Source organism: Caretta caretta, chromosome 10 (assembly GCF_965140235.1).
Source record: "Caretta caretta isolate rCarCar2 chromosome 10, rCarCar1.hap1, whole genome shotgun sequence".
Lineage (NCBI taxonomy): Eukaryota > Metazoa > Chordata > Testudines > Cheloniidae > Caretta > Caretta caretta.
The window spans coordinates 7991746-8095900 of record NC_134215.1 but is presented as its reverse complement, the minus strand read 5'-3'; the positions used below and the strand labels follow the sequence as shown (position 1 = coordinate 8095900).

General features: G+C 48.6%; 2 protein-coding genes and 2 long non-coding RNA genes across 5 annotated transcripts; 2 read left to right on the top strand and 2 right to left on the bottom strand.

Moving 5' to 3' along the window:
• Nucleotides 1–201: 201 nt before the first annotated feature.
• Nucleotides 202–14383, bottom strand: COPS3 (COP9 signalosome subunit 3). Of its 2 annotated transcripts, XM_048868339.2 has the most exons (12): nt 14213–14383; nt 10697–10826; nt 8312–8424; nt 8167–8216; nt 7105–7197; nt 6153–6332; nt 4598–4738; nt 3489–3662; nt 1942–2028; nt 1430–1543; nt 874–954; nt 202–528 (listed from the first exon to the last, which is right to left on the bottom strand). In XM_048868339.2, the coding sequence occupies exons 1-12, from the start codon at nt 14265–14267 to the stop codon at nt 475–477; spliced, it is 1272 nt and encodes a 423-aa protein (XP_048724296.1). In that variant the 5' UTR covers nt 14268–14383; the 3' UTR covers nt 202–474. The 2 variants fall into 2 exon arrangements, with proteins under 2 accessions (XP_048724296.1, XP_048724297.1); XM_048868340.2 differs by lacking the exons at nt 8312–8424; nt 10697–10826; nt 14213–14383 and having other exon boundaries at nt 7105–7265; nt 8167–8190.
• A 38-nt stretch (nt 14384–14421) lies between these two features.
• Nucleotides 14422–25006, top strand: LOC142068419 (uncharacterized). Its single transcript, XR_012664256.1, has 2 exons — nt 14422–14742; nt 21016–25006. It is a non-coding gene; the product is annotated as an uncharacterized LOC142068419 (long non-coding RNA).
• Nucleotides 25007–25100: 94 nt separating this feature from the next.
• Nucleotides 25101–67917, bottom strand: LOC125644414 (uncharacterized). Its single transcript, XR_012664255.1, has 5 exons — nt 67662–67917; nt 61661–61840; nt 58247–58405; nt 32556–33284; nt 25101–25431 (listed from the first exon to the last, which is right to left on the bottom strand). It is a non-coding gene; the product is annotated as an uncharacterized LOC125644414 (long non-coding RNA).
• On the top strand, nt 34047–48455 carry NT5M (5',3'-nucleotidase, mitochondrial). The gene is made up of 5 exons (XM_048868341.2): nt 34047–34949; nt 38430–38530; nt 39278–39338; nt 40971–41085; nt 42135–48455. The coding sequence occupies exons 1-5, from the start codon at nt 34668–34670 to the stop codon at nt 42290–42292; spliced, it is 717 nt and encodes a 238-aa protein (XP_048724298.1). The 5' UTR covers nt 34047–34667; the 3' UTR covers nt 42293–48455.
• Nucleotides 67918–104155: the final 36238 nt, after the last annotated feature.

Below are 104155 nucleotides of genomic sequence, written 5' to 3'. Positions count from 1 at the left end.
AGTAAATTACTTTTTCTATACATATGATAAATAAATCTGTATTTATAGAGCAAACTGAGTCCAAAATGCTTTCAAATAATGAACTAATAATTGTCTTGTATAAGTGACCCATACTTGTTTGTATTCTTCCCTGAACACACTTTAAACAAATTTTGTAGGAGAGGAAAAAGGACTGCTACAGAAACAGCAACATTCAAACCATTTAAAACAAAAGGAAGATTATTTAATGCATTAACGATGTTAATCTGAAGATAAATAAATCCACAACAGACTTTAAAATTTCTTTGAGATTTCCTTTCTTTGCAGAGAATATTTTTGAAATCATACAGTACTGAGAAGGTGTCATTTTATTTTCTATATGTCCAGGTGAAAGCCTCAGTTCTCTGCTCTCTTCATAGGACTTTTCAATGCCCAGTCCAAAAGGTGGTTTTCTTTAGCTTTTACTTTAAAACAGAATAGTGGCCAATGTTAATTTCAAGAATAACTTGAAGGTTTGTTTCCTGAATCATCTTCTTGAGAGCCCATACTCTGTAAGGGAAGAAGAGAAGTTAATTCTGTAAAAATTCTTTCCCGGAGATTTATTTTCATCCTAAAAGAAAAGGAGTACTTGTAGCACCTTAGAGACTAACCAATTTATTTGAGCATGAGCTTTCGTGAGCTACAGCTCACTTCATCAGATGTATACCTAAGAATAATTCTAAAACGTCTAATCACAAGAAGAGACAGGAAAATAAAGTAGACATAAAAGAACCTGCACACTCGCTTTTTGCACAGTGCTCACCATGTGTGGTGTTTACCCACTTTCCACATCTGACTTTATTTAGATTCTTAAGTTCAGTATACATTCTCTGTGAAAGACCTTATGTCAGTTACCTTCTGCACAAACTGAGGGTTCACAGTGATCTCTTGATCCATGGCTTTCAGTCGTTCGTCAAGCTCTATACACTTCAGCATCTGAGAAAGGCATGTTGAAAACAGCAAGTTGATTAGTTTGTCCAAGTCCATTTATGGCTCAGATGTGTCATGAGCTAATGAAAAGCAAGCATTTGGTAGCCAACGTTACAGATGAACAAGATTTTTAAATAGAAGAGTAATTTTTCTAGTATTTAACTCAGTCAATCCTATTGACTTCACATAGTCAATATTATGGGGTCAAAGTGCTGGCATGCCTCAGCTTGTGCCTAATGTACAATAGGCAACTCAGCACTGACAGTAATTGCCTAGTAGAGATGGTAAATGACTACAACCTAATTGCTACAAACAGCAGAATAATTTCATAGCCCTGCATTTCTGCTATATTGAGGTACTTCACCTTTTAAAGCACCTGGCTTCCACCTATTCAAGAAGTGAATGTATCACAAAATCTCTCCTTATAACACCATTATTAGATTTTGAAGGCAATAGCAAGAATGTATTAAATGTTATTTACCTCCTGATCAATGTTATGAAGCATAGCCGGATTGTTATATTTTTCAGGATTATCATGGAAACAGACCATACCATCTTTCTGATTAATACTTGCAAAGATTTCACCATCTTCTATCTGAAAGAGGTGAAACAGTTTGTAATACAAAGGTTAAACCTGAATACGGAAGAGTAAAAAAAAAAAATTTAGATAACCCACAGTGATGATTCAAACACTGATCTTAAATATATTTTAAAATGTAATCATCAGTCTTGGTTCTTCCTTCCCAACAGTCTATTCCAAACAGAGGAGCATACATCATTCTAGTATAAAAGACAGGCACTACCGACGTTTGGTTTGGATTAAAGCAGTTCAGACGTTTTTGGGCAGGAGGTGGCAACTTAAAAAAATCAGGGATTGCCACTGCTAAATAAATATTGACTGGTCACATCAGAATATTAACCAATTATAGTCCTTAAAGTGATTTGGGTCCGTTTTGTAATTAAAAGCCACTTTAGTCAAGTAACATTCCTTACCATGTGAAGGACATATTTTTCTGCTTCCTGGGGCCCCGATAGCTGCACTCTACTTGCCATATCTTGTAATGACAGGGTTAAAAATGTCTGAAAGTTAGAAGCATGGCAAACCATTATAATCTGAAGCCACCAGCTGCTGTTCCTATGAGTTCTTTATGGACTACATAACTAACTGCATTTTTTAAATTGATCTGTTGACTAATAATGGTGTGAACATGCAGAATAGGCAGGCAGTACAAGAGTATCATGGAAATACTTGAGTAATTTCTTCATGGAAACTGATGTTTTATATTGCTAGGTGCACGTATGTGCACAACTGGGTGACTGTTACCAGAATGCTGTGTTTATAATTCTTTCCTTCCTAAAGGAAGCCTAGGTGATGTCAAGCTTCCTTTTTCCCCCATGAAAGTTCTCTGCCAGACTAACACAGCTATTTCTTTTGAGAGACGTATCCATTGTTTTAATTCTGTAGTCCATTTCCCAAATAATCCTATTACAGTAGAACCTCAGAACCACAGAACACCTCAGGAATGGAGGTTGTTGGTAACTCTGAACAAAACATCATGTTTGTTTTCAAAAGTTAACAACTGAACAGTGACTAAATACAGCTTTGAACCTTTACTATGCAGAAGACAAATGCTGCTTTCCCTTTATTTTTGTAGTAGTTTACATTTAACACAGTATTGTACTTGCTTTTTTTCCCAGTCTTTGCTGCTGCCTGATTGTGCACTTCCGGTTCCAAATGAGGTGTGTGGTTGACTGGTAGTTCATAACTATGGTGTTCGTATCTGAGGTTTTACTGAACATTATATGCCTGCGGCACACACCATTTGAGTTAATTTAAGCAAAAGAGTATCTTAACTTTCCCTGATCACCTCTAGGAACCACTCTGATCTCTACTTAGTTGCATGTGTAACTGACCCCACTTCTTTCCCAATTCTTCTGCCACTGGACAGTCCCACCCTTCTTTCCTACTCCAGAACTCAGATGAAGTTGTAAAGTTCAGTTTCCCACAGAAGACGGGAAAACTGAAGTTACCGGGGGGCATCTTTACTGACTTCTTTGGCTACATATAAAAGTTGTGGGCAAGTTCTCAGTTGATATAAATAAGTCAGCACGGCCTATTGACTTCCATGGTAGTACACCAGTTTACTGCAAGGTCTGGAAGCTTCGGCATAAGAAGGAGGCAGGCAACTGAATCTATATATGTAATACAGAAGCAAAGAGGCCCCCTACTTCTGTATCCAGAGTTTTTGTATTCCTCATACAAAAATACACATTCACCTTTATTTAAAATATGGTTAATTTTACTAGCTCATTATATAGATCATTTTCACTTCAGTAGCACTATATTCAACAGATGCATTTACTAAACAATGCAATTACTTTTTAAAGTGACTATTACAGACATAATCAATGTACTATTGAGCCAATCTATCACAATGTTATATACATACAAGACTATTTTTAGATTAGCCCTTCCAGATATAGTGTGCTAAATGCAGAATGCCTGGATGACTGATGCCAAAAGAAAACCTGCACCTTACCTTGGTTAACCTCTGTATATTCTTTTTATAAAGAGATGACAAGCACTGCTTAACCAGCCCCATATTGTTATCTCTGGTGAATGTTTCACTATGTTTGTTGACCAAGTTTCGGAGCTCCGATGGTTTATTGGTTGAATAAACTTGTGCTAATTCATGGTACGCATTACTAAGGGGCTGCAAATAGAAAAACAGATTTTTAATGCATATGGAATTCAGTCTTACAACAGTCTATTTAATAGTTTTGCGCTGAAAGTTATTTAAGCCACTCTTATTGTCAACACCATAAAACTTTTTTTTAAAAGGGGCTCAAGTCCCCCAGTGGATTAATGCACTAGACTTTCACCTCTGAAGATCTAGATTTAAAGCATGCAGAACACAAGTTTGGTGGTTTCAACCTAGCTCTCAAACACCTGCTCGTATCACAAAAGCATAACAGTCAGGCTGTAGGCTCCTTGACGCAGGGACTGTCTTTGCATTCTACCCATATTCAAGCCAAGGGGGTCAGATCCCGCTTAGGGCCTTTTTTAGAATCTCTGCACAATAAACTGAATTATTCAGTATGGCATTCCTGAGATTAAAGTAGAGATCAGCTATGTGAAACTAGAGGGTTTTGTTGTGTTTCAGGACATGGACACTGCTAACGGGAGCTAATGGGAAACCTAAGGAGTCTTGCTTACTATCTAACAAAAGTAGAAGGCTAGTGAGTTCACCAAGCGCATTACTAAGATGTCAGATTGATAAATGTGAAGCCAGTTTATTCTTTTGTCTGGAATCCATTTCCATTTAAGATGTAAAAGCTGTGTTGCAACATAATCAAAAGTGCCTATGTTTTATTTTTATATATAAACTGAGAAGGCATGCAATCACTTTCTAGCCATGCCTTTTTTGTGACTTACAAACAGGCACAAGCCCAAATGACATTTGTTTCTAACATTTCCAATAATCTAGAACAGTAAACAGAACTGCATAAAAGATCCAAGGAAGACAGATTCTTGGCAAACATTGCAACTTTTTATTCTGAATGTATAGTCCAGGTTATTGTTCAATTGTCTTTTGAAGAAAAAAACCCCCCAAAAAACAAACAAACGAAAAAAAAAAATCACACTTACCTTAATGAATCTACCCACTATCTGAGAGGTGTACTTTGGTAGCTGTTGAACTTTGCCAAGTAGTATCAAAGAAACTAGAATGTACTTTTTATACGATTCCAACATAATATGACTGACTGCCATGGCTGGAGTAGTTATTGCCTAAGCAAGAGAAAGGGATGGGAATAAAAAAGGATATTTAATAAGGTTTATGCCAGTGACACTCATTTCTAGATTTAAAACTCCATATGTAAAAGGGATGTGATGGAACATATAATTCACCAGTGTGTGTTAGGCTCTATGAAAATGGAAGTTAGTTTAGTAAGAATCACTCAGAAAAGCCTAAAAAGCAACTTCTCGACCAGCTGCTCAAAACCACAACATAACATTTTGTACAGTGAAACTGGTCTTAAAATGACCCCACAAGGGTCAAAACAAAACGTTTTCATTTAGTAGTGGTGGGCTTTAAGTACAGATCAAGAATTGTACTTGAAACCTTTGGGAGCCTTTGAAGAGATTACTTGAAGAAGGGGCTGGCTACTGAAGGTAGTTTGGTCATTTTCCATAAGATTTTTATCCATTACAAAGACGTACAAAAGTTTTGAAAAGCTTTAGATCATTTGTTTGTACAGAAAATCATTTAAATTCAAGAGTACTAAAAAAGGTTAGAGGGGAAGTTAAATTCCTTTTGTCTCAAGGTTTTACCCCTGCTAGAACACCTAAATTAACAAAAGAGCAGGAAAAAAAGTTTACTTTGTGCATTTGACCGCATTTGTCGTCTACAGAATTTCCCATTTGTGGGTCTTTCACGCAGAAACCAGAAGAAAAAAAGCCATTTACAAATAAGTAGAAAAACAAGAGTGACAGCAAATACCAAAAATTAGTCATGGTTTCAGGGGCAGATGTACTACCTGAAACCCCTAAACTGATTTTTCTTGAAGTTAGCATGTGATTTTAAATCCTCATACATGTTTATGAAAGTCAGCCTGTGAATTGTTGCCATCCGCTACGAAATAAGAAACAAATGGCAATCCAAGAAAGTTTAAAAGGAGATAAAAAGCAACACAAGCATTTGATAGCCAGGCTCAGTCACATGATCTTGTAGGCATGTAACCAGATCCCTTGAGAGGTTCTGTGGTGCAGTAACACTTGGATTTTTGGCTGGAAATGCACAATGGACCATTATTTGCAGCCACACAAATTTTTTTTCCTATACAGCCCTGATTTAAGCAGAAAAGGATATAGCAAAATCCTAGAGTAACTGAAAACACATCTAACTTAGATTTGCTAGGTAACTATATGTGGTGCACAGACATAAAATAGCAGCAGTGAAGTATATATATGGAAGGCCCTCAAATACTATGGTGATGAGCAGCAGTATAGAACACCAGGATAGGTATATTTAACGCAAGTAGAAGTACAAAAATAAGAATCAAAGACTCTAATACCTTCTCTTATGAAAAGAGCCATAACTGATCTTTTTGGCAAGTTTAAAAAACCCTATACACACAGTTTTGGACTTTCAACCTATCACATTCCTGATCTTCCCACCGGCTTTTGATTCAGAGAAAGTTACCTGTTCGTAAAAGTAGAGCGCTCTTTCGAAGTTCTTTAGCCCAGTGTATATCATCCCACCATAGTAGTAGTAACATAAAAAATGCTTCGCATCATATGCCCCATTCTCTTTACAAATATCCATCATGTCCACGTCTAGATATGGGAGGGCAGGTTTAAAGCATTTTGCTAACAAACAGAGCTACAAGAAAATAAACCAGGGTTACATGACCAGACACCTCTATTCCATCTTAAAAAAACAGTAACTAAAATTCAGTTTAGTACCATTTATTAATCTTAATGCACTTCACTGCAAAAATGCAAGTAGCAACACAATCCAGGAAATGGTGCAATTCCAGTAGTGTTTTACTATAGGCTGGTCATAACCATTATGACATTGCAAGATCTACCAACACCACTGATGAGCTGTTACAAATTATATTAAAATAACTCCACCCTAATTTGCAAAACTGCCTGAAACATTCCACACAAGCTAGCCTGCTGGCAGCACAAAGTGCCACATGTGATAATCCCAGTTCAGGCCCTGTGCCCCAGGAGCTAAGAGCAATGCAAAAACAGAAAATTCAGCCCAGAGAGGTTGGAAGAGACGTGCAAATGCCTCATGCCATTGTTGAGTAAATCTACTCTGGATAACACTCAACAATATCTGGCTCTGGAAGGAGCTGTGTGTTGCCCTCCTCAGCAAAAGGAAGGATCACCACCATCCAGACTTTCAGAAGTGATGGAGGGCAACAAAATGAAGGATCTAAGAGGATCCTCTACAAATCCCATTCTAATGATTTCAAATATTAAAACATCAGCATATCTTATGGTTTACTACCATCATAAAACCCACTATACTTGTACTCATTCCTCCATTTCAGAAGGATGAAGCACATATTCACCCACTGCACAAAGGGATTGGGCCAATTTAAAATTTTTATTCTTGGTATTAGCCTGATATAACCTTTTACCTGGCAGAGATCAGCATGTATTGAGGTCAGCTGGTTTGTGTTCATCTGCATCTTGTCTATGGCTTGTCTGAGAATGCCAATTCCTCGCAGGGGCTGTCAGAAATTACATCTCTTTCAGATAATTTCTCATAGTTGGCAGCACATTGGATCTTATGTTGACACTTACAAATGAAAAATAACACTAATTGATAGGTTACATTTAGTAACAATTACTCTGAGGTTCCCCCTTCCTTGTAGGATACTGCAGTCCCTTCTTAAGAGATAAAATTATTCTTGGCTATTAACTAGCCTTGGTTTGCTTCTCTTGATGGACTACTAAAATTTAGCATTTCTGCTTCAAAAAGACAATTCTATTAAGAGCACATTATATGGTTAAAATACTAGAAAATTACATTCTCAAAAGACCTAATCCTCACAACACCAAAAACATGACCCTGTTCACACTGAAGTCAAAAGCAAAACTTCCAATTAGTTTCATTTGGAGCAGAACCTGGCTTCAACCCTATTTTCTGACTTTAAAAAATAATAAAGTGACTAGAAAGCTAACTTCTTAACCTTACAGATGTGATTCTCAAAGCTTTGTGTTTCGTCAGTCCACTCTAAACAGTCATCACAGTTTGTTGTATATTTTAAGACACCTACTCAGGTGGTAGGCTTATGTGAAGATAACGCTGAAGGCAGTGACAACTGACTTACCGGTACCAATTATTTTGGTACAATCACTTATTTTTGTATATTGTCTAGAGAATTTCAGCTCCATCAAAAGTTAGTGAGCACAGTAATTTCCTATTTTGCGTATGTTCCATATCATGGTTTATTTGCCAGTGCTCTAAAGAATTAATGGTATTTTCTTCCTTTTAGGATCTCTCTGAAATAACCCTTTTTAAAATCTAGTTTTGGAGCCATTACCTTCCTGTACACACAGGAGCAAGAATCTGCATAGAAACGTTCTTAATGAGGAGTTAGCAACAAATCTCAAAATGAGACACTAAGTCTACTATGAACAAACTAAAGAACTTGGATATATAGTCTACTTATTTCTACTAGGTGACATCTGCTTACCTGTTTTCTTTCCACAAGGGCATTTGTTAACTGGTGGCAGAGGCCAGCAACTAGATACAACAATAAAAAAAGTGAAAATCACAAATACCCACTATACCAAATTTAGATTATGTAGGTGTACAGAACAAATTGAAAGTTCACTTACAAGTGTCTGTTGCATATCTAATGTGCTCCCCATTACAAGTGCTGATAAAAAGCTGGACCTGCGAGAATAATGTTTCGAAATCAGGGACACTTGGCATAGAAAACTTCACAAACCTAAAAACAAATCAAAAAATTAAACACTTAGTTTCTGTAAATTAAAAACTAAGGCATCACCCTGAAATTATCTCTGCAGGGGCAGGTAAACTTCTTCAACTGTGTGAAGCTAATTGCAGACTTGGCCCAAAGTGCATATTGTGGACTTTTTTTAGTTTGGCATACTAAAACCTTATAATCCAAGCTTAAGTATCCTGACAAACAAAGAGTCCATGCTTTACAGAACTAAACTTTGCAAGTATGCTGTCTCAGCTGAGAAGAGTAAAAGCATCTTAAACACATTAAAAGGCATACATCTGACAACTACACTGGTATTTGAAAATGGGATTAAAAAACCCTCACCTCCATGCAGAGTCTTATGCAAACTTTCACTACAGAGCATGTTACAGCATGTGAAGTAGTAACTTTAAATAGCATGAAGAATACTGTAATAGAGCAAACCTAAACAAAACCCAACCAAAAAACTGCACCACACATTCCCACTCCCCTCACATTCTTCCCCACCCTAAAGACACATATAAGCAAAAAAGTTTGCACTTAGTCAATCAGCACTTTTTTTATAGACACGTCAATTTACTTTTTCAAGCTATATGTTGCTTAAGTTTATTTTTTTTGAGAGCAGAAGTCTTCTTAATGGTTTTGTACTCCCTCCACTACACCAAGAACAAACCATCACATTAGTCCTTCATAAGTACTTCACATTAACCTTAGAAATATTGAAGTACTATTGGTACTGTACCCCTCTGATGGTGGTTCTTTATTGCTTTCTCGCTATGTCTTAAGTATGTTTGTGGTTCCTACTCAACTAAAATGTTCAGAGTGTGTTTCTTGAGAAGCATTCAAATTCCTCTCATCTCCTCTGCTCCTTTTTGACCCTGAACTCTCTTTGTCATCCTAAGTCTGTAAATTTGTATATCACTACCTGCAAAACACTGCCCATGATGACACTGTCTTGACTATACCTCCACTGAAATCCTCATCCACGCATTCAGCACACTTCTCCTTGACTGCTGAAAATCCCGGCCTACTGTATGGCCTCCTCAAATTCCAACATCCCTGGGAAGCCGTATCCTGAAAATCTCCAAGCACATATTCCGACTCCACTTACTGCCCATTTATTTTAGGGTGTAGTTTAAAACTGCCTATATTCTTAAACTTCATTTACTTGTCGTGGATGGCTACTAACATACTTGCTATTCCTCTTGTCCCTTCACAAAGTCTTTCCACTGTTTGTTCCAAACAGAAGCTACAGTGTGGAAGACTTGCACTATTTTCCTGTACTTCTGACTCAATGAATCCATCCGTTCAAATCTCATCATTTAAACATCTCCTCTTACTGACAGCTGCCCTTTCTCCCCTTATTTGTTTTTAAAAACTAAATGTTTTAATTTAGTCACCCCATGTTTTCACCATTGGTGAGGCATGACAAAGATGGTGTGCTTTTTTAGAATTTTGTAATGCGTTTTTGGGATCCAACTTGCATAAAATCCAGTACAAAGTGAAGTACTGTATGTACTAGTACTTATGGTATTATATTTTTGTCAAAATGAGATTTGCAACAAAAGCTAGTTTTCTAACAGATGAAGATCAAATTTTTGTTTCAAAGTTACTTTCTAGAATCCCAGTAGTGCCACTTGTAAAGACACTTCCCTTGAAGTTATGTGATGTCAGGAACAAAAGATGGCTCCAACTCCCTACACACAATTTTTCAATAACTCATCCATATCCTAACCCCCTACAACAATTCAACTGCTCTCTTAACCTGCATGATAATGAGACCTTCCAGATGGGCAGAATAAATGCTAGCTAAGAAACTGAGACAGCAGCCCACGCTTTTCCATGTATGAAGTGACATTCTGCTTAACGTTATTAATCCAGTTTGCTAATATCCCATTTATGCATCATAGCTTAAAAACCATTTGATTTTTTTTTTTGAACCCATGAGCAAAAGTAATTATCTATGCAGACCTTCTACATGTAACAGAGGTTGCTCATAATTAAAAAATCCTTCCTAGGAGCTGTTTGTCATGGCATTTTACAAATTTCAGAACTGGAATAATATCAAAAAAGTAAAACACACATAAGTCAATACTTTATTTGTAAAAAGGAAGTACACTATGAGAAAAACAAATTAAGCACCAGTATGGCAACAGCACAGTGAAAATGCAAGTATCCAACAGTAATAATTTTGGCTAGCAATTACCATACACAGTCTGAAGTTTTGGAAATTATAAGTAAATTAAGCCTTTAAATAAAGGAAAGGATCACTTACAAAACAGCAAGAACCCCTAAGGAGTGTTCTTGCACATCCAGGGCACCAAGCACTGTATCCAGATGGGAGAGATTTTTTGCTAGTAGTTCCCCGCTTTTATTGATCAATTCACAAAGCTGGGTCATTTGCCCTGAAATATGAAATACTACTGTCAAAATTAAGTTAGAACACTAAATAAAAATTACTTAAAACAGTCAGCATGTCCTCATTTAACACTTCCTTGCTTTTTCCTAGGATTATTTTAAAGAAGCAACTTCGTTCAGTGCAGTAGTCAAACCTACTAGTTTGTTCTTGTTAGCAATAGCCCAGGAATCCAGTCTCCCAGGCTAGGGGACTCACAATAGCTTAAGCTCTCATTTTTTAAAAAAATTGAGCTTCCAGTTGTTATAACTTCAGAAAAAACTTTAAAAAAATTAACAGACTGTAATCCAATGCAGTATCATTTTCTTGAGTCTGCAGCGAGAACTAAGTGCCACAGCAGCTGCTCAGAGTTTTGCCAAGCTACAGGAATGGAATTTCACATTTACAGACACACATGGAAAGTCCATCCCCACAAAGTTGTCCATGGACAGCACCCTGGTAGAAGTCTCAGCATCCTCTACCTTCTCAGAAGCTGAGGGTGCCAGGAAACTAGTCTTCTCATCAGGGTGCTGCTCCTGGACCTCAGCTTCTTGAATGTCTGATCAGCTTTTTCAGCCTTTTCCATAGCACTTTTGAAGTACAGTATGTGGTATAAAAAATTTAGGCTTAACATCTAGGATAAAAGAGATTGGAGAAAAATCTCTATTTTTTCCAGTTTAGTTTGTGCATACATTATGACATCCAGTCATCTGTAGTTTACTGCTTGGGAGATTCAGCATAGCATGGGGAAAGAGAAAAACATTTCAAATGAAAGAGTGTGCTAAACCTACAAAAATAGACAGAGGGATCAGAGGCAGATGCTGTACCTCAAACTGTTTTTACTTATCTTTTAAAAAAACACTGGATTTTAAAATCAACTGTGGTCCTCTGAAGCAGACTTGGTTCAACTATCTATTCTGACAGATTAGATACAAACCGCATTGAGGGTCTAACCTCAACTCCTAGAATCTTTGAATCTCTATATATAAAAAGGGAAAGAGGTACACACATAGTTCTTCTCTCTCTCTAACCTTTTCCTCTAAATTAGGCTAAATGATGAAAATGAAAATTTAGCTTTGAGAGAGGGGTGTGGTCTAATGGTCTGAGTGCAGGACTGGAAACCAGAAACTCCTGAACAGTAATTTTAGCTCTAATAATGACTCCCTCTATGGCCTTAGGGCTATTACTTCACACAGATATCCACCCTACTGGATCATTAAGAGGATTAGAGCACTCTGAAGTTATATAATGCTGTGCAACTACTAAACACGATCCATTCTGATAACTTTCCCCTATTAGGTCAATTAAACATCAAAATGCATCTGTTCCGTCAGCATATTGCCAGCCATCAAGCAATCTACAAGACCAAATTTCTAAACAAGTTGAATTTTATACAGTATAACTGACAGTTAGAATATATATCAAAAGAAAGTTTGAGCCCCACCCAGAAATAACTCAGTCATTGAACAGATCAAAAGTGGGCTTAAATTTTATGAGAAAACATCAATTGTTGACCTGTTTCAAAGATACGAACATCCCACATAGAGAAACAAAGGGCTGGTCTACATTAGGTCGGCTTAACTACACTCAGGACTGTGAAAAATTTCATGCCCCGTGAGACGTAATTAGGCTGCCCTAAACTCCAGTGTCCGTAGACACCGACAGGTTTATTTACTACAGAGATAGAAGAACCCCTTCCATGGCTGTAGTAAGTTTTTATGCTGCAGCTATACTGCGGTAGCATTTCTAGTGTAGACATACAAAATAAACATGAAAGTAAAGTTCAGGAACTTGCACACATATGCACTGAAGCTCTATGTAAATACAAGCAGAAATTTGGGTTTGAAAAGGCAATTAAGAAAGACTATGTTATTAAAAGGCTTTCTGCACACAGAGTTATGAAAGCTCCAATATGTAATCCTAGCAATTTTTTATCATATGCCTCCCTAGGTAAGTGTCAGAACCCAATACTTTGGATGGAAAAGTCCACAGGTCAGCTAGTCAATACCCCAAAGGCCAATTAAGGAAACACTGGGTACTCGCTACATTTTATTTTCCAGTGTTTCACCCATGTAAAAGGCCAGATTTTTCATAATAGCCGTGCAATAAAATCAAATTTCAAAATGACACACTACCATCAATCTAGATGCTTGCTGATATATTAGAGCTATAACCTAAATCTGGAGTTAAGAGTACTTTCCTAATTTGCAAAACTAAGGTCTGGTCTACACTACAGATCTATATCAGTATAACTACATCACTCAGGTGTATGAAAAATCCACACTCCTGAGTGATATTTATACCAACCTAATCCCCTGTGTAGACAGTGCTATCTCAGCAGGGGAGCTTCTCCCACCAACATAGCTACTGACTCTTGGGGAGGTGGATTAACTATGCCAACGGGATAGCTCTCTTGTGTCAGCTTAGAGGATCTTCATTAAAACAGTGCAGCTGCACCGATGCAGCATTTTAACTGTATATTTGTCCCAAGGTTAAGCTTGCACTGCAGTAAGCTAGGTTCCGATTTGAGCCCAAAGACTTTGGCAATAGCAGTCAGTGGCTGCTACTTTCCTATTCATCTGCAGGCCCTCTAACAAGCAACAGATACCAAAGAGTGAGCAGCCAGGGGATAAAAAACAGTGAGAAGTAGCAACGGTGCCACACTAGAACCCAGCAAATACCACCATTTAGACCAAATACTACTGACAGAACAAATACATGAGAAGAGTTTTACCTGTCAACTTCTATTCCTCAGCTGCCCTAGAAAATTCCTAAATTTCTGGCCTTTAAGACCAACACGTGCCCTTATGATTAGTCTGACCTCCTGTGCTTTCTCCACCTAGCGCACAGCTTGTGGATGAGTGAGAGAGCATCTTTTAGGAAGAGCCTTCCCCTCATGAGTTAAAGAGAAAAGGGGGTGGCGAGACTCCGACAGATGCCAGCCACGCTACCCCAAGTGAGACGAAGGCAGGGCAAAAAGCAACCGAGGTCACGAGCCATCTGAAACCCAGTTTGGAGAGTCCCGACCATGGCCCCGCAGGCTCCGGGGCAGGAACAGGGCCGGCCCGCCGGCCGGGCCACGTGACAGAAGGGAGTGCGGGAGCCGGGGCGATCCCCCATGCCCCGCACGTTCACCCCCAGCCCCGGGGCGGGGCCTAGGGCAGCCCCATCTTCGCTCGCGCCGCCGCCGCCGCGCTGCACCTGCGCCCCCGGGGCAGGGCGGGGCCCCGGGCAGCCGTTCGCGGCCCCGCGCTCTCCGCACGGCTCAGTCCGGGTTTTAGCTGCCCCGCTCCCTCACGGTGCCGGTCCCCTTCCCCGTGGCCCAGGCCCAGCCCCAACCGCTGCCCGGCCTGCGCCCAGGCTCCCGCTGAGCCCAGCTCCCCCGCCCACGGTCACCTTGGGCCGAGAGCTGCCGGACGCTGTTGACGAACTGCTCCAGGGCGGACGCCATCTTGGCGGCTCTCGGCGCGGCCGCGGCTCTCCGGGGTGGTGGAGAGGGCGGGCAGGCGGCCCGAGCCGAGAGCGGCGGGGGGACGCGGGAAGGAGGCTCCGGAGCGACGCCGCCGCCACCCAGCCAATCAGCGGCCACTTCGGGAGCCGCGAGACTACGCTGCCAACGTCACTTCCTCCATGAAACATCGCGAGGGCAACGGGCCTCGGAACAAACGCCCCCTGACGGTTACCATGGGAACCTCCTGCGCCCGCCTGGCATCGCGGCCTGATGTAAAGGCGCAGAGCGCCCCATGCAAGGGCCGTGTTGGGGGCGAAGGTGAGAGGCCGGTCTGTGACGTACTCGCGCCACCTCATCGCCTGTCTTCCTTCCCGCCGCAGATCAGCGCGTCATCCTGTTGCCTCACAAAGCAGCTTGTGAGGTCACCCAGCATCCCTAGAACCAGCCCTGGAGCGCCTGGTTTGCCCCCCACCCGGTGAGGAGCTGCCAAAATCTTAACAACCGGTTCCCCATACCACGTTCCCGCTTAAGGGCTGTGCCCCAGTGTGTCTTGTTTGTACCAACAGGGTTACCGTACGTCCCTGTTTTCCCGGGAGGAACATTTAAAAATTCCTGCCGGACGGCGATTTAAGAACCAAAAAGCCTGACCTGCCCGGGATAATACGGGGGTGTGTTAACCCTGACGAAAGTTCTTTTGTAAAAAGATGGCCCTGAACTAGAAGCGAGCTCCGTTTCACAGCTGTGGGTCCCCACCACGCCCTGGGGGTGTGCTGGGGGACCAGATGTCCCGATTTTATAGGGACAGTCCCGATTTTGGGGTCTTTTTCTTATATAGGCTCCTATTACTCCCCACCCCCGTCCTGATTTTTCACACTTGCTGACTGGTCACCCTAGGGTGTGCACATGCGTGGGTCCCAGCTGCTCCCTGCTCCCCTCATTGAAGCCGGTGTGCAGGGTTACTGCCCTGGGAACTGCAGGGCACCAGTGACATGGGGCCAGCTGCAGACAGGGGCGTGGGGCAGGGCTGGCTGGAGGCAGGGGGTGCAGAGCTGGCTGGAGACAGGAGGGTGTGGGGTTGGCTGGAGGCAAGGGGGTGTGGGACTGGCTGGAGGCAGGACAGGGGCTGGCTGACTTCGGGCAGGGCTGTCGGGGGGTACAGCAGGGGTTGGCTGGAGACGGGGGGTGTGGGGCTGGCTAGCTTCGGGCAGGGGGATGCGGCAGGGCATGCGGCAGGGGCTGGCTGCGGGCAGGGGGTGTCTGGAGACAGGGGTGTCTGGCGGCAGGGCAGGGGGTGTGGCAGGGGCTGGCTGCGGGCAGGGCAGAGGGTGCCTGCGGCAGGGGCTGGCTGCGGGCAGGGGCCGTGGGGGTGGCTGGAGACAGGGGCTGGCTGCGGGCAGGGCAGGGGGTGCGGCATGGGCTGGCTGCAGGCAGGGGGTGCGTGCGGCAGGGGCTGGCTGGAAACGTGCTGGCTGCAGACAGGGAGTGCGGGGATGGCTGGAGGCAGGGGCTGGCTGCGGGCAGGGCAGGGGGTGCGGCAGGGGCTGGCTGTGGGCAGGGGATGCAGGGGTGGCTGGAGACGGGCTGGCTGCAGGCAGGGGGTGCATGCGGCAGGGGCTGGCTGGAAACAGGCTGGCTGCAGACAGGGAGTGCAGAGGTGGCTGGAGGCAGGGGCTGGCTGCGGGCAGGGAGTGCAGAGGTGGCTGCAGGCAGGGGCTGGCTGCGGGCAGGGCAGGGGGTGGGCAGGGGCTGGCTGCAGGCAGGGAGTGCGGGGGTGGCTGCAGGCAGGGGTTGGCTGCGGGCAGGGCAGGGGTAAGGGGCTGGCTGGAGGCAGGGCAGGGGCTGGCTGCAGGCAGGGGGTGCAGGGGTGGCTGGAGGCAGGGCAGGGGGTGTAGGAGTGGCTGGAGGCAGGGGCTGCCTGGGGCAGGGTGGTGGGTGCTCACAGGGAGAGCGGCTCAGAGCAGCCCGAGCAGCAGGACGCAGCCCAGGCCCAGCAGAGCAGCCGGGGACCCACCAGGCAGCAGCGGGAGCCCCAGAGCCAGGGGTCGGGGGAGCAGCAGCAGCACCAGGCGTCGTGTCAGGGCCAGGCAGCAGTCCACATGGCTTCTGCAGCGCAGCGCCCCCGGCGGCCGGAGGAGGAATTACATCACTCCTCGGCCGGAGCCCATCAAAGCCTCAGCGCCCCCTGCAGGGAAGCAGGTTAACAACCGGATCTAAAACTGCTTCAAAATTTAACAACCGGTTCGTGCGAACCAGCTCCAGCTCACCACTGGGCCCCACCCCCTGCATCACGCCAGTATCACCACCTCCCAGCCTGCAGTCATGCCATTGTCCGCTCATTGTCACACCGTCACCAGCATCACCCCAGCATCAGCCCCTCCCCGCCTGCATTTATGCCATCGTCCGCCCCATCCTCACACTGTCACCGGCGTCACCCCAGCATCACCCCCTCCCCATCTGCATTCATGCCATCATCCACCCCATCGTCACACCATCACCGGCGTCACACCAGCATCACCCCCTCCCTGCCTGCAGTCATGCCATCGTCCGCCCCTTCATCACACGGTCACCAGCATCACCCGGTCCCATCCCCTCCACAGTCATGCTGTCATCCCCACATCATCACACCATGACTGGTATCACACCAGCATCACCCTCTCCCCACCTGCAGTCATACCATCATCCACCCCGTCATCACACCATCACTGGCATCACACACCAGCATCACCCCGTCGCCCCCACCCCTGCAGTCTTGCTATCTTCCCCCCATCATCACTCCCTTCCCCCTGCAGTCATGCCGTCGTCCCACATCATCAAACCATCACCGGTATCACACCAGCATCACCCCCTCCCTCCCACAGTCATGCTATCATCCCCCTCATCATCATGCCGTCTCTGGTATCACACCTACATCACTCCCTCCCCACCTGCAGTCATGCCATCATACCCCCCATCATCACACTGTCACTGGTGTCACACCAACATCACCTAGCAGTACTCAGAACCACAATGACATCACACTGACCTCACATTGATGTTACACATGGCTCATCCCATCCTCACACTGTCCTCAAAATGGCATCACCTCACATTGACCCCCATTTTCTGGTATCAGTTTGAAAGAATCAGCTCATTACATTATGCCCTAGACATTTGAACAAAGAGATTGTTGAGTACGTTACAAAACACTTAAGGGTACAATTTTAGTGTCTGAAAAGGGCTTTCTGCTGGCTGTTTGAAGTGATTTTTTTAATGGCAGTTGATCAATTACACTTTGTGATAACAGAAGGAATATCTATTTATCTCTCAAAGCATATAGCACACCTATCAGCTATCTGTGTTGCTTGACTGCAATATGGTCATACTGTGCCGATACCTGAATGTTGATTGTAATATACCTCTATCATCCCTTTTGTTATAGAGGAATTCAATTTGCTTTTCAAACTATATAGACACAGAAATCACTTCACACACAGAAGCCACAGCCGGGATACAAAGTGATAGTTATTAAACATTGGCATATACCATTAGGGTATGTCTTCATTGCAGACTTAACTCGAGTCATATGAATCAGAGTTACTCCTTGGGTTAGCCAAGCTGTTCACATGCACAGGAACCAGTATATTACAGTGTGAGGATGTGAAGCACAGTCTCTCGAGCTGTCAAGTGTAGGGAATTTGCTGGAGTGTGAATGATGTTTTCTGGCATATAAACAGAAAGGGGATCTTTCTACCCTGATGTCTGAATGGTAGATGCATCCTGTAATCATTTCACTGGAAATTTCAGCTATGGGCTGAAATACTGACTTTTGAAATAAGCAAGATATACAGGTTGTGAGAGCAGAATATAGCCTTGAAACTATTAAAAATCTTTCTCACCCAACCCTCCAGTTTTTTCCAGCATTGCCTAGTGATTAGAACAGGAGCTTGGGAGTCAGGAGTTCTGTCCCCTTCTGTGCTACTGACTTACTCTATGATTTGGGCAAGTCACTTAATCTCTGTGCACCTCATTTGCCCTATTTGTAAAATAGGGATAATACCCTCCTTTAAAAGTATTTTAGGATCTACAGATGAAATATGCTATGGAAGTGCAAAGTATTATTAATGCCATCAGTAGATATCTCCTCCTCTTTTGCCATCTCCAGCAGTGGCCTAATAGATGAGACTCACACTCCCACCTTTAACAACTTCAGCCTTCTAAGTGTTTTCTCCCTGTATTGATCTTTGATAATGTGCTACTGATGCACACACCTTTTATGGTGTATTGTTTGCATGTTTGTGAGCACTTCCCCCTAACACATCAACCTCCTCTCTGTGTAGACCAGCTCAAAGTATCCATCTTCTGCTTCTGTACATCTCTCTGCTAGCTATAAAAAAAGAAAATCTCTTCAGAACTCATTGTATAAGAATTCTCTTTGGGAGACAAAGTGAAGATGTAATGCTTTTTACCATGACTAATTAGTATTTCTTCGCCCTGTACCTAAATATCTTCTTGTAAACATTTACATAACATAACAATAAGAGTTTACACATCTATACATCATTGCATCCCAAAGGATCTTAGAATGCAACAAATTATTACAAGTATTTAAAATATAAGAAAGTGAGGTTCATATAATATATTCCACACAGCATGTTGGATCTTACCTAGATAACAACCCACTGAAAAAAAATCTCTTCACACACACACACACACACAAAGAGAGAGAGAGAGTGCTCTCTTGTAGAGACTTTCTTGCTGTTAATCTAAAGTAAAAGTCATTCACTTATTTGAGACTGTATTGGACTTATTGAGAGATGGTATGTCGGTCCCCAATGTGGTGCGTAAATATGGCTGCAAAAAATTGAGCATCCGTGCCATCAAGGGGATCGTATTCAGAAATTAAATCATTCAAGTGTTTCACAGCTTGGAATAGTTCAGCAAAATTTATGAAGATTCCAACTTGCTGGCTCTTCCTGTTCGTCGTCATCATCTTCCTCTTCTGTAGGCGATTTTATCACTTCCTCTAACTCTTTGTTAGTCAGTGTTTCTCTATGGCTCTCAGTTAATTCTTCAATTTCTTCCTCAAGGATGTCAATGAAGCCATCACCACCCACTTGCCTGGCCACCTGAACAATGCATTTCACTTCTTTGTCAATGATCGGGAAACCCTTGAAATCATTCACACATTTTTTCCATAGGTTTCGCCAAGATGCATTGACTGTTTCAGGCTTGATTGCATCCATTGCCTGTTTAATATAAGTGATGCAATCGGCAATGTTGAAGGACTTCCAACACTCCATCACATTAAGATTGGGATCAGCATCCATAGCGCTACGTATCTGTGAGAACGTAAGCCTCGTGTATGTGGCCTTGAAAAAGCAAATCACGCCTTGGTCGAGAGGTTGGAGGATGGAGGTGGTATTGCGGGGGGAGAAAGACGACTTCAATGTTGTTATGCGCAAACCGGAGTGCCACAGGGTGGCCAGGAGCATTGCCTACGATCAGCAACGCTTTAAAGTCAAGTCCTTTCTCTTCGAGGTACCGCTTGACCTCCGGAATGAAACACTTGTGGAACCAATCCAGAAATAATGCTGCCCTCACCCAAGCCTTTTTATTTGATTGCCAGAACACAGGAAGGAGATTTTTGTTCTTGCCTTTTAGGGCACGGGGATTTGCAGCCCTGTAGACCAAGCCCGGCTTTATTAAATGCCCAGCTGCATTGCCATAAAACAACACAATCACACGGTCCCTAGCTGCTTTGAAGCCAGGGGTTTGTCTTTCTGATTTTGAAGTGTAAGTGCGGTGGGGTATTTTTTCCTGGAAGAGCACAGTCTCGTCAGCATTAAAAACTTGTTCGGGAAGATAGCCCTTTTCTTCTATGATTTTCTTTAATTGTTCGGGGTAGGCTTTTGCTGCCTCTTCATTGGCAGATGCAGCTTCACCAGTAGTCTGCACGTTTTTGAGGTTGAAGCGGTTCCTAAAACTGTTAAGCCAACCTTGGCTGGCTTTGAATTCCTTCTCATCAGAAGGCTGTCCCTCTTCAGCGGGAGGTTTGAACAGCACGTAGAGGCTAAGAGCCTTTTCTTGCAACGTGTTGCCATCAATAGGCACATGTTTACAGTTCGTCTTCCAGCCATAAGTTTAATGCCTTTTCAGTCTTCACTAAAGTCTTATCATGCACCTGGCTCGTCACCTTAGCAGTTATTGGAGCACTTGATGCCACGGCTTGACGAATTTCTCTCTCTCGAATCTTGAGGGCACGGATGCTACATTCGTTGCGGCCATATTTACATGCCACGTTGGAGACTGACATACTGTCTCTCAATAAGTCCAACACAGCCAGTTTTTCCTCCAGCTTTGGAACAGGTCGCTGTTTCTTCGGTTGAGCACCAGATGAAGTAGTTAGTTTGTGTTTAGGGGCCATGTTGTATGAAAAATACGTACAGTATCTTTAAACACTAGAATTACACTAAGCGCGGCGAGATGCTCACACTTTGAGAGTCATGCAGGAACTGAGACCGACTGAGGGAACAGCAGATTCATGTCTCCTATCTCACGCTCACTCCGGGGCATAAGCTCACTGAGTGGGATGGTGGGTGGAATCGCCTGTGCTATTTACAGGTATCTTGTTATTTTTCTTTTTTTTTGCCGAGCAAGTATAGTTGAATTCGCGTAAGTTAAATGCGTGTATGATGCAACTCACCTGTATACCCATGTCTGTTGTTGGTGGAATGTGTCAAACTCTCTCTACCGTTTGTTATTGTCACAGATTGTCACGGAGTCCCCAGGCGATGCTCTGGAACTGCTCCCTATGAAGCCAGTCAGGACTCTGGGGAAGTCTCCTTTCTGTGAGCAGACTGTCTTCAGGACACACAGCTCACACCGCTTCCACCTTCCTGGGTCTGACCTCGGAGCATTCAGCATCCTCTGCCCCTCCATGCGCTTCCCACAGCAAGTCTGCCCAGGCGGGGTCTTGGGGAAGCCAGAGGGTCCTGCACCCCAACTTCGCAGTCAGATGGGACTCTCAGCCAGCCAGTAAAACAGAAGGCTTATTAGACGACAGGAACTTGGTCTACAACAGAGCTTGTAGATGCAGAGAACAGGACCCCTCAGCTGGGTCCATTTTGGGGGGCAGTGAGCCAGATAACCCCGTCTGCACTTCACTCCATGTCCCCAGCCAGCCCCAAACTGAAACTCTCTCCAGCGCCCCCTCCTCTGGGCTTTTTCCCTTTCTGGGCCAGGAGGTCACCTGATTCCTTTGTTCTCCAACCCTTTAGCTCTCACCTTGCAGGGGGGAAGGGCCAGGCCATCTGTTGCCAGGAAACAGGGTGTTGGCCATTCTCTGTGTCCAGACCCCTGCACACACCTGCCCTCTAGGGCTCTGCAATGATCATGCACCCTTATCCCACCACCTAGATACTTAAGAACTGCATAGGGGAAACTGAGGCACCCCCACAATATTCAGAGGAAACATTAAGAACAGTCCCGCTTCGTCACACAGATTATTCCAATAAGTGAGACCATGTGAAGAGTGATATAGTTCTATATTTGTCAGTGTTAGAGATGGCAACTGTAGCTGTTAGCAGTTCATCCCTCATGCTTTTTTAGAATATATTTTTGTGTGGGTTTAGCGCTGGCAAAAGGTTAGTTCAGCAGTCCTGGAGACTGAAGTTTTCTGTCCACAGGAGAGATCAGTTGTGCAAGCCTTTCCCCCGCAAGTACACTGCCCACCAACAACGTGCCTCATCCCTGACTGCATGAACCACTTCAAGAGATAAAAAGGTCATTGAATCACTTTGCCCTTTCAATACTTGGCCTTCCTGCTGAGACTGATAATAAGAGTGCCAGCTGTGGTTTTAATTATCTAGACACTTGTCCTCTAAGAACTAGAATGAGAGCCACCAATGATCAGCTGGAAATATCTTTTGGTCACTGCTGACCTGATCTAGTTTCAAACAGGGGATTTAGACCTGAAAAACCCTAGGGCTCCTTACTACCCAGTCTCTCATGGATCCTTCATGCTGGCTGAAAGAGGTTCCTGGACTAGAAGCTTTTCTAAAAGCTGACATCCTTAGGCCAGAACTGAAAAATTGATGTAAAAAAATCGTAAACTTAGTCAGGCTGAGATTTTACAGACAACTTCTCTACAGTTATTGCAATAGCCCAGAGCAATGGAAACTATGTGGTTTAAGCCTCTGTCCCTCCATCCGATTTATGGTAGTGTTCATAATAGCCACAAAGTGGGCATTCCCATCCCCTTCAAACTGTATGACTATCTGTTTAGTCCATACACCCAAGTGTACCCTACACATATCGATTCATATTTAACACATATTAGAAGGACAAAAAAGCTTTATTTTTGTAGTTAATGACCGCCCCCCTAAGTCATGTGGTGAGTGGGACAAAAGTTGTAAACACATAATAATAATGTGATGTATTTATTACTTTTGATTAGTTATTGTAAGAGGGAACAAAATTAAAGGATAGATTTGCAGTGGAGAGTAGGCCCTGCACAAACAAGCTCAGGACAGTTAGGTGTTGATGTTACACTCCCAGGACAGGAACATTTTTAAGTTTTATTGGAGTAAATAAAACTGGAGTATTATTAAACTTAGTATCAAAACAAACAAACACAGCTTGCACAAGGCCCATTGCTGCTCAGTTCTTCCAGAGCATACACAGCTTTTCTTCTTCAACCCCCTCAGCAGACCTTCAATCCTTAAAGGGACAGGACACAGATAAATTTAACCCTGACATTCCCTTTTGAGTGCTACTCTCCCCCTTCATACCTGTAATGTTAGCCCAACATTCCTATTTACAAAATATAACATACAGCCCATTCATTTAACTTATTAGTAGTAGTCCATGAATTCCACAGGCTCATCATAGTATGCAGTGTTGAGGCAGGGTGACCAGACAGCAATTGTGAAAAATCGGGACGGGGGGGAGAGGGGGGTAATAGGAGCCTATATAAGAAAAAGACCCCAAAATTGGGACTGTCCGTATAAAATTGGGACATCTGGTCACTCTAGCAGTGTTGATATAGCCATGTTGGTCCCAGGATATTAGAGAGATAAGGTAGGTGGGTAATATCTTTTATTGGACCAACTTCTGTTGGTGAGAGAGAGAAGCTTTTGAGCTTTCACACAGAAGAAGAGTTTTGTGTAAGCTCATCTCTCTCACCAACAGAAGTTGGTCCCATAAAAGATACTAGCTCACCTGCCTTGTCTCTCTAAGCTCATAATTGATATTCTCAACTGAGTGTTAGGTCTCTCCTCCTTCATAAATTCAGATGCTTATGGTGGAAACTTCTGCATCTCTCTTCAGTTTATTCTACATTAAGTAGAAAGTTTCTGCAGCAAATGCAGGCCTGCTGTCCAACAGAACAGCCAGTTCTAAACATATTAAATTACCAAAGATGTTCCTATCTTATGGAAATAACAGTTCCTATATGATCAATGGGATAACCATGTGACTCCAAGACACTGGGCATGTGACAAGCTATTTAGAAAAGCATCTACTAAATTAACATAATAACAAACTATCCAGAACTATAAAACACTTAATTTAGAACAATAGCCATACCAAGAGTCACTATTACAAATATTGCATCAGCCTTGAGTAGAATGCTGGATAAGGTATAGGAGTACGCACTTGGAATGGCATATGACAAACACGAGGACAACCCCAGAGCGCATTCCCCAATCCAGTAGTTGGTTTTAGATATTGCTAAGTCATATGTCAATGTTCGTGGGGCTCTTCTCTCTTTAGCTGGACAACCTCACATGTCAGTGGATTGTTCTGGAGATCTGTCCTCTAGTGCCCTACTTGTTTCAGGTTCCATGGTTATGGTTTGGGATTCACATCTGTCAGTGGCTGGTGTAAATGTCACATCACTCTCATCAGCAGTTTTCGCATTGACAGGGTGAGCAACAGGCTCATATCCCCAGCATGGATAAAACGCTTCTGCCCTTGCAGTGGATTCATTTTCATTCTCACTATCAGAATCACTGGAGTCCAAATTTGTGTCCTTATTTTGATCTCTTACTGCATTAGTTTGCCTTATTCTCTGTATTTTCAGCTGTGGTGGCTTCGATGGTGGTGTTATGTCCACAGGTAAGAAGCCCACAGGGAAGTAAAAGATTACAGTGAAGAACTCTAATACCTTCTTTTCCATCTTCCATATTTACTTCATAGATTAGACTATCCCCTTTCCTTTCAAGAACGACATGAATTGTATCTTCCCAGCAGCATTTTAATTTCCCCTCTTTCTGAAAGATTCCTGACAAGTACTCTGTCACCTGGCAAGAGGGCAGTGTCATGCCTTTTCTGATGATCATCATGATTCTTTCCATGAGCAGCAGATTGTTTAGAACATTCTGATGCCAGTTCATAAGATTCTTTCATCTGTTGTTTCCATTTCTCTACATAATATTTCCAGTCCCCAGGTGCAGATTCAGAGTTTATAGGTAGGCCAAATGTGATGTAAATGAGCAAACATGGTGATAATCCACACAATTAATAGAATGCTAAGACCCCTGTAGCCTCACTTCTGGCAAAGTGATAGGCATACATTACCTTATTAAGGGAATCCTTTCACTTTGACTTTTTTTCTGTGGCAGGGTTCTCAATGTGGCCAGCACAGTTTGGTTCAGCCTTTCTACTTGCCCACTACCCTGTGGGTGGTGTGGGTTGTGTGAGGGGTTTCAATATTACAGTAGTTCTATAACCTTCTGAATAAATTATTTTCAAACTCTGCCTCTAGGTCGTGCTGACGCCTTTTAAAACTAAGTCACTGAAGATCTTGTCTGCCACAGTCCTTCCTGGCTTCTTAGCGGTGGCAGGGTAGGCTTGAACAAACCTCATGACGTGATCCACAATGACTAAGATGTAGTCTTATCCTCCTTTGCGTCTCTCTGGATGCAAGAGGCTTATCGATATAAGCTCAAATCATTCTGTTTTAGCTGTTAGTTGGTGGAACTCTGGAAGGCTGGTGAAGTGTCCATTTGCCCTTTTGCTGTAGCAATAAACTGTAAAATCTTATCTTTTAATGCAAGCAATGTAGATAATCCCTGATCTTCCAACTCTTCCCACCCATTTAAGTGGCTTCTTATATATTCGGTTAAAGCAAAATGGCTTTTTGCTACAGTTTCACTGTGACTTGTCCCGGAAATGCCCAGAGAGCCTGTCATAAATATAAAGGGAAGGGTAAACCCCTTTGAAATCCCTCCTGGCCAGGGGAAAGCTCCTCTCACCTGTAAAGGGTTAAGAAGCTAAAGGTAACCTCGCTGGCACCTGACCAAAATGACCAATGAGGAGACAAGATACTTTCAAAAGCTGGGACGAGGGAGAGGAACAAAGGGTCTGGGTCTGTCTGTGTGCTTCTTGCCAGAGACAGAACAGGAATGGAGTCTTAGAACTTTTAGTAAGTAATCTAGCTAGGTATGTGTTAGATTATGATTTCTTTAAATGGCTGAGAAAAGAATTGTGCTGAATAGAATAACTATTTCTGTCTGTATATCTTTTTTGTAACTTAAGGTTTTGCCTAGAGGGATTCTCTATGTTTTGAATCTAATTACCCTGTAAGATATCTACCATCCTGATTTTACAGGGGGGATTTCTTTTTCTATTTACTTCTATTTTTTATTAAAAGTCTTCTTGTAAAAACTGAATGCTTTTTCATTGTTCTCAGATCCAAGGGTTTGGGTCTGTGGTCACCTATGCAAATTGGTGAGGCTTTTTATCCAACATTTCCCAGGAAAGGGGGGGTGCAAGTGTTGGGAGGATTGTTCATTGTTCTTAAGATCCAAGGGTCTGGGTCTGTAGTCACCTAGGCAACTTGGTGAGGCTTTTTACCAAACCTTGTCCAGGAAGTGGGGTGCAAGGTTTTGGGAAGTATTTTGGGGGGACAGACGCGTCCAAACAGCTCTTCCCCAGTAACCAGTAATTGTTTGGTGGTGGTAGCGGCCATTCCAAGGATAACGGGTGTAATATTTTGTACCTTGGGGAAATTTTGACCTAAGCTGGTAAAGATAAGCTTAGGAGGTTTTTCATGCAGGTCCCCACATCTGTACCCTAGAGTTCAGAGTGGGGGAGGAACCTTGACATGGTGGCACAGTGGTGGGATTAACCTGAAATCATTTGAGATCCAGTTGAGATTTTTTGAACTAGAAATACAGAGTTTAAAAAGGAAATTTTTTTTTCTTTGGAAAGAAAGTCCAGAAAGCAGCTTTGAAACTTTGGCCAAGCAGAGACAAAAGGGGATTATCTTGTGAATTGCAGGTTTTTTTGCCTGGAGGCAGGGTACTTAACTCCTGCAGGGAAATTCACAGTCTTCCAACCCATTGTTTTTTTTTTTTTTTTTTTTCTTTTCTTCCTAAAAGTAAATAGGGGGTGTGTGTTCTACCCATTTGCTTTTTCTTTGGGCTGGGTAAGCAGGTTTCCAAGCAGTTGGAGGTTTTTTGCTTTAATTTGGGCCCAGAGCAGAGACAAGGGAATTGTCTTTTTCTGTAGGCTGACAATCACTATCAGAGAATAGGTATTCTATTGCAGCACAGCAAAATTTTACAGCCAAGTTTTGTTTGTTTATTTCTAAACCTCGGGTGTAAAGTTAGTTAAAAACAGAGAGGTTAGAATGACCAAATCCTCAGCTCGACTACAGCTGGAATTAGCCAAATTTCAGGCTGAGGAAAGACAAAGGGAACATGAAAGACAGATAGAACTCATGCGGCTGAAGAAGGAACAAGAAAGGGAGGCAGCGAGAGAAGCAGAACAACACCAAGCGGCTGCTCACAGGAGAGCTATGGAAGCAAGGGACAAAGAACTGGAGGAGAAGGAAAAAGAGAGGAAGTATGTGGAGGAGATGGAGAAGATAAAGGCCCAGCAGAATATACCAACAAACCCTAGCAATCCTTCTCCAGGTACCACTTCCCATCCCAGAAAGTTCCCCACCTACAAGGCAGGTGATGATACTGAGGCCTTCTTAGAAAACTTCGAAAGGGCCTGCCTTGGGTACAACATCTCTACTGACCAATACATGGTAGAGCTGAGGCCGCAGCTCAGTGGACCCTTAGCTGAGGTGGCAGCTGAAATGCCTAAAGAACACATGAACAAGTATGAACTGTTTAAATCCAAGGCAAGAGTCAGAATGGGGATAACACCCGAGCAGTCTCGTCGGAGGTTCAGAGCCCTAAGGTGGAAACCAGACGTGTCATTTACCCGACATGCCTACCACATTGTGAAACATTGGGATGCCTGGATATCAGGAGCAAGTGTTGAATCTCCAGTAAATTTGCCCTTCCTAATGCAAATGGAACAATTCTTAGAGGGTGTTCCTGAGGAAATAGAAAGATACATCCTAGATGGGAAACCCAAAACTGTAATTGAGGCAGGAGAGATTGGAGCCAGATGGGTGGAGGTGGCAGAGAAGAAGAAAACTGGTCGCAGTTGGAGCGGAGACCAGAAGGGACCACCCCAGACCACACCTTATTACCGGGGGCCGCCCAAAGCCCCACCTACCTCCCAAAGAACCCTCCAGACCCCTTATCGTCCCACCACCCCGTTCTCCAGCAACCCTCCTCGCCCCAGTGACCCGTCAGCTGGACGATGTTTTAAGTGTAACGAGCTGGGGCATGTAAAGGCCAACTGCCCCAAGAACCCCAACAGATTACAGTTCATTGCACCGGAATCACACCAGAGGTCCACAGGCCCAGATACCTCCCAGATACCCTTGGAGCGGAGGGAAACTGTGAGTGTGGGTGGGAAGAAGGTCACCGCGTGGAGGGATACCGGAGCACAAGTGTCAGCTATCCATGCTTCCTTAGTGGACCCCAATTTAATCAACCCAGAGATCCAAGTGACGATTCAACCCTTCAAGTCCAACTCTTTCAATTTGCCTACAGCCAAGTTGCCTGTCCAGTACAAGGGCTGGTCAGGAATGTGGACTTTTGCAGTCTATGATGATTATCCCATCCCCATGCTGTTGGGGGAAGACTTGGCCAATCATGTGAAGCAGGCCAAGAGGGTGGGAATGGTCACCCGCAGCCAGGCTAAACAAGCCGTGAGGCCTAGCTCTGTTCCGGAAACTTCTATCAGGACCCAGTCAGAGGTGATGGACCTGGACCCCAGGCCAATGTCTGCAACAGCAGTAGTGGATCCAGTCCCAGAGACCCAGACGGAACCAGTCCCAGAACCGGAACCAGCCGAACAACCAACACCAGACCCCGTGTCAGCACTGAATCCAGTACTTGCAACCTCAACAACAGAGGGCCCCACCGAACCTGAACTGGCAGCAGCCGATAACCCTACACAAGAGGCTCAGCCGGAGCCTGAATCCCAACATAGTGCACCAGCGGAGAGCGGTTCACAGTCAACAGAAACAGCTCCATCCCCTATATCGCTTCCAGAGGGACCAAGCCTAGGTCCACAATCCCATGAGGAACTGATGTCTCCAGCATCAAGGGAACAGTTCCAGACCGAACAGGAAGCAGATGAAAGCCTCCAGAGAGCTTGGACGGCGGCACGGAGCAACCCACCGCCTCTCAGCTCTTCTAATCGATCCAGGTTTGTTGTAGAAAGAGGACTTTTATACAAGGAAACTCTTTCTGGTGGACACCAGGAAGACTGGCATCCTCAGAGACAGTTGGTAGTTCCAACTAAATACCGGGCCAAGCTCTTGAGCTTAGCCCATGATCACCCTAGTGGCCATGCTGGGGTGAACAGGACCAAAGACCGTTTGGGGGGGTCATTCCACTGGGAGGGAATGGGCAAGGATGTTTCTACCTATGTCCAGTCTTGTGAGGTGTGCCAAAGAGTGGGAAAACCCCAAGACCAGGTCAAAGCCCCTCTCCAGCCACTCCCCATCATTGAAGTTCCATTTCAGCGAGTAGCTGTGGATATTCTGGGTCCTTTTCCGAAAAAGACACCCAGAGGAAAGCAGTACATACTGACTTTCATGGATTTTGCCACCCGATGGCCGGAAGCAGTAGCTCTGAGCAACACCAGGGCTATAAGTGTGTGCCAGGCACTAGCAGACATTTTTGCCAGGGTAGGTTGGCCCTCCGACATCCTCACAGATGCAGGGACTAATTTCCTGGCAGGAACTATGAAAAACCTTTGGGAAGCTCATGGGGTAAATCACTTGGTTGCCACTCCTTACCACCATCAAACAAATGGCATGGTGGAGAAGTTTAATGGAACTTTGGGGGCCATGATACGTAAATTTGTAAATGAGCACTCCAATGATTGGGACCTAGTGTTGCAGCAGTTGCTCTTTGCCTACAGAGCTGTACCACATCCCAGTTTAGGGTTTTCCCCATTTGAACTTGTATATGGCCGTGAGGTTAAGGGGCCATTGCAGTTGGTGAAGCAGCAATGGGAGGGATTTACACCTTCTCCAGGAACTAACATTCTGGACTTTGTAACCAACCTACAAAACACCCTCCGAACCTCTTTAGCCCTTGCTAGAGAAAACTTACAGGATGCTCAAAAAGAGCAAAAAGCCTGGTATGATAAACATGCCAGAGAGTGTTCCTTCAAAGTAGGAGACCAGGTCATGGTCTTAAAGGCGCTCCAGGCCCATAAAATGGAAGCATCGTGGGAAGGGCCATTCACGGTCCAGGAGCGCCTGGGAGCTGTTAATTATCTCATAGCATTCCCCACCTCCAACCGAAAGCCTAAGGTGTACCATATTAATTCTCTAAAGCCCTTTTATTCCAGAGAATTAAAGGTTTGTCAGTTTACAGCCCAGGGAGGAGACGACGCTGAGTGGCCTGAAGGTGTTTACTACGAAGGGAAATGTGCTGGTGGTGTGGAAGAGGTGAACCTCTCCATGACCCTTGGGCGTATGCAGCAACAGCAGATCCAGGAGCTGTGCACTAGCTACGCGCCAACGTTCTCAGCCACCCCAGGACTGACTGAACGGGCATACCACTCCATTGACACAGGTAATGCTCACCCAATTAGGGTCCAACCTTACCGGGTGTCTCCTCAAGCTAAAACTGCTATAGAACGGGAGATCCAGGATATGTTACAGATGGGGGTAATCCGCCCCTCTGAAAGTGCATGGGCATCTCCAGTGGTTCTAGTTCCCAAACCAGATGGGGAAATACGTTTTTGCGTGGACTACCGTAAGCTAAATGCTGTAACTCGCCCAGACAACTATCCAATGCCATGCACAGATGAACTATTAGAGAAACTGGGACGGGCCCAGTTCATCTCTACCTTGGACTTAACCAAGGGGTACTGGCAGGTACCGCTAGATGAATCTGCCAAGGAAAGGTCAGCCTTCATCACACATCTCGGGCTGTATGAATTTAATGTACTCCCTTTCGGGCTGCGAAATGCACCCGCCACTTTCCAAAGACTTGTAGATGGTCTCCTAGCGGGATTAGGAGAATATGCAGTCGCCTACCTTGACGATGTGGCCATATTTTCGGATTCCTGGGCAGACCACCTGGAACATCTACAAAAAGTCCTTGAGCGCATAAGGGAGGCAGGACTAACTGTTAAGGCCAAGAAGTGTCAAATAGGCCTAAACAGAGTGACTTACCTTGGACACCAGGTGGGTCAAGGAACTATCAGCCCCCTACAGGCCAAAGTGGATGCTATCCAAAAGTGGCCTGTCCCAAAGTCAAAGAAACAGGTTCAATCCTTCTTAGGCTTGGCTGGTTATTACAGACGATTTGTACCGCACTACAGCCAAATCGCTGCCCCACTGACAGACCTAACCAAAAAGAAACAGCCAAATGCTGTTCAGTGGACCGGAAAGTGTCAGAAGGCCTTTAACAAGCTTAAAGCGACACTCATGTCTGACCCTGTACTAAGGGCCCCAGACTTTGACAAACCGTTCCTAGTAACCACAGATGCGTCCGAGCGTGGTGTGGGAGCAGTTTTAATGCAGAAAGGACCTGATCAAGAATTCCACCCTGTAGTGTTTCTCAGCAAAAAACTGTCTAAGAGGGAAAGCAACTGGTCAGTCACTGAAAAAGAATGTTATGCCATTGTCTAAGCTCTGGAAAAGCTACGCCCATATGTTTGGGGACGGCGTTTCCACCTGCAAACCGACCATGCTGCACTAAAGTGGCTTCACACCGTCAAAGAAACTAACAAAAAACTTCTTCGGTGGAGTTTAGCTCTCCAAGATTTTGATTTCGACATCCAACACATCTCAGGAGCTTCTAACAAAGTGGCTGATGCACTCTCCCGTGAAAGTTTCCCAGAATCAACTGGTTAAAATCGTCCTTGAGATGTGGAAAATATTGTTAGTCTTTATGTACTTGGTAGTATATTTAGAGATGCATGTGTCTCATTAACTCTGTTGTTCCTAGAGCTCCAGGAAGAAATCCCAGCCAGTGTTTCACCCTAGCTGAGATTTGGGGGGCGTGTCATAAATATAAAGGGAAGGGTAAACCCCTTTGAAATCCCTCCTGGCCAGGGGAAAGCTCCTCTCACCTGTAAAGGGTTAAGAAGCTAAAGGTAACCTCGCTGGCACCTGACCAAAATGACCAATGAGGAGACAAGATACTTTCAAAAGCTGGGACGAGGGAGAGGAACAAAGGGTCTGGGTCTGTCTGTGTGCTTCTTGCCAGAGACAGAACAGGAATGGAGTCTTAGAACTTTTAGTAAGTAATCTAGCTAGGTATGTGTTAGATTATGATTTCTTTAAATGGCTGAGAAAAGAATTGTGCTGAATAGAATAACTATTTCTGTCTGTATATCTTTTTTGTAACTTAAGGTTTTGCCTAGAGGGATTCTCTATGTTTTGAATCTAATTACCCTGTAAGATATCTACCATCCTGATTTTACAGGGGGGATTTCTTTATTTCTATTTACTTCTATTTTTTATTAAAAGTCTTCTTGTAAAAACTGAATGCTTTTTCATTGTTCTCAGATCCAAGGGTTTGGGTCTGTGGTCACCTATGCAAATTGGTGAGGCTTTTTATCCAACATTTCCCAGGAAAGGGGGGGTGCAAGTGTTGGGAGGATTGTTCATTGTTCTTAAGATCCAAGGGTCTGGGTCTGTAGTCACCTAGGCAACTTGGTGAGGCTTTTTACCAAACCTTGTCCAGGAAGTGGGGTGCAAGGTTTTGGGAAGTATTTTGGGGGGACAGACGCGTCCAAACAGCTCTTCCCCAGTAACCAGTAATTGTTTGGTGGTGGTAGCGGCCATTCCAAGGATAACGGGTGTAATATTTTGTACCTTGGGGAAGTTTTGACCTAAGCTGGTAAAGATAAGCTTAGGAGGTTTTTCATGCAGGTCCCCACATCTGTACCCTAGAGTTCAGAGTGGGGGAGGAACCTTGACAGAGCCATAGATTTCTCTTAAATGCTCATCCTTTAGCTGGTATGAAAGTCCTCCTATCTCCACCTGTAGGTCCCCTAAGTCAATGGTTTTCAACCTTTTTTCATTTGAAGATCCTTAAACAATTTAAAATGGAGGTGCAGACCCCTTGGAAATCTTAGACATAGTCTGCAGATCGAAGCCCCAGTGGTCCATGGACCAATGGTTGAAAACCACAGTTCTATAGTAATAAAAATCTTTCTTGGAGCCCTTAGACATAGTCTGGGGACCCCAGTGATCTGCAGACCACAGGCTGAAAACCACTGCTCCTAGTCTCTCCCCGCCATAGTGCTTGCAAACAATTATATTTCCCGTGGCAGCTTTTCCTGCAACAGTGGACAGCAGCTTCTAGGTAGGTTCCTCTGTCAGGGAGGTCAGTTCATTGCAATTCAGCCTCTTCTGCTTGTGCTCACCAAATATTACAATCCCAGACTAGGGGCAGTTTTAAAGTTGGAGTTTTATTAAACAGTATTAAATGCACAAGCCCTCATTGCAGCTCAGTCCTTCCAGAGCACACAGAGCTTGCTGCAACAAGAGCCGTCCCCTTTGATCCCCTCAGCTCAGCAGACCTTCAAGCCTTAAAGGGACAGGGCACAGGTAAATCTAACCCTGCCATTCCCTTTTGAGTGCTACATTGGGTGTGCCCCCATGCAAGGCAGGAGATGAGACCGATCCGGAGGTGTGAGGCCATTTGGTACCTGTAATTAGACCAAGAAACATGGTATAGAAAATGCTGAAGAAAAAGGTTTGAGCCTGAATATCAACCTGGATCCAAACATCCCCAGACTTTGGGAAAGCAGGTTGGGATCACATTTTGCACCTCGGGGTTTTCTTTAGAGTCTCCCATCTAAACACTAAGCACCAGCCCTGTTTACGTTGGTGGGTCTGATAAGATGCCAGCCCCAGGTGTCACTAGGGATTGCTAAAGATAGCTATAAGACACTGAACGTTAAGGCTCTATTTCCAAAAATCACTGTCTGAGTTACCGAGAGACCTCTAAAACAACAAGGAGTCCGGTGGCACCTTAAAGACTAACAGATTTATTTGGGCATAAGCCCCACGAAAGCTTATGCCCAAATAAATCTGTTAGTCTTTAAAGTGCCACCGGACCCCTTGCTGTTTTTGTGGATACAGACTTAACACGGCTACCCCCTTATGAGAGACCACTGAACACACAACATATGCATGTGCCCAAGCACAACAGGGCCTTGCCCTGGGGGGGGGGGCAGGCAGGAAGGGGTGAGTTAGTAGAGGGCAAGGCGAGGGAGCAGGAGGCAGGCTGGAGAACAAGGCAGCTTGGTGGCAGGGCCAGCCTGGAGGCAGTCTCACCCCAGGACCCCCGAGGGGCGGTGCCCTGGGTGGCAGGTCTCCGCTGAGCCCAGAGGGGCGCGGAGAAGGGGCTCTGCACTGGGGGTGGGGGGCGAGCCGAGAGATGGGATGGGGGCCGCGGGGGGTTTGCTCCAGGAGCTGCCTTAAAGCCGCCACGATCCCCTGGCGCCGAGTCCCGGCTCCCCCTGGGCTGGTGCCGCTTTAAGGCGGCGCCTGCGGCCGCCGGTCCCTGGGAAGAGGAACTGGGGCTAACACTGCCGGGTTGGGCTGCAGGGCCACGGGCAAGAGCCGGGCTCGCCTAGGCGCGCTGCCCCGACCCTCCTCCGGCGCCGCTTGCTGCTTCGGGACGGGGCTGGGCAGCCAGCGGCTCTTTGCAGGGCGCGCTGCCTCGCCTCCCCGCAGCGGGCCAGATGCGCCCCGCGCCGCGCTCCCTGGCCCCGGCCGTGCCCCGCGCAGCGGGCCAGATGTGCCCGGCGCTGCGGGGGCCGGGGCAGCCCGGCCCCTCCTCTTAGCGGCCGCTTGCGGGCAGCTGCAGCGGACGGAGAGGGCGGAATTTCTTCTGCGCCAGGATCCCCAGCCCGCCGCCGCCGCTCGAGCCCTGGGCCGGAGTCGGCTCCCCTCGGTAGCGTTGCGGCGGCGGGAGATGGAGCCTCGCGGCCGGCCTGGGGTGGGGGTGGTTGGGCCCCAGGTTCAGCGATGCCCGTCATGATAGCCCCTTGATCCGCTCCCTCCACCCCACCCCCAGCTCAGCCATGGCTGCACTGAGCCGCTTTCTGCACCCACACACCCGGCACGGCGCCCCCTTCACAGCGCTGGGGCTGGGCAGGGCTCCCCTCTCCGGAGCCAGGTCGTGCAGCGCCAGGGGCAGGCACCTGCGCGTCTTGGTGGACATGGATGGGGTGCTGGCGGACTTTGAAGGAGGATTCTTAAAGAAGTTCAGGGCCAGGTACCCAGAGAAGCCGTATATTGCCCTGGAGGATCGCAGGGGCTTCTGGGTGTCGGAGCAGTATGGCCAGCTGAGACCTGAGCTGAGTGTGAGTTAATGGATTTCTCCCCCACACCCCCGTTATATTTTTGTTCTTCATTATTTGTCTGACACACAGACTGTAAACTCTGGTGGGCAGGGGTTGTTGTCTTAATTTGTCTGTGCATCATCTAACGTAGGCCCTGATCCTTGGTCGGGGCTCCTCCATGCTACAATAAGAATTAATAATACTTAAAATCGTTATTATTATTAATAATAATGTATATATTGGGGTTTCAATGTTGATTTTTTTTTTCCTCCTGAAATTAAGCGGATTTTAATGCAGATTCTTGCGGCAGGCTGTCTTTCTATTTTGATCAGAGGGAATGAAGCATCTGGCAGGGCCAGAGTCAGGAGACTGGACTAGATGGACCTTTGGTCTGACCCAGTGTTGCCGTTCTTATGTTCTTAAGATAGTGTGATTTCTTCTGAGATTTCAGCAATGGTTGTCCACTGCCATGTGTTCCCAAGAACTTGGGCTTTAGGGGTGTTCATGGTGTTGGGTTATCTCATTGTATCCATCACATTAACAGACATCACTCCAGTTAAAACCTGCAAACTCTTGGGGTGAAATCCTGGACGTCATTGGTAAAACTTCAGTGGGGCCATGATTTCCTCCTGGGTTTCAGACAGTGCCCAGTTGATATTGGAGAAAGGGAGTCAGGCTGTTTCTGTATGGTATTTTGGCAACAGCATTCGGGATGCTGCGCTCCATTTCGGGCCACATCAACAGAAGGATATTGACAAATTGGAGGGAGCTCAGAGAAGAGCAACCAAAGTGATCAGAGAGCTGTGAGGGGATCAGCTTTGGAGGGAAGAGTTAAAGAGCTAAATGCCTATAGCCTGATAGCCTACAGAGATTGGAAGGGTGTTAATTCCTGGGGGAAGGGGTGATTCTATACAGTTCCAGGGGATAAATAAGATCAAATAAGAAAAGGAAAATGTTGGGTGAAGATCAGGAAAATCTTAGCAGTGAGCTCTATTAAACCAGGGAAAAGTCTCCCCAGGGAAGTGGTAGAATCTCGAGGCCTTGGACTTTCAAACCTAGATCAATCAGAGCACTGAGCACAAGAACAATCCTGACCTGGCATGAGATGATCTGGCAGGTGTTTTTCCTCACTAAAGGCTCAGCTCTGCTCCCATTGAATGTAGTGGTAAACCTCCTATTGACTTTGGGAGCAGAGCCAGCCCCTGCATCCCCAGTACAGCAAAGCACTTAAGCACGTGTGTAAGTGCTTTGCTGAACTGGTGCCGGATGTCAGCTGTAGAACGATGATTTATAGCTTTTATACCCCACTGGTATAATGCACTGTAGTTTGAGTTGCAGTGAACATTATTTTAACTTAATAACCTGTTACAGTAACTGCTCTTTTCACATGGACGGGGGGATTCTCGGCAGGCTGCATTGCAGCCCTAGGAGTTGCCTTCACTTTTTATTTTTTTAACATGCACTAAGGTGTGTAAGAAGGATTGTTTCCAAACCACTGGTGCTACTTGAGTCTTCTGCTGCCCTTCAGCTTCCCTGGGGCAGCAGAGTGATGGGATTTCTGGTTTACTCCCTCCCGCCCTTTTAAGTGGGTGTGTTCTGCCCTCCCACATTCTGCACCGAGGTATCTGACAGGTGGCTGGACTTTGCTTTGGTGCTCTCCAGCACTGAGCAATTAATGCTTAGGGTAGATTGTGGCCCAGCTGTGCAAGGGAGTATAGGGGATTTAAGGCTCCTCTGTGCTCCCATGCATGACACTAGAGACCTAGATCGCAGGTAGCAGTGCTGGAAGCTGGATCATTACATCCACCATGCAAGAGGGTGGGAGTGGACAAGGTGGTGAGGGGGCAAACCCTTGGCTCTGCCACCACCCAATGCACAGGCTAGCATAGCTAGATATAGGCCTGACACATGGTACTTCTCCCTGAGAGCAAAGGGGAATCTGGAAGGCAAAATGTGGCTCCCGGATTCACACCTTGCCTTCTGATCTGCTCGAGGGGAAGTGGAACAGCCTGCTGCCCAGTGCTTGGGGTTCATGACAAAGCCACAATCGAGCCCTTAAGCTGAACTCAACCTTCTCTTGCTCCTGTCATGTTAAGACAATTGCTTATGGGTGAGACCTCCAGAATGTCCCATTTCTCCCCTCCACCAAAGGATCCACATCCAGGCAAAACAATTCTGCGACTATAGATTCATGGTCATCAGTGAGGATGAAACCAGGGGTGTGGCTGACGCGCACTGCAGTATTCTCTGTTTCCCATGGCCCATAGGTCAGGGCAAGTAGAGTATGAGAGCAGCTCTACCGTACACAGAGAACCAGGAAGCCCCTGGACAACCCCAAAATACTCCAGAGCACAAAAGTGGCTTAAAGCCACCTTTGCCCCTCTGATTCTGCCCCAAGCAAAGAAGCACAGGGCCTATGTGTCATCACAAATCCTTAATTGCACAGCTGCCTTCAGAATATTTCAAGGCTGCTTCCAGATTGCTCCAGTTGGGTTGCAAAACAGTTCCTCCAGCTGGGGCTGAGCGTGCTGCCATTGCCCAAGGATCTCAGTGCTCAAGCTGGGATCTTTATGCGCAGGCCATCACTATGTTATTTTTAATCAGGGGAAATAGAATTTTTCTTTAATTTAGGCCTGGCTTGCATGTTTCTAGTCCCTTGCCTGGATCAGTAGCTCTGGAGCAGATGTGATTCTGTGATCTCTTCCTCTGAACAGTTGATCAAATCCAAATCAAATACTTCCAAAAGAAGCAACCCCCCAGCAAAGACAAGCTAGATGTGCAGAAACACACTCCTTCCACCTTTTTGTTTTTGAGCATGAGACCACAAAAGGCTGCTTTCCTTAACAATCTACATGTCATTAGCAATTTAAGGCAGTGCAAGGACTTACAGGTGCACTGAGTACACCCTGCTCTCTAGACCCAGCTACGAGGTGTAAATTACAGACCGCTCCCGGTCTCTGGTCTCCCTTGTCCCAGGATTCTGCTCCATACACTTTGCCTTCCTCAGGCCTCCCTTTTTTCCGTGGCAGCGTTATAACGAAGTGCTCAAGCCCTTGTCCTCAGGGACTCTGGCACATGCTGAATTTGCCTTGCTCAGGAACTCACTTGACTGGTATTTTTTAGACAGACCCTTGAGGTTAGAGGGGTAGCATTCCTTGCCCCCATTGGGGCATTTTGGTTACTACCTTAGATTCTTTCATGGAGACCAAATGTCCCCATAGCACCCAATGCTGAACAACACTGCATTACAGCAGATTTGGGAAGCTAATCTGCTTCAGATGGACCTGGGTCATGAGATTCAGATCCAGGGTTTGGGAGAATTCAAGTTTTGGTTCAGGACCCTCTCTCACACCTGCTGTCGGACCCAGCCAGCCTCTTGAACACCTACCATCTTCTTTCCAGGTGAAGGGCCATCAGGGGGGGAAAATGCACATGGCAACCCAGGGCAGGGAGGAGAGGAGCAGGACCAGAGTACAGTAACTGGGTTGTTTGCCCTTGCAGGAGAAAGCAATCAGCATATGGGAGTCAAAGAATTTCTTCATTGAGCTGGATCCAATCCCAGGGGCTGTGGAAGCCGTGAAGCAAATGGCCAAGTTGGAAAAGTGAGTACACGTTCACAGTTGTGGATGGGAGGGGGTCTAAGTGCCACAGGGCATTTGTGCTCTAGCCTTCCGCCGCTGGAGATCGGGTGGTTCAAATTCCAATGGGTGAAAATTAATGTGATCCTAGCGTCTGCTGTAAAGCCCTCACGTACTTAGGTGCAGTTGTTGATCCGATTTAGAGCCGCCTCTGCTTTTCCAGTTGTGGGACTTCTTTTAGGTGGGAATTGAGCTGCATTGGCAGAGCTCTGGAGAGAACACTTCTTGTTCGTAATAAACACGTGTGTGCACATAGATTGGTCAAAGCACTTGGCAAGACAGTCTGTCCTGGTTTGCTCCGTGTCAGTGAGCATAAACATCATATGAATGGAGATTTCCAGTTCTAATATCTAGGCCTCCCTGGGACCTGTCTACAGGTTTTGCCTACTCCTAAAGTAGGAGCCATAGTTTCAGCAGAGATTTTGCTAAGCAAGCTATAGCACCTGAGCCCTCCTGGCGTCTGCCTCCCTAGTGCCCTCTCTCGGATGTGTGCCTGGGTTAGTTACCTCAGTGCCCACTCACCAGAAATGCTTTTTCGTGTAACCCTGTTCAGTATATGGCGGCGAGTTCCAGTCAGGGCTTGGTGTCCCTGTAGCAGCGACCAGACTATTTAGGGGTACGTCTTGAATCCTACGGTGCTTTTAGAGCTGGAAAGGGAATTAAATTGGTGCGGTTCCCCACTCTCGCGCTCTCTCTCTCTTTTCCCGGCAGCACTGATGTGTTCATCTGCACAAGCCCGATCAAGAAGTACCGCTACTGTGCTTATGAGAAGGTAAGCAGTGAGTGAGCCGTGTGGAACGGAGTGGAGGTGGGTGGGCTAGCTCTGGGACTGGGCCCCAAAGCACAAGTGTCACCCATGGAATGTAAAATCTCTTGCTGGCCAGTGTGTTTCTCCAGCCCCACCCCTATCGCTGGAGAGCTCTTCCGTAGCATTTGGTCCATCACACTGCAAGGTCAGCGCCTGTGTCTTGTGCTTCCCAAATGATCCCAAAGCACTCTAAAGGCTATATATACCAGAACCACTTCATTCGCCTCTAGGATGCAGCCACCTCTGAGATGGAATATGGCAGCTGTCTGACAGAGCACAGTGACGCTATGTAACAGTTTGGGACAGGAAGTGAAGTATATGCTCTCCAATTCAAACTGCAGGGGAAATTTAGACAGGCAGAAAGCTATTACCCAAGGATAGGTTGGCAGGGCTAATCCTTGGTATCTTCAGTAACCACATATGAGAGTAGGGATAGCCTTGTGGCAAATGTCCAGGTCTGGGGAACCAGGATGCCTGTGTTCTAGTCCTGCCTCTGCCCCTGACCTGCTATGCTGCCTTAAGGAAGTCAGCTGACCTCAGTTTGCCCATCTGCAAAATGGGAGTGGGTTCTTGCCTACCTCACAGAAGGCATTGGGGCCTTAACTAATTACTGTCTGTGAAGTGTGCTGAACTCCTTGGGTGGAAAGTGCTATGGCAGGCAGACACTATGATAATTATAAGCATGTGGGACCTTAGTTTTTACATTTCATCACAATCCCAGAAATGATCGGTGATTAAAGCATGAGACACTTCTCAGGTGTTAGTAAGTGGAGAGTGAGCTGAACAAACAGGAGATGCACAGCTGGGACCATGTTGGGTGCAAATTGGAGGGAAATCAGTGTCCTTTCTGGGCCATTAATACTGTTACCCCTTTTGGCCCCAGTGGTTAGCTATAGTTAGGAACCCTGCAGGCTGTTTCTGTCGGGAGGAGACGTTGATGGAGTCAGGTATATTTGATGCAATGCTGTTTGTTTATAAGAACGTACAAAGTCCTGTTCCCCTGAACACAGTAGGAATCAAATAGAAGGAGACAGTATCTTTGCTCTCAGCTCCAAGCCCCTTTCTATAGCCAGGAACTTGGCTCAAAAGCTCTCCGTTTAGCTTTTTCTCAGGGCCATGCAGCCAATGCCTCTGTAGCTGTGTCTGGTGCTTCTTTGCTGCCTTCTTTCTCTGCTTCGCTGGTTCTTCTCCCTCCCACACAGGCACACACCTCCATGGTCCACCAAGTAATACCCAGCGAAAAACCCTCCACTCACTTAGCTCAGCTCCCTGAGTGGCTTCACATGTAATGACGAGTGCCTTTGGTTTGGTTCTATTGTTTCTTACATTCATCCCAAACCCAGGGTGGCTGGTACCCTCAGCAGTTTCACTGAGGTTTGTCCCAAATTCGAACAATGTACTTGGCAGGGTGTCCTCCCACCCCTGCCCCCAGAGCCTCCTGTCGTTCCTTACCTTTGTCTTTCGCTAGCAAACCAATGTCAAGCGCTCTGCGCCTGGTATTTGATGCTGCCTTTCATCTGAGCGGGTGACCATGCGGCTGCTGAAGCCAGCCTGCCCTACCTGCCACACTAACTGCACCACCCTCTTGCTTTCCAGTACGCCTGGGTGGAGAAGCATTTTGGCCAAGAATTTCTGGAGCAGATCGTCCTAACGCGAGATAAAACTGTGATCTCTGGCGATCTGCTTATAGATGATAGATCAGATATTACAGGTACGGGAGATTGGACGCGGTAAAGGTAACTGTATGATACTCCTGGGGCAGGTAGACTGGGGTTGCTCCCCTGCCCATGTGTTTTGTTTACTTCTTTATGGACCTTTTTGGCCATTGCTGAATGCCTTATGCACGTCGGGCTCAAGTACACCTGCTGTACTCCCAGCTACGTTGGCTGTAATGTTTTTTCGGGCTGTTATTATTGAGCAAGAGCTGCCAAAACTCCTTGCACTGCTGATGCCTGCCAGAGATTGGATCGGCATTTTCTTAGAGCCCAGGGGCATTTGGTTCTGGGTCAGCCCAGGGTGGAGAGAGGGTCTAGCAGGGAAATCCGGATTCAGAGCTGAGCCTCCCCAAGGTGTGGATGGGCAAGTCTAGTGAGTGGGACAGTGGGCTGAGACTCAAGAGACTTGGGTTCAGTTCTTGGTTCAACCACAGTCTCCCTTTGGGAACTTGGGCAAGTCTCTTAGGGGTTGTCTACAGGGTGCATTAGTCTGCACCTGCAAGGTGTCAATTCTAGTGTGCACTAGCCTGTCGTGCACTAACTGGCCCATGTGGACCCTGCTGGTGCGCACTAATAGTTCCCTAGTGCACGTTGATGTGGTCCCGTTTCAAACAGTACAGCTTTACTGTGCACTAGGAAACTGTTAGTGCACACCAGCAGGGTCCCCCCCAGGCCAGTTAGTGTGTGACACGCTACTGCGCCCTAGAATTGACACCCCACTGGTGCAGACTAATTTACTGTGCAGAGAAGTCCCTAATCTTCCCTGTGCCTCCATTGCCCTGACCATTACATGGGGATCCGCACTTCCCTACCTCCCCGAGAGTTGTGAGGATGAAGTCCGTTAGCGACTGCGAGTTGTGCGGATACCACAGCAAGGAGGACCAGGGCCATACCGAGCTAGATGGGGTTGGACATGGGCCCATCTCTGATGAGATCCCAGGTTGCTGGAAGTACAACATCAACACACGGACCCAGAGCCTCCTGCAGGGTCGTGATGGTGCTCGAAGGCCCCTCCCTGAGCCGCTTTGCTCTTCCTGTCTTTCAGGAGCCGAGCCGAACCCCAGCTGGGAGCACGTTCTCTTCACAGCCTGTCACAATAAGCACCTGCAGCTGCAGCCCCCCAGCAGGAGGCTCCAATCGTGGGCCGAGAACTGGAGGGCGATCCTGGACAGCAAGCGGCCACTGCACAGCTGGGCCATATAAAGCGACAGGCCCCTGAGGCTGCCCCCTTAGCTGAATGGCGCCTCGGTGCGCTCTGTGGTGTCCAGCTCTGGGCTGAAACCCACAGACAGACAATTTTGCTGGGCAGAGTAAGGAGAGGGGCCCTGGCGGGGAGTGATCGCAGCAGCACCAACCCCAGAGAACAGGGCCAAAGGGGGATCGTGTTCATTAAGCTAGAGGCCACTGGGCCATGTGTGACTGGGCCGCCGTGAAGCAACAGAAGGATTCTGGGCCCATGCCACTACAGGAAGCCCTGTCTACTGTGTGTCCTCTTTGCACCCAGCTCTATATAACTCAGTGGCACCTTAGTACTGGCATCTGGTGACACCAAATGTAGTGTCTCTGATGGACTCACCTCTCAGCTCATTACCCGGCGTCCCCTGGACCGTGGTGCGGATTAACTTTGGAATACCCGCCCCCCCTATCTACACTGAGTTGGAGCACTGGATCAGCAGTTTGCCCTAGAGGACTGTTTGCCCTAGGGTTTGCCCTAGAGGACTGTCAACATCCTTCCTCCTCCACCCATCCTGACACAGAGGAGTGGTGTTCCCTTCCCTCAGTCCCCAGCCTGCCTCTTCTTCATTCTTTGGCTCACCTGCTGTCACCACTCCAAGGGGAGCATCTTCGTGCAGCAGCGTTCGCTTTTCCTCACAGCTGTGACTGTGCCTGCCGGGACTGCCTTGCAGGAGCGCATGGAGGAACATTGTGAAACGAGGTGCTGGGGGGCACGATCCCCTCCAGCCAAGAGTGCACATCGGTCACAAATAGAGTCCAAGGGAAAGGTCTCCTCAGAGGGCCACCGCACAGAATCTCCGACTCTCCTGCCTGTCCCAAGGGGTAAGGAGGACTCTGCAAAAATGCAACACGCAAGATTGACAGTGGCAGCGACCAGAGAGCAGCCACGGCCTCAAAGGGGAAGGGTCAACATTCAGAGTGGGCAGCCTGTACGCTGGCTCAGCTGTGCTGCATGTGGCATGAGATAGCAAGATCCAGGCCATGGCTAAGTACCCATGTGATCAGGCTGCAAGAAGACTGGCCCAGCATCAATATGCCGAGGATGGCGTTCCCGCCCCCACCATGGCTCTGGCAGTAGTGTCGGGTGAGGGGAGTGTAGACAGGGCCAGCTTTAGGATTCTGGGGGGTTCCCCCTGAAACATTCCTTTAAACTCAACCTACTCTTATCAAAGTAGCCTCCTCCCAAGCTGGTGTAGTATGGTTCTGTCACGACCCATCTTCCTCAAACATTGACAGAGCGACACAACAATGCCTGAAATTCAGGGGATGTAATTATCCTGCAACCTGGGCTGGTGAAAATCAGGGACACGTTACTGATTGGAGGACAGGGGCAACCCCACTTTGATCATCAGGGACCTGCATCAGCTCGGCGATGCCGAGGGGCTCAAACTGATTTTGGATGTAACCCGGCAGCACCGTCTTTAGAAAGGGCTCGGATGGCGGCTGTGCGTTGGCGGGGGTCACTGTAGGGGGAGATGAACGTTCGCAACTCCTCCCTAGGGCTTCCTCATTCCAGATGAGTGAGGCAACAACTCTGGCCCAACATTTACTTCCCCCAGAGATCATAGGTACTGGAACAAGCCGCACCCACTGGCTTGAAGTGGTTTCCATTGTACACAGGGTTTACAGTTTAGTTCAATGGCTCTCAGCACCCCCACTATAAAAATGGTTCCAGTGCGCCTGCAATAGATTGGGGAGCCCCTAACTAGCTTGAAGTTATCCATGGGCTATCACTTCCCCTCCCCCCACAGTGGTTTTGGAGGCTCTTCTCCCCTACTCAAGACTTTATTCCTGGGATGGTTGGGGTTCTCTGTCTCAGCTGTTAACTCTCGAGTGCAGCCCCTTGAGTTGAGATAGTCAGTGTCACGCGACTGGCATGCCTCTCACAGCTGTGCCGCACATCAACGACCATTGTTCAACTGAAGCACCAACAAGTGACTCTGCCATCCCATTAATCCTTTCTCCATAGGCTGGCTATTAGGAATGGGCAAGCTAATGGGGCTGAGAAGAGAGAGGTGGATGAAATAGGCATGATCTAGCCCAAGAGGCTAGCCTGAGCCTGAGCACATGATGGGGAGCCAGGAACTCATGGGTTTTCGTCCTGGCTCTTCCAATGATCCAAGTTACAGGCAAATCACTTTGTCTCCCTGTGCCCCGGCTTGTATAATGGATACGTCAGTACCTCTTGGGGTGAGGAGGGGCTGGAACAACAGCCAGCCTCTAAATCTTTGAGGTGTGTAGGCTATTTCCTACACACATTGGGAAGAGAGGGTGAGTGGAGGAACGAAGCTAAAAGACATTGCGGTAACCACAGTTCATCACCAGGTGCCCGAGTGTGCTCTTTGGCACTGAAATAATTGACCAGAAGCACAGTTCGGAGGGCCCAGTGACCATACACATTGATAAAGCCAGAGCCTGGGTGGGCCTCAGCATTGGAGATCCACCGCAGAATGGACAGAACCTGCCATTGCAGTTGGAAGAACAAAAAGCTCAAGGCTGCGCTCGTTGGTATCTCTACTCCCTCCATCAGACATCCAGAAAGCAGAGGGCCCTGCCAACACCACAGACCTTTACTACAGGCCTGCTGTCCTTCAGAGAGGGGCTTCGTTAAGTGGTGCAGAACGATCTCCTCGGAAGCCCCTTCCCTCTGCCAGGCTCATCCCGCTCTGTGTCCGGAGCGTAGGTTACCACTTCTGAGACCCACGGGCATTGCCTCCTGCCAGCAGAGTCCGGCCAGCCAGCATGCGCATTCCACACAATACTCTTGGCAATGAAAAGGAGAATCTCCCCCCACCACCCAAGAATGGGACCTGTGGGTTCCCCTAAGCTAAAGGCTCCCAGGCAGGAGGGCCGCCAGGTGTTTGCAACTCTTGGCCCTTTGCCTGCAGCAATCACTCTTCCCTGCAATCAATCTTCACACATTTGGATTCCCAACCTCTCTCCTTAGCAAAGCTGTAAAAAGCAGGTAAAGCCTGAAACCACATGGTGCATGAAAAAGCTGTTTCCCTGATTACTGCGCGGTTGGCGTTAAGCTCTTGCCGAGATCTGTAGGACCTGGACATTGCACTGAACAAAGATGGTGCTTCAGGATTTTGCCCTTCCTCAGCTTTTACCACTGGGGCCAAACCCCAAGCTGTCGTGGGGAGCCATAACTGCTGCTTGGGGATTGCGAACGCTCACGTCTCCCGGGGTTTGAGCCCCTGTCTGCAGTGGGCGTTCTGCCTGAGGGAGGGCTGCAGGGTTTGGTCCAGCTTGTGTGTGTTACAGACTGGAAGGGCTGCCTTAAAATTTAAACCACTGTGTACATGCCTGGGGTGATCAAATGGGTATTGTAGCGGCCTGGGGCCCAGCAAGGTCTAGACAGCTGTTGCTCAGTCCGAGCAGCCCTTTAGCAGCGACGGGCGGCAGACGGACGTAGCTGGTGTACCACACCCTCCGAGGGCATTACATTTTTTTCAGCACTGTGTTTGTTTTGTTAATTGTCCCAGTTCTCCCTCCCAGTCCCCTCCACCCCTCTGGGTAATGCTGTTGTCTGGAAGGGGTTCCTAGGGGGAGGACAGAGCTTACTCGGGGTTACAGCTGCTATTCAGCATTATGGCCCTAGCTGCGAGTGTGACTTTGCTTTCTCATTGGTTGGTTATTTTTTCCACTTTTGAGGACATAATATTAAGAGTGAAATCAGGTTGGTCCTGTTTTACAGTGCCGGCACTTGGCAGGGGAAGATGTGTTTCCAGGGCTAACAGCCCTGTTATTCTTCTCTCTCACACACATAACGCGCACACCCCCATCCACCCCTGGCTATAAGCTGAACTGTTTGGACCATATCCTCAGGTGCGTAAATCAGCATAGCCAGTGATGTTAGGGAAACAAGGCCAATTTACACCAGTTGAGGATTTGGTCTTTAAAATGGTTACATTGTTTTGCTCAACTGAGATGCAGAGAAGCGGTTTTTTTAGATTTACAGTGTATAACAGATCCACCCGGGATCCTTGCACTAAATATTCAATTTTGTTGTCATTGCAGTTTATATAAAATAGGGTTTTAATATTCCTGGTACCATACTAACCGTGATAGAGGAGCGATTTTACCTCCAGGGCTCAGATTACTCTGGAGAAGGGTCATGTGGCACAAGCAACATGTTACCGACCACTGCTGCTTTCTTTTGGCAACTACGTTCCAGCCCATTCGATGGAATCCCCGTGAACGGAAATAGGGCTGGTAGGAGGCCACTTCCTGTTTTGGCAGAGAGGTACGTATCATACAACAGGGAGGTAGGCAATGCAATCTCCTGGTTACATTATGGAACTGGTTGTCAGGACTCCTGGGTTGTCTTCCTAGTTCTGTCTGTTTGTCTAGGGTTTGGTACCGGGATATCGGAGCATCATTGCCACAGACTCGCCATATGACCTTAAGCAAATCACTTACCCATTCTGTGCCTCAGTTTCCTCATCTGTAAAATTTGGATAATCCCACCTACTTCACAGGGATACTGTGAGGAGGAGCGGGATAACGTCATGTGCTTTGAGAGCCCCAGTCAGAACATGCTCTGTAATTTATCATTAATGATGTGCTTCCTCTCGGATAGGCGCAGGAATCAAATTGGGGCCAGATGACCGTTTTGGGGCCCAATCCAAGGGTGTTGTGAAAATGCTGATCTTTACAGCAAATGCTTCTCAGTTCCCTGGACGTCAACAGAGATGGGTCAGGACCACACCTGCTGAAATCCAGAGACATTTGTTTTTCCCATTTCTAGTCACCAGTGGTGGGTGGGTGTATAACATATTGTGCGTATCCTATGGGGTGTCTACTGGATACAGCTGCTGTACATGGAGAGACTGAGTGGGCAAAACATCCTCTTCTAGCCTACTGAAATGAGGAAACATGACAGGTGGTGGCCATCTGGGCCAGTCTGGCACATCCCAGGGAGCGATAAGGAGCGAGGCCAGAATCTGGAAGGTTTTAGCTGCCTGAAAAATACAGCATGAGCCTGATCCCAAAGCTGGTGGTGGAGACATATGGAAGGACTTGCTTCAGGGCCTAGCTGCTCCGCGAGGCACCAGAGAGTCTGTTGCACACGATGAGAAATGGGATTTGCTTGTAAAACTAAAGGGTAATAGTGCGGCTCATGGGTGAGTTGGTGGTTGTTCCGCTCCCAGGCTGACAGGGCACTGAGCAGTAGCCCTTGTGTTGATTTGACTGAATTGGAGGAAGAGAGAGAGGAGGGGGGAGTTCTCCTTCAGGGTGTCCTGGTCAATGGACCCCATCTTGGCAGTTATTAAACAGTTACTCTCTGAAGGGTGGTGGGCTCAGTCCCGACGGACAAGTGTCCACATCACGGAAGCCGCGAGCTTAGCCACTCCCTTGTTAGCAGGCGCCAAGGTTTGACTGTGCCCCGGGGACGGAACTCCCCTCACCCGTCGTGGCGGTAGCCAGGACTGAGGTGGCAGCATGGAGGAAGGATGTATTAGTGCTGTGGCTAGATATCAGAGCCCAGCCATCACGGCTCTCAGTGCAGCGCTAAATTCACTTTAAAGAGAAAATTAGATTTGAGATAGGGCTTTTTACTCTTCAGGCTCAGCATCCCTAATTAAATAGAACAAGTAATGAGATTAAAACGAGGTTAGTCCATTCCCAGGGGAGCAGAGATAGTGGAATCGAGGGGATGTCACCGAAGGCTGAATGTGCCCATTAACCCATTTTAGCTTTGAGAAGTATGTTCCTGGGCATTACCAGCCCTTGTTATCACCAGCTAGCTCCAGTGACTGGCTCCAGGCCCCTGTCCTAAGGGCCAGATTCTGCTCTCGCTTACACCAGGGTAAGGAGTATCCCCTGAAGTCAGCAATACTGCAGGGGTGTAAAATGAGTGGGAAGCCAAGATCAGGCTCCATGGGTCTGATTCTTATCTCCTGTACACTGGTGTCAGTCACTGTAGTAAATGGAGTGGCACTGCAGGAGGTGAGATCAGAATCAGGCCCCAGGTGCTTCAAGTCAAAGCCAGCTAGCCTAGCCGTGAGGCCCCACTGTAGGGCCCATGGGTGTATGCAGGTGTCTTGCCTTGGTTATGTTGGAGATTTGTCAGTTTCATGTTTTGGGGCTGAGAGAAATGATATAAAAGGGATGTGAAAACAAATGTAAGGTGTCTGTGTATGAATGGATGCATAAACCTGGTTCTTGTTGTGTATCAACCACCCGACACTATGGGATCTATAGGGGACAGGAGTGCAAAGGGACCTCTAGGATGCCCAAGTCCAGCCCTAACCAAGGAGCAGGAAAGACTCAACCCTGTCCTTTCCGTGGGCCAAATCCTTCTCAGTGCATGGGAGAGATGTGGGGAGAGACGTGGAGCAAGAGAGACAAGCCCCTCTTGTCGTACATGGACCTGAACCTCTTGGGGCAACTTGAACCCTGGCATAAGCAGGTGCAGCACCCATTATCCTTGTGGCAGTTGTGCCTCCTTTTGCTGGAACCCCATCTGCCCCGCAGCTCAGTGGGCTATGCTATCCAATCGGCCCCAACTTCTGCCAGCCACAAGAAACCTGCATTGCTCATGAGTTTCCCAGGGCCAGATCCTGAGCTGGTGTAAGTTGGCGTAGCACCCCTGATGTCAGCGCATTTACACCAGCTGAGGAGCTGGCTCAGGCAAGACTGTTCTACAGAGTGCGTGCAGATAAAGGTTTCCAGGAATCCTTAATAGCTCTTAATCTTTCCTCTCAAGCCTTCCCTGCTACCTCCTTCAAGGTGGACACCACCACCATCCCTGCCTGTCACTGAGGGGGTGTAACACGGACATCATCTTCAGCTCAGACCGCACTCTAGGTCCTCACTTGCAGGTGGTCTAAATCTTGCCAGGTCTTCCTGCATTACATTTCTCGGATCTTGCCTACGCTTGTAGGGTACATGTGGCTACACGCAGCAGTAAAAGGCAGGCTACTTCCACGCTTGTAACTACAGCATAGCAACCCACAGCAGTGAAAGGCTCCGGCAAGGGGAGGCAGTGGGGAAAGGCTCTGGCAGCCGGGAGACAGTAGGACATGACCCTGCTAAAACCAGCAGTGTAGACATGGGGGGCACGACTTGGGTGCGTAGAGAGCTGAGTAGGGCATATACTCTAGCAGGGCTAAGGCACGTAGGGGCACTCTGTTCACCTAAGTGGTGCTGTTTTTACCCGGGCTAGCTGCGTGTGCGGCGTCTGTTCTCCACACACCGGCATAAGTGTAGAGGTACCTTAGGATACAGTCTTTTCTATCCTTCCAGGCAGCCAAAAGAAACAGTCTGCGGAAGAGAAGAATGAGGGGGGATTTGATAGCTGCTTTCAACTACCTGAAAGGGGGTTCCAAAGAGGATGGATCTAGACTGTTCTCAGTGGTAGCAGATGACAGAACGAGGAGCAATGGTCTCAAGTTGTAGTGGGGGAAGTCTAGGTTGGATATTATGAAAAACTTTTTCACTAGGAGGGTGATGAAGCACTGGAATGGGTTACGTAGGGAGGTGGTGGAATCTCCTTCCTTAGAGGTTTTTAAGGTCAGGCTTGACAAAGCCCTGGCTGAGATGATTTAGTTGGGGATTGGTCCTGCTTTGGGCTAGATGACCTCCTAAAGTCCCTTCCAACGCTGATATTCTGTGATTCTATGATCTCATCCGCTGCAACACCATCTCTCTGACCTTGACAAATGCTACCGTGCCCTGCTTATATCTATTCAGAATGGTGCTGCGGGGATCATTCTCCTAGCCTGCCGCTTTGAGCCCCTCTCTTTGCAGCCCTCCACTGCCGCCCCCTTCTGTATCGCATCAATGTATGCTTGTCTGGACTTTCAAGGCCCTTCCCTGCCCTACCTACCATCTCTCATTCACTGCTGAGATGTCGATTCCCAACTCTGCTCAACCCATGCCAGCCTCCAGTGGCCACTCGTTACATTTTCAAACGAGCATCTTCATGCTTTCTCCCCTGCTGCCCCTCTTGCTTGGGAGGAGCTCCCTGTAAACCTTGGCAAAGCTACTTCATGATCTTCCTTAGGACTCTCATTTTCTGTGCTGTCTACATAAACACTCGACAGCGGCTAGGCTGCCTGCGGGCCAAAAACCACATCCCGGGGGTAGTCAATTATTTTTTGTCAAGGTCCAAATGTCTTGGTCAAGGTCCAGACCCCAGAGAAAATAATTTAAAAAACCGCAACAACATGGGTGGCAGATGAACGAGCTGTTGGGGGAGGCTAGCCCCTGGCCCCTCCTCTGAGGTCCAAGGCCCCATCCCTCCCCTTCTGCCCCCCCCCACCAGAGCCCAAAGCACACACCCTTGCTGCCGCCGGCCCCCCCGGTGCGCCCCCAACCCCAGCGCGCCAGGTGGGCAGCCCAGCCCTCGCGCCCCCAGCCCTGGAGCACCCCTTACCCCAGCGCCGGGCAGATGGCACGGTGTGGTCCCAGCCCCAGCATGCTTGCCCCAGCCTCTCAGCCACAGAAGGGCGCCAGGAAGGGAACTGGGAGCAAGCAGGAGGGGCTTGGGGGCTGGAGCGTGGGTGGGGCGTCACCAGGCTCTTTGTGCAGGCACAGCCTTACCTGGCCTATGATACCCACTGCCCATGCCCAACAATAATGATAATAATAAAAAGATTTCGGGGTCCATTCAAAAGCATCTGGCCATCCGGATTTGGCCCATGGTCCAAATCCGCCTGCTGACTACCCCTGTCACATCCTGTCATGCTGATCAATATTGTCTCAGTGTTTCCTTGTACTCCCCCATCTGTCTGCGTGTCCATCTGTTGTCTCTTGAGTTGTACTTAAATGGGAAGCTCTTTGGGGGCAGGGTCTATCTTTTTTTGTTTTCTGTCTCTACAGCACTTGCATGGTGGGGTCCTGGTCCATGATGGGGGCACCTTAGCCGCTATGGTAATACCAACAGTAACATGATCATTGGCACCAGAAATGAGCTTTGTGGGTAGGTGGCGAGGGGGACAAGAGGTGCGGATAGCCACTGGTATCACGTGGGGAACACCGCTGGGCTTGCGGCAATGCTCCTGCCTGTCCCCAGCTACTTCGCTCCAGCGATACCCCCTGCTCTATTTTAAAGCAATTTCTAGATCTCCGCACACATACCCCTCCTGTGGCAGGGGCAGCTGATTGTCCACAGTTTCTTGAACTGCACATTGCCACAAGGTGTCGTCAGTTACTTATATTGAGCAGGTCTATAGTATGAGCATATTTTACAGCTGTTTAGCCCAGGTGCAAGTGAGGACACCTAGGGCAAGCCAGTGAAAGGCTGCATTTTTCCACCATGGGGGGTGGAGGGGAGGGGGAGAGAGAGGAACCTTCTCCCAGTAGGTGGCGCTACAATCCGATGAAGGGAGCCGTAGCTCACGAAAGCTCACGCTCAAATAAATTGGTTAGTCTCTAAGGTGCCACAAGTCCTCCTGTTCTTTTTGCGAATACCAACTTAGACATTTAACCCTGCAAATGGTGCTGTGATCCAGACTAGTTTTCAAGAGCACTTGCTCATCAGGGGGAGTTTGGTGGCCTCCCTGGGCTCTGATGCAGGCCTTTTGAAAAGCTGCTGTTTGTTTGCAGTGTGCAGCCCACTGTGGCAAGTGGAGACTGTCAAGAGTGGATTGGGGTCAAGGAGATCGGGTCAACTGAACGTCCCCCCCAAGATGGCTGGGAACTCAGTTCCAACTGTTTGATTGCTCTGTACAGGGGACAGGATCCAGGCTTCTTGGAAGGAGAGGCTACTTGATGGCAAGCAGAAGCAAGCTGCCCTCGCACCGGGGCAGTTCTTTCTCTCTTACCCTCACCCCCAGGCTAGGTCCTTCCCGTTCACAATAACATCAGCAAAGACACCACCTGGATCATGGCTGTTCATTTTGGTGGCTTCTGTGTTTCATTGAGAGCTGCTACCACGAGACACAGATATATGAAGGTACAGGATACAACATCTCTGACCCAGCTGAGATATACTGGGTCTGAAGCTCCAATTTAGGTCATTTATGTTTAGGGAGAAATCAAATCCAATACACAGCCACAGGAATGGATGCAAATCTGCTGCCCTTCCATAGGTCCTTTTAATGGAAGATCTGAAAGCCCAGTACCCTCATGAGATAGGGAATCACCTCACTCACTACTGAAATGCAGCCACCACTGGGGTGGGTAAACAGTTCAGGTGCTGAACAGTTTCAGACAGGATGTGAAGAACACTATATTTGATTGAAACAATATGATAATCCAGGGGGTGATGTTTGGCCCGGGCATCTAGGATGCTAATGCCACTATCTGGATGCAAATACCAGTCCCCGCTTAGAGGGGGGTGGGGGTGCCCTCTGCTGACATCACGGGCACCCCTTCCTGCGGTGCCTGTGTATTTCATACAAGTCTCCCGTCCAAGTCCTGACCCATCTTGCAAGCCCTATTGTAAGCACAGTCCAACGTGATCTCACTTTGAGCCATACTGAGCTATTGCCCCACACTTACTCACTAGTAGCTTTTCTGCATTTAATGGAATAATGATCAAACATCTCTGAGTCTGACTGAAACCAATGAAAGGCAGGAAATTCCAGGGTAAGCAGAAAGGGTGTGGGGGAGAAAGGAATAAGATGTGATCTGAGGGGGTGCATGGGTGAAGCCAGAATTGTCACCCAGAGCAATGGTCAGCAACGAGTGAACAGCTGCCCTCCATGCAGGGAGCATTCTCTGTGATGACAGACTCCTGAATTCAGAATGCTGTGCCCACCGCAGCTAGTACTAATGCCCTGCGGGACTGAAACATAAGTGGGAAAAGTGAAAGAGGCAGAATGAGTGACTGAGAAACAAGCGAGGCTCAAAACAAGTGGCAGATCCCAAGACAGCTCTGCCCATCCTTGGGCATTTACACTGTCCTGGAGGGGATGGGGGCGCAGGCCAAACTAGATGTTCTTCCCATGCTCTGGAGAGAAGGTTCAGCACAGCTCAGTCGGCAACTCAGTTTGGAACCAGAGGGGTAAGGTTCAGTCCAAATCCTGACCCATCCAAGAAACTCAAAGTCATCATGAGCCCATCGCCACATTGTTTCCTGCTAACAAACCTGTGCTGTGAACCATGTTCTTGCACCAAAGTCCTGGATCAAATGCGAGCCTGGGGAGAGGCTTTTCCTATCAGAGCGGGGCGATCTTCGCTGTCCCTGTAGGCTGTTAAACTGACTGCTTAGTCCTCTGATGTAACTGTACGTGCCCACTAGGGGAGGCTATATGATCAAATGTAACAATCTTGGAACTTGGCTCATTCCCATGGGCACCTGTTGCACACGCTTCAGGAGGAAAGAAGCGGATAGTTTCTTCCAACACTCTGTTCCCATCAACCATTTTATGGGATCCCTCAGTAACTGGCTGGGGTGGGGGGGTCAGGACAAAGGGAACCCCCTTTCTTGTATTCCAGCCTTATAATTTATTCGTCACCTGGAGGGGCAGGAGGTTGAATCGAGGCACTTCTGGGCTTCCACTGTGATATCTGAGCATCAGCCAGCTACAGGAAAAGGGGAACAGCTGTACTTCAGCCACAGTGCTATGGCACGTTTCCATGGGCCCCAGCAACATATGCTGCCCTTCTCCTCCAACATAGACCCTGAGAGCAATCATAGTGATTGCTTAATGCTTTGCCGTTCCATTGCACCTTCCATTCAAAGGATCTCAGAGCACTTCACAAACACTAATGAGCTAATTGGAAGCGGATAGGTCAGTAATGACAGCAGGATGATCCAGGAGTTAGAGCCACACATTCATGCATTCTCTAAAGATTCCAGCTTTGGACTGGCAAGGAGTCTGGCTTGAGAATGCTTCTGAGCCCTTGTGCAACTCAGATCCCTTTTCTTGCATTGGCAATTAGGCAGGTGAATTTTGCCACCCTTGTGAAACCTACCCTGGAGGGGGAGAAGGGAGGATATTGCCCCAGAGGGATCCAGGCTTTTGCCTCATGGCTATAATTACTTTATTCCGAGGGGAGATCTCTCTCTCTCTCTGAGGGCTGCATACAGTTGTCAGCCCAGGAGAGGTAAACCTAGGGCGTTCCTCCATGCAACCTGCACCATGAGGGCAGAGGCACCCATGGTATAGCCACCATTAATACACACACGGGATGTTTTATGTACTGCTCGCAATGACAGGTGTAAACACTAAGGGTTTGTCAGCTGCAGCAGTTGCTACTGGCCGCTGAACTGCTAGGAGAGACACAGAAACAAGCCAAAACAAAAACATGCAGCCAACCGCTAAGCAAGAATTAATGAGCCTTGCAGTTCACTCTGAAGGCCGCCTGGCTCGTGTGCTGGCGTACCACCAGGAAAGCGGATTCCAAAGGTGGTGATTTCACTGAGAACGCCTGGGCCAGGGAGTTCAATAGAATGAAAAGCAGGTAAACATACCCACTCAGGTGGAAGAGAGAGAAGCTTAGGTCTGAGATGAGGCGGGTTGAGGGCCTCCTGCCAAGGCAGACAGAGATAAGGTCACTTGGGACTGAATGCAGTCCACATGGGAAGCCTGTTGGATTAGCCCCTTGGAGGTCATGCAGAGAGCGATTGGTGTATTTCTTGGGGTTCACACTGAAAGTGGCACCAGAAGAACTTTGCAGAAGATACTGGTAAAGCTCCTATTAAAGTGGTGTTGATAGGCAGCCGTAAGTCTGTGGGCTAGTTTGGATTCCTATTCTGGCAGGCGCTTTCCAGACACAGAGACATGGCCCTTGCTCTGAAGCACTTGGAACCAGAGCAGCCCGACAACGTACAGGCGGTGTGGGATAAGCCAGAAGAGCTACACATTCTACCCTCCCTGAAATATCAACCCTCCCATGACCCTGTGACCCAGACACTGACCGCAGGCTAACTCCTTGTGAGGGTAGGTCGAGACTGCAATCAGGAGGTGGAATTGCGGCTAGATCAAAGCTAGCTTGTGTTACAAAGAGCGCTGAGGCATCAGTAGCCCAGGCAGCGTGTACCCTGGGTACACACTCAAGCCGCTGCCCCAGAGTCACTGTTGCTGTTACTCGAACTAGCCTTGATCTCCGTCGATTGGGTATGTCTGCACATGCTGGAGTCACCCTCCTGACTGCAGTGTAGATATGCCCCAAGTGTCACTTAACTGGCCCTTGAAGGAGGAGAGGGCCTGAGGGGGGAGTTCTGCTAGGGCTTTCCATGAGGAAGGGGCAGAAGACACAAAGACAGCTGTGAGAGATGCCGACCAACAGGGGCTCAGCGTTGGCGTTGCTGGCGGAGCAGAGGTGGGGAGCGATGGGACGCAGCCAGGAGCCGATCAGTGGGGAAGGGCAGAGTTGTGAGAGGCCATGACCAAAGGACAATACATTTAAGCTGCGTGTGGTGGAAGAGGAGTCAGTGGAGCTGGAGGGACTCCGCAAGGGGTAGGGTCGGAACCACAGGCTGAGAAGAGGCTCTCAGCGGCTGGGTTTGAAGCAGATGGGATGAGGGCGAGGTGGGTGTCCCGGTGGAGATTACAGTAGTCAGGATGGGAGAGGAGGAGGGCCTGGGAAAGATTTTTAGTGGGGCGCACAGAGAGAAGAGGGTGGATCTTAGAAGAGTTATGGAGGAGGAAGCAGCAAGCCTTGGACAAGGTCTGGATGTGGAGGAGAAGGAGGAGTCACAGCTCTGGAACTGGATGGCAGGAACCTGGTCAGGACAGAAATATAGCTCTGCAAGTCAGCATACAGAGAGGGTAGCTGAGATCATGATGGAGAGGCAGCTAGCCAGAGACTGGAGGAAGGCAGCAGGCGGCTCTCATCGGGCAGCAGTGACTTATGGTAATGAACAACTCCGTACAGATTGGAGAACTACGGGCCAGTGATGGTATATAGTTTATAGCTAGCCTGTAGTTTGTTAAGGGCTTTGAGCTCACTGGATGCAAGGTACTATCATATAGACTGCAAGTGTGAAGGGTTATTAGCACCCTCAATGCCTCTCATTGAGAAACAGAGTTGAATCTTACAGGTAGTGGCAGAGTGAATGAGAACAAAATCTGGTCATCGTGAAGGGCTCCTTGTTCATTTCCCCCTGGGGGAATGGATTAGCATCTCCAGTGTCACAGTAATGGAAGAATGGGCCGGGGGAGGGACAGGACAGGGGACTCCCTAAACCCTTGCCCGAGACATTTTTAACTGATTCCAGGAATTTTCTCCAGCCGGGATATTATAGTGTGTGTGCTTCCAAAGATTTCCGTGAGGAACTGGTTAAAAACAAGTCACTGGGCTCTGTGTCTAGGCTTTTGTCCCATGTTCATCACACTGGTAGCAGACTACCCAGCTGACCAGAGGAGTATCTGCATTACTTCTTAGCGGTAACCCCACGGCACCTTTGCATATACCCTCCCCCCGCCCCCCAGTCTTTTGTCTCTTGCTCTCCTTACCACAAGTTTTAAGAAAACAAGTAAGGTGCCCGGGTGCGTAGGGGGGTTCTAGGAAGTGGAACATGCCTCTCCCAGCACTGCTGCTGCAAGGCTCTCTAGAGTGGAACTGAGATAAGTGCCACACACCCGTAACTGCCACAGTGCCACGCACAACAGGGAAACAGGCCACAGGTGACCAGTGCAACTGTGCCGGGGTGGCCGAGAACCCCCACAAGAGCTGGCAGGGCAGTTTTGCCATTGCTGATCTTCGTCGCTTTAAAACACTCGCCATAAGCATCCAGGGAGGGACCAGCCAGCGCAGCCATCTTCCGGGCAACTTTCCCCACTCAGGCCTGTCTGTGCACATCCCTCCCAACCGGCAGCAGCCCCTGCTGTTCCAGCCACGGGGCCCCGGTGCACGGCTCTGCCATTACACCTCAGTCCTGACATGCAGCCCCTTCAGCTATTCCAGGGCTGGGCCTCCTGAGCAGACACTGCTCGTCATGTCTTATTATTGACAAATATCCCCTGAAGACCAAACTAATTCATTAACCCTTAATGCATGCCCCAGCTCTCCACACACCCCTGATCCCTCCACCCACACTTAACTCACACACTATTTTGGGGGTGCAATGGGGGAGTCAGGAAGGATTCCGGACATTTCCTAACCCTCTCCTCTGCTGGATCAGCACTACGCCATGCATTCCTCTCTCTGGAGGTTTACCGGGTTTCATCCTTCATTGAATGGAACCTCTCAATAGTCCAGTCCCAGTGAGGAATAGGACTCCTCTTACCGGAACACAGTACGTGGGGCGGGCTTAGGTCACACACATATAGTGCTGGCTCAGGTTTCTTGTCATCCCCAGGCCCCTATGCACACTGAGTTCATCTGTCTGACAAAGGTCCTTGGGTGCATCTCTGGGGCTGCATCGGTGAAAAGCTGCTGACGCCTGTGGAACGTGTTTTATTTAGAAACAAACCTGCCCCCATCTCATTTCTTTCCAAACGTTGCTACCCACTGCCCTTGGCAGAGAGGATGCTGCTCGGAGAGCTAGATTGTTCGTATCTGAAAGTATATCTTTTCATGCTGGTTATTCTCAGGAGAAGGTCAGGGAGTTTGCATGCAGCTCCGGGAAGCACTGGGCTGTCTGGAGGGGACACAGTGTGGGACACCCCTCCATAATGGCGCAAGCAGCTCACTCTCAAAACAGAAACAGAGAGATGCTGGTTTCTCCCTGGTTCTTTGCTGTCCAAACCAATCCTGGAATGATGAGCCCTTGAATCAGGATCTAAGCCACCCCTTCCCCCAATTCTGTCAACTCCTTCCCTCTTCCACTCCAGGATGCCAGCTGGGCCGGTTAGGTTAACAAGCCCCAGCTGCACTCACTCCACAGGCAATTAGGCTGTGGTTTTAGGGGCCTACCTGGGACCTGATTTGCAGGAAGTGCTGTTCATTTGCTGCCCCCATCAACGACAACCCGTGGGGCGGATGTGTGGCCTGTCTGAAAACCAGGCCCAAGGGGTCTCAGGTTGGATTCCCCAAAATTGACACCACCCAACTTAGTAGCCATTTTTTTTTTACCTTAACTCCTTCCTGTCTGGTTCCAAACTTCTGCAGGAACTTCTGGGGAAACTGAGTGTGGGGCCTTGGCTCTACCTAGCTTCATGCTCAGCCCCATCTTGTGACCCAGATGTGTTGTGTACCCTGCCACAGGGGACTGATGCCAGCTCAACCTCTGACCTGTCAGGATACAGATGAATAAAGATTAGCAGCAGCAACTTAGAGCCTGTTCCTGAGAAACCAGCCTAGTACTCTCCATATTCTAAGGCAACACTTACAACTCCCTGCAAAAGCACTTCACTCCCCTGCCAAAGAGCAAAGCAAACCCCAAGGAACTCAGGGCTTCCAGCTAATCATTGAATCCTCCCGCCCACTTGTCCACAACACGTTCAGGTCTTATACATCACAAAACCAGCTGCATTCTCCTGCTGGGTGACCTTAGCAGGAAGGAGCAAAGCATGTGATGGGCCCCCGGGAGACAGAATGGGAAAGGCGGTTCCTTGGCAGGCTACCTAGATGCTCCCAGTGCAGAGGACCCAGCTCAGCCCTGGAATAACTTCAAGGCAGTTGTGTCTGCTGAGGCCAGCCCATTATCCAATCCGGTGATTCACCATCCAACTTGCTGAGCGCAAGTCTCTGGAATTCTGACCCTGCTGGCTAGAGCCTCCAGGTTCTCCTCCTGTCCAAGCGCCCATGTGAGCAGTTGGATTAGCCAATTGCTGATTCTGGGGCACGTATACTGCCGCTGTAAATACCAGGCAACCCAGGAACCATCCATCCACTACATGCACCAGGCATACTAGGTACCACAGGGGGCCCCTGGCAGCCAAAGGCGTTGACTACCATCAGCAAGGCAGGGAGCATGTGCCACTAGGTATGATTGACAGCATAAGAGCCTCATGCACACTGAACGTACCAGGTACAGTTGACAGAGCAGGGGGTTTGTTATCTGCTAGATACAAACCACATTGTAGGTGGCACCCCAGGGACATTCACCAAAGCCCTTATCCCTCTCCACAGCTGGCCACCTGAATCAATCTGGGGAGCACTACCCTGTGTTTCTTCTCCTCTTTGCAAATTACATATGCCTCAGAACCTCTGCTGGTTCCTCTGCCCTGAGCTAGAACCCAGTGGGCTAATAGGAGATATAGGGTAAAGCTGTTAGGAGACAAAATAAACGCAATGGAAGGGCACAGCTGCACTATGATTCATCCATTTAAAGCACAGATTGCAAACACTTTGTGCTCAGGAAGCCAAACAGCATTTCCCAGCAGCCATTCTGGCCCTGCTGCAGCAGAAATCGTAATGCAATAATAATAGCTTGGATTTCAATAGCCCTGATCAGCTGAGGATCTCAAAGCCCTTTACATATATTGATTCATGAAGCCTCACGCTGATGAGGCAGGTTCAGGATGCACCATAATAGCAGCAAATATCTGCAGTGGCTAGTGATGGGACACGAGATAGGGAGGGCTCTGAGTTACTACAGTGAATTCTGTCCCAGGTGTCTGGCTGGTGGGTCTTGCCGACATGCTCAGGGTCTGACTGATCGCTGGATTTGAGGTCGGGAAGGAATTTCCCCCTGGGACAGATTGGCAGAGACTCTGGGGTTTTTTTGCCTTCCTCTGCAGCACAGGGCACGGGTCACTTGCGGGTTTAAACTAGTTTAAATAGTGGATTCTCTGTAACTTGAAGTGTTTAAATCAAGATTTGAGAACTGCAGTAACTCAGCCAGAGGTTAGGGATCTATTACAGGAGTGGGCAGGTAAGGTTCTGTGGCCTGCAATGTGCAGGAGGTCAGACTAGATAATCATGATGGTCCCTTCCGGCCTTAAAGTCTACGAGTCTGTGCACGTGGGTCACGTCCCTCATATCTGGGCTGGAACCCAGAGCATAGCAACAATACAGGAGGGGAAGAGTAATGGGGGACCCAATGGAAGCTGGCATTTTAGGGAGGTACACTGTAAACAGATTGGAACTGTGGGACACCCAGGTTACTGTCTCATGAAAAGCACCATGAGATCCACCAGTGCTCAGGACCTGGGCTTTCCATCTCCTGCGAAACCCATCACTTCCCTAATATCGCACTGGGGCATTGGCTCCCTGGGGAGAGCACCACCTGAATGCCTACCACTTCCTGCCAGAGTCAGGGGCTCCTTGGAGATCTCCCTTCCAAGCACAGACCCACCCTGGCCCTCAGGAGCGGCTCTAGGCACCAGCAAAGCAAGCCCGTGCTTGGGGCAGTACAATTCCAGGGGCGGCATTCCGGCCACCCTTTTTTTTTTTGCTTGGGCTGTTGCGCTCTCAGAGCTTGGGGTGGCAAAAAACCTCGAGACGGCCCTGCTGAGGAGCACAAGGTAACTCAGCGGCAGGTCACCACTCATAGTCAAATAGAGGGGTTTTTTTTCTCATGCAAATAATTTCATTGCAGATTATGCTGTTCCAACCACTGTAGCAAGGCACTGGCTGGGCTTAGACTATGTGACCTAATAGGCCTCGTTCATCCCCAAGGGCTGTGGACTAAACCCTGAGGCTCTGACTGCTTTTACTCCGACAAAACTTTCAACAGCTTCAGCTGGAGTTTTCCCTGCAGAAGGACGGTGGGATTTGCCTCTGCAATTCTAAGATCCAGAGGGAAGGTTTCAGTGGTTCTCTGTATAGCGAAAGCCAGGGTCAAAGGCAAGGATTTTGGATGCACCCGCATAGGCTCAGTGCCCAGCCCAGCCCTGTATGTCTTCACTGCAAGTCCCACAGCTGGAGGGAGGTTTGGGTTACACATTAGTGAGGCCACATAGGGCCTCCTGAAAGTCTGAGACACTGCCTCCCCCTTTTTCTAAGCAGTCAGCAGTTGCTTGGCTTTGGAGTTGTCTTAGTCAGGGAAAACTCCCACAGGACTAAGTGAGGACTTGCAGGAGTTGGTCAAATAATATTTGCAGCCAAATCTACTAAGTTAAAAGGTATCCGAGTTCATGCCTCAGGGCATCAGCTGAGTGCTTCAGGGGTCAGGAAAGTAACCTTTCCCCCAGGCACGGAGTGGAATGAGCATGGAGGTGGCATTGTTTTTCCTGCCTTTCTCTTTGAAGGAACATCTAGGCCCCAGCTTGGAGGCTGAATACCAGACATGGTGGGCCATCGGTCTGACCCGGTCTTGCTATGCAACGTTGCCATGTTCCAAAGCAGGAGAAAGTTAATCACTGTCAAGGGGAATCAGAAATGCACTTAGGACTTTGTAATGGTGGCTCGGCTCCAATGGTCCAGCATATGTCAGCTGGGGTATTGTTTATCTCATTAGCTCTGCCTAGCACCAGGGTGAATTTAGCTCTATCTGCAGATGCTCCTTTTGCACTGGGTTGGATGGAATAGCTCTTCTCTCTGTAAAGTGCTTTGGGATCCTTTGCAATCAGAGATGCTGTAGTATGGTGAAGAGCAACTGACCTGCAGAGCTCCTGCTTGTGCTCCTCCCATGGCAAACTCTTCTCTGAGTTCCCCTGGCAGAGCTGTCACAGAGGGATGGGCTAGCCTGGGTTCCAGTCCAAGCCCCTCTCTTCAGTAGCGCAGAGATGCACATCACCTGAGTTGGTGTGTTCTTCTCCCAGGTTTGTATGTGCTTACAATCTTTGGGGAGAAAAAAAGATACAAAGAACAAACAGACGGGACTGATAAGGCCTGACAGATGTTCTCTGCACAGACACCAAGCCCTGGAGCAGTTATTTACTGTTCCGAGAGGAATCTAGAGAATTATGAGACAGTGTTTAAACTGGGGGAAAGTTAAAAGCAATTGAGTTTCCTATGGGCAGCTATTTGAATAAAGGCAATACACAGTAAAGGAAGCCACTGGATGAGCCATGGTGAGGGGCAGGAAGGAGATTTCTCCGTGGAGCAAGCAGTCCTACGTGGTAGGGGACTGTGAAACTCAGTGGGGATATATTGAAACTGATGCAAAGTAATGTACCCCCCCCAAGCTGTCCTGCCCCAGAACACAGACCCTCAAGGCCATTCGAAGTGAAATAGCTGAATGTGTGTGTCAATACCAAGGGCGCAGACGTTTCCCCTGGAAATAACAGCATCTGGGAACGGGGTTACGCAATGCTAGCAGCCGTCAGAGTGTCAGCTTCTGTGACCTCATGCCCACAACAGCCTCCATTGGTAGGGCATTCATCGGAGAATGAGGAGATGCAGGGACGTCAGCAATGGGAATAAAAACAATGAGGTTAGTCTAGCAAGACATCTGATCCATAGCCACCACCCCTAGGGCTGCGGCAGGACTGGTCCCGACAGCACAGTCCCTACGGCACGGGCCAGTCTAGTTTCAGAAGAGGATGGCGGTGGCCACAGGGTTAGGGAGTCCACTCTAATGACCCCTGCTGGGGGCAAACCCAAAGGCCAGGTGGGATTTTTCCCCCTTAGTCATTCATATTGCAGCCTAGCTAAACACATTAACTCTTTCCATGCCCTCCGAGAAGTGGGGGTGCCATGGTTCCAACAAGACTGGCTTCCATGTGGTCCCTTGGGACATACTATGTTCCACTAACTGTCATGGTCCTATGTTAAAGCAGGCAGCCCCCTGCCTGGGCTCAGCATTCAGCACTGCAGGGGTTAAACAGAAGGGGGCTGCACAAACCACCAGTGTGGGGACCACTGCAACAGGCTACGGAGCCCCACATCCACCAAGGTGTTTGAAGTCAGTGGAAGTTAGGGGCCTCTAAGTTGAGCTGTGGCCCCTCAGATCATGTGGGCAAACCCAGCTGGCCGGGGGGGGTGCGGGGGGGCAGCTAGGGAACAGCAGGGACACCATCTCCCGGCAGCAGTGACGGTAATCCCATGCGTGGCCAGCGGCCGGTTGTGCCATGCCACAGGAAGTGGCTGAAAGGAAGCAGAGCAGGAGCCAGGCCAGGATGGGAAAGGCTGGACCCAATGGGGCTCCCCTTCTATTCAGCCAAATGTTTCTCTAAAGAAAAAACAAGTTGTAAGAAGTTCCCCCTGGCAAAGGCAAATTCCGGGTGTTTCTCTCCCCTCCTGCAGCCCCACACAGCCCAGCAGACCTCAGCCCAGCTAACCAGCTGGATATCCCTAGCCACAGCAGGGAACTAAGATAGGCACAGAGCCACCCATAAGTCATCCGATCCCCTCCCCTCGCCCAGCTTAGAGTACTAGCCCTCTTCTTTCCCGCCCCCCCTCCCGCCCCCAACAGAAGACCTGGGGTGAAATCCTGACCCCACTGAAGCCAAGGCAAGTTCTGACACCGACTCCAATAGGACCCGAATTTTTACCCATGATTGTCAATGGCAGCGGGGAAGCTGGTGCAGCCCCTGGAGTTGAAGTGAGGGCTGTCAGATGTGGCGCACACGATACGTAGCATGCCCAGGGACGCTGAGACACAGAGCGCACCCATCTCGGCAGGCCACACAGCCATTGTGAAATGCACGCTGCCTGGAAAGCGAATGATCACTCTATGTCCTGAACACTGGATTGGGGCTATCAATCAGGGGTTTCAGGCAGATCCAACCTGCTAAATCAACATTTCCCCAGGAGCCCTCAGTGAGAGAAAGCCATCGGAGGGATCCAGAGTCCACTAAGGGAGGGGAAGTGGATGGGGAAGGCAGCTGACATCCGTACACAGGGCTGGGTCTGGTGGAGGGGCTGGGAAGAGGGTATTACTTGCTCACCCTCCCTCCCACTGCACCAATTGCTTCCCCCCCCCCTTGCTCCCACCTTCAGGCCTCAGAAATAACTTGACCGGCACTGTCAGTGGGTTAGGACCGTGCCATGCTCTGCCAGGCGACCGTCTCCTATCTAGCTCCCTTTGAAGTCCATGGCAACCTTCCCATGGATTTCAAGGGGGGGCTGGTCCTTGGTGAAGCAGAGGGGTGCACTGGGAGAGGTTGGAGGTGTAATTACTGACTGGGTGCCAAAGGGCAAATGCAGAGCTGGACGAAGCAACATGTGAGTCAAGCCCAAAGTTTGCGTACTTTCCAACGATGGTGGAGATGAAGAAGAGGAGGAGGGGGATCAAGCCAATACTGGGTGAGTCCCAACACATATTAGAAGGAAAAGGAGAAACTTCTAAAGGATCAGGAAGAAACAGCAAGTACAGATGGGGGGGGCCGCCTCACAGCTGCCCCCATTAGTAGAGAGAATAGGGGATGTGGAAGTCAGAGAGCAATAGAACAGAAACTGGGGCCAGAATCCACCCTTGGATGCTCCTACACCTGCTAGTCCCCTCACCACCTGGAGGCGCCAAGAGGGAAAGCCCAAGGAGGGCTGGCTAAGTCACCTCACATGGGTGAAGTGATGTGGCTGATAGCTGGGTAAATGCACTGTGCTGACCCCTGCACTGGGCGTATACTCGCCCCTCCAGCTGCTCTGGGGGCCGGTACAAATATGAAAGCCTCATTACACCCAGGAATGATCCTCCATGCAGGTGGCACAGTAGGGTTCCCACATCACAGTGGGAGCCACCGGCAGAGCCAAGGACAGAACCCAGGAGTCCTGATTCCCATTCCCATGCTCCTGCCCATAACAGTGTTTTGTATTCATTTCAGTGTCTCCTGCTAGAGCGAGACATGCTCCCTCCCACAGAGGTACTCGTAAGTTGCTGTTACAGGGCTGTTTTACTGTTGTATGACTCTGCACTATTGATGTGAATTTACTGCTTGCAAAACGGAACTGACTTCAGAGAAGCATATTTAAATTTAAACCAACACCCTCCCCCACACCAACGCCTTCTGCCTCTTATTGCTTGTAAAAAAAGTCACCCTCTGGGTTCCTCAGTAGGTGCAATGCACACTATTTACTGCAAGTGTTGGACTGAGTCCTTTAAAACCTCCTCATCTTCCAGTTAAGTCAGGGAAAGCAACCTGAGCTCACTATTGGTCACAGCGCCGATTGACGCAGAAATGAAACGTTTCAATACCTGATTTGCTGAGTGAGCGCTGGGTGACGAAGAGACGGGAACTTGCCGTCTCAGTGATCCAAGACCTCTGACGTCAGCCTGCTTGGGAACTAGGCAATCCTGGACTGTGCTCTGCAGATACTGTAAATACACCACTTCCCAAGACCCGCAAGGGCAAGTGGAATTTTTAAAATGGGACGAGTGACCAAACCAAAGGCCAAGTGCCTTTCAATGCAGGATGTGCTTAGTCCTTCCCAGTGAGGGCAATCCATGTTGCATCACTTTGGTTTCATCATTCACTAATCCCTTTGTTTTAGGCTGCCAAAGAGCCAGGCCACAAGGCAGCTGGATGTGGATCATAAATTCTATACTTTGTTCTCGAGGAGAAAGGAACAGTAACTTTGTTCCTTTCCTCCTCAAGCCAATTATAATGGAGGCAGCCTGACACCTCAATCAGGCAATTACCATTAGCAACAACATATGGTGCTGCATAGTAAGGTTTATACAACTCCTGTTTGCCAATGGCTTCCATTAAAGCAACGTTGGGATAAAACAAGACAGCACACAAATTAAAGAGGCTAAACCTTGGAGATGATTAGGACCAGATAAAGCAGGTGAATCAATCAGTGAGACCTAGGGAGACTTTGAAATGATGAAAAGGACTTTATACCTTCTTTAAATGCAGCCGAGTTACTATTATTCCTACCTAATGTTTCCAGAGAGACACAAGAAGCCAAGGCCCTGGCCAAGCAGAGCTCACAGGATCAGGCCCCAATCCTGCAGCTGGATCCACATGGGGCTGTGCTTGGGCACAGAGGTCCCTCTGCAGCGTCGGGGACTAAGTAGCTCTTAGCATCTCCTGTAATTCATATCCAAACTCGAATGGGAGAGACTTGAAGGATCTGCCCCTTAGCTAGGAAATGGCTGGAGCTGGAAGGATGTGCTGGGTGCTCCATCTGCACATTAAGCAGTCCCCTTGGCTTCAGAATCTCCACCTCCAGCCCTAGCTACAGAATGGGGCTGGATTTGCCTCGCTCCAGATCTGCAGCCATGGCAGGGCAGATATTCTGCCCTCTGAAACCTACTCCCTCAATGGCTCACCGGTTCCTGAAGGTCTGGGGGAGGCTGCTATAGGGGTAGGGACACCCCTACACCTGAAAGAGGGGAGCAGTCAGACAAGCCAGATGCACAGGCAAAAGAGAACAGAGCCTGTGTCTAAGTCAGGCAGCTGAGGATGCAGGAGGAGGCGACCTCCAGGCAATATGTCAGGGGCCAGACGGGCACCGCAGCTCAAGGAAATGATCTGATTCCCCAGTTTGATGAAGACATTAATGGAAGCATCTCTAGACACCCATGGGAGACCTCAATCACACCGGTGCCAATGTCAACAGGTTTGACCCTGTGCATGTGCTATGAAGCCAGAGGAATCTAAAGGGCCAGTGTTTGCTCTTCGATGTTCATGTTCATGACGTTAGAGACGGCAAAGTCCCCTTAGGTCCCATCTCACCCACACCCCAGCAAGTGCATTGATCTAACATCTTCTGTTTATCACATTCATTAGTGTGGCTTTGCACAGACACCTAAGGGTTATCGAGGAAGGATTTCAAAAGCATTTAGGAGCACAAGCCCCCCTAGCTTGGTAGCTTTTGGATAAAGATGCCCGTAGGCCAGCAAAGGGTGTTCTCTGTATGGTCTCACAGGCTGGGCTAGATCCATGGACGCAGCCATTTCCCGCACACTGGATCAGTGAAGTATCTAACTTGTGTTTGCCAAGTGTGTAAAGCTGAGCATATGGATCTGCTGCCACAGCACAGCATCTGTTCCTTGGCATTCAGCTTCTACCTTCCCAGAAACCCAAGAGCACATCAGCAGCACCACTCACTCTAACAAGAGCCAGTCTGCACCAGATCTGTCCTGATGGGAGTTTGTTGCTTCAGCACAAACTGGCTTATTCTTTTGCTATTCTTGTTTTTTTGGGGGGGTGGGTGGGAGGAACAGCCCTCAGGGTGAGATTTCCTTGTTAATTAACGAGACGGAGAGATCAGCAGATAGTGCACATAGGAAGAGACAATAACTAAAACTGGGCAAAACCAGAGAGGGTTGAATTTAATTGTCAGGCCAATTAAATCTAGATTTGTGCATTCCCTATGGATGACTGGCTCACTGTTGTGTAATTGCTTAGCCTCAAGATCCTGATGGAGAGATATTCAAATCAGACACTTAATAAAGCAACCTGGTGTAAAGAACTGATGTAAAGAGCTGCTCTTTGCATTGCACAACAACTCTTACTGGTTGCACAAAGCCCAGGAGCTAGGTTGCATGTTCCTCAGTGTGATCTACTGACACCTTCTCTATTTACGTATGTGTGGTTATGGAGCATTCTTGTAACACCTGGTCCTGTGTAACTCATCAGCTGCTCTCTCCATCCTGCCTGCCCTGCCCTGTGGCCAAGGACCAGGGCCTATAGCTGGCTGGCATTTTGCTTTCCAGGCTGCCTGGCTTGGGAGGACCACGGAGACAGCATGCTGAATCCCGCACACTCACCTCTCTATTTCGTTTGCAGATGTTGTCAGTAGCAACTGCAGCTAATCCCATGTAGCCCTCCTTGGCCGTGACACAGGGGACGGGAAGTGGGAACTAGCAGAGGGTATCTTCAAAGCACCAACGTGAACACCAAGGACAACCCTCTGCCGTACGTAGCTCTCTTGACTGCTGCAATCTTGTTTCCAGCGTACTGCAACTCTGCGTTTCTGGGAGTCGGCTGCCTGTCATGACGCTGCCATTTTGCGAGGCTGAAGAGATGTACACGTGACCCAGTAGGCAGTGTCCACCACAGGTGCCTGTTCGTGTCTGCTCCGCAGAGAATACGAGTTTGTTGCAGCCCCAGATAGGCAGGGCTGGCTTGTAGCTCAAGCTGTAGTAGCTCATGGTTTTATCTCTGGCGGGCAACAGTTCAATCTTTGATGTGCCAGCTGTGCCCAGAGGGCAGTCACACACACACACACACGCAGAGTGCTCTCTCGTAGAGACTTTCTTGCTGTTAATCTAAAGTAAAAGCCATTCACACTGAATGTATATGGAAAACCAGAACGACTCTGATCCGGCTTTACCGCCAGATTTCAAATGGTTCATTCATTGTACCACGTATTACCTGCTGGCATGTCTACCACTTGGAGCAGGAGAAGGAAGGGGTAGCTAGGGAGCTCTTTCTGTGGCCCCAATTAAGCGTGTGCTTAGCTTTAAAACACATGTTTAAGTCTATCCCATTCAGCAAAGAACTTAAGTATGTTTTTGAGTGCTTTGCTGAAACAAGGACTGATCCTCCAAGGTATTTAAGCTCCTAACTCCCGTTGTGGTCAACGAATTCAGTGGGAATTAGGCACCTAAATACCTTTATGAATTTGGGCCTCTGTGCATTGAGGACTATTTAAATAAATCTTCAATAAACAGCTAATGGCTGTGTCTGCCTGAGGTTGCGTATTCATGTACGGTCCCCAGGTCTGTCCCCACTCCTTCTGAGGGAGGTGGTTTCAGAACTGTGATGGGGATGGTCAGGCCTAGTGGTCAGATCCAGGGTCAGCACTGGAATCAGGAGTCCAGAACAGGGTGGAACAAGGCAAGAGCAAGGCTGGAGCAGGACTAGGAATAGGGCTGGAGCAGGCTAAGGCTTGTGGAGTATGTTGCCACGATCAGGCAGGGGAGAATTCCAAACCCTGGAGCGACATTGAGCAGACTGGAGTCCTGTGAGGCTTATATATTTGACTTGAGAGTCACCAGACCAGATCGTGGCTTGTGGATTGGCTGTAGCCTAACACAGGAATGACCCATCAGTGCATGTGGCTTAATCAAGCTCTGGTTCAGGGATGACTCATCACCTTAGAGGTAGGGCCATACAGGCCTCAATTAGTAGAATGAGGATCCAAGGGGAGAATGAAAATCCCATTGCTTGGCAAATTTAAAAGTAGACTGAACAAGAAACTAATAAATCGACACTAGGAAGCAATCCTGAACTGGCCTGGAGGTGCCCTGTGACTTAATCAGGCTTTTTCATCTCTAGATTTTATGATTCTTTGTTCCTTGGGAGATTTGAATGTGGTGTTTTGCAAAGGACTGCAAGTTTAAACATTGGATGACAGGTTGATAAACATGTTTTCTGCTGTCCCTGATAGTGGACAGGATTCTAGCAGGAATATTGAGCTGTATGCAACCAATTTATCTGAATAATTTAGTCCTTTGCCTGTCCGCAAACTACCCACTGAAACAGTTAGTTTGTTATTTGAAACTGTTTGACACACTGTATCTGCCAACCATTTGTTGCCTATGGGTTGTTCAGCACCTTTGCTTTTGACTACTTGCTCTTCATTATTCCTAGCATGTGACTGGTCACCTAAGGTACGCGGTATGGATTCTGTTCTTCACTGAACCAACCCTTACAAACTAATTGTGATGCTGGCAGACCAGGCGCCAGCTCATGCCAAAGCCCCGGACCAATTCACTTATAGATCAAAGTGAGTGCTAAATGTTTGAGAGTGTATTCGGTGTTTAAACTTCATGAAGACGAATGGGATGTTACATGCATTGTTTTTACTTACTATATCCTGTTATAATGTAATAGCAAACATTTACATTGAATACACCCCTGTAACTAAATAACCCATCAAACAAGAAAGAAGCCTTGTGTAATGCAAATGAAGTGCTAATTCTTGCGCCTTTGGAGGCAAGTGGTCATTGTGTGTGATGATCAGAGATCACAGTCTCTAAACACACTCCCCTCTCTCTGCCAACCAAAGAAAGAGCCCACCTGGGTGGTAACCCTGTCAGCTTGTTTTCTGTGAGAAGAAGCTATAAGTATGGACTCAGGAAAAGATCCTGCATCTCTGGACTGTTTGGATTCTAACAGGGGTGGACTAACCAAATGAGAAGAGAGAGATCCCCAGAGTTACTCTGGATAGCCCTGAGAGACTTGGGAAACTGGCAGATTACTACATCGCTGCTACCATTTGGCATTCTAGACTGTGACTCACCTGTACATATATTTTACCTGCTTTAACCTCTCAATAACTCTAATTTCTTTTTCTTTGCTAATAAACCTCTAGTTCGTTTACTATCGAATTGGCTACTAGCAATGTCTTTGATGTGAGATCTCGGATGCAATTTGACCTGGGTGAGTGACTGGTCTCTTGGGACGGGGAGTAACCTGGAATATTTGTGATTTTTGGTGTAAGTGACTATTTATCACATAGTCCAGCTTGCCTGTGTGGCAAGATAGACTGGAGTGTCTAAGGGGACTGTCTGTGACTCCATGATATGACTATTGTAATACTTTGGGAGTTCACATTTGGGACTGGGCTGATGAAATCTAATTATCGAACATACCACCAGTTTGGGGTATCTGCCCGGCTTTTGACAGTCTGTCCTGAGGTTGGCATTCATGGTCGTGAGCCACTCCAGACAGCATGACACTAATCATCCTGCTTTCGCTCTGGACAAATGTTGTTCCTTGATTAAATGACTCACGATTAGAACTGGTCGGAAAACAAAATTCAAGGTCTGTGAAAAAAATGGAGTTTGGGGGATTTTTTTCACACCAAATTGGTACCTTACAGCATCAGCTCATGAGCAAGGAGGATTTGAGCCCAATGGCAATATTGTATCAACTACACCATTCAGGGAAGCTTCACGTCTTTTTTTTTTCTTATGAAACTTCCTGGCCACTAGCATCTTGAGCTGTCTAAGAGAATACAAGGTATTGCAATGTCATTAAGCTGCCATCAGAGAATCCGTCAATCAGAGAAGAAAATGTATAAGAGAAATCCAAACAAACCTCCCACCCTGGACAATCGCAAGCCACAAATGCTCCAGCCAGTGTGCCTTGATTTAAATCAAAAGCACTCTAACAACACCATGTGTCTTTAACCATGTACCAAATGCCATCAGCCTCTGAGTGAATCCAATTCCAGACCCACTGCACAGCCCCAATGCTATGATGACATGACCAGGTGCCTGTCTACATCGGTGACTCCTGCCCTTGTGCACCCATCACAGGATCAAAGAGATTTAAAGGGCCAGCGTGCGCCCAGCTCAATAGATGTTGGAATAGGCACAGGGCCATTTTACAACGATTAAACTAAAGAGGATTTAAGCAACTGGTCAGTTCTGCTCCTTTCCCTAGTTGCCAGAACAGGAATGATCAGGTGGAACATTCTGCCTGAACTAATTAATGTTTGAAAGCACTGCGATCTGTAAACTGAGTGCTTTTATAATGGTTATTGTTACTGGGCTATTTATTTCTATTCCAGTGTTTACTCTTGCTGATCCCGAGGGAGTTCCTCTTGCTGTATTCGAGATGCTGAAGGAACAGAATAAGCTATTCCGGGACACAGATCACTCTTGTCACATAAACACTATCTAGTGGTATGGGAAGAACGGTCTTGTGGTTCAAGGACCAAACAATATGGGTTCAGCTCCTGGCTCTCCCACAGGCTTCCTGTGTGCTCTTGGACAAGCTGCTTTCTTCCTCTGTGCCTCAGTTTTCTCCTTTATCAAATGAATTTTCCTCTCTCACAGAGTGTTGGATAGAAGAGGCTATGTCAAAATGGAGCTCTTCTCTCTGCTATTCTAGCTGTTAGTAAAGTTTGCAGCAAGCATTGACTAGAAGATCCTATAGCAAAACCGAGCTCTTCTGTCTGCTCTTCTAGCTGTCCAGGAAGGCAAGTATCATTATCTCCATTTTAAATAAGGGGAAACTGAGGCACAGCACAAGGCATGACTTGCCCAAGTTGATACAGCAGTTCAGTGGCAGGGCCGGGGTAGAATGCAGATGTCCGGATTCCCAGTCCAGGCCCCTAGCTACTGGCCCACACTATCGCTGTGAGTACAGAAGTGCAAAAAGTCATTTTCTATGACAGGGATAAAAATCTGGTCTAGCATTATGCAGGGCTAGATTCTGTACTGGTCATCCTTTAAACATCATTAAGAAAACAGGATTTTAATCCCCCTCACCTCCTACTTATCTAGAAACAAGTGGAAAACAAACAATCAGCACTTCATTGTGCAGATCAGCAAATATTTTTGGCACCCTGGATTTTACACCAGGGATTCACATTCAAATATTGAGCAAGATAGGAATCCTTCTTTATCTAAATCAGTGTTTCCAAGGCTCTGACTTGAAATGCTTTGACCAATTAACCCCTAAATATAACCCAGCGAGGTGGGCCTTCTACAAATATCTCCATCTTACATCTTTTTGTAACAGATTGGGTTTCATTATGACTACTCATGATGAGTCAGTTTGGAAACAGACAGCCCAGCATTAGAAAGTGGGGCAGGATCAAGGAGTGAATGGCTGAATTAGATGATGCACTGAACTGGCTGCCAAATCTCTTACAGGACCAATGATCAAGGCTTACATGGGCATAGATCTGGGGTAAAACCAATGACCTCAGTGGAGTTGCTCTGGATTTACAGTGATGTAACTGGGTTCAGAATCTGGTTCACCCTCCAGACAGGAATTCCAGGCCATATCTCATCCCCGTCCATATAAAAACATACTGGGGTATTGCCTATATAGGGAAGTAGAGACTCTCTGAGTTGAAATTCATGGGGCCAGGTTTTCAGTCCCTGTAAATCCACACAAATCCATTGACTTGAACAGAGCTACACTGATCTATGCCAGTTGAGGAGCTGACCCCAAGAAAATAAGAAGAATTTTCTTGTGCCTTTTACTCCAGAGTTTAGCAGAGCAAGTCAGAGCCAAGAGTTGGGGAACAGAACCCACATGCCCTGACTCCCATTGTGCTTTTGTGCTTTCTTTACAAAGACTGTTTGGACTAAAGGGAACGGAAACGGAAGCATAAGCACAGCTACGGCATGCATGCAATAGACAACTTCTGTAGGGCTTGAATTATCCATGACTTTTGACCCTAGATTAAATCTAGCCTGTAACTGTGTTGATAGCTATTGAGTCATATGAGCAGACTAATCACAAGAACCCAATGTTCTCTAAACAAATCTCCAATGTGCCTGATACATGCTATAAGATTCTTCACTTCGTACATCTTAGCCTCATTGTAGTGGATGTACTGATCTTTGCAAGTCAAAAGTTGTAATATGTTTTCTTGCTGAAACCACTAATTCTCTGAACAAATAGCTTAAAAAAAGAGAGAGTAAAAGTAAAAGCAGAGGACGGGGAGTCAGGACTCCTGGATTCTATTCCCAGCGCTGCCACCCATTCACTGAGTGTCATTAGACAAGTCACTTGCCTCTCTGTGCCTCAGTTTCCCCATCTCTGATACTCAGCTCCCTCTTAGGGTGTTGTGAGGCTTAAAATCATTAATGCTCGCAAAGGGCTCTGACATTCAGGATGAAAGGAGCTGTATGAATGCAGACTATTATCAGTAATGAAGGTGGGTGAATATTTCCTATAAAATAGTAATACAGCGGGTTTGTTGCTAATGGAATGTGAAGTGTAATTTCCGTTTCCAAGAATGCATGGGCCTCTGGTTTGTTCTCGTATATATGTGTGTGTGTGTGTGTGTGTGTTATGACCTACTTATTGTTACTGTGCCAACCATGGCCAGAATCCCTGGGCATGCTTTCTGTGGTCCCCATACACCCCTCTTCTTCCCATAGCAGAAGGCAGCTGACACTTTCAGATCAGGCCAGAGAAGAAGCAGAAGCCAGGTGAGCTGGTTCCTGGGCATGCTGCCCCCTGCATGTGGGATCAGTGGGGATCCAAAATAGGGTTAGGGGAATCTGATCCTTCCAGTGTCTCGTGCCACCCCTTGGAAACTTATGAGGCAAATCAATGCAAGCTACCTTAGAGGGTGTCTGAGAGCTTGCTCTCTGCCCTACAGAGCCTGTCCCCAGTTCAGGGGCAGCCCCTATTGCCCGGGTTCTGGGCAGCATGGAGCAGTGTTGCCAAGGGGAGGCACAGGGAGGCAGGTGGGAGTGTAACGATGGGGGTGCTCCATACAGAGGCAGTTACCCACGATCAGTGCAGATCAAAGGCAGACCCATGGGTTTAGAGGAGTGAACCCCTGGCCTTTTATAAGAGACAAAAATAACAGAGAATCACAGCCCAACTGGCATGGACTCAACTGACCTGGACGGCATCCAGCTTGCAGGGAGTTAATTGCTTCAGAGAATCCACAAGCTGCTTGCTTTTGATCCCTCCATGCAAACAAACGGTGGGGTTACATTTCCCAGGTAAATACTAATACGCAGTGTGGAGCAGGCAGCAAACACCAGGTGGTTGGGATGGGTTTAGGTCGATGAACGGCCCTGGTGTCGTGTCACATCTAAGGACCAAATCCAGATCATTCCCACCCCAGTTGCGCTTCTGCAGAGCATGGGCACTTGCTCCCAGCCTGCCAAGCCCAGACAATGGGGAGGTTTGTAGGGTTCTCAGACAGCTCACTGAACTCCCAGCAGGACGCCAGAGGCTGCTTTTGCTTTGGCCCCGATCCTGCTGTCCTCACCCACATCGATCTGAGTGAATTCAAAGGACAAGTCAGGGATGCAGAATAAGACCCGTAAGTCACCAAACAGTCATGCAATCTGTGGCAACCTCACCCTACCATCACTCACGTGGCAAACAAATACCCACTTGAACACGGCCCCTGCCCCACTTGGCTACGTCAGGGCAGTACAGGCAGCTTAACAACCTCAGTTGTTCCTATGTAAAGCTTACCACTAGCTCCTTCTTTTTCCTAAGAGAACATACTGGGGGCTGATTTTGTCCTCCCTCAGGCTGGTGTAAATCAGGGGTAACTCCAGTGGAGAGAAATCGATGTAAGTGAATGGAGAACCAGGCCCCTGGTGGTTTTTAAGGAGGCGTTGTGCTGCCAGAAAACCCGCTGCAGCCCTGCACAAATTCAAACCACAAAGTCTCTAGCATAAAAGGAATCTTTACTGATTCTTGGAATTACTTCTCTCTGGGCTTTATTAAGCGGTCGGTGCATTCAGACCTCTGCTGCAGTGCCCCCAATATCTTGGGCACAAGGGTGCATCATGGAGAAATTCACACCTTCCCTGTGTGAGACTCAGGAAATCACCTGCCTGAGCTTCTGAACCCAGCCAGTGTGTACAGCATCCACATGCTGCCGGTGCACACCACACGGGAAGGGAAGGGATGTGAAAGACCACTGTACTCTGGTACCAAGGGGAGCCAGACACCAATTAAAGGCCAGCCAGGCCCTCTATAGCCAGGTGAAGAGAAAAGAAGGACTTGTGGCACCTGAGAGACTAACCAATTTATTTGAGCATGAGCTTTCGTGAGCTACAGCTCACATACAGACTAACATGGCTACTACTCTGAAACCTGTCATATAGCCAGGTGGTGGCTTACGCTAATTCCTGCATGCGCACTATCTACGCCTGGGGAGACATTTTGCTGAGTTTGGTGCAGGAGGAGTGAACATAACCTATTCCAACCTACGGTGCAACAAGCCAACGGATGGGAGAGACAGACAGACAGAGCCCTGAGTAACCCTGTAATAGGTCCCCAATGCATCATAGAATCATAGAATATCAGGGTTGGAAGGGACCTCAACGTGGAGCTGGTCCATAGGTATTTCTCCTGCTGGGGGTGTTTGTATTTCAGGTCAAATCCTACCCCCATGAACCAATACTGACTGGTTGGGCTTGGGAAAGGAGGGACCCCACTGATATGGAGGGAGATAGACTCCCCCTCCCCAGGCCACATAGAACGCCCCTGCCTCTCTCTCTCTCTGCAGCTCTCAAGCTCCTGCTGCTGTAGTACCTGGAAGCCATGGTCAGATCTCCCCGCTGCTACAGCATCAGCAGCCAGGCACTGCCCTGGGTCACAGAGACTGGTGGATTCCCCAGCTACGCAACCCCTGGCCCCCCAATACGCACACACTCTACCCCAACTTCACCCTGCCTTGCTGGGCTCTGAGATGTGCAAGAGTCGCAGCCCCCCTGTTTATGTGGGGTTCCCCTCTGCCCTGGAACTGGGTCCTGCCCTAGAGGTGAGCACAGCCCCACTAGATCTTCCCCCCCCCACCCGCATGCCCTCACCGCTGCTGGCCCCTAACCCAGCTGCAGGGCTGTCTGTTTGTTGCTAGCATTGTTATTAATGATTCAGTGTCATGGATTTTGCGGGGGGATGCAAACCCCTCTCCTTGCCACCAGCCCCAAAACGACAACCCCCGGAAGTCAACGCAACCTGATCCCCGTCATCCGGACCAGATCCACAGTGATCCACAGTGGATCCACTGATCCACAGTGGGCTGAGTTTGTGGTTTCATCTGCTCTGGAGACAGGTTGTTTTTAATCTCTGCACAGAGTAAAGAAAGGGCCTAGGGGTGAAATCAATGCATTAATAAACAAGGCAGAGCGCTGATGGGTATCGCGCAGCGAGGGGGGTGGAAGGAGAGGAGAAAAGGAAAGCAAAAGCAGGTACAGAAGGACAGAGTTGTGATGCCAGTAATTACCCAGAGCACCAGGGTAATTTACCCTGGGCTATTGAAAACAATGCGCTCTTGTTTAATCTATGATTTCTTAAGCCTGCACGTTGCTAACCTCGTGTCCTGTACTTTCCCGGTCACCGCAGATTCCACAGTCTTTAACACTGGGACGTTCATGAAGTTTGGGCTGCTTGCAGGGCTGCAAAATGCCATGCTGATAAGAAGGAAACTGGCATGAAAGTGAATTGCATGTGACTGGCAGACAGAGGGCCAGGGGGAAGCAGGCACTGGAATTTGGGGGGATTTTTTTTTGCTCTTGATCTTTTTTCCTTCCACATTTCAAAATCTACCTGAGTGTGACTCGGGAAAGGGAAATGCTGGGAAGAAAGGCCTGTGGTTAGAGCACTGGGCTGAGCCCTGGGAGAGCTGGATTCATTTCCCAGTCCTGTCAGTCTCCCTGAGTGACCTTGTCTCCCTGTGTCTCACCTGTAACAGCCTGATAATAATAACTCTTCCGCTCTTTGTCTGCGTTGTCTATTTAGACTAGGGTGACCAGATGTCCTGATTTTATAGGGACAGTACCGATTTTTGGGTCTTTTTCCTATATAGGCTCCTATTACCCCCCACCCCTGTCCCAATTTTTCACATTTGCTGTCTGGTCACTCTAATTTAGGCTGGAGCAGAAACTCTCCCTATACAATGTCCAAGGGGCCCCTGATCTCAGAGTCCACCTTTAGGGTCTACCAGAATGCAAATAAATAATAATTAAGCTGTCCCTCATTTCTGCTCCCCTCCCCAGTAAAACCCCTGCAGAAGATCTGGTTAGTCCCTGGAGCTCATCTGAGCCTGCCAGTGCAAGACTGATCCTTTTCACCGAGCTCCAAGCCCACTTCACAACGGAAACAACCATCTGACATATAACCCCATCAGTGCCGAGTAAAGCAAACAGAACAACCCCCTCATCAAACACAGCCTTCCGAATTTTCCTTCAAACAAGCCCTGTGCACAAACCTGGTAAACAGCTTCGGCCTTGCACCCTGCCCAACCAAGGAGACGAGAAAATTCCATCGCCAAGGACTCCCTCCACCAAGCCCTTAGATGTACATCAGCTCCAGCACCTGACCTGGAGTTGAGATGGTCCCACAACAGAATAAATCTCGCTGCTGGGAAGTTTTTCCTTGCATGCAGCCTATGTCCCCCTCCCTTTCTTCACTCCATTCCATTATCCCTAGGAATTTCCCTCCCCACTAGATCTTTTCTCTCCCATCTTTACACCCTTCAAATATCTGTTGACCGTTATCATGTCTCTAGTAATCTCTTATCCACGCTGCATACATTTAACTCTTTCATCCTTCCTCGCAAGAAGACAATATTCCAGCCCTCTGCTCTGTTTGAGTGCTCTCCTCTCCAGAGACATCGACTTTCTAATTTCCCCAGGGGTGCTCGAGCCCCACTCAATCCCAGGCCCTGCCCCCACTCCACCCCTTCCCCCAAGGCCCTGCCCCCACCCAGCCTCTTCCTGCCTCCGCTCCGCCCCTCCCCCAAGTGCGCCCTGCCCATGCTCCACCTCTTCCTGCCCCCGCTCCTCCCCCTTCCCCCCCCAGTGCCTCCTGCACACCGCTGAACAGCTGATCACTGGTGGGTGGGAGGCGCTGGGGGAGGGGGAGGAGCTGATTGGTGGGGCGGCCAAGTGGTGCTCCCACCCCAGAGCACCCACAGAGTTGGCATCTGTGCTCCTCTCGATTCCCCCATCCCCCACAGTTTGTAAATATATTTCTGGCGATAAGGTGCCTCCATCTGAATACAATATCCCCCCCACTTCCCTGCCCCTGTGACGTGCTGCTCCTGTACACACTGCCCAGAGCTGAACTGGCTGAATATTATTCTGCCAAATCACGCTGCAAACTCTTGTCTAATTCGCTATTCCCATAAGAACGGCCATGCTGGGTCAGACCAAAGGTCCATATAGCCCAGTATCCTGTCTTCTGATGTATGCCAGTACCGGAGGCTTCAGAGGGGATGAACAGAAGTGATCCATCCCCTGTCCTCCAGTCCCGGTTTCACACAGTTGGAGGTTTAGGGTCACCTAGAGCATGGGGTTGCACCCCTGACCACCCTGGCTAATAGCCGTTAATGGACCTATCCTCCATGAATTTACCTAACGTTTTTTTAAGCCAGTTATACTTTTGGCCTTCACAACATCCCATGGCAACGAGTTCCACAGGTTGACTGTGCGTTGTGTGAAGAAATACTTCCTTTTGTTTGTTTTAAACCTGCTGCCCCTCAATTTCATTGGGGGATCCCTAGTTCTTGTGTTCTGTGAAGGGGTAAATAAGTATGTGCATTGCAGGCTATTCCTCCTCCCCATTCCCCATGAGATATTAGCTGAATTGCTCCAAGCGGAATCCCATTTTGTAACTTTCTGCTTTTCGTTCTAGTCTCCTTAGATCACTCTGTGTCATTTCTCTGCCCTCACTGGTATTCACAGCACCTCTGAATACAGCATCAGCTGCAAGCTTCATCATCATGCTGTTCACTCTCTCTTGTCTTGTTTGTTATTATCATATTATCCTTATTCCCATGGTACCAGTCCCCAAGGTACCTGGATGCCATTGCAGACATAGAGGAAAGTCCGTCAAGGAAGAGGGACAAAGCACCCACCCCTCCACCCCAGACTAGAGCTGCAGAGTTCATTAGTAAGAGGAATCAGTGCAAGGTGGCTTATTAGAGTTCTCAGCCAGGGCCATTTCATCGCACAGTTCCTAGGAAACATCTGGTCGAAAGAGCAGAGGCCCACGCTGCATCTTGGCTACGGCTCCGGTGCTAGCAAATTCAGCATTGCTGGGATTGAATCACGGGCCTCACAATATTTGCTTTTGTTTTTCTTAAGGCTCCAGCTGCTGCTTTTTCATTTTTTTCCAAGGAAGTGTCCAAAGAAAAAGCTTGAAAACGTGATTCCCTAAAGACTCAAAACCCAGAAGGCAAACACATAGCCCCTGACTCTGAATATTTTAAAAATCTCATGATTTGGGGGGGCGGGGGGGAACGTGGGGGGAGGGGAGCCAGACTTATGATTTTTGAACTTTGGGGGTTGGCAAGACTATGATTTAGTTGGTGTTGGTCCTGCTTTGAGCAGGGGGTTGGACTAGATGACCGGCTGAGGTCTCTTCCAACCCTAATCTTCTATGATTCCATGAACGTCTCAGCCTTGCTCTGAGACTGTTCTACCTCTGTGCCCCCTGGGTTTGAACTGAGAGTATCCCTCACAGGTGAGAACTGCAGGGTCAGCTGAATATGCTAGGGGTAAAGTCAGAGGTGGTCTCCCAAAGACCGCGGTGGCCTCAAAGCTATAAGGGTTTGAAGATGCTATCTGTATCTCAGGTTTCACATCACACTTGTATCTGGGTACGGTAATGGCCCAGCTATTGGACAGCAGCCAGTGTAAGGTGCAGAGAATTGCCTCCATGTGCTCAGATGGCACCATGAAACACCCCCCACCCCCATCCTGCAAGTCCATGCCTTGCTGTTTAGTACAATCCTTTGTTTATGGTCCCACTGCCAGTTTTCAGCTCACATAACGGCTACCCAAGCTCGTTCTCAGAGAAGGAACTAGTGTGATACTGGGCCGGACGCTACATGGAACTCGAACCATGTTACACCAGCCATTCCGTTTACAATGGCACCCAAGGCCCAGGCCTGTGGGGGTGGATCATGTTGATCGCGGCTCCCTGGTTTTGGCAATAGGAATGGCGGCGATTCAGAAGACCCAGGTCAGAGCAAACCGCACAATGAACTCCAGCTTGTGTCGCGCTCTCTGGTTCGTTTAGCTGCCTTCTTCATCTGGGCCTTTTCTCTTCATTTGCAAGGCCCATGCCAGACATTTGGGTCTTGGCAATACTGGGCCCTAGTCAGACAACCAGTTGGTTCTGCATGAAGCCTATCTGGAGTGGCTCTAAAGCGTGAGAACCGACCTCAGGGCAGACTGTTAAGAAGCAGGACATTCACCGCAAATTAGTTGTGAGTTCCATACTTGGATTTTGCTAGCCAAGGATCAAGTGTGAACTTTTCAGGCACTACACCAGCCTTAATATGGCGTCACAGGCAGTCCTCTTGGGTACTCTGGTCTGTCTTGCCACCTAGGCAAGCCTGCCTTTGTGATAGATGGTCCCTTACACCAAAAATCCCAACATTCAGGTTACATCCAATTCCAAAGGACTGGTCATTTACACCAGGTCAATTGTGTTGGTGACACTGGGCACTACACTAGGTAACTCGGGAGGGTGGAAGACCACGAATGTCGATGAAGCCCTCTTGCTCTAGGCCCAGATAAACTGAGGCCCCTCTGCTCCTTGAACTTGCTGTGATCCTGCATAACTCAGAGGAAGCTAGCACGCAAACAGACAGGTTTGCCCACGGCTCGCCAGCCAAGGCCAGCTTCGGCCTGGGAAACGTATAGATAAGGCAGAAATGTTTAGCAAAAATCAGTAACATATAGACCCAAATAAGGCAAGGCTCGGGCAATGCTACTGAGGAAAAACACAACTGGCTGCTTTGGCTGATTGGCTACGGTATTGTACGGGACAACAGGTAATTGGTTGCATAAGCTTGTGTAGTGAAGTAGGCAAAGGTATAAAATGTATACTGGAATCTGCATGCGGGGCTGCAGGATTTGAGACAGCTCAGTCTCCCTGCGCCCTATTTGGAGCTCCAAATAAATCTCTCTGCTTCTCCACCCCGTTGTGGGTCATTGGTGCGACGCATACCGGGCAATGAACTCAGCTGTTGCTTGCCTCGGGCACTCTGTGCCGGCAACAGTTGCATTTTAGATTTCATACCAAAGACAAGGTTTGTAGCCAATCCTATAATAAACTATCTAAAGATTTTTTCACTAAGAAAAAGAAACAGAGTTATTTACAAGGTTAAAGCAAGTAAACATACACACACAAATGAGTTACAGTCGTAGGTTCCAAAAGGTTACAGAAGCTGCTGTAATATGCAAGCTCTAGAAATCCTTTGGCGTTAACCCAGGCTAAGCAGCTGGGGATCTCTTGCATATGTTTAGAAATCTTGCCCTTCCAAAATCCAAGCAGTATGGAGATACAAAAGGAGTACTAGTGGCACCAAACCAATTTATTTGAGCATAAGCTTTTGTGAGCTGTGAGCTGTAACTCATGAAAGCTTATGCTCAAATAAATTGGTTAGTCTCTAAGGTGCCACAAGTCCTCCTTTTGTTTTTGCGAATACAGACTAACACGGCTGCTACTCTGAAACCTATGGAGATACAGTTTCTTTTTCTTAGGGATTTTTATTCCCTTCCCCTCAGAGTTCAAGCTGATGGGATGAGTTCACACGCATGTCTCCTCTTCATTGGAGCAGCTGGGGGTGGTGGAATGGGAGGAAGGCAATTAACAAAGCCTTTGTTCTTTGATGTTTCCCAATGGCTAATTTGGTTTCAATGGGCCTTCTCAGTGGGCAGAACCTAACACCTTCTGTAGGAAGCCAGCATTTTACATTCATTAATGTTTCTTTCCTGTTTGATGACTTACTCGATTACAGAGGATCACAATGCAAACACTTACTATCACTTTATCACATGGGGCACAGGTGTTATAAACAAAATTAATACATGTTGCATCGTAGAAGGGTTTCATAATGTCTACACTAAACACAGTCTTATAAACTTAACAGCTGTTTTAACAATATTAACACACACATGAGCCAATCTAATTCCAGCCATGTATTTGCCAGTGTTCAGTTGAGACACAGAGTACTTGGCATGAGCTGGTCCCTGGCTTGCCAGTGTCACATAACTCCTCCTTCTCCGAACCTTTAGGGTGAGACGAATTTGTCAATGAACCAGATTAAGTGTTCTTTGGATATCATACAGTACAGGAGAACAACAGGCAATACAAACCCAGAGGCCAGCACTAGGTTATCATTGAACCTGCGGGTACTGTACGTATTTACCAAAAGTGTTTAACAACAAAAAAACACCCCTGGTTCTATTGAAACAGTGATTTCCTTTCAGCATGGACTTGGCAGTGTTCATGTAACTTCTCATCAACGTGGGTTCTGCAATCTCTAGTACAGGAACAATTGAGCTCTTTTCTCTATTTGCATAGCTGGGAAATTGATAAAAAGGAATCAGTGTGAAAGTGAAAACCACGTGACTGGGTTTATTATCCCCTACCGGATAGGTTCAAAGGCACAGGACATAGTTAGCTACCCAGTTACCATTGACTGCCAATGGGATTTAGAAGCCTAATGAAATATCTCCCCTTACAGTGATTCTAAACTGAACAATGCTCTCATCTCAGCGCTCCTCCCAAACTCTCAAGGTAAAACCTTGACCAAAAAACCTGATCCAGTGTCCTCTGCCTCCTACCCCAAGTTAGTGTTGCCAACTCTCAGGACTTTATTGTGAGCCTCACAATGCTGGGCATTTTTCTTAAAGCCCCAGCTCCTGGAGTCATGTGAAATACGGAAGACCCTCTGTTTTCACTTTAAAAAATGTTATCGCCCCTGGTAGTTAAGGAGAAAATCATAGACATGTGACTCCAGCGTACTCCAAAGGCTTGGAAACTTGAAGACAAGTTTTAAAAGAAAAATCTCAATGTATTATTTTTTCCAAAACCTCATGATTTGTTAAGCCAATCTGATGATTTCGGGGGGGGGGGGCTGACTCACGTTTTTTTTAACGTTTAGTCTTTGCCATACTGACTGCCGCATTCATCTAGGCTACAAAGCATGGAGCTCTCAGCAGCGAGGCCCAGCTGTGATCAGGAGGTTCTATGGAGCTCTGTAACTGCCAGGGCAACCAAAGAAACCCCTCTTGCTTACTGCATCCTTCACCAGATCTGGAAGGTCCGGATTCCATTTTGTCTGCCCATCTAGAAGTTTGTGGTGTTTGGAATCTGGATCAGCATCTGCATTTGGCCCCTGGAGCCTCACTTTAGATGGGACAAGCCTAAGGATAAGGCCAAAGACGGACAGGCCCCTCCCTGGTGCTAGTGCTTCTCTGGCAGAAGGGGCTGCTCTAATGCAGCATGAATGGCCTAGACTTGGCACTGCTGCAAGAAAGTCACATTTCGCTTTAGCTGCTGAACCGAAAACGAGAGTCCATCTCATTCCCATTCTGTACTCAAATACCCCGTGGTCAGGGCCGTGACAACCCTGCTAGCCAGCATGGGACCTGCCAGCTCCACGTGCCTGGCAGTGACCTCATCCACTGTTTGGTACGTCCAGGTGCTGACTCGCCTCATCTCAGTTCCTTCTCACAGCTCCCTCCCTTCGGGGGAGAAAGTGGGGGGCGTCCTTGTAAGCAGGTAAATAAATAATGGCAATTTGGACTCCTAGCAGCCCTTTCACCTGAGGATCTCAAAGCACCTTGCAAACGTGAACTAATTAAGCATCTTCCCCACCCCACTGTAGGTCCTGTAGGGAAGGAAAATACCTGGGGGAGACACTTCGCCCACCACCGACATGCAGCCACCTCTGAGATGAAACATGGCAGCTGTTTAACAGCGCATAATAACATTGCATACCAATTTAGGGCAGGAAGTGAAGAAGAGACTGTAGTTAATCTATAGGGCAGAGGGAACTTAGGCAGGCAGAATTTAATTACTGGAGTATGGCCAGGACATGGGGGTGAATGTCCCTACTCTTCTAAAAAGAGCCAAGCCTATGATACATGAGCACCCAGCATTTATGGTGGTCTTTTGCCCCCCTCCCCCAGTCTTCATTTGGCTGAGAGTCTGGAAAATGCCTGTGTTCTAGGCATTAATACAGTTGCATGGGGTCAACAGTTTATACCCCTCTATGTGCTGCTTTCCTTCCAATATTTATACATAGCTATCTCATTGGCCTGTCCCCTTGCTTCCCCAATGTATCATCTTCTGTATAGACTGACCCACCCCTCACCAGATGCCTGGCTAGCTAGGTTCTTGTACTGTCCCCATCACGGTGGTATCTGACCACATTCGGTGGCACTACTTGCAATGTCTGTGGCCATTACAGCACTGGTCATGGTGAGTTCCGATTTAGGAAGAGGCCTCAGGCATAATGCTCCATTAGTCACCTTCCCAAGGAAGGTCTTCTCCAGGGTGTTCAGTTGTCTGTGTCCCATGCTAGGCCATCCAAAATGACGGTCCTGGTAAAAGATGGCAGGAAACCAGATCCAAACTCCTTTCACACTGAGCTAAGTCTCTCTATTTAACATGCTATGAATATTCCCAACAGGCAGTCTGGCACTTCCTCTCCCATTCACGACTGCACAATGTCCCTGTGGTACTTACAGAAATTGCTTCCATGGAAAATCTATATTGGGGTGGTATTTAAAGGATTTCCGGCTGCTTTTCAATGCAATGTAGCAGCTGGAAAGAAGGGGTATGTCTACACTGCATTGTAAACCCATATCCATGGGACCTAATCTTGCAGATTTGGTGTTTCCAAGCCCCTGATTGAGGGTTCACCCTGCACTGCAAACCTGGGCTTACAATGGCCTGACCCGGGTCTCACAGCCGTGCTAACACATCCACACTGCACTACACAGACTTTCTGACCTGGGTCTGTGGCTTGCGCTGTGTCCACACTGCAGAATATAAGGACTTGGACCTGAGTCACAGTGAGGTCTGACCACTCCCCCGAGCAGGGTCCTAGAACCTGGATCCTGAGTGTTTGCTGCCCCAAATCAGACTGACTGATGGACAGTCTGGAGTGTATGGATGGAGGGGGGCTTGGGCTCAAACCAGATTCAGAGCTCGGGTTTAGTGTCCAGTGTAGACATAACCTAGGAGAGCCAACCCTGGGGAACCAGTCACCTCTCTGCAGACCACCAGCAAGTGCTGTGCAGAACACGAGTGCTCCATGGACTACAGCTTAGGAACCTCAGCTCCAGGCTAGGCAATGCTCTAGAGCAGCATCTGGGAGCAAGCCACCAAGCTCAGGTCCACAGACTTGTGCTAGCAGGGCTCTAGAATTAAAAATAGCTGAGTCGTGTTGCAGCTCAAGGTTGGCGTTTGGACTCTCCAGCCTGGGGCAGGGGCTGGAGAACCTGAGCTCCAGTCTGAGTCGCAACGTTAAAGTGACCTCTACCGCAGAGTGGATGTGTGGGGACCCAAGAGACAGATAGTCCAACTCCGGGCACCTCTGCAGGACAGATGGCAGCTGGGAGCCTCCAGAGATGCCGTATTTCCATTCTTGGCACCCAACGACGGACAAGCAGGCTGCCGGCTGGAGCTAAGAGGATAGTGAGGAGGCAGTGCGCTCCCAGCCTGGAGACATGCTAAAGGGCATCTCTGAGCCATGAGGTCCATGTGGCGGGAAGCGAGGCAGAATGCATGCTCCTCTGAGAGACTGGGAAGGGAGAGATTTCTGTTTGCCTCCCCGATATATTAGCTGATCCCAGCCATTGTAATCACGGGCCTGATTCTGATCTCAACTCCTCTGGTTGTCCTACCGTGCAGCACCATTCGCTATCGGGGCGGGGGAGGGGTTTACCCAGATTCATAGCAGTGCATGGCAAATCAGAATCAGGCCCTCTGTTTTTAGGCAGATTTATTTGACAGGCATATTAGAGGCTAGCTATAGGTAAGCTCCACCCTGCAATCACAGGCCAGCAGTCATGGATGGTTCGTCCACCCGACCTTATCCCAGCAATGTGATCACAACCCTTCTCCACGTCCATAGACTCTCCCTGGCCCTTATGCTGCTACTCCTTTCCCAGGGAACATGCGGCCCTACGTTACTGAAGCCAGCTCCAAGCACCCAAAGCCGAAGAAGCTTTCCCGCTGACACAGGCCTAATGCACCAGCGCTGACAGGCGTTTTGACCTTTGGACTCACAAGGGAAGTTCTGTCCTGGAGACCTCAGTACTGCTCCGACACTCTGTGGGCGGGTGGATTACACTCTATATACAGTGTCTGCAAAGATGGATCTTGCAAAAGAAGCTTGTGGTGAGGGAGCGGGGTGGGGAGGAGTGGGCTCAGAAACAGAAGCCATCATGTCATCACACATCACCTTTCCTCACAGGTGTCAAAAGAGAAAAGAACAGAAAGCAAACTGGGGGGAGGAGGAGGGAGACATTTGAAAAAAGAACTGTTTGACTCGGTTGAGAAAAAGATCACCCACCGTCGCATGGTTAGGCGAGGTGATAACTACCCAAAACTCATTCTGTGACCTGCTGGACTCCTGAGTGGCCACCTAACGGCATCTTGAAATGGGCCCTGCATTCGTGGCTTTTGTATCCACTCTGGCTGGGTTTGCCCCATGAGCTTAAAGAGAGACTGACGAGGCTACTGGGCCTAGCTAAAGCCGACCTCCATCATCTGGGTTTGTCGGGTGCCGCCTGACGCTCTGTCTGGCCCACTCTGAATGTGTTTTGGAGAGGGGAGAGCCGGTGCAAATGGGTGGTGGGTTCCAACGCGACTCAGAAAATAAGAGTTGCTTTGCATGTCTCGCATACGTACCACAGAGCCCTCACATCGCACAGTATCTGCGCACCACACGCTTCCCATCTGCACAAGACACACTTTCTTAGGGGTTAACTGAAAACGCCACCGTGTCTCGTGTTGTTTCCTGCATCGTACTAACCGTAGCACCTGCCTTGCTGTTAAAAACAGGTTTGGGGGGGGAGGGATAGCTCAGTGGTTTGAGCATTGGCCTGCTAAACCCAGGGTTGTGAGTTCAATCCTTGAGGGGTCCATTTGGGATCTGGGGCAAAAATTGGGGATTGGTCCTGCTTTGAGCAGGGGGTTAGACTAGATGACCTCCTGAGGTCCCTTCCAACCCTGAGATTCTATGATTCTCAGGGTCCCCAGATGACACAGCGGCTCGAAGACGGATCCAAGTTCAAATCAAGCTGAGGGGTGCAGGTGAAAATGATCATGTTGGTCCCCCTCTTTGCTCATCTCAAAACCCACTTCACAAATGACAGTCTGCTCTGGCCTGGACTAGCCAGGGGTGCTAGACCAGGACAGAGGTGCAGCAGCAGATCTGTGAACGGGGAGCCCAGACCGGAAGGACAGAGGGCTGGTAGTGTTTGGGGAGCCCAGGGCTAGAATACCAGGGTGCAGGGGAGGATTGAGGTGCATCAGCAGCGCAGTATGGGAGGATCCCAGCACTGGAATAGCAGAGGGCTGTGGGGCAGGATTGAGGGCTATAGCTGGACGGAGAAAACGTGCACAGCACCTGCCTTGGCTGGGTCAAGCCAGTGGCCCTACTAGAAGTGCCTTAAAATTCAGAGAGAAATGTAGAAAAATGTCTTTCTCCGGTAGTGGCACCTCCGGGCTTGTGTTTTGCGAGCCGCCCTCTCAGATCCAGCCCTACATGCCATCCTGTGCTATTACCCGTTGGTCCCAGCTCCATGTGTTTCCTGGCCTCTGGCTAATTACACAGTTTGTTTTGAGAGAACATCAAGAACTGTAATTAGGAGGCAATATACCCACATCAACCACCAAGCGCTCAACCAGCTGCTGGGGGACGGCTCCTTCTCTCCTGTCCCTTCTTCCAAAACAGTCTGTTGGCATCAACAGCAGTTGTTCCAGGACAAAGAGTCCGTCCTCGCCGCCCCCCTCCCCCCTCCCGATCAGATGGAGAGAAAGCTCTGATATTATTAAACCCCCAAAGGGCATTCATGACTGTCGCAGAAAGAACATGAGTTAATAGCTGTTTAAGAGAACTAAACAAGCATCTTTCTCTCCTGTGTAAGGACACACACCAGAGCACGTGGAAACTGACAAGGGAGTTCTTGCTGGAAGCGACGTGTTTTCTGGAAAGCTTTGTCTGGTGGCATGCGCCTTGGCCAGATGCATTTGAAAGTTCATGCAGAGATTCACACAGGCCTGGGCCATGGTGATTAGATAGATAGATAGATGGATAGATGGATCCACGCTTTCATCTGACACCAGCATTGCCCCTCTGCTGAGCAGTAGCAGAGGTCCAGGGCTTTGCAGGTTGGCTTTCCGACGGAGGGGAAATCATGGTGACCGGCCAGGTGGCTGGGCCAAATTTGAATAGTGCTGCCACACCCTGTGCCAGGTTGCAATGCCAGCTCATTCAGATTTGGGCCAGCCACCCTTCCCCCCCCGCCCCGCCAAGATTTGAAAGTATCTTGTCCCCTTATTGGTCCTTTGGGTCAGGTGCCAGCCAGGTTAGCTGAGCTTCTTAACCCTTTACAGGTAACAGGATGTTGCCTCTGGCCAGGAGGGATTTCATAGCACTGTATACAGAAAGGTGGTTACCCTTCCCTTTATATTTATGACAGGGTCAAATATTAAAACACAATAATAAAATTGTAGCCACTTCACTGTTATCATCACACTGCACTCTATGATCAGTGGGAACCCGATTGTGACAGCAAGGGGCCTGCTGCTGCTGCTGAAGCACAAGGCTCTACCACCTACGTGAAAGGAGACTCTCCATTAGCTGTTGACAGTCTAAGGTCAATGACACACAGTTGAGCAGTTCTGATTACATCCAGTAGAGGATGATGGTGCACAAGTGCTACTGCAATACATTTAGAAGTAGTGGGCTTAATCTGTGGCAATGGAGATTTAAGTTAGGTACTACAAAAAGCTTTCTAACTGTAAGGGTAGTTCAGCTGTGCGGCAGTCTTCCAAGAGAGGCTGCAGAATCCCCGTCCCTGAAGATTTTAAGCACAGGTTGGACACACGCCTGTCAGGGATGGTTTAGGTTTACCTGGTCCTGCCTCAGCGCAGGGGGCTGGACTTGTTGCCCTCTTGAGGTCCCTTCCAGCCCAACAGCTCTGTGATTTAACACCTCTGCTTGGAGCTCCCCATAGAGTCACTCGCTAACATATTTTCCCATAGCTCCATATTCTGATACTCGTAGCATTCCCTCCCTCCCAGCCCTCTCAACTGGGATCAGCTAATGAGGCATGTAACTCATCTGGGACCCTACTCCTGTCTTCCCCTGCAACCGAGTGATAGTTCTCCAGGAAGCACTGCCTAGTGGTTGAAGGCTAGGTGGTTTGGAGGCAGGAGCACAGCTATTTGGGGTCTTTGCCACACATTTAAAAGAAAGAACGAGGCGTCCTCGTGGCATCTTAGAGACTAACCAATTTATTTGAGCATAAGCTTTTGTGGGCTACAGCTCACTTCATCGGATGCATGCAGGGGAAAATACAGTAGGATGATATATACACATATACAGAGAACATGAATAAAGGGGGTTGCCAGGCCCGTGTTCCACATTTGGAGCTTGCAGAGTGGGTAGCTGTGCTCCTGGCCCATTTATTATATAACAGACACTACGTAACGCACACCAAAGGGAGGGCAGACCTCTCTCTGTCCTTTTATATAAGAGCAATGATGCCCCGTTTGCCTTGTTGTGGAATTTTAAGGGCTATCCAGTACTGATCCTTCTCCCACTCACTCAATGCTTTATTCTGTTCTCTGTTGTCCTTAGCCTCTACGTTTCTGTATAGTGAACTGAATAACCCACATATCTACCACTGCTGAATCAGTCTCTCTAAATAATCCTCCATGCATCCCACCTTCTCCTGGCCTTCCTGTTCTGTAGTGACTCCCGCTAAGCGTCTCTCCTGTATCGCTGCAAGATAGGATTAGCCTTGCCACATCAGGACATTGGTCCATCTAATACGGCATGTGCAGTGGCCGTTACTGGATGCACTGAGCTAACTGTGCAATGCTGTACACACTAGGGAGGAGGGGAATTACTTCCTGACCTGTTGCTGATCAGCTGATGGCCTGAAGCATGTGATTTGATTACCTTCACCTAGCAGTGGGAGCCTTATGCCTATGAAACCTAATCAGATCTGTAAGCCCCCACACCACTATGCAAACCCCATGTGCCAGCCACAGCAGCATCCCCAATTCACTAGCAGAGCTCCTCTCTGATGGCAGTGGGCTGTGGCAAGGACTGAATTTCCTAACATCACTAAATTCCCTGGTTCCCCTCTGGGTAATATGCTATTTGGCCCCGCTTCTTGGCTTCCCAGATCTCTTCTGGAGAGCCAGACAAAGCAGCTTCATAAGCAGGTGCAGAAATCGGGTGGAAGGGAGCATTCTGGGTACACAGAGGCTGGGGGAAGCCAGTCACAGGTGAGGAGAGAGCATGTTATTTTGCAGAGGGCCCACCGTGGGTCAGCCCCGACCATCTCAGCTCTGCAAAGCTACCAGTGTTACTGGTGGTCACACAATTAGTTCTTCACCCCTCTGACATCCATCTCCCCGGGATAGTGAATCCCACAGGCTGATGACAGAATAAACAGCGTTCACCGTCGCATTTCCTGGGACAAGCTTCTTAAATTCTTGGAGTGTCCCCTGGGTCTTCTATTCTGGGGCTGGGAGGGAAGAGATCATGCACCTTCCCCCGTGACGAGGCCCAGCCTCCAGGGCCTGCTCAGGCATTCGATTCCTCCCTCGCTTCTCACCCAGAGCCCATTTCCTGTGGTCTCTTCATGTCCTTCCTCCACTGGGAAATTTCTGTCCACTTCCCGCCCATGCCCCGTTGTATCTCCTCCATTCTCTTAGGCACAGAGGCAAAGAATTCATCTGGGTTTTCTAGCAGCGGCTGCATCCATCCAGTTCAATGTTGATAAATGCAAAGTAATGCACATTGGAAAACATAATCCCAACTATCCATATAAAATGATGGGGTCTAAATTGGCTGTTACCACTCAAGAAAGGGATCTTGGAGTCGTTGTGGAGAGTTCTCTGAAAACAAGGTGCAGCGGCAGCCAAAAAAGTGAACAGAATGTTGAGAATCATTAAGAAAGGGACAGATAATAAAGCAGAAAATATCATGATGCTTCTATATAAACGCATGGTACACCCCCATCTTGAATACTGTGTGCAGATGTGGTCGCCCCATCTCAAAAAAGATATATTGGAATTGGAAAAGGATCAGAAAAGGGCAACAAAAATGATTTAGGGGTATGGAACGGCTGCCGTATGAGGCGAGATTAATAAGACTGGGACTTTTCAGCTTGGAAAAGAGACAACTAAGGGGGGATATGATAGAGGTCTATAAAATCATGACTGGTGTGGAGAAAGTAAATAAGGAAGTGTTATTTACTCCTTCTCATAACACAAGAACTATGGGTCACCAAATGAAATTAATAGGCAGCAGGTTTAAAACAAACAAAAGGAAGTATTTCTGCACACTGCACACAGTCAACCTGTGGAACTCCTTGTCAGAGGATGCTGTGAAGGCCAAGACTATAACAGCGTTCAAAAAAGAACTAGATAAGTTCCTGGAGGATAGGTCCATCAATGGCTATTAGCCAGGATGGGCAGGGATGGTGTCCCTAGCCTCTATTTGCCAGAAGCTGGGAATGGGCAACAGTGGATCAATCACTTGATGATTCCCTGTTCTGTTCTTTCCCTCTGGGGCACCTGGCATTGGCCACTGTCAGAAGACAGGATACTGGGCTGGATGGACCTTTTGTCTGACCTAGTATGGCTGTTCTTATGTTCTTTTCTGCTGACAAATGACCCCTCCTAGCTGTCGGATGCCCTGCTCTTCTCTTCACTGACTCCTCCACCACTGTCACACCTGTTCCTTATAGACAAAGGAAATTGCTTGACCTGTCTCACCTTTCCTTTCCTTGCCATGACCTCGGGAGAAGATTCGTCATTTCTGATGGTGCCATGAGCTTAATGTTATAGCTGGGGTAGCTCCTCTCCACCAGCTGCAGGGGAATGGGAGCTGATAAGAATGGATTGGAACTGGAGTATTGTGTAGGCTAATTGCCCGCAACGGTGCTTCAACGGGACTCAGAACCATTTTGCTCTTTGGAGACAGCGTTCCTGAAATACCATGCCTGGGAACATCCAAGGCACACAGAGATCCCTCACATCCCTCTAGGATGAGTATTGGGTTCTTTTGTCCCTTCTCCAGTAGCGAAGCCTGGATGGGCAGGAAGGAATGCAAGGGAGTGATCAGTCAGTGATCACTGTAAGTGATTAGTTAAGATCCAAGCCAGCCTCCAGAGTGCAGCTATTAAAGGGAAGGATTCTCCCCACCTCAGTGAAGCCTCCTGGAGGAGGAATCACCTTCTAAAGGCTGGAGGGAGTCTCACCCCAAGAGGAAATGAAGAGTAGCTACTGAGGGGCAAGGCAGATCTGATCTAGTCCCATGAGTTCCGGGCTAAGCTGAGGCTACATCTCAAGTGTCGGTCTGATGGGAGGAATGTGATGTTGGATTTTATACGTATAGCTCACTGGAGCCGCTGAGGTCAAGCATAGGGATCCCTGGGGCCCAGATTATTCCCTGGTGTAAGCCCATTAGCTTCAGTGCAGTGACACACGGGGGATGAACTTGGTCCTGGTTCCCTGACACCAACACACCTGCCCCACACCCATGCTGCATTCCTCCATCTGCCTTTGCATATGTTCAGTCCCGCTGGTACACACAGCTCTCTGAGCACTGAGACAGATCCCTGCACTGCAGCCCCCTGGCTCTGGGACAGATCCCTGCACTCCAGCACACAGAGGGCCTGTTTTCTCATTTCATTGGCCTAGGGCTTGTCTACACACGAAATTAGGTTGAATCTATTAAAGTCGACCTTTAGCCTCTGATTTTATACGTCCCCACTACGCACCTTCTGTCTGCAGAGCGCATCCCCACTAGCGTGGGTAGCATCAACCACGGAGCGCTGCACTGTGGCAGCTATCCCACGGTTCCTGCTGCCGACTGGAATCCTGGGGTAGGCTCCCAATGCCTGATGGGAGACAAACATTTTCGCGCGGTGTTTTGGGTACATATCGTCAGCCTCCCATGATGCACTTGGCTCCGCCATTCATCCCTCCCTCCCTGAAAGCAACGGCAAACCATCATTTTTGCGCCTAACCCTGGGTTACTCGTGCAGATGCCATAGCACGGCAAGCATGGACCCCGCTCAGCTGTACACTGTTGTTAGGGGGACCAGACAGCAAGTGTGAAAAATCAGGACGGGGTGGAGGGTAATAGGAGCCTATATAAGAAAAAGACCCAAAAATCAGGACTGTCCCTATAAAATTGGGACATCTGATCACCCTAGCTGTTGTTGTGAGCATCACAAACACCTCGCGCATCGTCCTCCGGTATTTGCAGAGCCTAGCCAGGAGTGGACACATTGGAGCACTCTGGGACACCTCCTGGAGGCCAAACCCATTGAATTACACTGTGCTGTGTCTTCACGACCCCTAATTTGACTCTAGTGCTACTCCTTTCGTCTAGGTGGAGTACAGGTGTCGATTTTAAAAGCCCTTTAGGGCGGCGGAAAGGGCTTGGTAGTGTAGACTTGCACGTTATAAATTCGACCTCGTGCAGCGAATGTCGATTTAATGACGTAGTGTAAACCAGCCCCTAGTGTCCCACTCTGGTGAGTCTCTGTTTCCTCTTCCGCTTGCAGTGACTCATCTCCCTCCGGCTTCTCTATTCTGTGCCCACTGCAGCCCAGCTCTCTCCTCCCCTCATTGTTACCTCTCCAGATGACTCATCCTTGAGCCCCTCTTTCCCCTGCGGGCTGGCTAGTCTGGAAAGTTGCCTCAGAAGTTCAGCCCTCTTGTTTCCAAGGAGGTGCCCATCAAGGGGCCCATGTTCCCAGCCCAGGATGGCTTTGTCGCAGAATTCATTTACACCCGAGATCCCCAAGCCCTCACACCTGGTCGCTACAAGTCTGCTTGTAAAGCACCGGGCAGCACAGTGCTGCAGTACAGCTCCCCGGTGCACGGCATCTGCCATGCAAACGGCACCCTGGGACGCCCGCGGAGGGGAGTCGCATGCAAGAGACGCCAGGCACCTCATGGAATGCACCTCTGGAAGGCGAACAGCTACCGCCGTGCCGGGGACCCGGATACGAACCTGGGCAGAACAGCAGAGGCACAAAGCCGATCTGAAGTTGACGGAGCAGAGAGACGCTGGAGAGCTCATTCGTGAAAACGTGGAAAAAGCAAAGAATCAGAGACTCAGAAGCAATCTTGGGCAGGAAGGGACCTTGAGAGGTCATCTACTCCACCCCCCAAGCTGAGGTAGGCCCAAGTAAACCTTGACCATCCCCGACAGGTGTTTGTCCAGCCGGTTCTTAAAACCCTCCAGTGACGGGGATCCCACAGCCTCCCTTGGTATCCTGTCCCAGTGCTTATCTATCCTTAGAGTTAGCATGTTAGTATCAGAAACACCGCCTATCTGTTCTGCCCCTTTGCCACATGGTCTCTTTTCTAGGGCCACCAGACAGACCATTCCACCCCCTCGGCAGAGTTCCCAGGAGAAAACTCTGCCTTGTCCTTCCTCAGCTTCCACTTCCACAAAGCTATCGAGTGACTCTGGCTGGCGTCTAGATTTAAGGGCAGGGCAATGGGGCTTTTGGGTTCCTGGAGCTCAGGGTCCTTCACGGCGACCGGCAGAAGGACTGTAATGGCAGCTGTTGGACTTTCCACTCGTCTCTCTCTCTGCCCCTCCCCTCCCAGTAAATCTACGGCGATCCCTTAGTCCTCTCCGGACATGAGAGGCAAATCTCCCTGAAGGAATCTCCATCACTAGGATCTTTAAACCCTTTCAAAGTCTGACAGGGAAGAGACAAGCCAGAGGCAGTGAATCGGCCCGTGACTTCCCCCTGTCCAAGAACAACCGTGAAAAGCTCAGCCAGGCCACCTGGACGGGAATAACTGTAGCTGGCACTGGGTCATGCATTAGCTGCTTCAGACAGAAACCAGCATTGCTGCATGATTGGTGGCCTCAAGCTGCCACGTTGGCCTCTTCAATCGCCCTGGCATCCCAGATCTCTCTTTCTTTCTGCCTTCTCCAGCGTGCGGTCCAGTCCCGGCCCTTTGGCCTCCTTTCCTTTGTTTTCTGTCTTTCCCAGAGAAGCTGGTCCCTGCTGCAGCTTGGCTGCAGAGGATCCGGATAGATTTCAGCACCGCCTATGCTGCCCGGTTCCCTTGGCTGCCTGTTTAAAGGCCTGTTTGCGAGGACGTCACTGGCGCGCTGCCCTGGGACACTGTACTGACGTAGCAGGCCTTCTGTGCACATTCCTGGAGCCCCGAGAGGCTCACAGCAAAGGAACATCCCCAGCCTGGCCTCCAGGCTAATCCATCCCTCATTGCCCCCAGAGGACCCGTCTCTCTCCCCCGCTCATCTGCAGAGGAAGCGCAACAGCTGGAGAAATCTCTTCAAAGAGGCAACTTGACCGGCCCAAGACAAAGTGAGTAATGTCCCCGGAGGATCTGCTCCCCTCCACAACTCATGAGGGGTAGCGGGGTTCATTCTGCCCTCTCTATGAGACCGTCAGAGCACCCTCCTCCACCACATGGCTCAGCTGCTGCACAGTTAATAGACTCTGCTTTGTTGCATGCGTCTGTCAACTGCTTTCCAGATGCCTCATGCTCCTTAAGGCTCTGCACTTCCTTCCTCGGACAATAGCTCAGCCACCCACCCTGTCTGTCTCCTCTTTGTTCCCTGCTCCCTGCAGCCTCTCGCTTTGTCTCTGCTGTCCTAACAGAGGCCAGGCCTGGTTTCTCCAGCCCCTGAATCATCCTGGGTGCCTCTGCTGAGGCTTCTTCAGCTTGGTAACATCCAAAAGCATCCCCAGGATTTCCAAAGGATGGCGGGGGAGGGTACAAGTCACTCTGGTTACCAGCAAAACCTGTCCCTTTTAAGGTCCTTTTGAGGGTTAGGAGGGCTCAAACTCAGGACCTCCTATTCCAAATGCAGATGGCTCCCTATGACCTGAGCTAAAGGAGAGTCTCTGGGAGTGGTAGGGTTATTTATAGTGTCTGCAGTCTTTAGAAAGCCCCTCCCGCGCCCCACCTCCAACAAATTGCCTAGCAGTGGGCTGCCATTCATACACACTAGCTCAGCGGTTCTCAAACTTCATTGCACCGTGACCCCCCTCTGACAACAAAAATTACTACACGACCCCAGGAGGGGGATCAAAGACCGAGCCCTCCCATGCCCCACCAAATCTGAAGCCCAAGGGCTTCTGCCCTGGGCGGGGGGCATGTAACTTTAGCCCTGGGTGGTGGGGCTCGGGCTTTGGCTTGGGCCTGGGCCCCAGCAAGTCTAACACCAGCCACCAGTCAGCCAAAGTTTGAGAATAGCTAGTACTGTACAACTGGGAACTCGACACAGAGGATGATCCCTGCAAGGAAGGGGAGAGCAGTAACATAAGAACATGAGAGCGGCCACACTGGGTCATAGAATCATAGAATCATAGAATATAAGGGTTGGAAGGGACCCCAGAAGGTCATCTAGTCCAACCCCCTGCTCGAAGCAGGACCAAATCCCAGTTAAATCATCCCAGCCAGGGCTTTGTCAAGCCTGACCTTAAAAACCTCTAAGGAAGGAGATTCTACCACCTCCCTAGGTAACGCATTCCAGTGTTTCACCACCCTCTTAGTGAAAAAGTTTTCCCTAATATCCAATTTAAACCTCCCCCACTGCAACTTGACCAGACCAACTTGGGTCAGACCAAAGGTCCATCTAGCCCAGTGTCCTGTCTTCCGACCGTGGCCAGTGCCAGGTGCCCCAGAGGGAATGAACAGAACAGGGAATCATCAAGTGATCCATCCCCTGTCATCCAGTCTGGCAAACAGAGGCTAGGGACACCCTCTCTGCCCATCCTGGCTAATAGCCATTGATGGACCTATCCTCCAGGAACATACCTCGATCTGACACTGAAATACTGTGTGTGTTGGAGGAGCGGGGGTGTACATGCACACTACAAAAAAACCCCCCCAAACCGAAACCACATTGCAGCGAATCTCAGTAGCTGGGTCAACTATCTTGAGCTTGCGGGGTTCACGCTACGGCGCTAAAAAGAGCAGTGTAGACATTCCCCCTCGGGCTCTGAAACCCAGCAAGGGGGGTGGGCCTCAGAGCCTTGGCTCCCGCCCAGGCTGTGAACACTGCTACGTTTAGCCCCCGAGCAGGAGCCTGAGTCAGTTGGCCCAGGCTCTGATACTCGCTCCCGTGTAGTGCTATTTTGCTGTGTAGACGTATGGAGAGTGTGAGAAGAACTCCATGGGCGTGGGGAGGGGCGTGAAAAGCTCTCACTCCTTAGCGTACTGAATGTTTTCGGGTGTCGGTGGACTCCCCTTGGCTCCTCCGCCCTTCCCTTCCCCCGCCCTGATCTGTCACTACTGCCGGCCCTCACCCCGGGGGCGGGGGGGTGGGCTTTGCTATTTCACCCTCACTATAATGGCTACTGGCCTGTATCTGCTCCGACCACACAAGCAATGAGGGAGCAACAATGGGCTCCACAGAGCTCTCCTCCCCCTCAGAGAGGTTGGCTGGGTCAGGGGCCCCCACAGGTGTGTCCTTGATGCGTCTGTCCTCACAACACCCCTTGAGGCCGGGCTGCTAGTCCCATAGGAAATGGAGACCCAGAAAAACTAAGCGACTTGCCCAAGGTCATCCAGGGGCAGAGCTGAGACTTGATCCCAGGTCTCCAGCTGCCCAGGGTAGTGCCCCAACCACAGGATCACCCTTCTTCCAGGTCTCCTGAGTCTTGCTCCAGTGGCCAGGGCCTTGGCCCATGCTGCCTTGAAGATGGGCGCAGGGAGGGGTTTTTGAAGTCTTTGACCCACTGCTGGCCTTCAGAAGGAACCACGGTCCTGCCTGAAAGCAGATAGGTGAGTCTGCCCATACAGGGCCAAAGGGTTAACGTAGGATCTGCGGAGACAGCAAGGTTTGCTCTTGACACCCAGCTGCAGTCTCCTGATTTGTGGCATTAAAACAAAGCAACATAAAAAGATCAAAGGAACACAGCAGGGAGCCTCGAGCCGGAGCCAGCCCTCCCACGGTGGCATCAGAAACCTGTTTATTTCCTTAAACAAAGGGGGAGAGGCAGAGTGGGGGACCCCACCACTGGTTAACAAGGACAATTACCAGTGTCCACGTGGGGCTGTGGGCACAGAACTGGTAGTAGAGAAACAATGGGCCAGAAATGCTCCTGCTCTCAGCTGGCAATTGAGATATTACAAGGCAGCAGCCCTTTCGAGTGGGGGCATCCCAAATATTTCCGAGCACAACACTCCCCTTCCACGCCCCTGTACAAGGTTTGGCCCAGTCACCCTGAAGTTAGGATAGTTTTTGCATACAATAGCAAAGTGTTTCCTGATTATTGGCGGCCCCTCTCCTGAGGGCCAGCAGGTTCCTAGGCTTTGCAGGGCTGTTTGCAATTGAAGGAGAAATCAGTGGCATGGAGTCAGGGTGTTTTCTTTAATGCAGCTTGTTTATTTACACTATGCACATCTGTCCTGCAACACAGGTGGTCACAAATGCCATGCAAGCAAATGCTTCTTCCAGAAAGCTCAGCCCCAAACCAGTGCCAGGAAGCAACTCTGACCCACTGAATTAACTCTTACCTAGAGAGCTTCAGGCAGGGAGCAAACTCTTGCTGCTTGCAACAGCTCCCACCAGAAAGAAACTTGATCACAACACTACCAAATGACCCAGCATTTCTTCAAAGGCTGCACGCTGATCAGATCTTGAAGGGCTATGTGTAATAGCACCACCCCGTGGCTCCCACCATAACAGCATCAACCCAGTGGTTGGGAAGCCCTTACAGAGGGCTTGGTCTTATGGTAAGGCTGTCCCTTAAGGCATGTGGGTATCTGGTGCCAGTGACACTTCACACCTGGATGAATTATGCCTGTGGCAGTCAGGACTGGAGGAAGCAGGGGAGGTTCTAGCATGAATGTAACAGGATCCTTAAGCCATTGTAGGGAACATCACGTGTCGCTTTTGACCATTCAGGCCTATCTGGCTGAAGAGGTGGCATCTCAGGGACTTGGCAACAGCAGGAGATCAGAGCAAGTCAGGACTGAGGTGCATTAGCGGGGCAGTGTGGCCTCCCAGGACCGGAACGGAAGGGGCTGCAGGTCGGCCCAGAGGTGCATGAGCACCTCACTGCCGTGGCAGAAGGAAATGTGCACAGTGTCTGCCCCCCACTCTGCTTGTCTTGAGCCAGTCCTGTCCGCTCTGCTAAGTCTCATAGGGACCACATGCTGCTAAAGAACAGTTCCCAGCATCTATATTTGTCCAAGGCCCTTGGGGCCTGGCTCAGTGAGCTCTGCTAGATTGATTGGAAAGCTTGGGGAAACAAAACCATTTCTGGCCTGCTTCGAAACTCAGGTCGACAGTGCTCGTTCATCTCTATCATTATTCAAAGGAGTCCAGAGCTTGGGGGCCTTATTAGCAAAAGCTGAGGCACCTGTTCCCTTCTGATGCTGCTTTAGGGACAATCCATAATGCCGTAGGTGAGGGATGAAGCATAAGGCAATACAATAACATGTGCTGTCAGAGTTATTATGTACGTCTTAACATCAGTCTGAAAACCACTGCAGTCGCTCTACCTTGTGCTGTGTGTCTGCCGGCACTCACTAGCCCAGCAGGTCAGCCCTCAGATGGGGGACCTCTGAGGAACACCCACACATTACAGATTTCAGAGTAGCAGCCGTGTTAGTCTGTATCTGCAAAAAGAACAGGAGGACTTGTGGCACCTTAGAGACTAACCAATTTGTTTGAGCATAAGCTTTCGTGGGCTACAGCCCACTTCATCGGATGCATAGAATGGAACATTTAGTGAGAAGATATATATATATATATATATACGTACAGAGAAGGTGGAAGTTGCCATACAAACTGTAAGAGGCAACCTTTGTTAGTAAATTTGTTAGTCTCTAAGGCGCCACAAGTACTCCTGTCCTTTTTCCAAATAATACAGTCCATCTCTGCAGCCTACCATTGTAACCTATCAGGATAGCTAAGCACTGGAACAGGTGACTTACGGAGGCTGAGAATCCCCATCACAGGAAGCTTTTAAGAACAGGTTGGACAAACACTTTTCAGGGATGCCGAGGTATACGTGGTCCTGCCTCAGTGTCGGGGGACAATAGGGGACAATAACCCATTCCCTCAGAGGAACAGTGAGGATTAATAAATATGAAGGATTCTAACAGACCATGGCCACAGGGAAGCCACCCTTTAGCCAGTTTGTTTCCCAGCTCCCATGAGATCTTTTGAAAAGTCCAGTCTTTACTTGTCCTTAGTCACAAGCATTTCTATGGGACTCACTCCATTGGATCTGAGCAACTTCCCTTCCTTTTCATATCAGCTGACCATGAGCAGTGGAGGAAGGACCCAAAACTTGCTGCCAGGTCTACTAAAGAGCAGCTGGGCCAGATTCTTGGGTGCATATAAACTGATGCAGCTCCACTGATTTCTATGACGCTCCACAGATTTATACCAGAAGAGAATCTGGCCCATTTTTCACCTCTTGGGTCAGAATGGAGAGAGAGCGCCTTTCCTCATAATGTCCTATGCTCTGTGGTTCCAGGTTAAGTGAAAGCTTTTTTTTTTTTATAAGGGTAGAAGCCAGCTTTGTGCACATTTTCCTAACCCAAAGCTGCTGCATTTCACGCGCCAAAATAGCAACTCAAATGATGCTCCAGTCAGCCGGTGATGAGCATGCAAAATGCTCATTATCTATCAGGAACAATTAGACTCACACCAATTACCTTTGCAGTTCCTGAGAGAGACTGGAATGGGTCAGCCGGCAGCCGGCTTGCTTGTATAATTCTGAGCAGAGAATGTTACCCTGGGCTTGTTAGGAGCTGTGTTTATCATTAAAAAATGTAACATGCCATGATCTTCTCCTGCAATGCTTGAAGATTTGGGGGTTTGTGTGTGTGTGTGTGTGTGTGTGTGTGTGTGAGAGAGAGAGAGAGAGAAAGAGAGATTGGGGTTTGGGGGCGAGTTTATTTTACTTTTGAAACTCAGCTCTCTTTCTAGCTAGTCTTTCTCCAGAGCCTGGAACATGTCAAATTCTATATTAAAAAGTTCCAAACGCATTTCTTCCCATTAATTGTTGGCAACTGAGTTAGAAAAGTGGATCTGTGTAACTGAAAGCTCTGCTGGAGATCTGGAAAATGATGTTATGGGCCAAAAACCTGCTTTGTCTAACACACCAACGTCTCTTTCCATTAACTTCACCCGTGGTACTCCTGTGAACAAGCCAAGCTGGATTCAACCCTATCTATACTGCAGGAATGTTATAGAACCATGTATTATAACACATCCACATCACCCACGACTGTCTGCTGCATATGCAAGCCACTTGGAACTTCATGGTGACTCCATGTGCTTCAGAATCACAGATGCCCCATTTCCTGAGCCGAAGGAGAATCTTCATTAGCTGTTAGTAATATAAAACCCATGAGACACAACTGAGCAGTTCCAGTTCTACCTACTCGAGAAGCTACCGCCTTCCATCCAAGATTCTCAAACTGCTTTTCAAAGGCAGGTCAGTATTACCAGCCCCATTTACAGGTGGGGAAACCAATGCTAATTAACTGGCACAAGGGCCCAGAGTCAGACAGTGGCAGAGTTGGGGATAGAAGTCAGCTGTCCTGCTCTAACCACTAGTCTTGGGGCCACCTTTATAAGTTTTAATTGTGCAGCAGATTTCTACTACAAACTGTCATGCCTGGAGAGGCAGAGCTGGCTCAGATTGGGTGAAGTGGGGGGCAGTTGGTAAATTTGCCATCTCCCCGAAGTATCAGGGGAGACACATGAGATGTTATTTGGCCCTGAGAAATGCCATTCCTCATAGCTTAAGAGCCTGAGTTTCCTGCGATCTCTGAAACAGAGCTGTAGGAAAACACAGAACGTTTCTACTTGATCAGCAAGTGTCTGTGGTAGGCAGCCATGCTGGAGTGCCGTGGGGCTATTTGCCCTGTAAGAGACGGGAAACTTCCATGGAAAAGTTTTGTTACCGAGTCAGCAAGTGCTTACCCATGAGTCTCCAATGTAATTTATTTATTGGCAGCTCATTATTAATCCCCTTACAAGCAGAACTCAATAACACCATGGCACAAAAGAGAAGTGGGGCAGGGCCAAGGCAACAGGGTCACACAGCCCGGCTGGGAACCAGGGTTGGGGAATGATCTCTGCACCATTGGCTTTTGGAGCCAGGTACGCCATGGGCGGGGGGTGTGGGGGGGAAGGAGAGGGATGTGGCTGGTGCCAGCTCTGTGGTGATGGAGGCAGCCAGGATGGGATCACCAGCCCTGCCTGGGATGAGATGCGTTCCGATCTTTAATCACGGCTCTGAGTTCAGCTCAATGTGCCAGTTTCACTGTCATATGTAGGTCATCTGGCTTCACTGATCTTCGAGGCGAGGTCCAGGGTGCATGCTGGTCGCACCGGGCTTTCTTCTGCTGGGAGGGTGCCTCATGCCAGCCACCAGTGGGAAAGCGCAGGGGTTGTTAACTCTATAAAATGGCGTTGATATCACAGCGTGCATGGATGTGTCACCTGAGCATTTTGCACAGTCTGAATCCAGACTCTGGGCTTGCACCTCTATGGGACCTAGGCTTACTCTTATCTCAGGCCCAACTTGCAGGCTTCAGGCTTACACCTTTATTGGCCTCTGGCCTTGCCCCAAACACAGACCCCCTTCAGGCTCTGGGCTCATCCCAAACCCAGACCCCCAGGCTTGCTCCTCTCCAGGCCCTGAGCTGGTTTGCAAACCTCCACAATGCATGCAACGAACTTAGCCTGACTCTTGGCTTTCCAGACAAATGCCCAACTCAGCCGAGCCTTTCCTGCATCGGACTTTGCCAGGAAAACGTGCCCTTCTCTTCTCATGACCCATCCTTCCCCTGCTGCAAGGCTAGATGGTATTGACCGCAGCCCCACGGCACCTGCTATAGTGCGTGCTTGCTTCAGCCTGACCTTTTGCATATTGTGTGTATGTCAGGGGTTTTTAGATAGATAGATAGATAGATTGATGCCTGTTTATTTTAAGCTGTGATGTTAGTTTCTTTTAAAGAACGTACCGATGGCATTTGGGTCTCTCTACATTCCAGGTGATTCCTTTTTATTGCTATTATCACTACAATAAAGAGATTAGTAGCTGAGAACCAAGCTCAAGGCATTTCTGTGGCCACATCTTCCTTTGTTTGGATTCCACCTGGGTGACAACACTCTTGTCTCTGGACAGATGTTTAGCCCAGGGATCGGAAACCTTCGGCACGCGGCCCGTCAGGGAAAGCTGCGGGCAGGCCGGGCCGGTTTGTTTACCCGCAGTGTCCGCAGGTTCGGTCGATCGCAGCTCCCACTGGCCGCGGTTTGCCGCTCCAGGCCAATGGGGGCTGTGGGAAGAGGCGCGGGCCGGGCCACCTCTTCCCTCAACCCCCATTGGCCTGGAGCAGCGAACCGCAGCCAGTGGGAGCTGCGATCCGCCAAACCTGCGGACGCTGCGGGTAAACAAACCGTCCCGGCCCACCAGCGGCTTTCCCTGACCGGCCGCGTGCCAAAGGTTGCCGATCCCTGGTTTAGCCTCTTTGCACACACGTGTGTCACCTGTGAATGAGTTACGGAGAATGTTTTAGGGTAGCAAAGGGAGAAATAGGAATACACTGTGATGTGCCCCAGGAGTGAAAATAACACATGAATCCAACCGGTCAATGGGAGGGGCTGCCCACCCTCACAGCTTTACCCCGAGAGCTGGGCAGCCGGCTAGTGTGGGGAGGGAAGGGGCCAGAGGGCTTGGCTGACATGACTGGCATTTCAGAGACTGTTGAAGGTGGGAACAGCAGTGCATGCTGTGGAGGACACTGCACCGCACAGAGCAGCTTG

What these genes read in the sequence shown, in the direction of transcription:
- COPS3 (XM_048868339.2), bottom strand. Translation starts at nt 14,267, where the DNA reads ATGGCGTCCGCCCTGGAGCAGTTCGTCAACAGCGTCCGGCAGCTCTCG. An exon ending in TTCATAACATTGATCAGGAG is followed by an intron (nt 955 to 1,429) that starts GTAAATAACATT and finishes TGCCTTTCTCAG; the next exon opens with ATGCTGAAGTGTATAGAGCT. An exon ending in ACCCTCAGTTTGTGCAGAAG is followed by an intron (nt 529 to 873) that starts GTAACTGACATA and finishes CTTCCCTTACAG; the next exon opens with AGTATGGGCTCTCAAGAAGA.
- NT5M (XM_048868341.2), top strand. Translation starts at nt 34,668, where the DNA reads ATGGCTGCACTGAGCCGCTTTCTGCACCCACACACCCGGCACGGCGCC. An exon ending in AGCTGAGACCTGAGCTGAGT is followed by an intron (nt 34,950 to 38,429) that starts GTGAGTTAATGG and finishes TTGCCCTTGCAG; the next exon opens with GAGAAAGCAATCAGCATATG. An exon ending in CAAATGGCCAAGTTGGAAAA is followed by an intron (nt 38,531 to 39,277) that starts GTGAGTACACGT and finishes TTTTCCCGGCAG; the next exon opens with CACTGATGTGTTCATCTGCA.